The 144,179-nt window shown below is 40.3% G+C and overlaps 1 long non-coding RNA gene across 1 annotated transcript; it reads right to left on the bottom strand.

Annotated features, from left to right (window-relative positions):
- Nucleotides 1-49,946: 49,946 nt before the first annotated feature.
- On the bottom strand, nucleotides 49,947-140,550 carry LOC117097496. Its single transcript, XR_004442959.1, has 5 exons — nucleotides 140,458-140,550; nucleotides 140,055-140,176; nucleotides 138,303-138,373; nucleotides 129,041-129,096; nucleotides 49,947-51,056 (listed from the first exon to the last, which is right to left on the bottom strand). It is a non-coding gene; the product is annotated as an uncharacterized LOC117097496 (long non-coding RNA).
- Nucleotides 140,551-144,179: the final 3,629 nt, after the last annotated feature.

Genomic DNA, 144,179 nt, shown 5'->3' with positions numbered 1-144,179 from the left:
GTCAATCATACCTCAATAAAACTGGGGAATATGTATAATCTTATGTTGTGAATCTCACCTCAATTTTTAAAATTGCATGTTTTCCAATAGATATATTTTTAATAGACTAAATGAAATGGTAAATTTGTTGTTCTTCTGCAAAGCAGTGTAGTACAAATCCTACCATTCAAGCATGAGGTTCAAAATATTTAATAACCAGCAAGAAACACAGGCCCTTCTAATCAGAGATAACACCTGCCATTAGTAACGAGTGGAAACCATCTGAAAGTGCCCCCTGCCAGGCATCAGGCAGAACACCACTCAAGAGTCATTGTCTCCGAGCGCTACACGCTGCAGGTGACCACTCGTGATCTCACTGAATCCTCACCAACAACCTCGACACATATATAAAGGGATATTTCTCCAGTTTTGTACAAGAAACTAAACTTCAGAGGTACTAAGTGATTTACCCCAGGTCACGCACATAGTAAATGGCAGAACCAGGACTCACATTTAGATGTTCCTATTTTAAAACAAGAGCACTTTCCCACATGAAAGTTGTTTGCCAAGACAACTTGCAGCAAACCAACTCGACTGCTACAGATTTTTGGCAAAGATATTGGCCTTCTAAGTGCTCTCACAGATTTTTAAATTATTGAAAGAAGGAGGTAGAAAACACCAAATGAAAAACAGACTAGATTTCCCATAATAAGACTTAATGGTATAGTCATATTAATAAAAGTAGTATTTGACAATTTAGTATTTTGCAGAAATATGTAACTTGGATATAAAGGCAGCAACAAAATGACACACACACACATGCCACTGACAAATCTGATGACAGTGCAGTATCCAGGCCAGCCTTCGTGAACATACAACCTGTCCCTGCTCCAGGGGCACTGTGCTTGATTTAATGCTCTATCATTGCCGTCTTGAAATTCTTAAGCGTTTCTTAACAAGGGGCCCTGCTTTTTAATTTTACACTGGGTACCACAAATTATGTAGCCAGAACTGCCAGCATCCAACTTATTTCAATCCTTGTCTTACCTACCTAGAAGAGTTATTACGAAGATCACATGGTGTAATATTGGGTAACTCTTTGTAGTTTACAAGGTACTATCACATAAAAGTCATTATTCTTCTGTTAACTGATTAGTAATTATTTAGATTTGCACATTGCTCTGTTTGCCTCTGGGGAAATTGACAAGAAAGGGTAGGAGACCTGTAGAGACAGAAGCCATATCCCAGCAAGGTACCTACACCTAGGTCTCCTGATGCCCCGGGAAGGGTACTTTCCACAGCTTTTGCTGCTTGTCACCCTTCAGCAGTAAGCTCCAGTGACAGGTCCCCAGGGAAGCCTCACTTACTCCTAAACCATATGAAGAGCTCCATTCACTCACTCCCACTTACACTCTGTCATGTCACCCTATTCATATCCTTCATAGCATTGTCACACTCCATAATTATTTCTTTTTTGTTTGTTCATCATCTGCCAACTCTACCAGAATGTAAACCCTACAAAGGTAGGAACGTGTCTGTCGGTTTTGAGCAGTGTGTATTCCTAGCATAGTACCTGCCATGCAGTAGGCACTCAACAAGTTATTTCTTGAATGAATGAATGAGTGAAAGAATATTCTTTTCCAGTAGGCTGGAAAATGCTGCTTTCTGTGGTGACTCTTAAAGCACCGAAATGTCCTCTGGTCACACAGCCAATGGGTGAATTTCGTTGGAATGCATTGGTTTACAAATGTTTAACTTACTTATACACTTACTTATCTACCTACTCTGAAAATGAGATTCTAAGTGATTAAAAAAATGACTTTGGAATTTGTACTAAGCCAACTGTGCACATGGTACAGAATGTTCTCAGAAGCACCAAGACTCATGAATAATAAGGCAGCCCATTTCCTGGACTTTACAGCCTTCCTTGCCCAGTGTGCTCCCTCACCCACAGCCTTTGGCCTGCTGACGGGAATCTGTATTCTCTTCTCCCGAGTGAGATACCAGATGAAATGCAAGGGGATTACCTTTATCCTGAATTTTGGCTGTCACTTGTGCTCAGCCCCCCTCCATACATAGAGCATTGCTATTTTATGGAAAGAATATAATTAACACCATATACCACAAATCTGGCTACCAGCAGAGACTCTGACCAAAGCAGCGTTTTTCCATTCAGACTGTGAATGCGAGATTGCTCCAGATGGCAAAGCTGAATCAACAGACCCCAGCAAGAAGGTTGGGTTTATTTCACAGCAGGTAGGAATGTGCAGTTGCAGCACAAACAGAACATTTCTCTGGCCTTCCATGAATTATGTGCTTGTCATGCTTAATAAAATGAAGATCCACTAGGCTATGTGTTCCAGACACAAATATTTTTTTGATTAAAAAATCTGTATATAACTTTACTCATATGAACTGGTATCATTTACACATATACATATGCACACACATGCACACAAAAATCACCTAAACACATGCTCCTTGTAAAAAATCAAATAGAAAAGTATATGGAATAAAAATGTAGGGGACCTCTTTATCTATCTCAGCTTGCTCCCCTCTCCCAGGGGTATGTTGTTAACATTTTCAAGTGTATTTCTCTCTGAACTATTTTAAAGTATGTAGTTCTGAGACATTGTGCATTAAAAAACATTTATTTAAATGCATGTATAAAAAGCATTTATAAAAACATTTATTGATTTTAAAATACATAAATTTTAAGCTATCTTACATTTGATGGCTTGCTAGATTCAGTGAAACTCCCAGTTTTTAAGTTTTTAATGAAATGGCTTATACGTTATGTATTGTTCTGAAACTTGCTTTTCAAGAGAGCCTAAATAAGTTATTTACATAATATTTAACATTCTTGCTGCATTTATATCCACATTATTGTGTGATATTTTTAAGCTGCAAGATATATGGCTATAGCTCTCACATCTTCAAATTGCTTCTAAATTTATTCCTGACCCTCCCACAGTGCCATGAGCGTAAAGGTCCAAGTTCTTTACAAAAGTTTTATGCAAGTTAGATAAAGGATTTGGATCACACTCTTGGAAGTACCTACATAACTTGTAGCTAAAATGAATACAAAATAAAAATATCTTATAACACTGAGGGTAATAGGTGTGTCACTTGACTCACACACTGGTTTATTGATGGTGTTTTTTTGGTTTTGTTTTGTTTGTTTGGTTGATTGTTTGGTTTCGAGATGGAGTCTCGCTCTGTCACCCAGGCTGGATCGCAGTGGTGCCATCTCAGTTCACTGCAACCTCCACCTCCCAGGTTCCAGCTATTCTTCAGCCTCAGCCTCCTGAGTAGCTGGGATTACAGGTACCCACCGTCATGCCCAGCTTTTCTTCTTTTCTTTTCTTTTTTTTATATTTTTGGGGAGACAGGGTTTCACCATGTTGGCCAGGCTGGCCTTAAACTCCAGACCTCAGGTGATCCGTCCACCTCGGCCTCCCAAAGTGCTGGAATTACAGGCGTGAACCACTGCAACCAGCCTTGTTTTCTTTAGGGCTGTGCAATTAAGAATGTTCTGCCATGTCATATCTAGGCCGGGCGCGGTGGCTCAAGCCTGTAATCCCAGCACTTTGGGAGGCCGAGACGGGCGGATCACGAGGTCAGGAGATCAAGACCATCCTGGCTAGCATGGTGAAACCCCGTCTCTACTAAAAACACAAAAAACTAGCCGGGCGAGGTGGCGGGCGCCTGTAGTCCCAGCTACTCGGGAGGCTGAGGCAGGAGAATGGCGTGAACCCGGGAGGCGGAGCTTGCAGTGAGCCGAGATTGCGCCACTGCACTCCAGTCTGGGCGACAGAGCGAGACTCCGCCTCAAAAAAAAAAAAAAAAGAATGTTCTGCCATGTCATATCTCAAATAAGAGTTGTAGAGTCATACAGTCTCTCACCATTTCTCCTGATGGGAAGTGGGGAAGTGAGATGCACTAACTCCATCCCGCTTTCCTTCACAGCTCTCCCAGCCTTTGGTTACACTCCCTCCCCCAGCGCCATCCCCTAGTCATTATGCAGCCTAGATTCTCTGGAGCTATTCCAGGAGGCTGGGCAGGAATTCAAGACTACAGCCACATAGAATAAGACTGCAGAGAGAGGTGGACTCTGACCTGGACTCAGGTTGGCTTTTGTTCACAATAAGCCTTTGAGAAGAAGATTCACTCTAAAGCCTCACGAAGGGGAGGTCCCAAAGGTTTGGGTGAGGTCACGATGCCTCAATGCTGTGTGGAACTAACTATATTTTAGGCCTAGAGATTACTCAGCGTTTTTGCCATTTATCTTCTCAGGAAAAAGATGTTACAGTGGCTTTTGACCCCATAGCCTGTTCTAAATCTGTCACATAGCCAGTCAGAATCCATGAATCTGCCACAAATATCCTAGCTGCCTTCTACCTCCAAATGGACCCTCAACCAATCCACCCCATCATCTCCTCTGCTACCCCCTAAGTGCAAGTTGTCGCCATGTCTGACTTAGGTTCTTGAAGTGGCCTCCTGTTGGTTTTCTCCATTCTGCAGTTAACTTCTACCAATCAATCTTCAAATGTAAGCCAGAGTGATCTTTGAAAACACAAATTCCCTTAAGGGAATATGTCACCTCACCCTGCCCCATTTTAAAGCCTTCTATGGCTTTCTGTTGCACTTAGAAGAAAACCTAAAATCCTTGGCTTGGACAACAAGTGCTTAGGCATCTACCTTCCAGAATCTTCTATATGCCACTCTGTGTCTTACATGGAATGTTTCCAACACATCAACCTTGAACATCCCGAGTTCTTTTCTGTTGCAGAGCATGGGTTGTTGCTTTGTGTCTGGACAATCTTCACTTCAATGATGAGGCTGGCCTACTCCCTCTTAGCTTCCAAGTCTTCTCTCTCCAAGCCCAGCTAGCCTTTCCATGGCACTGTCTATAGACTACTCTCCTGTTACTCTATCATATCATTCGATTTATTTCTCTTTTAAGAGCACTTACTATAGACTCTATAACAATCATGTGGTAACGTGTTCATTTTCATTTTCTGCCTCCCTATATAAACGTTTAAACTTCTAAGAATAAGAACTTTGTTCTGTGTTCTCAATTTCTCATCTAGAGCATTTCCTGAACAATTGGACCAACAGACATTTTTGAATGAAAGAGTGGGCATTACCTACATATTTAAAATTAATTGAGAAGTACTGCAGGCCTGCACTAGCCAGAGCTGCCTGTACCAAGGTTGAGTGACAACAGAATAAAGCAGCTGTTCACCACTCAGGTGCCCATCAGAATCACAATCTGAAGGCCCACTCTGACCTGCCAATCACAGTCTCTTGTGGCAGAGTCTGAGCATCCTTGGTTTGGAGGTGCCATGAGGGATTCCGATGCATCTGTGTCTTAAAATGTCTAGGAGGAGCCTGTCCCTTGCCTTTGAAATCACTAGTACCCAAAGTGGACTGTTGTGGGGTGGGGGAGATGACACGTGTTTAGAGTCGATACTTGCCATGTCCTGTCTTAGAAGAAGCAGCAAACGTGGAGCCACCTGGCAGGCGAGAGCAGAGTCTCAGAAGAGGTGCTCTGCGCACAACCAAAGCTTCCAGGAAGTTTATGGAGTCAACCTGAATCAAAGCCTTGAGCTTTTGTGGAAGAGTGTGTGTGTGTGTGTCTGTGTGTGTGTGTGTGTGTGTAACACCTCCTTATATAAAAGTAAAATAGTGTGAAAATTAGGAATATACAGAATATAAAGAAGAACTTAAAAACCACCTGTGAATCTACTCAAAGATCACCATGTTAACATTCTGATTTTTAAAAACCGCCATGGCCACTAATAACTTACTGAGTGCTTATAAGCTACCAGGCATTGTCATGCGTCACATGAATTTACTTCTTGAACCTTCACAACAACCCAGTGAGGTAGGTGCTATTGTCCTTGCCCGTTTTACAGATGAGAAAACTGAGGCACAGGGAAGGAGGCTAGAAAATTTGTACCAAGTCATACAATCCTAGGATTTTAATTTAACAATCTGCCTCCAGAACTGATGCTCTTAACTACTGTGCAATGAAGACTTGCCTTCCATAGATGTCTCTTTGTGTGATTATATATATTTATATTTGTACAAACGCACACACATATATGTAATAGAGAAAATGGTTTAAATATTAACAACTTTTCTTCTCCTATTGAGGAAGAAAGCTCATTATTGGCTATCAGATTTCTGAGAAATAAATAAAAATTTCAAGACTCACTTTTTTCCAATTAAGCGATCATCTTTCTATTGCAAGAAGTTTCATTTGTTGGTTTGTTAAACCATGAATGGGTGCATTTTTAGTTTGTTTGTTTGTTTGTTTTTGAGATGGTGTCTCACTCTGTCACCCAGGCTGGCGTGCAGTGGCACCATCTCAGCTCACTGCAACCTCCGTCTTCCAGGGTCAAGCGATTCTCATGCCTCAGCGTCCCGAGTAGGTGGGGCTATAGGTGCCTGGCCACCACACCTGGCTAATTTTTGTATTTTTAGTAGAGACAGGGTTTCACCGTGTTGGCCAGGCTGGTCTCGAAATCCTGACCTCAAGTGATCAGCCTGCCTCAGCTTCCCAAAGTTCTGGGATTACAAGCATAAGCCACCACGCCTGGCTGGGTATGTTTTATCAAATGTTTTTTCTATGATTGTAGAGATGCCCATGTTTCCCTCCCACTTCCCACCTCCTTTAACCTACCAGCTAAACTAGACTTTCTATTTGGCCATGATTTTTTCCCTAAACAATGGCTAAATTTTGTTTGCTGATATTTTCTTTCAGATTTTTGCCTCTATTGTAAATAGTCAGGTTGGCTTTCAATTCTTTTCTCATACTGTTCTTGTCTGATTTTGGTATCAGGATAATAATAGACGTCAAAGGAGCCGAAGAGAGCTCATCTCTGTTCTCTGAAAGAGTTTAAGTTTGGAATTACTAATATCTTGAACTAACCTATGAAAGCAAGCTAGGCTCAGCAGGGGTGGTGGCACACACCTGTAATCCCAGCACTTTGGGAGGCCGAGGTGGGCAGATCCCCTGAGGTCAGGAGTTCAAGATCAGCCTGACCAATATGATGAAACCCTGTCTCTACTAAAAATACAAAAATTAGCTGGACATGGTGGCCTGCACCTGTTAATACCAGCTACTCACTAGGCTGAGACAGGAGAATCACTTGAACCCAAGAGGCTAAGGTTGCAGCGAACTGAGATCATGTCATTGCACTCCAGCCTAGGCAACAAGAGTGAAACTCTGTCTCAAAAATAATAATAATAATATAATAATAATAATAATAATAATAATAATCTGGGCTCAAATTTTTGCTCACAAGATGATTTTTAATTTTTAATTCAATTCCTTTAACGGTTATAGCACTAACCAGGTTTTGTCTTATTTTTTGAGTCAGTTTTGATAATTTTTATTTTCTTAGAGATGTATCCATTTCTCAGAAGTCGGTTGTTTTGTTTTTTTTTTTTTGTTATTGTTGTTGTTTCTGAGATGGAGTCTCTCTGTGTTGCCCAGGCAGGAGTGCAGTGGCTCAGTCTCAGCTAACTGCAACCTCCGAGTCCCAGGTTCATGTGATTCTTGTGCCTCAGCCTCCCAAGTAGCTGGGATTATAGGCGCCCGCCACCACACCCGGCTAATTTTTTTGTATTTTTAGTAGAGACGGGGTTTCACCGTGTTTGCCAGGGTGGTCTCGATCTCCTGACCTTGTGATCCGTCCGCCTCAGCCTCCCAAAGTGCTGGGATTACAGGCGTGAGCCACTGTGCCTGGCCTCTCAGAAGTTTTTAAACTTATTGGTATAAACCTGTTTTCTCTCATTTATCTAATCTCATAATGCTGCATGTATAGTAACATTCTCTTGTAAATTGTTAATATTATTTGTTTGTGACTTCTTTTTCATCTTGATAAATCTTCACAGAAACGTGCCATTTTTATTACTCTTTTAAAAACAAATTTTCTTCCTATTTGCATTTGTATCTTTGATTTCTACTTTATTGATTTTTGTCTGTTAGAGTTTCTTTGAATTATTCAGTGAGTTTCTTCCCCTTACTTCTAAAATTGAATATTTTGCTCATACTTTTTTTTTTTTTTTTTTTGAGACGGAGTCTCGCTCTGTCTCCTAGGCTGGAGTGCAGTGGTGCGATCTCGGCTCACTGCAAGCTCCGTCGCCTCCCGGGTTCATGCCATTCTCCTGCCTCAGCCTCTCGAGAAGCTGGAACTACAGGTGCCCCGCCACCATGTCTGGCTAATTTTTTTGTATTTTTAGTAGAGACGGAGTTTCACCGTGTTCGCCAGGGTGGTCTCGATCTCCTGACCTTGTGATCTGCCCACCTCGACCTCCCAAAGTGCTGGGATTACAGGTGTGAGCCACCGCGCCCGGCCTGCTCATACTTTTTTATACAAGAATTTAAAGCTATAATTTTTTTTGAGAGGGAGTCTAGCTCTGTCGCCCATGCTGGAGGACAGTGGCATGACCTCAGCTCTCTGCAACCTCCACCTCCAGGTTCAAGCAATTCTCCTGCCTCAGCTTCCCGAATAGCTGGGACTACAGGCACGTGCCACCATGCCCAGCTAATTTATTTGTATTTTTAGTAAAGACAGGGTGTGCCATGTTGGCCAGCCTGGTCTCGAACTCCTAACTTTGTGATCCACCTGCCTCGGCCTCCCAAAGTGCTGGGATTACAGGCATGAGCCACCGTGCCCGGCCAAGGCTATAAATTTATCTAGCAGCACAGTCTTAGCTACATCTCAGATTTGACATACAGCCTTTTTGTTATTACACATTTCTAAGAATTTCCTAATTTTTATTCATTCTTCTTTTATTTAGAAGTGCGTTTTTAACTTTCTGAATGTATAGAACATTTTCAGTAATCTATCTTAATTGCATTGTAGTGAGAAAATATAATAGATATATTACCAATCTTTCAAGAAAATTTTGAGATATTCTTTAAAGCCTAAGATATTGAATAAATTTTCAGAAATGTCCCTTTTCTTTCTTTTTTTTTTTTTTTTTTCCCCGAGACGGGATCTCACTCTTTCGCCCAGGCTGGAGTGCAGTGGTGTGATCTTGGCTCACTGCAACTTCCACCTCCCAGGTTCAAGCTATTCTTCCACCTCAGCCTTCCAAGTAGCTGGGACTACAGGTGCTCACCACCACGCCCAGTTAATTTTTCTCTTTTTTTTAGTAGAGACGTGGTTTCACCATATTGGCCAGGCTGGTCTCTAACTTCTGACCTCGTGATCTGTCTGCCTTGGCCTCCCAAAGCGTTGGGATTACAGGCGTAAGCCACCGCGCCTGGCCCCATGTTTATTTTTTTAATGTAAATTTTGTGCCCATAACACCACAGAAGTCAGTTTCAAAATGTTTGTCAAATATATTTTATACAAAATTTTTACATGTTCTAGACTATGAAGGGTACTTACTTTTGGAAATGAAAAATATCTATAAATTTAATAGGAATTATTTTCTCTCTTCATGCAATTTTGTCTCTACTGTAGCTCTGATGATATCATAATTGGGTAGTCAGAAATCTGCTTTCTCTTTTGACATTAAACAACTTGGAAGAAATGCCTGTGTCATGCCATTTTGTTAGTCCTCCCTTGCCTCGAATTGAATTTTATTAATAAATTTATCTTAAATAGATATAATTCATCAGTAGAAAACCTGCAAAAGGGTAAGCTCCTCAAGACAGACCTTCTTCTCCATCTTTGTGCACCTCTGAACCCAACATGTTAACTTCCACACAGTAAGGGCTCAAGGGTTCCACTGATCAACCTGAGAAAAGTCACTTTTCAAATCTGCTTAGAGGATATTTATATTACAAATACTAAAGAACACATGTGAGTCAGCCTTTGAAACATTTAATTCTGTGGTTTGTTGGGAAACCCAAAAGTAAGTCTGAATTTATTTCCTGAAAGAATTTTAATTGGGTTCAAGTGTCTAATTCTTGCTGCCTCTCCAAGTACTTTTAGTTGAATTTATTAAATAATTCATTTCTATATTTCTAGAAATAATTATCATAGAAACTGACATATAGAATCAAACTTCTAATACTTGGCATTCTATGTAACAATATAGAATTATAAATTTTCTTTTCCATGAGTCAGATTATGCATGTCAGAATCCAAGAAACTCAATTGTGGTGCACAGTTTCTGAAAATTGATCATTTAGTGAGGCATCGCCTGAAGTCAGAGTGGTGGACCACTGTTCCCTTTTCTGCTGAAATTATTTAGTTCCTTAAATTAGCTCCCGGAAAGAGAAACTTGATTTCTCTTTTAGCCATACTAAGCCTAATATAATTGAGTGGACACTCTACAGGACAGCGATCCAAAACTCTGAATACATTTTTCCATTTATTCAACATGTATTGAACTCTTTATGTATAACACTGTACATCCTCGGTTAGCCATTGAGTTGTCATCTATCATTTTACCTTCTTTTGAGTTTCCATCACTCTTCTTTCATCCATAATATAGGCATGCTGAAGAGCAAGAGCATCCTAGGTCAAAGCTAAGGATTCATAACTCAACAGCCAGGAGAAACATACCAGATACTTCCTCCAGTAAAATGTGTTACACTGTTAAATCTTATTAAATGATTACACAGAAAAAGAGTCTACTAACTCAGTAATTAAAGCCATAAAATAGAAAAGCTGTGTTTATTATAAGAGAGAAATTATCAAATGAATGAAAGGCTAGTATTTAATAGTTTGCCTTGCACTGTCCAATATGGATTAATTAAAATGACATAGAAAGAAAGATTCAATTCATAAGTTCCTAGCCCTCCACTTGGTTTCAGGCAAAGATGTAAAAACTAGTTTTTTTATACACTAAAAATATTTATTTAGGGGAACTGAGAGGAAGTGACTTATATCAACACAAGGAGGACCCATAAGCCTGTATCTAATCAAAGCTACATTTATCTTATTTCCATAAAACTATGCAAAATGAATATCCCAAAACTAGGAACCTCAAAAGTAGGGGAAAAGTCAAATATATTTGATTTTAGGTTGGTTGAGTTAACTTGGATTAATATTTTTCTGCAGCCATTTACATAAATATTATTGAAATAATTTTCCAAGAATTTTTATTCTATCTAAAGATAGAGATATGCTGTTCTTCCTGTCCAAGATTTCATTGCCAAGACAGCTGAAAAGGACTTTGGATTTTATCCTTTTGTATTAGCCTTGATTTTTCTTTAAATTCTATTTTCAGGCTGACTTCAAATGATGAGAAATAAAACGAAATGTATGAGCTTAGTTTACAAATCCTAACAGAAACTAGGTATAGCTCTGGCAATTCAGGGAGTCAGGAAAATCCACTTTCCTTGACTTCCAAATGACTTTATCATGATAGAAAAGCCATTTTACAGTTTCTTTTCTAAGTATAAGTGTACTTGAGACTGGATTTCTAAATATATCCATTAAAAGAAAAAAAGTCTACTGCCAAAAAGAGTGGGTCATGTCCTCTGGCCCTGGCAGACTGCAAGGGTAATTTCTCCTTTCTAAATTGGCAATTGCTCACATCCCCTCCATCAATCTCTTCCATCTGTGTAGGTGTGTGGTGGATTCAAGAGCTTGTTCGTACTCCCTATAATAATTGACTTAGGGTTATTGCTCTCCTGCAACACCTCTTACCTCTTTCTGCCCATTAATAACATGTGCTCAACAAAGCCTTGGGGAATGAATCACCCTATAGTGTAAGATGGTGACATCCTGGGAAGTGGAGATTTTGATTGGCATACTGCTTGATGGCTTTCTGAGTTCATCTGAATTCTTACTTTATTCCAAAAGAGAGTTTCATTGCCATAAATTATCCATAGCAACCAATTTTACTGCAATAGCAATAATAATAACACATTTAGAAATCATACATACTTGAGAATGTATCCTCAAGTAACTTGCCTCCCTTTTTGCTGCACCTGTTACTCTTTGTTATGCAAAACATTATTAGTGTACATAGGCTACTGTCAAAATATTTATACTGGGCAATGAAAACATGCTTAGGAAGTCATAACTTGTAAATTCTTGCTTGCCTAATGATAGATATTTTGGGGTGCTGAGACACACAATTCCAAACTCTGGATTATTCAGGTAGAGTGTTGGAGTACAGTTTCTTAAAGGAATAAAATAATTAGAGCTGTGAACACAAGGACCTTAAAAGCATCAAGTCATAATTGCCAAGCTCTCTGGTCCCGGCTCAGACATATGTGCTTTCATAGCGGCCTTAAATAAAATGTACTGACTTGATGATTTTTTTTTTTTTTTTTTGACGAAATCTCACTCTGTCGCCCAGGCTGGAGTGCAGTGGTGCAATCTCGGCTCACTACAACCTGTGCCTCCCTGGTTCCAGCAATTCTCCTGCCTCAGCCTCCCAAGTAGCTGGGACTACAGGAGTGTGCCACCACACCCGGCTAATTTTTTGTATTTTTAGTAGAGAAGGGGTTTCACTACATTGGCCAGGTTGGTCTTGAACTCCTGACCTCATGATCTGCCCTCCTTGGCCTCCCAAAGTGCTGGGATTACAGATGTCAGCCACTGTTCCCAGCCGATGATGGTTTTAGAATATAGCGTTTATTTTGACAAAATCCATCTATTATGTTGGTAATTTTTTTTAATTACAGAAGTATTGCATGTGTATTGTTATATATATATGTGTGTGTGTTTCATATATGTGTGTGTGTGGTCTATATATATTTATATTATATAGTATATTATATATACCATTCATATATAGTATTTTATATAGTATATGTAATATATACTATATTATATATACCACATTATATATACTATATATACATACATATATTATATAGGTACTATACTGTGTATAGTATGTTATATAGTAAATATATAATATATAAATATATGTGTATATTATATTATATAATAAATATATGATATGCAAATACATGTTGTATATATTTATATTGTATATAATATATGCATATTATGTTATATTATATGTAATATATATATATCGATATATTTTATATATGTATATTATATATAAAACAATGGTATAAAATGGAAATAAATGGTATAAAAAGGAAAATATGTAATGTTTGCCTTCCTACATTCTACTTCCACCATTATTTACCCATCCCTAAACATGTGTACACACCACACTGCTACACCTTGTAAAGTATATATGAACTTGTATGAACATACAGTATATATATGTAGATTGTTTTTACCAAAATGGAATTATGATTTACATATGGTTATGTAATTATCCCCACTTTTTACAACGTGGACATTTTTCTAAGTCAATACCTCCGCCTTACTCGATTGTTATATACTGAATAACATTTGACTGAATATATCATTGTCTATTTAACTATTTCAAATATTTAAATTCTTTCTAATATTCCCTATTATAAACAATATTGTAACAAATAACTCATTTTCACCATGAGTACACTTAGTTTAGAAGAAAGTATACTCTTCAATTTTACCTTCCTTAGACAGCAAATTCAACAATCTCCAAATTACCAGAATCCGAAGAGCTAGAAACCACTTTTTGAACTGCCACTGATTCTGTCATATTGCAAATCAAATCAGGTCATCATTGGAAAGCATCCCTACTCAGCTACCCCTCTCTCCTCTACAGGAACAATGGAGGTCTGTATTATGTATTAAGCTTGTCTCTTTTAACGTTGTTACAACTTGTTTCCGTTGTATTAAAATACTTTCTTTTGCAAGAGAAATAAAAACATAAGCTTTAAAAAGTCATACAAATGAAAGAACTGCAACATCTATTTCTTCATTAGAATGCTATTCAGGGTGTGGTGGTACCAGGAAATTAAGAACCCACCCAGTTAAGGTTACTGAGTGACCGGTTCGTTAGGAATTTCCAACAATTTAATGAATTTCATCTAAGAATTTGAACGTTCCACTGAAAGAGAGTAATCAGGCATCAAAAACACAATGAAACCTGCCCATCTCCCCAGAGAGAAATGAAAGTTGCTGGTGAAGACAAGTAATATCAGAATCACATCTTTTCTTCACCTATTTCTGGTTTTCAAAGGGGACAGTAAATTCCTAAAAGCTAAGGTATCAGGAGCAACCTGATAAAAATATTTGCTGTTTCAAATTCTATATTCTGTGAGGCTATAAATGATTTTATTAGTCTGTTCCCAAGCAGGTACCTTAAAAGTTTTACAAGCAGAGAAGCGGAGACTGCCCAGGAAGTTGTGTGATGAATCAGTTGCCCAGGAAAAGGTGCCTGTCTCAGCCTTCTCAGGCTTTGCTAATTCCTAGTCATTGCCAGTTGTCCCACCATGAGACAAGCATGATTGAGATAAAGTGTCCTTTCACAGCCACTGAACAAACCCAACGTTGTCCCTTCCAATCCTTAGAATGTGCTATTTTTAATTTAGCAGACTAGCCTTTATCTTGCTAAATGGAAGGTATTCTATACACCCTCCGGAATTTTTTTTTTTTTCTCTTGCAGTTTCTTCTCCTGGGAAATTGAAAGATTTTTTTGAAATGATATCCAAAGGTTACAACTTTGCCTATTACTTCCCCTGGAGAGGAAACAAGGCTCAGAGATTCAAGCCATAGTTTTCTTTACACTTGACAAGATTTCAAATGCCCAGGATAGTCTTAAAAATGTGGGTACTGTTACACTGTACTAAGAATGCCTAGCCATGGCAGGGTGGCGGGGAGCGCTGGCACTTGGCAAAGGAGCTGAGGTTTTACTAATGTCAGATCCCAATAGCAGGAGTCAGGTCAGCTCTGGCTGCATGCACTGCCCTGGGGCCCTGGGACCGGAGGTACCTCTGCCAGGCTCCAGCCCTCTGCCTGCCAGCACACAGTCCTGTGGTGATTGAGAATTAAGAAGACCAGGAACCCAGGAACCACAGATCCCAGAGAGATTCTGAGAGTGGAAGACAGCTAAGAATGGGTTGCTTGCAAAGCCTTTCCTGTTGCCCCCTCCCCAGTCCCTTCCCACCCACTCGACTGCTGCCCGTATATACTTAATGAGTACAGCAGTGAAATTGATCTATCGTACTGCATACCCTGAGTGGATTCTTTCAGGAAATGTTTAATCCCAACTGACCCCACCCTGTATCTCTGATTCAATCGATGCTAACTCCCATGGCCACCATCACCATCCCCTTAACACCCCTCCACCTGCCTCCACCCCCAGCCACCTGATGGACTTAATGGTAATATTTTGTCTTTCTCATCACACAGCCTTCCTGGATGGAATGTGCACGCCCTCATTTGTGTCTCTTTTGTGTTCTGTGCACACTTCTATTGTGCACCTGTAATGTTAGTCTTCCCTCTTCAAATACAGAGACTGGGTCCTGTCTGCCTCTGTCTGCCCCGTTCCTGCACCAGGAACATGGCACTCAGTGAACGAATGATTGCTGACTGACTAAAGAATGATTGCGTGTCTGGCCAGTGCTGGGAGGAGCCAAGCATATGAGCAAGACATCTTCCTGTCCAGGCATTCTCTTATCCCAGGCTGGCGCCTCTGTTATTGTGGCTGCTGCTGTTGTGGTTACAGTGGTGGTTGCTGCAGATGTCCTCAACTCTGCTGCCTCCACAGCCCTGCTCAGTTGTCTGCTGTTAAGCTTGTGCTCTTCTTCTTAATATCTTGGCATGGGCTTCTCAACCTTTGGAACTCTTAACTGTATTAGAATCAGCTGGATCACTTTTACAAAATCTGTACAGATGTCCAGGCTCTATCCCAGACCAATTAATCAGAACCTCTTGGCTGGGCGTGGTGGCTCACACCTGTAATTCCAGCACTTTGGGAGGCCAAGGTGGGCGGATCACCTGAGGTTAGGAGTTCCAGATCAGCCTGGACAACATGGTGAAACCCTGTCTCTACTAAAAATACAAAAATTAGCTGGGTGTGGTGGCAAATACCTGTAATCTCGGCTACTTGGGAGGCTGAGGCACACGAATCACTTGAACCCGGGAGGCAGGGTTAGAAGTGAGCCGAGATTGTGCCACTGCACTCCAGCCTGGGCAACAGAGTAAGACTCTGTCTCAAAAAAAAAAAAAAAAAAGAAGAAGAAGAAGAAAAGAGGAGGAGGAGGAGAAAGAAGGAGGGAGAAGGAGAAGGAGGAGGAGGAGGAAGAAAAGGAGGAAGAGGGGGAGAAGGAGAGGGAGAAGGGTAGAAGCTCTTGAGGGAAAACTCAGGCACCATATATGCATTTTCTGAGTTCCCCAGGAGATGCGAGAATACAGCCTGGGTTGCCTGTATTGACTTAGTGGCTCCAGGGGCTACCAATAGTGGGACAGGGCAACAAGATGATCCATAAGATCGCCCATGTAAGGAACTGAAACACCAAAGCATTCCACGGTGAGTTCTGTGCAGAGTCAAGAAAAAAAAAAAGTGGCTCAGAAGTTTTCCTGCCCCTGAGTTCAATGCAAACGAGATAACTCACGTGGTTTCTGGGTGGGACTGTGTTTTTTCAGTTTACAACACATATTTCTGGTTCCTGGACATAGGCATCTCTGCACTTCAAATCACCGTTGACACTCTTACAGATAGGGGTATAATTCCCCACACATTGCTTCTTCAAGACAGTTCAGTCTATGAGATTCACTTGTTTGTTCACCATGTAGTATTTGATCCTGCCATTTCATAAGCTAGATTTTCTAGGGCAGTTAACAGCAAGCAGCTTTACACTCCCACTAACAGCATATATAGGTCCCCTTTTCTTCACATCCTCACTAACATTTGTTATTGCCTGTCTTTTGGACATAAAACATTTTAACTGGGGTGAGATGATAACTCATTGTACTTTTGATTTGCATTTCTCTAATGATCAGTGATGTCGAGCACCTTTATATTATGCTTGTTTGCTATTTGTGTGTCTTCTTTTGAGAAATGTCTGTTCAGATCTTTAGGAATTTGTTGTTGTGGTGGTGGTGGTGGTGGTTTTTTTATTTTTTTCGAGACAGTCTTGTCACCGAGTGCAATGGTGCGACCTCAGCTCACTGCAACCTCCACTTCCGGGGTTCCAGTGATACTCCTGCCTCACCTCCCAAGTAGCTGAGACAACAGGTGCACACCATGACACCCAGATAATTTTTCATATTTTAGTAGAGACAGGGTTTCACCACGTTCCATTTTTTTTAATTGGATTGTTTCAAAATACAAAAAGATTCTTCTTGTGGCTCTAATCCTAATCTCCTGAACACAGTCCTTCTTAGAGAAACAAAATGGAATTGTCCTTCCTGAGAGCTAGTTTTCTCTAAAGGTCTGAAATGCTGAACTCAAGACAAGAGATCATAACTGATCATCTACCATGGGCACTGGCTAAATATCCTGGGGGTGAAAACACTCAAACATGGTCCCTACTTTCCAAGGAATCCCTATTAAGTGGACTAGAAAGACACGTACACATACAACAATATTTCATATCAGATTATGATAATAAATATAGGTTTAAGAAAGTACAATGTAGATGAGGACAGAATGATTAATTTGGACCAGAAGAACAATAGATTGATATATTACTTATATTTGTATCTAAATATGGTTTCTGAGAAAATAAATATCTTTTAAGATAAATTTTGTTCCTCTTGTCTTTATATATTTCTTTTCTTTCCTATCACATACACAGACACACATCATATCACAATCATGGATTTTCTTTGGAAAAGCACCATGAAGCATTTGCCATATGGGGGGTGGTGGCAGGGTAAGCATTCAAGCAGGTGAAAATTCATTTTTAAAGAAACCTCAGCCTCAGGGCATGTGCAGATACACAGAGCACACAATCTGTTCAGAAGGAAAGTGACCACTGTGACCTGCCATCTCTCAAACATGCCTTCCAAAGGTACAAATCAGGCTATGCATTATCGTATATGGGGAACAAATTTAAAATAAACCTAGTGAGAAAATCATCCCCTTGTAAGATTAGCTATCCACATACATACCATTTATAAAGTACTGGACACTGGTAATATTTTTATGTAGTTTCATTCAAGGAGACAATATCCTTAGATGTCCACATATAACCAGCTCTCTTTTGGACAGTAATTGGCTTATGTGAAATGATTCTGTAATATAGATGTATACCTACTTTTTCACTTGGCTATAACCAACAGGCAGGATCCCTGTCTTGCATATTCAAATGACCAGTATAGCAGAGCATCAAAGTACAAAGTACACAGCGTCCACCAGCATATCTGTCTCAATTCGTTGAAATGCCTAAAAATGTCCAGTTATTTAGTAACTAAAGATATGTGAAGATCAATTTTTCTTCTTTCCTTCCTTCCTTCCTTTTTTTTTTTTTTTTTTTTCTGAGACAGAGTCTTGCTCTGTTGCCCAGGCTGGAGTGCAGTGGCACGATCTTGGCTCACTGCAACCTCAGCCTTTCAGGTTCAAGTGATTCTCATGCCTCAGCCTCCCACGTAGCCAGGATTACAGGCATCTGCCACCTCGCCCAGCTACTTTTTGTATTTTTAGTGGAGACGGGGTTTCATCACGTTGTCCAGGCTGGTCTCGAACTCCTGACCTCAAGCGATCGGCCCGCCTCAGCCTCCCAAAGTGCTGGGATTACAGCCATGAGCCACCGCACCCAGCCCCAGTTTTTCTATAACAGGGCAAGGGCAGGAACAAAGAATGTGAGCAAAAGATACACCGTCTGGGATATGGACAGCATAGACCAAAATACTGAACACTGTTCATCGTATTTTACTCAGACAATCTGAGTAAGCCAGGTGGCTATTTTGCGCTGACTGGACTGTATTTTTTTTATTTTTTATTTTTGTAGGTACATAGTGTTATATATATTTACAGAGTACGTGAGATATTTTGCTACAGGCATACAATGCATAATAATTACACGGAGTAAATGAAGTATCCAACACCTCAAGCATTTATCTTTTCTTTGTGTTACAACTTAATTATACTCTTATTTATTTAAAAATGTGCAATCAATTATTGTTGACTGTAGTCATCCTGTTGTGCTATCAAATACCAGATATTATTCATTCTATCTAACTATATTTTTGTAGCCGTTAACCAGTCCTCCCAGTCATCTTCCCCTCGCACCCTGCCACACTACCCTTCCTAGCATCTGGTAACTCTCTGTCTCCATGAGTGCAATTGTTTTAATTTTTAGCTCCCATCAGTAAGTGGGAATATATGAAGTTTGCCTTTCTGTGCCTGGCTTATTTCAGTTAACATAATGACCTCATGTTGTTGGCAAATGATAGAATGTCATTCTTTTCTATGGCTGAGTAGAACTCTGCGTATATAGAGTTCTATTGTTAAATGTTGTGTATATATGATATATATACATATATAGGCATATATATCATATATACACACACATATATAAATGTGTGTATATAAGATATATACACATATAAATACACATATATATCTCATATATACACACATACAACATTTTCTTTATCCATTCCTTGGTTGATGGACACTTAGGTTGCTTCCAAATCTTGCTATTGTGAATAGTGCTGCAATAAACATGGGAGTGTGGGCATCTCTTCAATATACTGATTTCTTTTTTTTTTTTTGGTATATACCTCGCAGTGGAATGCCTGGATCGTATGGTAGCTCTATGTTTAGTTTTTTGAGGAACCTCTAAACTGTTCTTCATAGTGGTTGTACCAATTTACATTCTCACTAACAGCGTATGAGGGTTCCTTTTCCTCTATATCCTCACCAGCATATGTTATTGCCTGTCTTTTGGATAAAAGTCATTTCTAACTGGGGTGAGACAATATCTCATTGTAGTTTTGATTTGCATTTCTCTGATAATCAAAGATGTTGAACACCAGTTCCTACGCCTGTTTGCTATGTGTATGTTTTCTTTTGAGAAATGTCTATTCAATCTTTTGCCCATCTTTAATTGGATTATTAGGATAGTTTCCTAGAGAGTTGTTTGAGCTCCTTATATATTTTAGTTATTAATCCCTTGTCAGATGGACAGTTCATAAATATTTTTTCCCATTCTGTGGCTTGTCTCTTCACTTTGTTGATTGTTTCCTTTGCTGTGCAGAAGGTTTTCAACTTAATGTGATCCCATTTGTCCATTTTTGCTTTGGTTGCCTGTGCTGCTGGGGTATTACTCAAGAAATCCTTGCACCATCCAATGTCCTGGAGAGTTTCCTCAATGCTTTCTTTTAGTAGTTTCATACTTTGAGGTCTTATATTTAAGTCTTTAATCCATTTGGACTTGATTTTTGTAAATAATGAGAGATAGGGGGCTAGTTTTATTCTTCTTCATATGAATATCCAGTTTTCCCAGCACCATTTATTGAAGAGACAGCTCTTTTCCCAATGTATGTTCTCTTTGTCAAAAATGGGTTTATAGATGTATGGATTTGTCTCTGGGTTCTGTATGGTGTTCCATTAGTCTGTGTGTCTGTTTTTATGTCAGTATCATACTGTTTTGCTTACTATAGCTCTGTTGCATAATTTGAAGTCAGGTAATGTGATTCCTTCCCTTTTTTTTCCTCAGGAAAACTTTGGCTATTTTGGGTCTTTCGTGGTTCCAAATAAATTTTTGGATTGTTTTTGCTATTTCTGTGAAGAATGTCATTGGTATTTTGATAGGGATTGCATCCCTATCAAATTGCTTTAGGTAGTATGAACATTTTACCAATATTGATTCTTTTAATCCATGAACATGGAATCGTTTTCCATTTGTTCATATCCTTTTCAATTTCTTTCATCAGTATTTTACAGTTTACATTGTTGAAACCTTTCATTTCTGTAGTTAATTCCTAAGTATATTATTTTATTTATAGCTATTGTAAATGTAATTCCTTTCTTGATTTCTTTTTCAGATTCTTCACTGTTGGCATATAAAAATGCTACTTTTTGTTTTGTTTTGTCTTTTGAGATGGAGTCTCGCCCTGTCACCCAGGCTGGAGTGTAATGGCACAATCTTGGCTCACTGCAACCTCTGCCTCCCAGGTTCAAGCAATTCTCCTGCCTCAGTCTCCTAAGTAGCTAGGATTATAGGCATGCACCACCACGCCCAGCTAATTTTTTTTATCTTTAGTAGAAATGGGGGTTTCACCATGCTGGCCAGGCTGGTCTCAAACTCCTGACCTCATGATCTGCCCACCTCAGCCTCCCAAACTGCTGGGATTACAGGCATGAGCCACCATGCCTGGCCAGATATACTGCTAATTTTTTATATTGACTTTATATCCTGCCACTTTACTAAATTTTTAAATCAGTTCTAATAGTTTTTTGGTGGAATCTTTACAGTTTTCCAAATATAAGATTATATTATCTGCAAACAAGGATAATTTGATATCTTCTTTTCCAATCTGGATGTCTTTTACTTCTTTCTCTTGTCTGATTGCTCTAGTTAGGACTTCCAGTACTATGCTGAATAACAGTGGTGAAAGTAGGCATCTTTGTTGTGTTCCAAATGTTAGAGGAAAGCCCTTCAGTTTTCCCCCCATTTAGTATGATACTAGCCATGGGTCTGTCATATATGGCTTTTATTGTACTGAGGTAAGTTCCTTCTATACCTAGTTTTTTGAGGATTTTTATTTAAAATGATGTTAGATTTTATCAAATGCTTTCTCAGCATCAATTGGAATGAGCATGTGGTTTTTGTCCCTCGTTCTATTTATATGATGCATCATGTTGGTTGATTTGCACATGTTGAACCATCCTTGCATCCTTGGGATAAATCCCACTTGGTCTTGATGAATGATCTTTTAAATGTGTTATTGAATTGGGTTTGCTAATATTTTGTTGAGGAATTTTTGCATCAATGTTTATCACGAATGTTGGCCTGTTGTTTTCTTTGCTTTGCTTTTTAAAAAAAATTTTTAATGTGTCTGTCTGGTTTTTCTATCAGGTAACACTGGCCTCATAGAATGAATTTGGAAGTATTCCCTCCCTCTCTGTTTTTTGGATTAGTTTGAGTAGGATTGGTATTAGTTCTTCCTTAAATGTTTGGTATAATTCACCTGTGAAGCCATCCATCCCAGGCTTTTCTCTGCTGGGAGACATTTTATTGTGGCTTCAGTCTTATTACTTTTTTTTTTTTTTTTTTTGAGACGGAGTCTCGCTCTGTCACCCAGGCTGGAGTGCAGTGGCCGGATCTCAGCTCACTGCAAGCTCCGCCTCCCAGGTTTACGCCATTCTCCTGCCTCAGCCTCCCAAGTAGCTGGGACTACAGGCGCCCGCCACCTCGCCTGGCTAGTTTTTTTTGTATTTTTTAGTAGAGACGGGGTTTCACTGTGTTAGCCAAGATGGTCTCGATCTCCTGACCTCGTGATCCGCCCGTCTCGGCCTCCCAAAGTGCTGGGATTACAGGTTTGAGCCACCGCGCCCGGCCTCTTATTACTTATTATTGGTCTGTTCAGGTTTTGGATTTCTTCATGGCTCAATCTTGATACGTTGTATGTGTCTATGAATTTATCCATTTCTTCTAGGTTTTCAAATTTATTCACACGTAGTTGCTTATAGTAGCTTCTACTGAGTTTCTGCAGTATCATTTGATCATTTGTAATGTCTCCGTTTGCTTTCTTTTTTTTGAGATGGAGTCTTGCTCTGTCATCCAGGCTGGAGTGCAATGGGGTGAACTTGGCTCGCTGGAACCTCCCCCTCCCAGGTTCAAGCAATTCTTGTGCCTCGGCCTTCCAAATAGCTGGTATTACAGGCGCATGCCACTAGGTCTGGTTAATTTTTGTATTTTCAGTAGAGACGGGGTTTCACCATGTTGGCCACGCTAATCTCGAAATTGTCTCCCTTTTTTATCTCTGATTTTATTTGGGTCTTCTCTCTTCTTTCTCAGTCTGGTTAAAGGTTTGCCAATTTAGTGGCTGGGCGTGGTGGCTCACGCCTGTAATCCCAGCACTTTGGGAGGCCGAGGCAGGTGGATCACGAGGTCAGGAGACAGAGACCATCCGGGCTAACACAGTGAAACCCTGTCTCTACTAAAAATACCAAAAAAATTAGCCAGGTGTGGTTGCGGGCGCCTGTAGTTCAGCTACTGGGGAAGCTGAGGCAGGAGAATGGCGTGAACCCGGGAGGGGGAGCTTGCAGTGAGCCGAGATCGCGCCACTGTAATGCAGACTGGGCGACAGAGCCAGACTCAAACCCAAAAAAAGTTTGTCAATTTTGTTCATCTCTTCAAAAAACAAATTTTTGATTTTATTGATCTTTAGTATTGTTTTCTTCATTTCAGTTTCATTTATTTCTGCTCTGATATTTATTATTTCTTTTCTTCTACTAATTTTGGATTTGGTTTGCTCTTGCTTTTTTAGTCTTTAGAATGAATCATTAGGTTATTTATTTGAAGGATTTCTAATCTTTTTTCATCTGAGAAGAGACTTTTTTGATGTAGGTGCTTATAGCTATAAACTTTTCTCTTAGTACTGCTTTTGATATATCCTATAGGTTTTGGAATGTTGTGTTTCTATTAGCATTTGTTTCAAAAATTTTTTTAATTACCTTCTTAATTTCTTCATTAACCCACTGCTCATTCAGGAGCATATCGCTTAATTTCCATGTGTTTGTATAGTTTCCAAAATTCCTCGTTATTTATTTATTGATTTATTTTTGAGACCGAGTCTTGCTCTTTCGCCCAGGCTGACGTGCAGTGGTGCAATCTCAGCTCACTGCAAGCTCCATCTCCCAGGTTCACGCCATTCTCCTGCCTCAGCCTCCCAAGTAGCTGGGACTACAGGTGCCCGCCACCACACCCGGCTAATTTTTTGTATTTTTTTTAGTAGAGATGGGGTTTCGCCGTGTTAGCCAGGCTGGTCTTGATCTCCTGACCTCGTGATCCACCCGCCTCGGCCTCCCAAAGTGCTGGGACTACAGGTGTGAGCCATCGTGCCTAGCCCAAAATTCCTCGTTATTAATTTCTAGTTTTATTCCACTGCAGTCAGATATTAGACATAATTTCATTCAAAAAATATTTTTAGACTTGTTTTGTAATCTAAAACATGGCATATTCTTGAGAACAATCCATGTGCTGAGGAGTAGAATGTGTATTCTCCAGCTCTTGCATGAAATGTTCTGTAAATATCCATTAGGCCCATTTGGTCTACAGCGCAGATTAAGTTCATTATTTCTTTGTTGATTTTCTGTCTTGATGATCTGCCGAAGCTGAAAGTGGGATGTTGAAGTCTCCAACTATTATTGTATTGGGAGTCTGGAGTCTACTTTTCTCTTTAGCTCTAATAATATTTGGTTTATCTGGAGGCCCTGATGTTAGGTGCATATATATTTACAAATGTTATTTCTTCTTACTTAATTAAACACTTTATCATTATATAATAGCCTTGTCTCTTTTTATAGTTTTTATATCGAAATCTATTGTGTCTAAGTGTAGTTACTCCTGCTCTTTTTGGGTTTCATTTGCATGGAATTTTTTTTTTCATCTCTTTATTTTCATTCTATGCATGTCCTTGTAGGTGAAGTGTGAAGCAATAGGTTATTGGGTCTTGCTTTTTTGTTTGTTTGTTTTGAGAAGGAGTCTCACTCTGTCACCCAGGCTGGAGTGCAGTGGCAGGATCTCGGCTCACTGCAAGCTCCACCTCCCAGGTTCAGGCCATTCTCCTGCCTCAGCCTCCTGAGTAGTTGGGACTACAGGTGCCTGCCACCATGCCCAGCTAATTTTTTGTATTTTTAGTAGAGATGGGGTTTCACCGTGTTAGCCAGGATGGCCTCGATCTCCTGACCTTGTGATCCACCTGCCTCGGCCTCCTCTCTTGGTCTTAAAAAGTTGTAGTTATTATTTTTATTAGTTCATCTTTTAGTCTTTCTACTCAAGATATGAGTAGTTTACATATCACAATTATAGTGTTATAATATTGTTTTTCTGTGTACTTACTATTACCAGTTTTGCACGTTCAGATTGTTTCTTTTTTCTCATTAACATTCTTTTCTTTCAGATTGAAGAACTCTTCTTAGCATTTTTTGTAGGTCTTGTGTTAATGAAATCCCTCAGCTTTCATTTGTCTGGGAAAGTCTTTATTTCTCCTTCATGTTTGAAGGATATTTTTGCTGGATAAATTATTCCAATATACAAGAGATTTTTCCATTGGCACTTTAAATGTATCATGCCACTATCTCCTGGAAGAAAAAGGTCCAATTTTATGCAAAAGTAATCTCTGATTATAATTCATTCCCAGAGGCAAATGTGGTCTACATTATGAAATAAGATCCAGAAATGCCTAGTAATTAGAACTGGGGCCCTTTTTAATCCACTTAGAAGACACAGGGGCTCTTTCAAGGTATGTGAATAATGACCCCAGGCTCGCTGACTCAACGCCAGGCACACCTGGCCAACAGGTCTCATCTGCAGAAGTTAGTGGTGGCCACTAGAAAGCCAGTGTTGAGGGAGATTCTGAGTGAACACACAGGCGACATGAAGAAGCCTGTCACAGTGACAGCCAACAGCAGGGGGAGAGGCCATGAAGGCGTAATCACTCTTATTCAGTGTATTTTTCTTCCCTGGTCTGGTCTAGCACCTAATATCTCTCATGCACAATTTCTTAGTTTCATGAGTGAAAATAAACGTCATACTTTACTAAATACTCTAAAGAATTATGTTTACCCACTGACACCAACGATTGTTCTATCTTTCATGATTTTTCCTTCATAGTTACAGGAGAAACTATAGGGCTATAGGATGATAGTTTTGTGTTTAATGACATCAAAATGTCTCCCTTCGGCAGAATATTGGGAATGCTTTAATATGGAGTTATATAGAGATGAGTAATATGTGGTTCCTGACCTCATAAAGCTCACCACCAAATGCAGAATAGACACACACATGGCGATTAATTGCATTATGTAGTGTGTTTTGTGCAATGTTAGACCATGGGCACCAAACACAGTCCAGTGAGGGGAGGTCGGGAGGAAGTGAGGGCATCAAAGAAAGCTGCCTGGTGGAGAAAATGCATGAACTGATCTCCAAAGAATGACTGTGTATTGTTCAAGAAGAGACCAAATCCCTTTCCCAACTTTTGAGGTCCTGTGGGTTCTAGCCCTGCCTCCCCCATCAGACTGGGCTTTTCTTGCCTCTTTTCTTGCTCCAGCATCATTGTCATTCTTAGCTTCTCCAGCTCTCCTTCATACTGAAGGACTACCTGGAATGCTCCTCCCTGTGTCCAAAGCTTCTCTCTACACCAAGTTAACTCTTTTTTTCTTGAGACAGAGTTTCGCTCTGTTGCCCAGGCTGGAGTGCTGTGGCGTGATCTCAGCTCACTGCAACCTCTGCCTCCCAGGTTCAAGCGATTCTCCTGCCTCAGTCCCCCAAGTAGCTGGGATTATAGGCGCTCCCCACCAGGCCTGGCTAATTTTTGTATTTTTAGTAGAGATGGGGTTTCACCATGTTGGCCAGGCTGGTCTCGAACTCCTGACCTCGTGATCTGCTACAGCAAGTTAATTCTTACCTATGCTTCAAAGTTCAGCCCACATATTAACTTCTAAAGGAAGAATGTTGGGGGCACGGTATGCTCTCTAGCACCCTTCACTTTGTCTTTAATGCATTCTTCACCACCGTAATAATGAATTGTGTAATTGGTTGTTCACTTTGTTTTCCCCACAGAAACTATAAGCTCCATGAAGGCAAGCACCCATGTGTATCTTTTCTCACTCTATTTGAGCACAGAGCATAGGATAATACACAAGGCAGACATTCAACAGCTATTTCATGGTGTATCTGTTTGGAATAGAGAGGATGAAAACTAGGGCAGTGGGAGTCAGGAGGGAGAGAGAGGAGACACTGGAAATAAGTATGAAATGCACATTGGTGTGGCCAGGTTGTACATTTGATGGGAGAGGAGGAATAAAGGATGGATTATAGATTTACTGTCTCACCTGTCACTTTTACTTTCCAAAGATGAAACAGTAGTGCCTTATATATCTTTGTACTATTTCACTGAAGACACGTTCCACAGCAATTTACTTAAAGCTTTTTGATGCTGCACATGGAGATCTGAGAGCTAGATGTAAAGTTATCTATTAAAAAGTGAATCTTCAGATGGAAACATCCTATCTTTGCATTGGTCCAAATGCAAATATTCAGTGGCTTGACAACCTTTTTGCTGTGACCATCAGTAGTGAAGGAATTCATAGTAATCCCAGGCACAGTATGAGGGGACTTAGAACAATGCTCTGTGAAGCTGCTCCCTCTCCACCTTATTCACCCATCCTTATCCCTTCTCTTCACATTGTGCTCCCAGAATGTTCCACCTTCTTCCTGGGAGGGAGCTAGAGCTGTGATTTGTGTCCCTGTCTGAATGCAGAACAGGACTAATTCCACTGCTCACTCCGACCCCAGGCTTCGCGTAATAGGGATCTTTCCCTTCTTCAATTTCAGGAGCTCCTCAACCAAGAAAGAAATTCTTCTCATGTTGAGTCTACCTTCGTTTATTATGTTTAGGTGCAAGGAAAGACTGAATAAAAGTTGAAGCTCGCAGTTAATTCATTACACCGCGTGTTCAAGCATTTGAAACATTTCTTCCTAAACTATATTCTTTCCTGCAAACATCTAAAGCTCTAGTATTTTTTAAAAGTATATATATGCATACACAAACACACATATATATACATACATATGTGTATATACACTCATCTTTTTCCTTTATAGACTTAATACCTTGGATCTCAAGTAAAAATTGTCAGTTTTCAGAGGAGCATCTTGTCACATAACACATGGTTTCTTTGTTTTCACAGCCTCACCCATGATCCTGGAAAGAATGTCAAGAATCATTTCTGTAACTAGAGAGATATCCCAAGGACGAAGCTTATCTCCTTAAGGAAAAGAAATCTGACTTGCTTTCAGAGCCTTACATATAACCACTGTTTAGCTATGTGGAAAGAATTTATATGTTTGACCTAATTGATAAAGAACCCCTGGAATGCTCCTAAATCCCTGAGTAACTACATTCCAGAGTACAGGAATCACTTGGGAATTCATTTGAATTGTCTTATCTTAACTGCTCAAGTCTATCCACTGAGAAACCCCTGGTGCATCTCAATAGCTGCATCTTATTGTGGTCATATTTTGTTTCTTTTATTGCTTCCATTGCCCTTCCCCTCTTCCCTACTATCTTGCCTCTCCCCCCTCTCTATTTTCCTCCCTCTCCCGCTCTCTTTTCTTCTCCCTATCCCTCTCCCTCTCGCCTTTTCTTCTCTCAAATGCTTCTTCATGTTTTTATTCCAGATCCTCAGTAATTCTTATTGCAACATGCCCAGAACTAAAAAGGCTGCTGACCAGTGCTAGAACATAGAGTCTAGGACCTATAAATCCCATATAGCTCCTCCTACAGAGCTCTAGGTAATGCCCAAGCTGAGGAGGTAACCACGGTGATGACCTGGATCAATGAACAATGTGCAAAGAGGCTTAAGCAGCAAGTTATGTAACTCTCCATGCGGGTCTAGAGGTGAAGCTCTACTTAGATTAAGGGATAAAGGTTCAAGGTTCATGTTACCTAACAATATGTCGCCTAGATACAAACACTAGTGATTTATTTCACTTACATGGTAAGATTTTATGTGCTTGGCACAAAATGGCATTGAACATTGCTAGTTGTAAGGTGAAAGAGTAGAATCAATCAACAATGGAGAATGCTGTGCCTAGAAAACACCCCACCCACCCTGCTGTTGTATTATCTAATACTCCTTGACTTTGGAGGAACAGCTCATCATCTCAAAGTTCCCCCACCTTTGAATTTGCTCCTCTGATGTGGAAAGTACCAGTGACGCTGTTTATTCCAGGTAACTTTGCTGTGAAGTTCAGTTCTGCCTGACCTTTGGCCAATAGCAAGGAGTTCAGGCTGTTTGTCAAGATCATGACTATTACTTATGAAAATCAGAAAAGTATTCCCAGATACTAACCCACCATTGCCCTGCCAATCCACGCTAAGAAGGCTGCTGTAGAGAAATGTAATGCAAATTATCAAAACTAAGTGGGTATGACAGCCTCTTTCCTCATCTATGCACATCCTCAGGCTGCTCTGATGCGATTTTTCTTGCTCTTCAAGGTTGCTTTTGCTATATGTTTTATTTTGTCTCACTAGAATAAGGGTATTACACATTACAGGTTACTTCATAGCTGATTTCCTCCCCACGTTCCCAGAATAGCCCAGAATGAGATTAAGAACCAAGCAAGTAATGGAGGCAAGAGCATATTTAGGGCATGGCAAGCTCTGGGTGGCTTTGTCTTTTGCTTTCATTGCTATCTCATCAGCTATTCTGTCCTCCCCCCAAGAATAAAGAGAACAAGGATGTAACTGAGGAAAATCAAATTCTTCTCTATTAGACAATTCATTACATGTGAATAATTTTTGAGAAACAAGAAACCTCTTCATCCTCCAGTATATACATTTTTCTTTTTTTTTTTTTTTATTTTAGTGGCATCAAGAAATGCGTATCTAATATTTTTGCAAAATAAACCCAAGGCCCATTCAAAAGGATGGTCACCTCTGGATGATAGTCTCATTGTGATGAGAATAAACGTGAAATGTTACAGATACCCAACAAATACACAGAGGACAAGACTTTGCACTGCTTTTTCAGCAGGAAAGAGAAATTGTAACTCAACCACCCACCCTCCATTGCCTACTTTTCACTCTGCACATGCTCAGTGAGGAAGGTTGCAGTTTTCAATAAAGTTTATATCATAAAATAGCTGTGATGTGCTTGCACTGAGGTACATCAAACCTCTCAGAGCTAAGAGCTCTTACCAAGATCAAATCAAGGAACTCTCAGTATTAGGTCCCAAGCCTTAACCACTGACACTCCAGTCCTAAGAAGGGAATTCATGAAAACACCACTAGTAAATCACTTAAAAAGAAGAAGGAAAAATTGAATGCATTCCAGATTCTTGTATAACAAGTATTGCATTTCTCTCTTCATTTCTGAAGTTCATCATGAAAGGGCAATAATATTGGTAATCTCAATTTTCCTCTTTCTTATGGAAAATTGCTTTTTCTCAGAATCATAGGAGCACAAATGAGAAGGGATCTTAAAAGCCATCGAGCCCTACACTACAGCAACTACAAAAACAAATCGTCTTTTTGTCACATCCAAGGATCAACGCCTGCTCTCAGCCTCAACCACCCTAGCAACAAGGAACTAAACTGCATCACGACATTGCATTTTCTGTTCCATTTTTGGACAAGTAAAATTGATGAAAAATTCTGTATCTTGTATGAGCTTAAGACTTTAAAAACCTAAGCATTTTAAAAAATGATGATGCTCCCTGCCTTTCAGGCAATATGTCATCCAAAATTTTATTTTATTTTATTTTTTTTGCATTGAAATATATTATTTTGTTATTTTCATAAAGTTATGAGAAATATAGACTCTGAGATGAAGGTGACCTCATATTTCACATAGGCAGGTATCTTATCTTATCTATCTGTCCAAAATTTTAAAATACCAATTTATAAAATAGGAGAACAAAACTAAGGTTCTGAATTTCCTCATAAAAACATTTGATATTTTCTTTCTAATTTTCAAATGGTAGACTCTTTAAAAAAAAAAAAAAAGCAAATAAAAAAGTCTTCCTTAATTTCTTTCTGGCCTTTGATGTGCTTGCTTGCTGGCATCCTGAATCCATGGTTAATTTGCTAGTGGGGAATACATCATTACCATTCTACATCTTCCATTTTGTAGGTTAAACATTCTCTCTTTTCACTATTCCTCAGAAATCATAGTTTCCGGCTGGGCACGGTGGCTCACACCTGTAATCCCAGCACTTTGAGAGTCTGAGGAGGGCGTATCACGAGGTCAGGAGTTTGAGACCAGCCTGGTCAATATGGTGAAACCCCATCTCTACTAAAAATACAAAAATTAGCTGGGCATGGTGGCACGCACCTGTAGTCCCAGCTACTTGGGAGGCTGAGGCAGGAGAATTGCTTGAACCCTGGAGGCAGAGGTTGCAGAGAGCCGAGATCACACCACTGTACTCGAGTCTGGGCAACAGAGCAAGACTCTGTCTAAAAAAAAAAAAAAAAAAAAAAAAAAAGTCATAGTTTCCAGATTTTCACCTTTCTCTTCTGTTGTGCCCTAATTTACTACTGTTCTTTTCTATATTCTCAATATGTCCAGCTTAGCTTGAACCAGACACTGACCACCCTTACTCAGACATGGTGCTTTGGGGAATGCCCTCTCCAACTCTTGGTAACCACATAGTAGCAGTAATTCACTGAGTTCCTAGTTAAAAATCTTAACTTGCATTTTTTTTCAAGCATACACCTTTCTGCTTTATGGCACCTTTCTGCAAATTAGGAAGAGGTGCCGTCTTTGCATAGACACAGTCCTTACTCAAGCCCTCAGCCAGGAACCTGTATGCAGCATGCAAACTGTTGAAGCCCACCAGTGGGATTTGCAATCTGCCCACCTCTCCTGTGTTTGTATTTCTAATTTTCTGGAACTGAGGGTAACCTTTATATATCTCCCTTTTACTTTTTATCCTGTTAGATTTGGTCCATTGTTCCATCCTGTCAAGTTATTTTGGGTTCCAACATATTTGCCCTCCCACCCAGCTGCAGAGTCATCAAGAGACCATCTTAATCTGGCAGCTCAGTGGCCCTATCAAAAGGAAGTGAGATCTGGCAAGGGAGCTATTATTCATCTCATTCTGACTTTAGTGATGGCCTCTTCCCTCTCTATTCATCTCGTTCTGACTTTAGTGATGGCCTCTTCCCATGATGGCCTCATCATGACAATATATTTCAGAATTTTCAGCATCAATATCAAATTTTCTGTTTTGTGGACTGAAGAGTCTAAACTTCTTCCCATTTCTGAAAACTAGGACATTTTCTGATCTCCGTCCAGTCTCAGGACGCATCTCCTGTGCCCCACAATTCTGTAACCATTACTGACAGCCATTTTCAATTGAAATCACACAGAGCCAGGGGCAGAGGTCTCATGAAATTTCTTTTGAAGTAGTTTAACTGTGGATTTTTACAGATAAATGGAAAAAATTCTATAATACAGTTTTTTGTTTTGTTTTTTTTTTTTTTTTACTTTTGTTTTACTGCAGTTTAGAAGTTTCTTTATTCGCCTTTTCCCAGGAAGGGCAAACTGCTGTCTTTTAGTTTAACATAAAATTTTTTTTAAGCAACAATAAAATTCCAGCAACTACAAAAAGATGATTCTTTAAAAATTCCAGCAACTACAAAAAGATAATTCTTTAAAAATATATATAATTTTCTATTCCTTTTCATTTTTGCCATATGATTTTGCCATTCACCTAGGATCTTTTCTCGTTTGGAACTTCACACTATTAAAAAATATAATTAATATCCCATTTTGCACATGGGTTAAAACTTCAGTACAAAAATCTTATTTGTAATTTTACATAACTATATAGCTACAATTATACAACACTATTATCTGTGAATTATTTTAATCTGTATTTTAACCTTTATCAAAAAGTATAGAATATACTAAGTTATTTAGATCAAAGTTGTATCACTAGATAGAAAATCTAGTCTCTAGCATTGTTCCTGATTGGCATGGAGAAAAATGTGGAGATACATGGTTTTTTTTTTTTGCCATATATGAGCTCTTTCAGACTTTTTAAAAGAAGTATTAGACCTACAGAAAGAAACCATTTCAGCCAGCACAGTTTTATTTTCCACACTTACATTGTCAAAAGCCATACTATCTTTCCCATTTTTGCATTTCTGTGATTGTCCAATTTGCCTAAATAAGAAAAGTGTGAGCATCTGCCAGCACCCTATATAGTCAAAGCCTTCTCAGCGGATTCCATTTGCACAGGGTCTGCAGATTTAGAGATAGCAAGAAGCCAAAGGAAGGGATCTGCAGTTCAAACAGGGAACAATCTTTGTTCTCCAAAGTTGGCATGGGATGGAGACTCAAGCCTAACCTGGGAATAAAAAGTGAAAATAGGATACAGTGATTAGAAGAACTAGGAAAGGCCTGTACATTAGAACAGAACTATGTAAAGGAGAAGCTGAATGTTTAACCAGTCCAAGTAATATGAGACTACTGAAACTACTATTGATAATATTATCATGCTTACCTGTCCCAGGCACTGTGCTAAATTCATTACATTTTATAAGTGTGATCCTAATGAATTGTCTTCCTGACACTATCGTAAAAACACTAATGTAATCTGCATTTCACAGATGAAAAAACTGAAGCTCCAAGATGTTAGGTAACTTGCTCAGGATGATGAATTGAGTAAGAGGCAGAGTCAGATTTTAAACTTGTCGTAACCCTTTACTTCTGACTTCTTTCTAAATTTCGTATATAGTTCACCTCGGAAATAAAAATTGTTCTTTGTTTTTGTTCCTCAACACTAGCCTCAGGTGGAGAGAATGGGATTAATCATAATTAGATTTATCACTGATAATGTATAGCCTGATTTTATTGGTTTACCAGTAAGTTATCTCTAAAAATATATAATAATTACCCACAAACGCACCACCAAAACCAAAGGCCAGAACCTTGACACCAAACTCCATCTAGTCTCCAGCATCCCAAACCCAAGCTCAGCTCATCAGGGATAAATATTATCCTGAATCCTGTGTTTCTTACTTCCTTGATTCATTTTAAAGTAGTATTTGTTGCATCTATATGAACTATAAAGGACATATTTTTAGTTCTGTTCCTTTTAACTTTGATTCATCTATGCTGTTTCATGTCTCTGTAGTTCATTATTTTTGATTGATGTACAATATTCCCCAGTCTTGTTGATGGGCATTTGAGCTATTTCCTAGTTTTGTTTTTTTTTTCTATAATAAATAGTGGCACTATACATGTTAAATCTTTGTATCCTGTTATTGGTATGTAACTTTCCTTTGAGTATCTACTCAGGGGCAGTATTTCTGGGGTGTAGGAGACACAGGAGATGTTCAACTCCAGGAGAAAATGTCAAACCAATACAAGATCCTATCAACAGTATTGAGATCCTATTGATTCTTATCATTTCTAATACTTGATAATATCAGACACTAAAATTTTTGCCTACCATCTAAGTATAATATAGTATTTGTTGGCCAGGCGTGGTGGCTCACACTTGTAATCCCAGCACTTTGGGAGGCCGAGGCAGGTGGGTCACAAGGTCAGGAGTTTGAGACCAGCCTCACCAATATGGTGAAACCCTGTCTCTACTAAAAATACAAAAATTAGCCAGGCGTGGTCGTGGGCACCTATAGTCCCAGCTACTTGGGAGGCTGAGGCAGGAGAATCGCTTAAACCCAGGAGGTAGAGGTTGCAGTGAGCTGAGACCGCGCCACTGCACTCTAGCCTGGGTGACAGAGCGAGACTCCATCTCAAAAAAAAAATAGTATTTGTTGTAGTTTGGATTTGCTTTCCCTGACCACCAATGATGTTGTGTACCTCATCATTTATGTATTAGCTAAATATTTTTCTTCTTCTGTGGAAGACCCTAACCCTGTCCACAGAGGAGGTAAAATTAAAGGGAGGAGGGGAGAATAACCTAACCCAAGGGCCAAATCCTTGCCAGAGAAATTGACCTTATTTTAGCCTTGGTTTTCAGTAACTCGAGAGTTAATTCAAGATCTAATAGAAATGGGATGGTAATCCTATTTTATAACAACATTTAATACATGCTTAAGGGTTGACTTACTGCCTTTAATTTTTTTTTACTGTCTTTTTGCAAAATATCATCCCCATATTACATAACCAGACATGGAGGACCCTTTTACATTGTAAAATTATATTGCAAAGAATCCTCAGTTCTTAGTACCAAATTTCCCCAGAGCACACGAATTTCTAGGGGCTGTAGCAGTCCTGACTATCTGTTGCACAGATCAGAAGCATTCTGCCTGACTGCAAAGGCTAACATGTGAAGAAGGGCTTTTGCCTTTATAAGGATGTCATAAGCAGTCTTTCATATAACAGGAAGTTGTTAGTGCATACAAATGCTATTTTAAAGTCTGGGAATATTTAATCATACCCTAATCTTTATTATTTATATTTCCCAATGCCAGTGTCCACAACTATTGCCCAAAGTGTGACAGAAACAAATCCTGTAGCAGGAAGCCCAGAGCCCACTCATGGACACCTGCTGCAACTTGAATCGCAACCAGTACTTGCAAAACAATGCATAAATGTGAACAAGTAAGTGTAGCCACTGGCCCTGCTTTACTAATAGAGAAGGAGATTACCTGCTACTCCTGATATTTTAGGTGACTCTGGAAGCAGAGGAAGAAATGGAAAAAGGACATAGGTAGTAAGAAATGTTAGTGGCGGTAAATCCATATGGATTTGCAGCAACCTCAATTCTTGCTTCCTCAGAAGAAAGAATTCGACCAAGGGGCATAAGGCAGAGGGAGAGTCTGAAGAAAGTTTTAGAAGAGTGAAAGTTTATTAGAAAGTTTTTAGCAGTAATGAAAAGAAGCAAAGTACCTGGAAGAGGGCAAATGAGCAACTTGAGAGATTCAAGTGTGTGCTTTAGCCTTTAACTTGGGGTTTAATACGTTCGCATGCTTCCAGGGGTTGCGTCTCTTCTCCCATAAGTCTTCCTTGGAGTAGGCTGTCCACATGCGTAGTGGCCTGCCAGCGCTTGGGAGGGGCCGCATGTGCAGTGTGTTTACTAGAGTTGTGCACATGCTCACTTGAGGAATTCTTCTTTCACCAATGGAATGTTCCCAGAGGATGGTCATATGCCAGTTGAACTCTCCCATTTTGCTCCCTAGTGCTCATGCCTGAGCCCACTTGGCCAACTCCTGAGATCTTGTCAGGAAGCTGCCGATCACCAACTTTAGATGCTTTGTTAATCTATTAGGAGACTGCCTTTCCCCGGCACTGGCTGCAACCAATCATTAGGTTGGTGCAAAAGTAATTGCCGTTACTTCCAATGGCAAAAATGGCAATTACTTTTGCACCAACTCAATATTATTTTAGAGAGACAGTTTAACAACCACCTGACCACCACATGATGGTTGCCTGACATTCCTGGTGGTGAGGGCACCTCTCTGCCCTACTCGTGTTTAACTATCTATTGTAACAGAAACAGAGTACAACCACAGACGAAAACAACAAATAAGGAAAGAAACTTCTAGAAGATAGCCAGAAAATTCTCATTTTCCCACCTAAAATAACAGATGCCTATAAAATTCTCCTTATTACAATAATACATAGCAGGGAGCATTTGCAAGAGAGGGAAACATGTAGGAGAAATTCCCCTCTGAAGCCCCTTATACTGGAAAACTGGGCTTCAACGATTGAACTTGGAGAAATAGACATATCTCTGTAATTAATGTAATTCAGTTTTTTCCCAATGGTGTTTGTTAATAATATAGTCCAATCAGTGGTATTTTCTCCCAACTAGCGAAAAGACTCAGGCCCTTTACATATCACCTGGCTGTTTTGGGAGTTTCTAGGAGTACATAATCAAATCTGGTTGGAAAACTGTTAAGTTACTGAATTGGGATGTAATTCTTTCTTCTACTCCTAATCAGGGCCCTGTCACCTGTGTACCACAGGGTAACATTACCACCCTTACTGGGTACCTTATATGGTCAGGCCCTGCTGCTTTTTCTCCTGCATTCTGTCAGACACTACTGACACTACTCTGGATCTTGAAGTACCAGTGTTAAACTTGGCTTGCATTAAAGCAAAAGAAAACATTTCTCTCTCTCTCAATGTCAAAAATCAATGTTTAGAACTCTTAGGAGGAACTATCAGTCAATGGTTTTATCCTTTGGAGTAGAAAATAATATATGAAACACACAACATGTTAACTTTTAAAAGCAAAAAAAAAAAAAACTGCACAAATGTGACCTTATTAAAATTAAGGTGTTACAATTACGAAATTTGTCAACAGACACCTTAAATAGAACGGACAAATTATAAACTGAAAGAAGCTATTTGAAAGATACACAACCAACTAGGATTTGTTTAAAAATATGTATATATAAAAGTTCAATAAGTCAGTAAGGAAAGCACAAACAACCAAATAGAAAAATAGACAAAAACATGAACAATCATTTCACAGAGGAAGAATCATATATGGGCAATAAACACATGAATTGATGTTCAATCTCAGTGATCAGGAATTATAAATTAATGCTACAATGAAGTACTACTGTGTACCCATTTGGTTGGCAACAGTTGCAGAGTCTGATAATACCTCATGTTGGAAAAGATGTACATCCACAAGGCATTTCATAAAGTTGCTGGTAGGAGTAAAAATTGATAAAGCTATTTAGACTATTTTAGCATTAGCTCCTAAAGTTGAACACTCACATACCCTTTGATCCAGCAATTTCATTGAGCATAAGCATATACTCAGTTTCTCTTGAGTATAACCACATACTCAAGAGAAAGTCTGCATGTGTTCACCAGGATATATACACACACATATATATATATGAGTGTTCATGGTTCACAGTAATGAAAACCTGTGTATTAGTCTGTTTTCATGCTGCTATAAAGAACCTCCCAAGACTGGATAATTTCTAAAGGAAAGAGGTTTAATTGACTCACAGTTCATCATGGCTCACATCTGTAATCCCAGCACTTTGGGAGGCCAAGGCAGGCAGATCACCTGAGGTCAGGAGTTCGAGACTAGCCTGGCCAACATGGTGAAACCCCTTCCCTACTAAAAAATACAAAAATTAGCCTGGTGTGGTGACGTGTGCCTGTAGTCCCAGCTACTTGGGAGGCTGAGGCATGAGAATCACTTGAACCCAGGAGGCGGAGGTTGCAGTGAGCTGAGATCACATCATTGCACTCCAGCCTGGGTGACAGAGCAAGAAAAAAAATGAATTTTTTTATTTTTGTTTTGAGATGGAGTTTTACTCTTGTCACCCAGGCTGGAGTGCAGTGGCGTGATCTCGGCTCACTGCAAGTTCTACCTCCCGGGTTCAACCGATTCTCCTGCGTTCGACCGATTCTCCTGCCTCAGCCTCTCAAGTAGCTGGGATTACAGGAGCCTGCCACCACGCCTGGCTAATGTTTTTTATGTTTAGTAGAGACAGGGTTTCACCATGTTGAGCAGGCTGGTCTCGAACTCCTGACCTCAGGTGATCTGCCCGCCTCGGCCTCCCAAAGTGCTGAGATTACAGGCATGAACCACCGCGCCGGGCCCAATTCATATTTTTAAATAAACATATAAAGTTTCTGAATGTTTTTAAATTTACATTGCCAAATGTGACAACCTTCCCTTTGAGGTTTCTTTTCTTACAAATCTTATTCCATAACAAGATCAAATAAATAAGAATCTATATTTTCTGTCATTTGCTTCGTGATTTCTTTTTAGTGTATAACTATTTTACCCATCTTGATTTATTTTGGTATATGATATTAAATGGAAATCTAGTGAGGTTTTTATTCAAATAAATAACCAATTTTTCTGACATCATTTATTGGATATTCTCTTTCCAATGTGATTTGTGATATCACCTTGATATATACTATATAATCTTTTATAGTATGATCTATTTCTGGGCTATCTTGATTCACTGAGCAGTCCGTACTTCTGTCAGCACCACACTGATTTAGGTGGCTCACATCTGTAATCTCAGCACTTTGGGAGGCTGAGGAGGGTGGATCACCTGGGGTCAGGAGTTACCAGCCTGACCAACAAGGTGAAAACCCGTCTGTACTAAAAAAATACAAAACTTAGCTGGGCGTGGTGGTGGGTGCCTGTAATCCCAGCTATTAGGGAGGCTGAAGCAGGAGAATTGATTGAACCTGGGAGGTGGAGGTTGCAGTGAGCTGAGATTGTGCTACTGCACTCCGCCTGGGCAACAGAGGGAGACTCTGTCTCAAAATAATAAATAAATAAATAAATAAATAACCAAATAAAATGGCTTTAAAATACAATTTCATATGTAGAAAGTTCTTCCTCTCCTCCCACAATTACCTTCTTTTTTCAGAAGGTGTTTTTCCATTTATTCTTCCAGATGAGACCTGTTCTTTAGTTTAAATTAGTCCTCTGGAGAATATCAGATATAAATAAGAAAGAAATTCAAAATGCAGGTTAAGACACCATAAAATTTATATCCATGTCATATTTGCAAGCTGAACTATCCATTTTATTTAGAAATATTTTCTCCTTTATTTGGATATACACTGGAATTAATTATTCATTATTGATTTATACTAAAATTGATTATCTCTTAACTATGTTAATAAAGTAGCATAGCATGCCTGGATAAAAATATTACCAGAAACTTATTTTAGTTAGCATCTATGACTTCTTCCCTCTTAAACTTTTCACCAGAGCTATCAGAAAAAAAGCCAAAGAGAAAGTTTCAATTTTTTTCTCTCTTTTTTTTAACCTTCTTTTGCAGAGGTGACAACAAATCCCCAAATCAGTTGATGATACAGCCAGTGACCTGTCAGTCCTGTATAATTCTCCTACCAAAAAATATTCCCTAAAAAAGTACACAGTAGAAACTATGGACAGAATCTGAGACAGGATCTCGCTCTGCTGCCCAGGCTGGAGTGCAGTGGCGCAATCTCTGCTCTCTGCAACCTCCACCTCCCAGATTCAAGCAATTCTCCTGCCTCAGCCTCCCGAGTAGCTGGAATTACAGGCGCCCATCAGCACGCCCAGCTAATTTTTGTATTTTTAGTAGCGACAGGGTTTCACCATATTGGCCAGGTTAGTCTTGAACTCCTGACCTCAGGCGCCCATCTCAGCCTCCCAAAGTGCTGAGATTACAGGCATGAGTCACTGCACCCGGGCAGAGCAGAAACTTTAAAGCCACCTATCAAATATTTATTTATATTCTTTTCTTTGGAATTAAAGAAATCCCAAATATAAGAATAGGTTTTAGAGCTTCCATTGCAAATTCATTTTCAAGGGTAAAATATGATAGGATAGTTTAAAAAGAACATCTAGTCAACTAGCCATTCTCTCCTCCAGGGAAGGAATTTCTTCTACAACACCTCGTGGCCAATAGATGGTTTCCTTCTACACAAACACTTTTAGTAACTTGTGACTTTCTAGCCAACACCCAGCTGTTGGAGTGAAAAATCTAAAAATAGAAATTATTCAACAAAATCACTCCAAATTTGCTTAAATGCAAATAACCTGAGATGCTCTGTAATCCAAAATAACAACTCTGGAAATAATTGCTGATATGTTTATTGATGCTACAATATTGGAGGATCCAAGGTAGAACCCTGTGGAAAAGAAGAAACTCAACCATCACCAATCAATACTAGCAAACATTTAAGCAGCACAGGCTACAAATAAAGCTCTGAACAAGACACGAACTTGAAAGAAGCCCACGGCAGAAGCCTTGCTCTTGAGATGCTGACAGCCTGAGAGGTCAGGGCACACAGACACTAACATTGATGCCAAACAAGTATCAGAAGAAATAAGTCTTTGCTCTATGTTTTGTGAACCCATTCATTTGTGATTCCATTTTGCCTCCTATTCTTGTTTTCCTTTTGCCTGAATGTTCTGAGCTTTTTATTTATTTAGCCTTGCTGGATTATATGCATCTTATTCAGCCACGTTAGAGATAAGGTGGATGCACTACTCCAGAGTACAGCAAAGTAGTCAGGAGCTGAGATACAGCTTATCCACCAGTTTCTATAAAATCCGCATTCTGGCTCAGGGTCAACTGAGTTGTCCCTAGCCAACTGCTATGTCTTCTCAAAGTCACCACTCACTGACATCAGACTGCTTAGCTGCATCATATTCACTTGGCAAATACTAATCTCATCACTCGAAATTCAGTTCTGAAAAACTGTACTGGGACTGAAGCAGGGCTCTTTGTGCAAAAATAAACCAGGCATTTCAAAACATTTAAAATAAAATAGATGACTCGGGAAGGGGAACATCACACACTGGGGCCTATCATGGGGAAGGGGGAGGAGGGAGGGATTGCATTGGGGAGTTATACATGATATAAACGTCATGCACATGTACCCTAGAACTTAAAGTATAATAAAAATAAAATAAAATAAAATAGATGAAAATGTTGCAATATTACTTTTCAGACATTTCCTTTGTCTAATTCGCTTTTCATTCACTAGTTTACATTTTCTAAAAGGACTTGTATTTTTATGATGTGCATGACTTCCACACTGCCCACAATCAATGTCAAATGAAAGACCTAACTTGTTACCTAGTCCTCTGTCTACTAAAATAGTGCTGTCTAATCAGGCATCTCTCTGCAGGAAACAGGCCTTCCTACAGCAGGAAGCAGAGGAAAGAGGACTGGAGACAGCAATCCCAGCGGCTTTTTTGCCAGAAAGGACAAAATGGCTCTTCTGGCAACTCCTGACTCAGGAAATCGCTGAATTAAGTAGTCAATCTGCAGAGTAATTTAGCATGTCATCTGCTTCCTGGCAACAGATATTTGGAAGCATTTTTATTTTAATTCATCTCTGTCATCATCGGGGTTAGAGCTGCTTCTCTCTGAGGACCTCAAGGTCAGAGATTTGGGACCTCAAGGTCAGAGATTTTTCTGTAGTCCCTATAGAGCCAGTTCTTTGAGCTTCTTCTTGCCCTGTCTAGGCCCCAATAGGCTCACTTCTCCTTTGATTTTGGTCAGGTCAAGCAGACCCCTGTCATCAGAGCTAAATATAAGTTGTATGTAGGTGGGTGGAGGCCCTTGCAGTGGATTCCCTGGAAAATACACTTGTAAGTGTGCAAAAGAATGAAGGTGCAATTGCCTGCCCAGGAGTTGCAGAAGCATCATTGCCTGTGGGAGACAGGAAAGGAATTAAGAGGTCAGCAACTCCGGCTCTCATTCCTGCTTCATCAAGGACTTTCTGTGTAATGTTGCACAAATAATTTTCCTTCCCACTCCTCCACTTCTCTATTTTAGGCATGAACAAACATCAGTCATCTTCCTCATTCGCAGACATTAAAGAGAGTTAATGTGAACGTGTTACAAACAAAGAGCCCTAACTTCACACATTGGGGAGACCCGTAAACACATGCTGTGGGTGATCATTCTTTATGTGGATAGAGCAATTTCTTACAGCTGGTGAACACATGTGTCCACAAAATCCCTAAAAGGAATGTGTGTAAAATAGATGCACCAGGACCATGCAATTCTTACTGTACAAATACATTTACAGATCGTTACTATTTGGGAATAACGATGGCTAAATCCAGGTGAGGGTAATAATGCATCAGGAAGGTAATAATTTTTATCTGGGGCAGAGGTCACTTTGTTCCTGTCTTAGCAGGGGCTCTCTATGGCTTCGGCAACAGGGCCCAGAAATGCATGTCCTGACATTGCAAAAGGCAAAATGGAGATCTCAACCAAATATTCATGAAGCACTCTGTTTGGAGTCTCCCAGCATCAAGCCCCATATCTTCAAGAAAAAGCTAAACTAAGTTTTTTACATACCTTTATTGCCTTTGACTCTCACAGCAACTCTGTAAAGTCAACAGAATTATCCCAGTTTCACAGATAATGAAAATGAAGCTTAAGAAGGCCAAATAATATTTCCATAGATCATATAGGCATTAAGGGGTGGGGCTGGGATTTTTAATCTGTCTGATCCCAAAGTCCATCCTCTCACCCTGTTTCTATTAGATGATGCTATCTTCCATGTACTGTATCTGTTATGCTCTATATGCCTAAGTTTTCTAATCTGTAAAATGGGAATAACATCTCACAAGTGAAAATCAAGTGATTACCTATATGAGGGCATTTTACAGAAATGTAAATTGTTATTCTAATAGTAATTCCACATTCATCTCTTCTACTGTCAGCCTCATTATTATAAACACATGTGAAAAGTTTATACTGGGCCAGTTACATGGACCTTGCTTGGCACATAACTGAAATGTAACTTTACATTTCATTGACTTTAAGGGATTTACATATTTTAACCCAGTTCAACTATATTTTGAAGTGCTGCATCTCAGGAGTTCTTATAGATATCTAATTCCATATTAATCACTGATCTACCTTTTTATTATTGTTTCAAAAGTCTTATTTAAAAATTCACATATTTTTAAGCATTGTCATATTCTTTATGAAAAATCTTGCATAGAAATCAGATGATAGCTAGGTAGATGTGACTTCAAATTCATGGATAAATATCAAAACAGGAGACTAGTGCAATACATAGAGAGATCTGTTCATGCCCTGACTTTCTTCTAATTGTCTGTAATCCTGACCTTCCCAGTAGACAGAGAGGAATGATATACACAGAACTTGCCCTGCCCTTCAGGAAACATGGGTAAAACCTAAATAAAGATTGTTTGTGTATGATTATAAACAATTTGCTATTCAAATTCAATAATGGCACTCGGTAGGCAAACTATCCTGAAAACTTTCCTATTAACAACTAAATTCCAAAGCTTAGCATTTCAAAACCACATAATCTGAATACATTTTTGAACCATCTGATGGAAAATTATATTGATTCCACATGTGCAGAGCTTGTAAGTAGCTCGATAATTCCTTCACTCTTTTCAGACACACGCTAACGGCCTCTTTTTCTTTCCCTCGTAGAAAAGTAGGCTATTTTTCCAGGGTTGGGAGAATGTGGAGGAGGGAGGGCTATAGTGAAAGTATGTAATTCACTCAGGATTTGTGGGGCAGTATTAGAGATTATGGAAAGATTTGCTTCACAGAATACAGTTCCTGTGGAGAAAAAAGACTCCCACTACATCAGGAATTAGCACACAGCCATATAACAAGCTGAACTTTTTGTTTTGTTTTTTTAAAAAAATCTCTGAGTTATACTGTATGCTTTTCTAATACTGATAGAAAACAGTTTTGGCAAAGTGGACTAAATAAATAGAACAGCGCCTTATCTTTTAAAAAAAAATCTATATTCAGGAGCTATTCTCCTTCGCATTTTGAAATTCTCTAGCTGGAGAAATGCTGGGTCATGAGACACAGGGTCATAGCATCTGGGTTTGATCCAGACGTTGTGATCTCTAAATCATCTTATGCCTTTGAATACATTCCAGCACCACTGACTCTACCAAGTATTTTCTAACTTATGGGTTCCCACCACACACGCTCTGTGACTGAGTTAATAATGGTACTTACAGGGTTGTTGGGAGGATGAATCCAGTAATGCCTAATATGTAAAGCATAGAACCTTGCCAGAATGTAATAAATGTCAGGTAAACATTCATTTTTAGTTTTGCTGTTATCACTGCTTAAATAATGGTTGCTAAATAATGGAACCTTCCATTTCAATGTCAGTGTCATATCATTTAAAGGTAATCAGAGTGGAACTAATTACATAGCCTCCTGAGATATGAACACACAAATATCTTCAAAATCTTTTTCATTTACTCTCTAGCATCTGAGCTCATGTGCTATCATAAATCAGTGTAATTTCCTTTATTAAGAAAGGCCAGTGGACAGCCCCAGTGTGGAAACACTCCCTACAGGCTCCCCGGGTACTATGAGTGGAGGAAGGCACTGGTGAGTTTCGTAAGTCAACCTTGTAAAACCCCTGAAGATGAAAAAAGTACATGACAAAGGGCTACGGATCTTCTCTCTGTCCTTGAGGCTCCTCCATGCTTATGAAAACACTTTCTGTAACAGATACTTAAATATTATTCACACTGTAAACAAAAATCTTTTGAAATTGTTTTAATTAGGCTTGGGGTGATTTTTTTTTTTTTTTTCCATCTTGAGATGGAAACAGAGAGATTTCTGTTCAAAGAAATTATTGTTCCCCTTCAGAAGTCATGGGAAGTACAGGGTCAAATGATGAAAAAACCACAGCCCCAGTCTCAAGGTTTTCTAAGTCTTATTCCTTAGACAAGATACTTAGCATAAAATTTTACTGTCACTGAACCAGGTTTAATTTCAGAAAAGTAATGATCCACATACAAACATTGTTTCAGCAGGTTTTCTTGCTCAATTGAAATTCATTCCACAACTATTTGACTCTCTCTGAAGGACCAAAAATCCAAGCAACTGATATGTAAAACGAATGCTTACTATGGGCCAGGCACTGTTCCAGGTGTTTTATTATATTACATAATTTAATCCTCACAACAGTTCTATGAATGTCATTATTGTCTCCATTTTATAGGTGAGGAAGAAATACAGACACCTTAAATAACTTGCTCCAAATTACACAGAGATAGTACATGATGGAGTTAGCATTTAAACCCAAAAAGTCTAGCTCCAGAGTCTTTCATGTTAACCACTCAACGGTATTTTCTCTTTTTATTTTCTAAAATGAAAGTTAATATCTTCAACATTGGCAACATCACATGGCATGCTTCCACTATAATAAAACTTTTCATGTCTCCCTTTAGAATGCAGTTGAAGGTATCCCAGGAGCCTAACTTATTAACTTAACAAGGTTTGAGTCCAAGACCTTTCTGTGTCTACATCAGTCAATCCATAAATGTTTATTTTCAGCTGTTTTAAATGTTTCAGAGAACATTGCTTAGTCTAGCCTTTTCTTTGCAACAAATATTTTTCACTAGGGTAACAACTACCAAGGATCTTTAAAAGGTACACTTTTAAAGGCATTTGATGCTAGCCTTTACAGATGCAGTGGAGTTAAACAAGTTAATTTTTACACTCTGTCACCTTCTCCTTCGGAGTATTAGTACTGTAAGTTGGTGGCTTGAAACATATTGCTATTTATACAGTAGGAAGTTATGTTGCTCAGTCTATATTTCTGCAGAAACTCTAAGTACAATAGACAGCTGCAGGGGTGTCAAACCAATGATTATAATACATAATAGAAAATATTTATTGGTGAATAGTTTTTATCAAATGTTAGAAATAACCTGCCAGGCTATTTATAGGCCCCAGTATCCCCTACTTACTTCAGAGGTTAGGGCTTCCCTTTCAGTTGCTATAAACACAGCTTCCTCCCAAGACTCTGTTTATATGTCTGCTTGTCAACCCTGCGCCAGACACTGGCGCTCCCTTTTTTACCGTCACTGCTCCCTCATCCTGTTTATAGGACAGGGAGGATGACCACGGATGCAGAATTATTTTAACTCACCAAAGCCTTGGAGAAACTAGCCAATTTTGTTTGTTTTAAGATGACTCATTCTTCAATTGAGTCTTTAACTTAATATTGCTGTTCCAACAGCTAGTCACATAAAACGCATTGGCCTAAGCAAACGTGTTACCATTATTTTAAGACAAATTATACCAAGCCCGGATACCAAGAGTCACAAAGCTCCCTTGATGTCCTCGAAGAATACTTTACACTATCAACTAGGGGCAAAAGATCCTTTTATTTTTCCCAGTGAGTCTTGTTCGAATTGCCTGTGGAGTATTTTTCTTTAAAGAAATTAGTACCTGCTTGGGCCCCACGTCAGACCAATTAAAACAGGATCTCTTTTCAAAAGCTTGCCTTTGATTCTACGGTGCAACAAGGATTATAAACCACTTCTCAAATGTCATTATTTATTGCAAACCACTAAACAAATGGGTTAAGTATGTTTGGATCAAATAGATGCAGTGCTGATTTTTACCGAAACCTTCCAAACAGTGTTGATGTCATGAAATGACCACACTGGTTGAATATAGAAAGCAGTCCTCAGGCATAAAGGACTGCATTGTTTTCAGTTCACCCTCACTGCAGCCTAGACCCTTTAAAGAATGAGGTAAACATGTTAAAGGTTAGCTTCTAGAGCCTCGTTAGCATAAAGAAGAAATTAGGTTTTGATCCTGATGATGAAATTCCACTTAAAGGAAAGAATTAGGACAATTAGGACACACTCTTGAAGTTAAAGGCAACTCCCTCTACAGATCAAAAGGCAACCTTGAAAAGAAATTATATAATGTCTTCAGTGTAAGTAAGACAGGGCTGATCAGATATTAGAGCTCAGAGGTCCTGTCTCTCGGGATGCCTTCCACCCACCCTTGTGTATGAAACAAGGATCTTTAATGAAGCACACTGCAGCTGAAAATCAATTCAATCCAATACTGAGAAAGAGCAAGGCAGCCCTCAACAGCGGGTGCTAGTCTGGTGCTCATAGCTAGCCTTCGTGCCCTCCTGTAGGATACAAACAGTTCCACAGAACATCAACACTAGACAAGGCCACTCCGTGACCATGATGGACCAGGACAAAAACAAGACCACTCCATAATAATATCTAAACACAAAAACATGAACCTTGTCGGAGCAACAAAAATAACCCAAATTCCCCTATCCTAATGAATCTGAGGGACAGCTGCTGTTTTACCAATCACAGCTTTAGCCTCAGTCTAGTTGTCCTTCCTTCTAGATAGGATGTGTTAAAATACCCAAACACAGAATTAACTGTACTTCCTGGCACTGTTCAATCCAGAGCAAAGCCTCATTTTCTAAAACTCTCCCTCAAGTCTCCTAACACAAGCTCAAATCATACAGTTAGTCACATGGTATGCGTTCTCCCTCATTGCAAGGAGTCATGAACTGACCTTGCTCAAGTATATGTGTGTTCCTCGTGGTCTCCATCTGGAGGGCATTGGCAATGTTTTCATTAGATACCTAGTATATGCCCCCTTCAAGAATAAAAACATATAAGATAGACGTTAGTTTTCGAAGTTTTCAAATGGGTTGGGAAGATATCAAAGGAGTGGAACATAATCACATAATCAAGGCTATGTGTGTACACTGGCAGGGAAGTGTTAGGTATTCTTGGAAATTGTTAGGAAAGCAAGACAAAAACTGTGCTTTGAGAGGGGGACAGAATTAGAAGGAAGGAGAGGAACACAGGGAATGGTATTACACTCTGTACTGTTTCACAATTTAGGGACCTAGATTTACTCTTGGTAATTTACTCAACAGTTTCATCTGTTAGCATTTTACCCCATATTTTTCTTGAGAGTGAATAATTTTGGTTGAAGAAAGGCATCTAATATGGTCTTCTAACTTTTCAAATTCTTCTTCCATGTTCTGAAGAGAGAGAAATGATGTCTGGTTCATTGTTTAGCCAAGTCCTGGAAACACAGCACAGGAATAAAATAATGTCTGTATTCTAAGATTGTACTGGATTCATGACACATAGAATAAAAAAAAATACATGAAAAGGTCACTGTTGACGTCATCTAGGGAGATGCATATAGTGTTTGATTATTCAGTTGACTAGTGAATTAGGCCAATGAAATAATCCCACTACCAACTGCAGTTGTGTGACAGTTTTGTTCCTCTCTCTCCCTCTGTCTTCCATTCCAGAGATTCATTGGTTTAGATGATCGGTCAAACAATACATCTTTGTGTTTCTCAAACAAATAACATCTACATATTTTGTATATTCAGACACTACTTTATCCTTTCTGCAATTCAGTGGATTTTTTAAAAAATTAAGTTATGGAAATGTCTCTCTTTTTTTCCTCCAAATGAAGCTTCATGGAAGCCGTGATAGGAAACAGAATAAGAAGTGCTCTGGTTGAAGCAGGGTAGGGTGGGAAGACCCAAAGTCACTCTCCCACCCCACCTCGGTGCTCTGGAAGCCCTCTGAGAAGTTTCTAGGACTTCAAAGAACACAGTGCTAAAGGAGTTACTCTGCTCAACCACCTTCATAGCTCAAGGCTATGGCGTCTATACTTGCATGTCAAATTGGTGTCTCAAACTTTTATACCTACAGAAGAACATCTGTCCATCCTACTTGTCTCCCTAGCCCCAGCATCCCTGCTTTCAGTAAATAACCCTATGCTAGCATCCTCATGGGTATTAGGACCCAAGACCCTGCAGCAGAAAAAATTTGGAAGACCACAAGTCAAGAGCCTCTACTGTGTCATATGATTTGTTATGACAGTGTATCAAATTGATTTTCATCTCAATCTTTCCGGTAAAACTTAAGGTGATGGAGTCACTTAAAGCCAAAGTAAAGCAGTATATGAAATCCCCTCTTAAAATAATGATGAGATTTTGGTGCAATTATGCTTCTTTTAGGGTAGAGAGGCAGTAAGAAGAATCTCAAAGATGCTATGAAGAAAAGAATAAACTTTAAAGTGTGCATTTTTAAAATCAAGTGTCTCCTTTTCTAAAAGTATCTTTTCTGCCAGGTCTCAAAAGTAAATGCTGAATATACTTCAAATTGGTGGGTCCATCAAAGCCCAAAAGAACGAATATAATGTTCTAAAACACAAGAATTTTCTTTTAAAAATGTTTTTAATTTTTATGGGTACATAGTAAGTATATACATTTATGGGGGATATGGGATATTTTGATACAGGCATATAATGTGCAATAATTACATCAGGGTAAATGAGGTATCCATCACCTCATTTATCCTTTGTGTTATGAAAAATCTAATTCTACTATTTTAATTATTTTTAAATGTACAATTAAATTATTATTGACTATAGTCACTCTGTTGTGCTATTAACTACTAGATCTTATACATGCTTTCTTTTCATCAGTACCATTTCAAGCCTAGGACGATTATTTTGGCCAAATAACAACAGCAGCAGATATCATTTGTTATCATTCTCCCCATTTTCAGAGAAAGAAAATGAGTCTTAAATATGTTCAATGTCTTGCCCAAGCCCAAACAGCCAGTAAGCGACAAGGCCCCTGGCCATCTGTGGCACCATCACCTACGCAAATCATATTCTCTTTGGTTCCCCTCTGGTTTGGGCCTCCTTGATCTGCACCTATTTGATCAGCTGTTACTTCTCAGTCCCTTTGTGAAAGCTACAGAAAATTGCTATTTTTCCTGTATTGTTTCTTTGTATTTCTAATCTCCTTCCAAAGATTTGGCCAGTTACAAGAAACTGGGAAGTTACAAAGAAATAAACCCCAGATGAATCCCACAAAACATGTATCCTTCAAGTTATTTGCTCTACTATTCAAAAAAAAAAAAAAAAATGCCCGGTGCGGTGGCTCATGTCTGTAACCCCAGCACTTTGGGAGGCCGAGGTGGGCAGACCACCTGAGGTTAGGAGTTCAAGAGAAGCCTGGCCACTGTGGTGAAACCCCGTCTCTACTCAAACCACACACACACAAAAAAAATTAGCCTGGCGTGGGGGTGGGTGCCTGTAGTCCCAGCTGCTCGGGAAGCTGAGGCAGGAGAACTGCTTCAACCCAGGAGGCAGAGGTTGCGGTGAGCCAAGATCGTGCTATTGCACTCCAGCCTGGGGAACAAGAGCGAAACTCAATCTCAAAAAAAAAAACAAAAAAAAAGAGGAATAATAGTGGTCTAGCGTAGCATGCTGGTTTAAAGGATTTAACATCATGTCAAACTGAGATATCTTCTCAGCCAGTTCTTAAAGAAATGTCTGTGAGGTAACAGGAGGGATATTGAACTGCTGTTCCCTTACTCAACACTCATTGTGCAGGAGCATTTCTGGAGATGCATTCATCACTCAGTGGTGGCCTGATTTACATTTCTATTGGAGGATATCTTGGAGCATTAGCTAAAAGACAGGATAAACCACTGGTTCCAGGAGAGTGAGTGAGTGAGGAAATAGTTGAATCACATCAAATTGCTAGTTTTTTTTTTTCTACTGAATTCAACCATCTATGGGTTTTACTTCTCTAAATCTGTTCCTGTGCATAGTCACAGCCATATTTAGGAATCAAATCCATTTTTCATTTCGAGGCTCTTGATTCCTGATTCATCTCAGTCCACATACCCTGGCAGGAATCCACTTACACACACAGGCAGTGCTGCAAATGTTGCTTAGTAAATTAGATGTTTGGAGTGCCAAACACACTTTCCCCATACAAATTGAGTTACAGATGGTGGTTCATTATCCAGTCCAGGTAGCAAATGGCTATGTAGACAAAAATCCAGGTGAACGATGATCATAGATGCTAAGCTTGCTTTCTAATAGTTTCTACGGAAAAGAGAATCGGAGGTGGGGGCCTGGAGCACATCTCCCACCTTGCGGACACAGAGACCTCTCTGCTTCTCAGCGTGCTGGGGCTCCGGGATGCTGGTGGGAGCTTTGTCAAGGGAAACGACTTGCTTCTCTGGGGTTTCTGAACACGGTGACAAGCAGCAGTAGTCTGTCCCCAGGGCTGGAGGGCACCACAGGGGTGATGCTCACTCCAGAGCGAGGCAGGAGTGGGCGGTGAAGGGAGATGCTGTGGTATGTGGCCATTCTCCAGCTGCTCAGTGTGCTAAAGACTGCAGGGGAGAGAGGCCACCTCAAATCAGGTCACAGTTCTGTCCTTGAGGAGAAGGGGATGCAGGATATCAGTAGGCAAACAGCAGTCTCCAACCCCACACGTGTAATTACAAAAAGGTTAACTCAAATCTAGATGTCATTCAGAGGGCAACACAAGTCCTAGAATAAGAAAATTCAACATAAACTTTTGCTCCTGAAAGCATATAGCTTTAAGAATCAAGAAATAACAACATCCGGTAAACTCCCAAAGTATTACAGATAGTTCCTTTTCCTAGCGGTCAGAAGGGATGGCAGGGGGAATACATTTTTGCCATCGCTTGCATTAAGAGAGGCCCTCCACTTCCACTCTTAATTGACTTGTTTAGGATTTAGTTCTTCCTCTGCTCTGATTTCAAACTATTAGAAGCAAATGAAAAGAGCTAGCTTGTATCAAATTTGCAAGTGTTTTCCAATGGAAACACTGCATGCTTTCTTATTCTTTCTCTCAGGAATCTGCAAGCAAATCACATCTGACAGCCGACCTCAACTGAATTTTTCTATTTCTTATTTTGGGTGAAAGGAAGGGGAAAATTTGACTTATGATAAAATAGAAGCATTTAATTTCAAATTTTCCCATGGTATTCTATATAGCGGATGCTTCTCTATTAGTATATTCTACCACTGATGGGAGAAGGAGGAATCAAGAATAATGGGTTTCTGGTTTGAGTGCCTAGGCAGATAGAGGAGAAAATGAAAATTAGTACAATATTAGACATATTTAGTTCATGGTGCCTATGGGATATGAAAGCAGTTAAGCAAATCTGAATAAATGCCTGGCACTCAAAAATTGTATCTAGCTGGAGTTACTCTGAAAGTCATAAGGATGTAAATATCAAAGTCTGGTGCAGATGTGACTGCCCATAAAAAGAGAGAAACAGGGTCAGGAGCTGTGGCTCACACCTGTAATGCCAGTACTTTGGGAGGCTGAGGCGGGTGGATATCCTGAGGTCGGGAGTTTGAGACCAGCCTGGCTAACATGGTGAAACCCTGTTTCTACTAAAAATACAATCGTGCCATTGCACTCCAGCTTGGGCAACAAGAGCGAAACTCCATCTCAAAAGAGAGAGAGAGAGAGAGAGAGAGAAATAGACAGACAGAACCTTAAAAGAGAGAGAGAGAGAGAGAGAGAAACAGACAAACGGAACCTTAGAGAGCACCAGCATCTAGAACACTGCTCCTCAAACCTGAATGTGCAAGTGGATCACGTGAGGATCTTTTTAAAATGCTTGCAGTTTCCGATTCAGTAGATCTGGGGTGAGGCCTGAATTCTACATTTATAATAAGAGCTCCCAGTGTTGCTGATGCAGCTTGTTCTTGGGCCACACTTGGAGTCCTATGGAATTTGAGGACAGCAAGTACAGAAAACACAGGAAAATGGACCTGAAGAAGGATTAGAGATGTGAAAAAGAAAAACAAATAAATGAAGCAAACCCAGAGACTGGGGCTGTGGAAGCTAGAAGAAGAAAGGGTTCCAATAAGAATGTGACCATATGGGGAGCCAAATAGAATCCCAAAAAACACAATCCTGAACGCCGTTATCCTTAATGCTGAAATCCCAAAAGATCAACATCCTGAAAATGTAATTCTGAAAAAACCTAAAAAAAATCTTTAAAAGTTTTATTTATATTTTTAAAAAGGGATTTATTTGAGAACATATAAAAACATGACAAAACACTTCATAGGCCACTTTACACAATAAAATAGGCAATAGTAACGTATGTATTTTTGCAAGCATAAATACTCAGGTATACCATGACAGTCGCACTGGGATAAGAGTTATGAGCAGACAAACCATATCCATAAACAGATCAAAAAGGGAAATGTATAAATACATAATCACTATGGTTGGAAATTGTGTGTACTCAGCTTTATAACTGTGGTCATCTAAAATATTGTGATGAGCAATCTAAGTCTTTTGATGAGATTGATCAAAAACCGAGGTAAGTCTCACCATGTACGCAATCACCCAAAGAGCCAAGATCTCGAGAAAATTTATCTTATATAAATACAGATGTACGAAAAGGACATCTCTTCATTGCTGAGGAAGTTTCAACATCTATACATGCACAACACTTACACAAAGTCAACATTGTAGTAACACACTTTGGTGGAGTTACATTTGCAAAAAGTGCATAAAACAAATTCAAACTCTCTGTCTCCACACGATTTCTACCACCAGTTTTGGAAATGATGCAAAGATGAACACACACCAAATAGCAAAAAAAAAAAAAAAAATATTGCTGACAACTTACAGTCAGTAACTTTGCTAGCTTCTTCAGGAAAATGCAGTTTTAATTCATAAAAAGCTCCCAGAATGTCATCAGCTAGAAGGAATGCCAATGAAGGCAAATGACTCATTTTTAAACTGACGTTTTCGTCATTGTCATTCTGCATGACCAATAAACTCATCTGGATTGTCCACCAAATGCATTGGCCTAAATAGAAAAATCAAACTATTTGGTAACACTTTGAAACTCAATTTTAGGAGCCTTGATTGTACCTAATTCCAAATCAGTCATTATGGTTTGGAGATTCAATTGAAATATATTTTCTTCTGCAAAGTCCTCCAAGTCTTTAAATAACTACTTATAAAGTGTTTTGATTTTTCCAGTCATTAATATCTATATGAGTTAATAAGTTCTAGAATTTTCTAATCCAACAGGGGCATGAATTGTATATACTTGATTAAATTAAAAAAAAAAAAAAGCTGGGGACAGTTTTGAAAGTACCATCCATTCGCCAAAGTGAGGCATGTGCTAGTTTTTCTATGTCAGATTTAGTGGTGATTATAAGAAGTCTATTTTCTTTGACAGTCAAATCCCTAATCAAAAATAGTTCACCATTTAATGTACTTTGCAACACTGGAGGAACCTTATAACACAAGTATCTTCGGTTCAGAAGGTCACTGAGCTTGCCAAGTTCTTTTTATTCTCTTATGATGAGCGTCTTTCGAAGGCAAACATGGTGCTATGTGTGAAGGGGCAGAAGTTGTACCTGATGGAGTAATTTGGCAAAGGAGATTTATTATATTTTTTATCTGCATTTTCACTTCTTCTGTGATCTTCAAAACACTCTCTGCACTTGTATTTGAAGATTGGTTGTGGTCTACAAATTTTATATGTATATGCTATCCATTTGAAAGTCTGGCTATTGCTTGGCTGTCATAATTAAGTGATTTTCTGCTTTCATGGCACCAATAACGATTAGCTTTTAAACTTTTTTCTTTCATCATTAAGTAGCCTCATATACTTATCACAGCCTTCCTACAAAGGAACAGTTTCACAAATCTCTTTCATTGTGTTGTGAGAAATATATTAAGTAGGTTGTGAAAGTTGTCAGAATCAAATGGAGTCACTCATGTCAAGAAAACCCTAACAAACACAGCCAGGGAAGACCATGAAAGGAGGGTTCTCAAGCTTGTACGCCTGATCATGGAAAAGATTACAAAAACCACAAAGTTGCACAAAAGTCATTGCAACTTTAAACAAAAAGTACTTCTGCAAGGACATCTGTCCAGAAATTGCCTACTTGACTTCAGACTGGCATCACACTTGTTATTGATCTTTGTAGTCAAGGATAATTATTTCAAAACAATTATGTAAACCTCCACATTTTTTTCCTTTAAAAACCTGTGTCTTCCTTTACCTCCCTGAATACGCACATAGTATTCTGTGGCATGCATGTTCACGTTGCAAAGCTCTATTCCCAAATGAACATCTTTTCTTTCAGAGAGCCTCTCTCTGTTACTTAGGTTGACAAAGAAATGGTATTTGATTTCCCCAGTACCAAAAGTCAGGGTTCTCCAGAGAGACAGAACCAATAGGATAGGAATGTATATATATGAGAGAGGGTTTATTAGGGGAATTGGCACCTCATGTGATTGTGGTGGCTGCAAAGTTCGATGACAGGCCATCTAAAAGCTGGGGACCCTGGGATGCTGGTAGCATAGCTCAGGCCAAAAGCCTCAGGATCAGAGCGGCCACTGATGTAAGTCCTGGAGTTCAAAGGCCAGGCCAGCAAGTCAATCCCAGCTCTCAAACAGAGACTAATTCACCTCTTGTATTTGTTTTGCCAGGCTCCCAGCCAATTGAATGGTGCCCACCAACACTGCAGCAAGATCTTCCCTACTTAATCTACTCAGACTTACACACTAATCTCCTCCAGAAACACCCTCACAGACCCACCCAAAATAATGCTTTACCAGGTTTCCAGATATTCCTTAATCCAGTCAAATTGACACTTAAAAATTAAATCCACTGGCACGTGCCTGTGGTCCTAGTTACTTGGGAAGCTGAGGTGGGAGGATCGCTTGAGCCCAGGAGATTGAGGCTGCAGTGAGCCCTTATCGCACCACTGCATTCCAGCCTGGACGATGACAGACTGAGACCCTGTCTTAAAAAAAAAAAAAAAGAAAAAGTATTCCTTTCCTTTCCCAAATAAACAGGGAGCAATATGATACTAACCATATTCTGGACATATTCTGGAGTGATATATATGGACTCATTTGTTTCAGCAAGTATTACTTTCTTTCTATATTTATTCATTGCCAAGAAAATAAAGTTAAAGATTCTATTTATAAAAGAATGAATGTGCTCACTTGATAAATGTAGATAACACCCATTACAATTTACTCTTGGAGTCCTTCCCTTTCTCATCCAGTCATTAAAATATAATGCATTTCTGATTTTCTCCCACTCAGAAAGCCATATTTGGGAATCAATTAATGAACTAAGCAAATCTGCAAAATTGGTTTTAAATGCATAAGGAAAAAACCCTTTGGCACCATCATATTAACAACAGAAACTATTTTTATTCCAGTGCAATGGCACAAATGTTTCTTTCTGAATCATATCTGAAAGTAAATTATTTAAGCAATTTCCTTAATAATTAGAAAATGGTATTTGTGAAGCCATTTATTTAATCACAGACAATTTAATGGAGGCCATTACAATTCTCTATCTACTTTGTTCTGTTAGAACCAAAAGCCTAAAGAGAAATGTGTTCCTAAGGCTCTAAATGCTTTCAAGAAACTGAGTCTGACTCACAGTGCTTTCTACAGAGAAGCGGAAGAAGCACACAGCACAGTCATCCACCATATGTGAAAATCAGTTAATATTTCTCCCAGTTATAGACATGTCATTATTCATAAAGCACTGTTAAATATATGAAAAGATCAAACAAAAGCATCTGCTTTGGTAAAGCTCTGACCTAAATTTCTGCCTGGGATAATGCATAGAGAAATAGTTTACTTCTAACTTTCTATTGTGTATAAAAGAAGTGTTATCAATGAAAATTGAAAGGAAACAAAGGGATTACAAAGCAAACCCATAAATTAGCTGTGAAGGAGAGTTCCTCTTACCATACCCTTCGCCAAATTGAGTATTATTACTTCTTGAATCTTTGTCAATTGGTAAGTGAATAACGGTGTATCATCAATGCTTTTATAATTGCAAGACCCAGGAATTACTGACTCCTATACCCCGAGTCTCACCTCCAATATAGATCCTGCCTCCCACTCCCTTCCTCTTGATCTGTCTCAGCTGGTCTCTCTCAAACACTCCTTCTTTCTCCCCTCCCAGCTGTCTCTAGATTTATGTTCTAAGATTAATATTCCCAAAACATTTTTGATGTTTCGGGTGGCATTATTGCAGAACACTCTTCTGCTTCTCTGCCGTATGCTTCATCACCTTTACAGTTGACATCTTTTTTCTTCATTTCTCTATTTATCCTTGTATAAGAAGGGGGCTTCAGATTGTATTATAAATTGTCTGCTTCTATGAATTTCAGACACATTTTCCATGTCTGTGAACTGGGAAGAAGGGTATGCCTCAAATTTATGTGAATGGGGACCTGAGAAGCCTCCAAATCTAAGAGAAGAGTTAGGTATGACAATGATTTGGTTGTCAGAGAGGAGAAACAGTTTTCGACTCTAACACAGCATATACCTCCCAACCTAATCCCCGGTAGACTTGTGCCCGAGTCTTATGGTGAAAGGTAGCACTCAAGAAATTAAAAAGTACTTTTTTTTTTTTTACCAAGAGTTCTGTTGGGGCACAAGCAGCAGTGATTTTGTACCAGTTTAACAGACAGTAACATCCACATAGGCATGCCTTAGTCCACTGGGACTGCTTTAACAAATTACCATAGACTGGTGGCTTAAAAAGAACAGAAATTTATTTCTCACAGGTCTGGAGGCTGGAAGTCCAAGATCAGGGTGCCAGCATGGTCAGGTTCCAGTGAGGGCTCTCTTTTGGGTTGCAGACTGCCAAGTACTCCTTGTACCTTCACATGGCAGAAAGAGATTTAGCTAACTCCATGGCATCTTCTTACAATGACACAGACCTCATTCATGAGCACTCATACTCATGGCCTAATCAACTCCCAAACGTCCTGCCTCCAAATATCCATTATATTGGGATTAGGTTTCAACGTATAAATTCTCGAAGACACAAACATTTAGACCATAAAGGGAAAATAGCACTCTCTGACATATGATCACAACAGAACACCACCTCCTGCAGCACCTATGGGGCTCCAGTAATTCAGCAAAGGCAGTTCCCAACAGAAGACCGTCATCCTCCCAGGAGTAGCAAAAGTGACTAAGAGGTCCCACAATATCAAGCACAGTGGCTGTCAGAGACGGAGATACCCAGCACGAAGATGTTGCAATAGGAAAAAAAAAGAAAAAGAAAATAGAAAAAAAGATGAGAATCAGGGAGAAAGACACATGGAAACTGAACACAACATATATAACTAACTCCCCTTGGGGACTACCAGAAATAGTTGGGAGGACAGGGAATCAACTTTCCAGAAGTTTAAAGTCAAGGGAGGAAAAGCTAGTAAAGCATGTGTTTCACCTCTCGCAGGAGAGATTTTTATCTTGTGCAATTAATATCTTTTGGAACCAAAATTCTCTTGGGTACTGAAAAGGTATATAGAAGTAAATTTCATTATACTTAGATTTTGAATAAAGCAAATTTGCAATTCCAGAAAAAAAAAATGCAGCCTGCCAAGTCCTATACATAGCGAACTGAAAGAGAACAAAAGTATCCGCAAGAGAATACTATTTAGAGTGATAAATAAACACTAAAAGTTAAAAATGGATGCTTATTTTACTTTAGTAATTACTCTCAAATTTTCATTTGTGGCTAGTTATAAATCTATGTTATTTATCTGATTAAAATCTACTGGATCTCTCTTTCTTACTTAAATTTCCATTGACACCATTTTTTTGTTTGTTTTGTTTGTTTCTTTGTTTTTGTTTTTGTTTTTCTTGAGACAGAGTCTCACTCTGTTGCCCAGGCTGGAGTGCAGTGGGGAGCGATCTCGGCTCACTACAACCTCCGCCTTCCAGGTTCAAGCAATTCTCCTGCCTCAGCCTCCTGAATAGCTGGGACTACAGGCATGTGCCACCAGGCCCAGCTAATTTTTGTATTTTTAGTAGAGATGGGGTTTCACCATATTGGCCAGGCCGGACTTAAATTCCTGACCTCGTGATCTGTCCACCTTGGCCTCCCAAAGTTCTGGGATTACAGGCATGGGCCCAGTAAGATTCTCAGTATGATACTTTCTACTAAAACTTAGACCCATTTGCATGTGAATATTTATGCCCTGGATCTCATCTGAAATGAGAAATTGTGACAAAATAAATATTATACATGCAATTTCAATCTCTGAGGAAATGAGCGTTTTTGTTGTTGTTGTTGTTTTCTGTTAGAAGAACAATACTGACTTCTCACTGGCCATATAGAGAGCAAATCTGGAAATTGTGTAGCTCTATTTGCCACATAGCCACATAGTTGTGCTGAAAAACAAAAGTTACAGAAATCTTGACAATCATTCTCCTTGGATCTCCTTATCTCATAAGCAGGAAGTTAGGGCTCACAGTTAGCCAGTGGTAGATCCAGGACTAGAATCTTAGCCTCCTAAGTGCCAAGCCCAGAGCTTTCCCCACCCAATGAGAAAACTCTCTTTGGGCTTCTCCAGCATCAGTCTCTAGCATAATGTTTTACGTGTTTTTCCCTAAACTCAGAGAAGGAATCAAGTTCTCCTTCTAAACTCCTACCTCCTTTTCACTGTCCTGCCCAACCTTCAAGCATTGCCTTAAGGCAGATTCTCTTCTTAGCTATTGGAGTAATACCAGGAATACTTATCTTCAAATATTCAGGAACCAGGTTGATTGATGGGTGCAGCAAACCACCATGGCACATGTATACCTATGTAACAAACCTGCATGTTCTGCACATGTACCCCAGAACTTAAGGTATAATTAAAAAATAAGAAAAAAAGTTATTCCCTATATTTATCCACAGAATGCTCTATCTTCTGTGTAAAAACCCAGGAAATAATTAAAGGTTGGCAAAACTTGTCAGTTAAATAAATAAATAAATAAAATGCAAGAATATGAAGCAGACACTACAACTCATGATGGGAACTGAGTGTTCATTCATTCCCGTCATTACTATCCATGTTTGAGGTTCTACCTCAAATACAGATGGTCCCCGACTTACAATGGATTGACAGAATTTTTCAACTTTACAATGGTGCAAAAGCAAAATGTGCTCAGTAGAAATTGTACCTTGAACACCCATACAACTTCTATTTGTCACTTTCAGTACAGTGACCTAACATTCAAAACTTTATTATAACATAAACTTTGTGTTAGATGACTTTGCCCAATTGTAGGCTAGTGTAAGCATTCCAAGCACATTTAAGGTAGGCTAGGCTAAACTATGATTTTCAGTAGGTTAGGTGTATTAAATGCATATTTTACTTACAATGTGTTCAACTTACAAATGGGTTTATCAGGACATAACTGATAAGGCAAGGAGCATTTATACTTCTTAAGAGGAAGTATATTTCCCTCCTACAGACTAGAAGAATTCTTAACACCATTTGAGTCACCTCCTGCCAAACTCCACTCTCTTCATAGTAATTGAATAAGGCTGACCACACATCACTCAAGAAATAATTCCCTCTAGGCTCCACATCTCTTCTTTCTCTGCTCAGAAAAATGGACCTTTTTCCCCTGCACTATAAAATGTTACTGTGTAGGTAAGTGAAAATCTCTAAAGCTACGTATTAAGTGAGAAAAGATTTCTATATGTTAATATTGAAGAGGAAAGAAAACTTATTTTTCTTAGTCTGAATCATGCTCATGCCAAATTTCTAGGAAATTGACCAAGTACATGATTTCATAATCATTGGCTATGAAGAGGGAAACTAGAGATGCAAAACATAAAGCCTCTAATAATATGATAGCAGTGAAAAAAGAACCAAAGGAAAAACCCGGGTTAAGTTATGACAAGGCCTTCTCACTGCACCTGGTGAGCAAGCGCTCAAATGGGAAATCCCAGATCAAATTCCATATTTCATTGGATCATGTTACATGGAGTGCTAGGAGCACTTGCAGAACGAAACAAACTTCCATTGCTTTTCTTTTCATTCTGTATCAGAAGGGGAAGAAAACTGTGACAGAGCCCCAGGCATCTCCAACTTGGTGTATGGATACAAACAAGTAATCAGATGGTTTATTACTATGGTTAAAGTTCCTACCAAGACCGGTTTTGCAGGTGGAATTTCTAAAACAGCAAGCACTGAGATTGGTTGACATTGCAACCTCAGTTTTCATTCAAGCAGACACAGCATTCGACACTGCCTATGGGTCAGAGTTAGATTACACAATACTCGCAGGTTACCAAATTATTGACACAACTTCCAATTTTTGACATGTCCTACTTCCCTCCCAAACTTTACAAATGTTGACGCTATTTTAATTCCTTCTTCAGCTTATTTGATTCTTAAAATTGATGCTTAAGATAATTTTCTTGTTAATAGGAGAAAGAAAAAAAAAAAAGAAACTCTCAGATGAATCCTTCTAGCTAGATTTAGTCAAATGGAGCTTTGAGAGAGAGCTCCACGGTGCCAGACACTTTCTCACTTGAAAAATACTAAGTGTATGATTTATAACGTCTGTTATCTGTGAGTCATAGCTCTGCCTTGGCAGAGACATCAAAACAAGATTTTTAGTGGGCTGGTCCAGGAAAGTAATGGATAATGAGATGGAATATCTGTCTGAAGATCACAGCAGAAAGAGTGATGGAGGGGACTTTTTAGAGGTCAGACAGTGAAGATGACAAGGGAAATCCAGTGGCTTACGTAGGTCCTCACAGTTAGATACTTCCTGTCCATCACCCATTCTTGGTTTCTCTGGCCACTTCCTTAACACAGCCCATCCTGCCAAAAGCCAGTGGAGGATACCCAGGGATGGACATACACAGACGCTGATGTGTGGAGGTCCTGGCAGCGGCAAGACCAGGCTAGATTTCAGTCAGGCCACTTAAATCTTAATGGAAAGGGATTTTTGTTGGTGATTTTTGTTGTTGTTGTTGTTTCTTTTGTGTCTTTTTTTTTCCTGCTGAATAGCATATTCATACCAACTGAACAGGAAGCAGACTCGTTCAGTACAAGTTCAGCTTCCACCCCACCTCTTCAGGCTGCAGGACCGAAGCTTAGTGTCACATTATACCCGCGCACACTTCAGCCTAATTGTAAAGTGAGGTCAGCAGACAACATATAAAACATGAAATTCGAATCAGAGTTGTTTTATATGTATTGCCAGGAGTTCTAATCACAGCGAATGCCGCCTCTCAGGATATAATCTGGGGCTCACCTCCTCTGCCTGCCTCAGATGGCCAGTAGGTGGGGAGCACAGGGCCAGGCGTTCTGCAGCACCAGCTGAGTGTGCTTATCACGTTCCCAAGTGACAAACAGTCTCCAGTGACAGTGTGACAGCAAAAGCAGATGGGAGTCAGAGTTTTTGTCATTTCCCATATTTTTCCATTTTTTACAAGCCAAAAAGACTGCTGATATTTGAAAGAAGATGTCAGCGGCCAGCAGGGATCTCACATTGAGGAAAGTGCGCATCTTAGTGCATGATCTATTGAAGAAGAATATCATTGTAGGGGTAGTGATGGGACGAGGGTAAGGGAGGACAGCTGGACACAAAAAATGTCAGACTAGATCAGCAGTCGAGTCAATAATGCATGATAAATGGACATGGTAGCAGAATATACGGAAGACTGCAGATATCTATACTTAATGAGACCACAGCATGTTTCCAAAAGGTTTCCTGATGCAGAAAAGGATTTCCATGGTGGGCCAGGTGCGGTGGTTCACACCTGTAATCTCAGGCACTTTGGGAGGCCGAGGTGGATGGATCACTTGAGTTCAGGAGTTCAAGACTAGCCTGGGCAACATGGCGAAACCCCGTCTCTACTAAAAGTCCAAAATAAAATTAGCCGGGCGTGGTGGCAGACACCTGTAATGCCAGCTATCGAGAGGCTGAGGCAGGAGAATCTCTTGAACCTGGGAGGCAAAGGTTGCAGTGAGCCGAGATTGCACCACTGCACTCCAGCCTGGGTGACAGAGCAAGACTTTGTCTCAAAAAAAAAAAAAAAAAAAAAAAAAGAAAAGAAAAAAAGACAAGGATTTCCATGGCCAAATAAATACAAAGAAAATTGAGTTAAACAAAGATTGATTTCTTTGTACAGAATATCTCAGCACCTTTAGTATGCTATTGTGAATTTCAAATTGGCAAGAGACAATTTCACCATGAAACTCTTTTATTATGGACACTTATTAACAACTCGTAAGACATGTGCTCCACAATAAATGTTAGATTAGACAATTACTATCTGTGTGGTTTCTATTCAAGGTGAGGCTTTAAGAAAAGAATTCTTAACATTTTCTTCAGTTCCATTATTTTTAGGTTCTACTACTTACTCAGCTAATGATGGTACTAAATGACAAATCAGACTACATCAGAAAAGCTGAACCAAAAATGGGAAATGAAATGAAGCAATTAAACTTTGGTCTAATAATTGACCAGAAAACCATCATTTGTCTGAGGTCAGTGCTTCCAAAAACAGTAGTTTCTGGAAAGTACTGAATGTGGTTGAGTAAAACTTTGCAGATATGCGAGAACCCAGGGCAAATTGCAATTGAGATTCTGATGTGTTTAATCAACTTATATGTAGCTTCAGAAAAATTACATATTTGATGTAAGATTATAAGTAAGAATTATTTACTTTATTCTACTATTCCCAGTGATAGGTCCTTCCTCATTAGTTCATGTATTAATATGCTCCCTTCCTTAAGATGGTCACCGACATCTCATTTCAAATATCAGCAGATAGAGTCTTTCTGGCTTATTTTTAAAAATGTAGCAATATGAGAAGAAAAAAAAAACTAAGCCACATAAACAGGCTGAGTAATGTGATTTTGAAATCTTAAAATCTACAAAAGGAAATATGAAAAACAACAAACTTTAAAGGATAATAAATTGTTCTCTTGCAAAGAAATGGGAAATGTTTTTAATCTCTTAACAAAGAAATATTTTCAGAAATGTAGATACAAATATTTTCCAGTGTTTTTGCTATTAATATATGTTGTAAACCAAGATAAGCCCATAATGTAAGCATTGTTACTTGAAATATTTATATAAGCTTAAATTTTTAACCAGGCAAATTTGTTTCATCTCTTTGAAATATAAATATACTTACATATTTAGTTACCAGCCCAAAGGTGTGAGATTCAGGGGTAAAGAACAAGAAGGGCTAGCTGTGAACTAGAGGCTTTTGCTAGAGCTATCAAAAGGAAATTCCTAGGAATGTTTTCAACTCATTTCATCTTAGAACAGGAAAGTCCGACTGCCCTAAACACACACATGGATATATTTGTGTGTATATGTATATATGTATGTGTACGTATGTATATGTCTGCGTGTGTGCATTTCTTTTTATATGTTCTACTCCTTGGTTTGTTCACTGAAACTTTCTTGGCAGTTAAGCCATATCAATGTTTGTAAAGCTGCCTCATAAATTGTTAAATGACTGCTTAATAAACCGTCATATGGCTATTTCATCATTTACTTAACTGTTTAACCTAATTGTTGTCTGCTTTAGGACATTTACATTTTGTTGGCTTTTATTTTTGTTTTTGTTATTTTGCTATTACAAAAATGTTATAACAAATACATCTGTACATGCTAGACATATCTGAATGTTTCTGAGGATATGTATATGAAAAATTCCTAAAAATAAAACTGCTAAACAGAACATGTACATTTTTTTTTTTTTTTTTTTTTTTTTTTGAGACGGAGTCTCGCTCTGCCGCCCAGGCTGGAGTGCTGTGGCCAGATCTCAGCTCACTGCAAGCTCCGCCTCCCGGGTTCACGCCATTCTCCTGCCTCAGCCTCCCGAGTAGCTGGGACTACAGGCGCCCGCCACCTCGCCCGGCTAATTTTTTTGTATTTTTTAGTAGAGACGGGGTTTCACCGTGTTAGCCAGGATGGTCTCGATCTCCTGACCTCGTGATCCACCCGTCTCGGCCTCCCAAAGTGCTGGGATTACAGGCTTGAGCCACCGCGCCCGGCTGAACATGTACATTTTTAAGTTAGCTAGATATTGCTTAGAAAAAGAAAAAAAAACAACAACAAGAAACTGTCCTCCAAAAAGGTTGCCTCAGTTTGCATCAGGACCAGCCACACTTAAAAGGGCTTATTTCCCCCACATGGATCTGACTTTATTTCTGGACTCTTGCCTGTTCTACCAGCATGTATCACACTATTAAATGACTATAACTTTGAGACGAGCTTTATTTTTTCTAGGTTGCGTGAGTTTTCTTATGCCTTCCCTTCCAAATTATCCTGGCAATTCTTGAATGTTTATTTTCTCACATGAACTTTAGAATTTGTTTGAATAGATCCAAAAATGTAGAGAGAATTGATCTTTTTGTGATATGGAGTTTTTACTCCTTTTTTCTAGATTACTTTCTCATCCCACCTTTGAGGAGAAAAGGAACAGAGAAGCAGTTCTTTCCCATGCAGGAGGTTTGCCTTTAGCCAGCTTTGGCAAATTACATTTGAAGTTTCTATTTCCATAGAGAAAGTACAAATTTTTGAGTCCCAGAAAGCTAGGGAAAACTACTGGCACTTTTGAAGCATTCTGTGGGATTTAAATGAATTTCTTTTATTCATCAGTTGCTTGCATTCCTATGTGGGGCACTGAAACAGAGAGCTGCTCATATAGAAAGATAACCAAAGGAGAAATTCTTTTCTGTTGTATTCTCAGAGATATAAGAAACAAGTATTTTTTCCCTTCTTCACCTTAAGACAATGTTTAAGCTTGAGTCCCAAGTCTGATCTTCTCTACCACAAGAAGTAATTCATGACTTTGGTGCTCAGGGGTAAAAATAGATCATGTGAAGTCCCTTGATGACAAGTCTTCACCCAGGCTTTGTTTGGGAATCTGAATTCATTAAGAAAGGCTGGTGCCGAGGGTTCAGGTCGAGGAAAGAACCTGTCCTACTCTTGGAAAGATAAACATTATTTAAAAAAAAAAAAAATTATTTCCATAGGTTATTGGGGAACAGGAGCTGTTTGGTTACTTAAGTTCTTTAGTGGTGATTTGTGAGATTTGGGTGCACCCATCACCTGAGCAGTATATACTGCACTCAATTTATAGTCTTTTATCCCTCACCCCGTTCCCATCCTTTCCCCCGAGTCCCGAAAGTCCATTGTATCATTCTTATGCCTTTGCATCCTCATAGCTTAGCTCCCACTTATGAGTGAAAATATACTATGTTTGGTTTTCCATTCCTGAATTACTTCACTTAGAATAAAAGTCTACAATCTCATCCAGGTCGCTGCAAATGCCATTAATTCATTCCTTTTTATGGCTGAGTAGTATTCCATCATATATAGATAGATAGATATAGATAGACAGACTACAGTTTCTTTTTTTTTTAGACAGAGTCTTGCTCTGTTGCCTAGACTGGAGTGCAGTGGCACAATCTCAGCTCACTGCAACCTCTGCCTCCCAGGTTCAAGTGATTCTCCCGTCTCAGCCTCCGAGTAGCTGGAATTACAGGCAGCCACCACCACACCCAGCTAATTTTTGTATTTTTAGTAGAGATGGGGTTTTGCCATGTTGGCCGGGCTGGTCTTGAACTCTTGACCTCAGGTGATCTGCCTGCCTCAGCCTTCCAAAGTGCTGGGATTACAGGCATGAGCCACTGTGCCTGGCCACACCACAGTTTGTTTATCAACTCATTGATTGCTGGGCATTTGGGTTGGTTCCACACTTTTGCAATTGTGAATTGTGCCGCTATAAACATGCATGTACAAGTATCTTTTTCGTATAATGGCTTCTTTTCCTCTGGGTAGATACCCAGTAGTGGGACTGCTGGATCAAATGGTAGTTCTACCTTTAGTTCTTTAAGGAATCTCCACACTGTTTTCCATAGCTGCCGTACTAGTTTACATTCCCACCGGCAGTGTAGACGTGTTCCCTGTTTACTGCATCCACGCCAACATCTATTTTTTTTTTTTTTTTTTATTATGACCATTCTTACAGGAGTAAGGTGGTTTTGCATTGCGGTTTTGATTTGCATTTCCCTGATCATTAGTGATGTTGAGCATTTTTTCATAAGTTTCTTAGCCATTTGTATATCTTCTTTTGAGAATTATCTATTCATGTCTGAAGGATGAATATTCCAAGACTAGGAAGGGAGCAACTCAGAGGGAGGCATTCTTTCTTATAGCAAAGATTCATGCCCCACTTCCCTGTTGCACTTGATAGGGGAATGACTGTGGGATGTCATGTCTTAGCCCAGTTTTCCATAGAGCAGAACCTAAGGCAAAGATTATTTAGGAGATGTAAATAAAGGTAAGGAAAACAGGGAGAGGAGGCTGGGAAAGAGGTGAAACCACATAATGCCATAAGTTAATAGCTGGATACCATTTCATAAATCATGAAGAGAGATTGCAGGTTGCTCTGCAAGTTTGTTCATTTGGTATGAGGGTCTTTTCCAATATGGTCTGCAAAGAAGGAATTGTACCTTATAGCCATCCACAAGAACCAAAGAACAAAAACAAAAGCAAAAAACAGGTCGTTTTTCCTGGCTCCTCCTATCTCCTACTTACCATTGGTCAAGGTTCACTCCATAAGGAGCTAATACTCCTGAACTTCGGTATTTCACCACCATCTAGCCTGTCGGTGGCACTCAGGCAATCAAATCCCACACACTGCCAGATAGTGTACCATTCAAACCTGAAATGGAGGGGCAATGAGGTTCAGGTGAGGCACCAGCCAAGTGAGATAAAGGAGAAGACAATTGGGAGAATCTGAAAAGTTAAGGTTTAGTTCCCATTGAGAGGAAGGCAGAGCCTGAAAGGAGCAGGTTCCCATAGAGAGGAAGGCAGAGCCTGAAAGCAGCAGGTTCCCATAGAGAGGAAGGCAGAGCCTGAAAGCAGCAGTGGCAAACACAGTTGCAACCACGCTTCAAAGTCTCATTTTTTTTATATAGGTCCATGGATGATCCTACAGATTCACAGCCTGCCAACCTTAGAGACTGGAGGCTCGAAACTATATTTAATTTGACATTTTTAAAGTAAAGTAATGTGGGATCTCTTACTATTAAAACTTAGAAAGGAAAATTCTATCAGAAAGGAAAAATACAGCATAATAATACAGCATATAGCAATCACTCATTTTGCTACTTTAAATTTCTTTCGAATCCTCATTAACTTTCCTGAAATTAAGTGTGTAAAGACAGTTATAATCTTGTTGACAGTTCCCACTTTAGAAGAAAGGAACAAAAACATCATATCATGAAAAGAACTTAATGTCTGTCACCATTCTTACCTTCACTTAACTTTGAGATGTTACCTCTGCTTTCTAAAGAGCAGTGACTTAGTTTATGTTCCACTGAGAACTTAATATATGCCCAATATTGTGTAAAATGCTTTCACTCATATTATCTTTTTTTATTATAAAGTTATGGGACACACGTGCAGAATGTGCAGGTTTGTTACATAGGTATACATGTGCCATGGTGGTTGCTGCACCCATCAACCTGCCATCTACATTAGATATTTCTCCTACTGCTATCCCTCCCCTGGGCCCCCATCCCCCAACAGGCCTGGGTGTGTGATGATCCCCTCCCTGTATCCATGTGTTCTCTTTGTTCAACTCCCACTTACGAGTGAGAACATGCAGTGTTTGGTTTTCTGTTCATGTGTTCGTTTGCTGAGGATGATGGTTTCCAGCTTCATCCATATCCCTGCAAAGGACATGAACTCATCCTTTTTTATGGCTGCATAGTACTCCGTGGTGTATATATGCCTTGATCCTCATAACAATCCCTTGTGGTAGAATTACTTGCCTACATTCTATAGATTCTAAGTGTAGAAAATGGGATCTTAGGGAGAATGAATAGCTCAAAGTCACACTGATGCTAAATGGCACAGACAGATCTTAAGAAGAAAAGGGAAGAGGAGGAGGAAGAGGAAGAAAAGCACTAAAAATAATAAATCATTACTGTTCAAAGTGAAGAATAGGAACCACATACACTATTTTCATTTCAGCTATGAACTTTAAGAAAAATTCACTAATTTAACAATAACTTTGCATTCAATAGAGTTAATCACAGGGAACTACTTTTTCCTCTCAACAAGGTAACAGCATTTTAAAAAATAGAGGCCTGCCGTGGTGGCTCACACCTGTAATCCCAGCACTTTGGGAGGCCGAGGCAGGTGGATCACGAGGTCAGGAGTTCGAGACCAGCCTGGCCAACATGGTGAAACTCTGTCTCTACTAAAAAAAAAAAAATAACAAAAATTAGCCGGGCATGGTGCTGGGTACCTGTAATCCCAGCTACTCAAGAGGCTGAGGCAGGAGAATTGCTCAAACCCAGGAGACGAAGGTTGCAGTGAGCCAAGATCGTACCACTGCACTTAACCTAGGTGACAGAGCAAGACTCCATCCCCCCCCCCAAAAAAATAGAATTAACTCACGACTTTTTCTAATACTCTAAGTAATTGATAAATGCGTCATCTGGAAAAGTCAAACGTAGATCACAATCAGACTCAGGAATTGAAATCTTGGAATTCAATCAAGTTAAATGTTCTCTATTTGTTGCAGATAAATTTGGTATTAAGGAGTAAAAAGAGCCTCATCTTTTCAGCATGCCTATTTTTTTCATATTTATTGCATATGTACTTTGTGTCATATTCTGAACTCTATTGCAGAGACTCATTATTATCGGAGATGATGCTGAAAGTGGGGCTTATTCTTCCTCCACATTTGTCTAGAAAGGGCAGTCACAAACATGTTAATGGATCTGAGCACAAAAATGAATCAAAGAACACAAGGACCATCATTAATATTTAGCACAATCGGAGGAGCTTCCATTTACATAATTACCTGCCATTATGTTTGTGTCACAACTTTAATGTGGCACAGAGCAGTCGCTGCAATGTTTTTTTATATTTTTAGAAAAATGCTTTCAACTGTGGTAAAATTGTCTTGTAATTGGGCTTAGAGAGATGTCCTTCAGAGTGGCGCCTTTGACCTTCTAGAAAGGGCAGGAACAGTTTTAGTTTTGTATGTATAAGCCCAGGAAATGAAGTGCATTATTTGTCAGCACAAACTCTATTGCACATCCTACTCGGCCATAAAAGGTTTTCAACAAACACAGGCAGATGCACACGAATGCAGTAAATTCAACATATTTCTCTGTTTCAAATCCAAAATAAGAAAACTTTTTTTTTTTTTTTTTTTGAGAGTCTCACTCTGTCGCCCAGGGTGGAGTGCAGTGGTATGATCTCGGTTCACTACAACCTCCATCTCCCGAGTTTAAGTGATCCTCCCCTCAGCCTCTTGAGTAGCTGAGACTATGGGAACATGCCACCATGTCCTAATTTTCTGTAGTTTTGGTAGAGACGGGGCTTCACCATGTTGCCCAGACTGGTATTGAACTCCTGAGCTCAGATGATCCACTCGCCCAGGCCTCCCAATGTGCTGGGATCATAGGCATGAGCCACCGCGCCCAACCATTGCCTGTTTACTTCTCACCCCCTACCAATAGACTGTAAGTCTCTCGAAGGAAAGAATTGGAACTTGTATCATGTTATATTCTCAGGGTCTGGCTTAATGCCTGAAATATAATAGCCTCACATTTGTTGAGTGAATGAATAAAAATCTTACTGCCCTCAAACTACCTATAAGTGATTAATATGTGACCGAATAATTTTTAAAAATTTTTATTGATCTGTGATAAACTAATTATACATTATTTCCATCTCCTTTTTTTTTTTTTTTAATTGAGACAGAGTCCTATTCTATTGCCCAGGCTTGAGTGCAGTGGCACGATCTTGGCTCACTGCAAACTCCATCTCCCAGATTCAAGCAATTCTTCTGCCTCAGCCTCCCAAGTAGCTGAGATTACAGGTGTGCACCGTCACACCCTGCTAATTTTTGTATATTTTGTAGAGACGGGGTCTCTCTATGTTGCCCAAGCTGATCTCGAACTCCTGAGCTCAAGCAATTCTCCCGCCTCGGCCTCCCAAAATGCTGGGATTACAGGCATGAGCCACCATGCCCGGCTTCAGTCTCCATTCTGACAAATGCCATGGGTTGATTTGCTTGACATCCTTCATGCTGAAGGCTGAGCAACTCAGTACTCCACCTCTCAGCCTCTCCTGAAGGGAAGCAGATCTAGGTATGTGACCTTGAGAAGTTATTTCACCTTTCTGTGCCTGAGTTTCCTCATCTATAAATGAAGATGCTTATAAGTCCTTCCTCATGGTGGTGTTGGGAGGATTAAATATTGATAAAGCATAAATGATGTCTAGCACTAGGTCTGGCATGTAGAAAACGTGCCATAAATGTTTACCATTGTAATTTGTGTTTGTTACACACAATTGACTGCCAACAAGTCTTGCTGTATTTAAAGGTTTTCAACTGGGCAATTTTTTTTACTATCTTTTCTTCTTGTTTCCTCTTCAGTGAAACGATTGATAGAATTGAAGTAAACTATCTCTCAGGTTTTTCAGCTCTAAAATAGACTGTAAGGTCAGTTATGGTGGCTCATGCCTATAATCCCAGCACTTTGGGAGGCCAAGGCAGGCAGATCACCTGAGGTCAGGAGTTCAAGACCAGCCAACATGGTGAAACCCTGTCTCTACTAAAAAATACAAAAATTATCCAGGTGTGGTAGCACACCTGTAGTCCCAGCTACTTGGGAGGCTGAGGCAGGAGAATCGCTTGGACCCAGGAAGCAGCGGTTGCAGTGAGCCGAGATCACGCCACTGCACTCCAGCCTGGGTGACAGAGTGAGACTCTGTCTCAAAAAAAAAATAACAAAATAAAATAAAATAAAAATAGATTGTAAGATGTGTCCAGAGAGCTATGCATCTGTGGTAACCCACAGTGAAAGGCAGGCAGGGTGGGAGGGGGTGTTGAGGATGGCATATGGTAGATATGAACAGGGAAGGAGTAAACCCCAAAGCATTTTCCAAAAGAGCAGTTAAGGGGCATTAAAGGCAGGAAATGGATCAAACAACGACCAACAGAAAGCATTGCTTCTCCATTTCTTCCTACCAAACATTTTAGCCTACCTGAGAGGAGATACCCCTCAAGATAACTTTAGCCTTTTAATATTTATAATGTCAATTCTAAGCACAGATAAAAGCAGACAACATACAACAGTTGGTCTCCAGTCTCACCATGGAAGTAGCTGGAAGGATTCGGATGAGGGATTCAGAAAACCACTGTCTAATTAAGCTAGGTATTTTAGGATTGCATTTGGTTGCATGGAGCAAAAATGAACCAGACTGGCCTAAACAAACAGGAAGCCCTGAATCTCATTTTACAAGGACGCTAAGGGTGAGGAGACCAGAGATGAGACAACTGTTCAGGGAACCAAGCTCTTTCTGTATCATGCTTTGTCGACCTTAACATGTGACCTTTCTCTTTATGATCACAAGATAGCCTCTGTATTTTCAGGCATAAATTTATCATTCCAGGAAGAAAGAAGGGGGAAGGGTAAAGAACAAAAAATACGTATCAGCAGAGTTTCCCTCCCTTTATTAGAAAAAGGAGGGTTTTATTCACTGGATTCGTTCTTACATTTTATTGGCTAAAATTGAGTAAAATGGCCAACCTTACCTGCAAGTAATTCTGGGCACATAGCCAATTAAGCAAAATGATGAAATTCACTAAAAAAAATATGGAGGAAATAGACATAGCATAAGAAACGAGCATGTTTACCATCGACCTTCTGGTCAATAAAGTAAATTAGGCTTGACTAGCACACAATGAAACATATACTATATGTTTTGTCTGGTGATAGCTAAAATTAGATTAAGATAAATAGGCTAACAATAATCTTACATAACAAGACAACAATCTTATATTGCTTAGAAAGTAGCTAGGTCTCATCTTTCCCTTCTAGTCCTTGATCTCCCTTCCATCTGCTGTTCTCCATCTAAAAAAAAAATGTTGTATCTAGCACATCAAAAAATCCATAATCTCTGAGTCATAAAACATTTTCAAATAGACTTGTATGTTGTGTTATTTATCATTTTTCAACAGCTTTAAAGTTTTTCTATTCATTTTCATCAGAGTTTCATCACATGACACATTTCTATGTTAAATTTATCACATTGTTTCTCAATTTTTCTTTTCTTTTCACCATCACTATTCTGAGACTGAGAAAAGTAAATGTGCCCTATCTTTAGGTCCCTGGGGATTCCAGATTGTGGCCTATCACAATTACTTTTTCTTTCTGATAGCTCGTGATACATGCTCTAAAATACAGATGGTTCAATGTAGAGAATACACATGATAGAGGAAATCTCCAGAAGTAAGAATATTGTGTTGACTTTAAAAAGGAAAATAAGTGAAAAAACATGAAAGCCAGCAAGTTTTCTATGTATAGACATGCATCTAATTCAAAATATTTGTACAAGTTCATCTAGAAGATATTCAAAACATAACCAAAAGAGATAGCCCTGAGTATCCAAGGCTCAAAATTGTTTTAAACAAGAAAATATCCAGAAAGTTTAAAGCCAAAATTCTTACAGCAAAAATTGTTGTTTGGCTTGGAAAGTCAAAGTAACATCACACAAACAGGAGAAAGGCTTTGTGCAAAGGCTTGCTGCAGAGTAGGAAAAGAAGCCGGCAGTTTACCCTTATATTTTAGGTTGTTGACCATTTCCCAAATCATTAACTTAGGCAAAGTTTCCTGTGCAAATCAGATTCTCTCAGTTTCAGGGACTATCTAAAAGGCTCTAAGTGCTTCTTTACACAATCAGTAAAATTATACAGAAGGTAAAGGGATGATGATCACATCATAATTTGATCAAGATTTTGCTTAGATGAGGAAATATGTTTAATCTCCATTGGAAATCAGTCCCATTAATATAGAAAAAAAGTTTTCAGATTGTGGATAAAAAGACAAAGCAACCTGTAAAACCATAGTTTGAGACTGAGATAGGTATCGTTAGGAAACCACTCAAACCATTTTATTCAGTATATAACACGATAAGCAGTTACTTGAACACCAGGGAAGGTGTGCCCTGACCTCATGCCTCCAAGAACTAAGAAATATATGTTCTTGTTGTTCATGTTCCTGCTGCTGTTATTAACCTTTGAATACTCATTTCAGTTGCTGAGTAAAATGCTCTTAGTTTCTCATTCCAGAATCTCGAGGCAAAGTATATCTACTTTGAAAACATAATTAGTCAATGTCGAGAATCAGTTAAAGGAAACTAATGACACATTTGTCCAGATTGCATGCCAGAATGGCTGGTTGAAACCAGCATCAAGGAAATCAAAGAACTTACTCTGTTAATAAATAGAGGAAAAACAATGAGAAATGCTATTAAGCCACTAACCCATTGGGAGGAATACATTGAACAGGACCAAAAGAAATGCCAATCAGAGGGAATAAAAATCCACAATCATTTTTAATTGGCTGAAGAAAATGAAATATAGTAGTAGATTACAAATGATATTATAGTATTTCTCCTTGCCCACTACCAGATTTCCTCTCTCAAAATGCAACCATTTATATTTTAAACCACATATTAACATCAAATCTGTGCTTCCAAGTTACCCATGCTCACTGTGGAAGAGACAATTAACGTTCATTGCATTTCCCAGCCTCCCTTGCAGTCAGGCAGAAATCACGTGACTGAGTCCTCACCAATGGGGACGTGAGTTGAAGTGGTGTGCCCTGCTGGTCCAAGGCATTTAAAAGTGTTTGTGTATTCAAGCAAATGAAATGGCAAAAATAAGCAAATAAATTTTTAAAAAGTAAAAAAATTAAAATTAACAAAAATTAAAAGTATTTGTGAAGCCCAGCATGGTGGCTCACACCTGTAATCCTAGCACTTTGGTAGGCTGAGGCAAACAGATCGCTTGTCACCAGGAGTTCAAGACCAGCCTGTGCAAGACAGTGGGATGCCATCTCTATGAAAAATGAAAAAATTAGACAAGTGTGGTGGCACACACCTGTAGTCCCTGCTACCTGGGAGGCTGAGAAGGGAGAATCACCTGAGCCCAGGAGATTGAGGCTGCAGTGAGCCATGATCACACCACTGCACTCCATCCTGAGTAACAGAGCAAGACCCTGTCTCAAAACAATAAAAAGAAATAAAAAATAAGAGTGTTTGTGAGTTCTCCACACTCCCTGCTATCTGTATGATTAGAAGCAAAGATCATCCAAGATTGAACAGAGTTTTAAGGTAAAAGCGGCTCAGACCCTTGAGTCACCATTGGAGGAGAGGCTCTGAGGAGACTTGCCCAACTTGTCTCATACCTGCCAAGGGAAGAATGAAGTTGCGCAATGAGATTTGAACTCATTTGAATGTGTCCTCACGTTTCTCTTCATTTAGAAGAATGAATGTTGGCATTATATGTATGAAAATGGACACTGCTTTTTTTCCCCTCTCTTTTTAGGAAAAGAGTAAAAGAATCTACCAATTTGGCAAGTGAGGAAATGGATTAAATGCTCTGTGCCTTAAAATGATTAAACAATAATAAATTCTTGCTTTGATAATGTATTTAATAGTATGACTGGTCATATACAAAACATTGGTATGTGAATTCATTCAGCAAATATCTATTCAGTGCCTGCTGAGTGTCAGGTTCTGTTCTAGGCAGTTCTAGAGAACAAAATGAAGATACCTGCCCTAAAGGAGCACATATTTTTGCCAACTGTCAAATTATTTTTTTTTTTTTTTTTTTTTTTTTGAGACAGAGTCTCACTCTGTCGCCCAGGCTGGAGTGCAGTGGCCGGATCTCAGCTCACTGCAAGCTCCGCCTCCCGGGTTCACGCCATTCTCCTGCCTCAGCCTCCCGAGTAACTGGGACTACAGGCGCCGCCACCTCGCCCGGCTAGTTTTTTCTATTTTTAGTAGAGACGGGATTTCACCGCGTTAGCCAGGATGGTCTTGATCTCCTGACCTCGTGATCCGCCCGTCTCGGCCTCCCAAAGTGCTGGGATTACAGGCTTGAGCCACCGCCCCCGGCCTATCTTTCTTTTTTCTTTGAGATGGAAGTCTTGCTCTGTCGCCCAGGCTGGAGTGCAGTGGCGCGATCTCGGCTCACTGCAAGCTCCGCCTCCTGGGTTTACGCCATTCTCCTTCCTCAGCTTCCCAAGTAGCTGGGACTACAGGCGCCTGCCACAACGCCCAGCTAATTTTTTGTATTTTTAGTAGAAACGTGGTTTCACCGTGTTAGCCAGGATGGTCTCGATTTCCTGACCTCCTGATCCGCCCGTCTCGGCCTCCCAAAGAGCTGGGATTAGGATTACAGGTGTGAACCACCATGTTGGACAATTTTTTTTTTTTTTTAAGTCTCACTTTGTCGCCCAGACTGGAGTGCAGTGGCTCGATCTCGGCTCACTGCAAGCTCCCCGCTGTGCCCCGGGTTCACGCCATTCTCCTGCCTCAGCCTCCCAAGTAGCAGGGACTACAGGCGCCTGCCACCACGCCTGGCTAATTTTTTGTACTTTTAGTAGAGATGGGGTTTCACCGTGTTAGCCAGGATGGTCTCGATCTCCTGACCTCGTGATCCGCCCGCTTCCACCTCCCAAAGTGCCGGGATTACAGGCATGAGCCACCGTGCCCAGCCGCCAACTGTCAAATTATCTTAAATCAACTCCTTTTAAATTGTTTTCTCTTGAAGAAATTTTTTTTAATAAGCTATTTTTCCAATCGTTCAAATGTTTATATTCAGCATGATCTTTATCAAATGTCACTACCCTCTCTATCTTTACCCCCAAAAAGAAAACGTGTTAAATATAGATGTCTCTTAATTTTCTATGAAATTACAGCTTTGAATCTGAGTAGTTACCACCATTGATATTTCGTGACTCAAAATTCTTTTTTTTTTTTTTTTTTTTTTTTTTTTGAGACGTAGTCTCACTCTGTTGCCCAGGCTGGAGTCAGTGGCGTGCTCTCAGCTCACTGCAACCTCCATCTCCTGGGTTCAAGCAATTCTCCTGCCTCAGCCTCCCGATTAGCTGGACTACAGGCGCATGCCACCACGCCCGGCTAATTTTTTTGTTTTTTTAGTAGAGATGGGGTTTCACCATCTTGGCCAGGCTGGTCTTGAACTCCTGGCCTAGTGATCCGCCCGCCTCAGCCTCCCAAAGTGCTGGGATTACAGGCATGAGCCACCGTGCCCAGCCCAACTCAAAAGTTCTTAATAGTCAGTGCTATCATTGGTTCCCATGGGTGTTCTTTAACATGAAGATGGGGTAGCAACAAAGTACTCACCCATGAACCTGACCTAGAAAATGAAAACTCCAAAGGAGTGTGATACAGTTTGGATCTGTGTCCTCACCCAAATCTCATGCTGAATTGTAATCTTCAGTATTGATGGTGGGGCCTGGTGGGGAGTGAATGAATCACGGGGGTGAACGGTTTAGCCTCTTCCCTTTGGTGCTGTCCTCATCATGGTGAGTGGCTTCTTCCAAGATCTGGCTGTTTAAAACCGTGTGGCACCTCACTCTCTCTCTCTGTCTTGGTCCTGCTTTTGCCATCAGACGTGCCTGCTCCCACTTCACCTTCTGCCATGAATATAAGCCTCCTGAGGCCTCCCCAGAAGCAGATGCTGCTATGTCTTCTGTACAGCTTGCAGAACCGTGAGCCAAATTAAACCTCTCTTCTTATAAATTACCCAGTCTCAGTTATTTATTTATAGCAATTCAAGAATAGCCTTACACAGGGTACAACAAGAGGATGGGCGCCTCACTTCATGAATCATGAGTAAGTCTCTGGTTGCAGTATGTAAAGAAAGCGACTGGCCGGGCATGGTGACTAACACCTGTAATCCCAGCACTTTGGGAGGCCGAGGCAGGAGGATCACATGAGGCCAGGAGTTGGAGAGCAGCCTGGGCAACATGGAGAAACCCAGTCTCTACTAAAAATACAAAAATTAGCCAGGCATGGTGGCACACACCTGTAGTCCCAGCTACTCAGGAGGCTGAAGCAGGAGAATTGCTTGAACCTGGGAGGTGGAGGTTGCTGTGAGCCAATCGTACCACTCACTGCACTCCAGCCTGGGTGAAAGAGAGAGACTCTGTCTCAAAAAAAAAAAAAAGAAAAGAAAGAAAGAAAGAAAGGGATGTTTGAAGGAATGCCTTGCAATAGCAAGGCTGCTGGCCATTCCTGGTTTTATTTCAAAACCGTGGATACCTCCCGGAAACCTAGACAAGATAAGATGGCTTTAGGTTTTCTTGTTCAGCTCTGGTCCCCTCAAACATCATCATCTCTCTCTTTCTCTCTCTCCTAACTCCTCCATGATGAGAGATCTAGAGTTGCAGGGAAGGAGTCCTTGTGTAATCAGAAACTTCCAAAAGAATCTCAGAACCTACTAGTCAAATGAGGCTCTGTACTCATCTTAAAATGTTACCTGCTCTATTCATTTTCAAGATCTGGGGCAAAAACTCTGGAAAGAAACAAATTCCCTAGGTGATTTCAAGCTAGAGAGGATCTTTGGAGCAATCCTGGACCCAAACTTAGCTCCTGGAACTGTAAAGATGCAAAGGGAGTTGCTTCTGTGCTGACAGGACCCTTTGCATAAGAGATGGGAGCAGGGTCTGGCGTCTTCACCAGCCTGCATTAGCACAGGCATCAGGAGTACTCAATTATAGTAATATCTCATTTTAAAGAGGCATGAATCTGGAAGACAAGTAAATACTAGCTGGCTTTTGTGCCATGCCTTCCAAATGCTCTCTAAGGAATTGAAACAAATAGTTTGGAAGAGTGGATATGTGACTTCCTTACAAACTGTGCTTAAAGAAGGAAAAGAAAAAGATATGGCTTACTGTAACACACTGCTTTGCATATTACTGTAAAACCTCCCAGGTCACACCTTAATGGTCTTAGTACCTCCCTCATGTTTTCTATCATAAGAAGTAACATCCTATTACCAAGCTTGAGTATCTGTTCCGTTTCATTGTGGAAGGATCCAAATGATCTTGGTGAGTGAGTTCTTTCACCTGAATCAGCTACCTATTAAGATTCAAGTTCATAGGCTTGCTCTTGACCTCAAATGCTAAGTCCTCAGAGACACCTTGCATATGTTTACCCTACATCAAAGATCAAGAGAATGGAGGAGAACACCAGAACTCTTAATACAACAGAGAATCCCCAAATTGTGTACGTGATGTTTTGAAGCACATTGACTTTATTTTTGTAAGTTAATATTAAAATTGGTAGGAAATGGAATTAAGATGTGTGCATGTGTGTGTTATCCTGGCGATTGTAGCAGAAAGTGGATATTGTAGATAATGCTCTCTGAAAGCATGCAGAATAGCAAGAAATGAAGATTGAGTAAGATATGCCATAGTATTAATAATAGTGGCCGTCATTTATTTGGCCAGCACTTTATTTATGCTATCTCGTTTAACCCTAGCCATTTTTCTCACCTTTAGATAAATAAGTGGGAGCTCAGAGAGGTTAAATATGCTCTAGACTCTGAAGCACCCAGCTAGAAATTGACAGGGCTGATAACTGAATGTTGGTCTTTCTAATTCTATAGCCAATACTCTTTCAAATACTCCATAAATCCTTGCATTCCAAGCTCATTCAAGCCAAGAAAATTCCCATAAAAGATAACACAAAATTGAGCAATTAGTGATGGTTGCCTCGGGTCTAGACTTTTGGTCAGACAAGGGTTAATAGCAACATCACCATGTGAAGTAGAGCGGCTGGCAAACTTGCAAGCTGGTGGAGAAGAAATAATTGCACATTGCAGGGCATTCAAAGAGAAGAGCCAATGGGATCAAAATAAAACTGGAGGCACTGTTGTTATGGCCCAACTCACCAAAGACTGATGAAGCCAACCTATAAGAGCCTCTAACCTCCTTAAAATAGCCTCCTGCAGTGGGAGTGGTGGCTCACACCTGTAATCCAACACTTTGGGAGGCTGAAGCAGGAAGATCGCTTGAGGCTAGGAATTTGAGGCCAGCTATGGCAACACAGCAAGACCCCATCTCTACATAAAATATAAAAGAAGCCAGGCATAGTGGTGCCTTCCTGTAGTCGTAGCTACTCCAGAGGCTGAGGGGGAAGGATCACTAGTGCCCAGTTCAAGGATGCAGTGAGTCATGATTGTACCACTGCACTCTAGCCTGGGTGGTAGAGCAAGACTCTGTTGCTAAAAATAATAATAAATAGCATCTTGTTCTCCCCTAGGCAGAAGCCCCAAACCCAATGGCTTTGCCAGGAAGTCCATAGGCCAAACAGGCTCTCTTTTGATCTGAATTGCAGTATTCTAAATAGAACCTAAACCAGCTCAACAGGTTCTGATCAATGTAGCAATCCCAGCAACAAAGTTGTGTAGTGTACCCCTTTTTAAAAACCCTATTCAAAATAACCCTCATCCTTGCCTTCTCCATGACACTGATGGGAAAAGGGAGCCAAAGATCCCTGACAGTAGATAATCTACCCTCTCATCTCCCAGAGGCCACAGGGAGCACCTGTATCAGAAGGCAGGTGTTTCAACAGTATGGCTTGGAATTAAAAGGACCAATTACCCTTATCTCCCTACCAGGTTCAGAACAAACTGAGAAACATACACCAGATTCCAATGAAGGATCAAAAGATCAGTTTTATTGCTGGTGGAGCTGGATGAAGAACAGTTATTTAGACTTGATGCCAAAGAGGCTTCCTAATGGGCAGAATCACCAAATGGACTGACTTTCTCCACCTGACTCTGCCCTAGGCCCAGCTGCAGGTTTCCCGCACCCACAGGCAGAAACTGCATGGGAGGTCTGCCAGATGGAGATGAAAGCTACCACTCCTAGGCAGGGCAGCTGCAAAGGAAGAGGGAGGCATAGGTGGGCCACAGGCAAAAAGTGGCTTCTGCCCCCATAGCTCCCTTCACAGGAGAATCATGGATAAGTGTCACATTCTTGCTATCTCATCACTTAGATAAATCAGTCTTCCTCCTATGAGGTGGAGTAAATGGTGGGAAAAGCGGTCAAAATTTATTGCCTTGCTATTATCTTTAAAGTACACTCTTGGGCCAGGTGTGGTGGCTCACACCTGTAATCCCAACACTCTGGGAGGCCGAGGTGGGTGGATCACCTGAGTTCAGGGGTTTAAGACCAGCTTGACCAAGATGGCAAAACCCTGTCTCTACTAAAAAATAAAAAAATTAGCTGGGCATGGTGGCAGGTGTCTGTAATCCCAGCTACTCCAGAGGCTGAGGCAGGGAGAACTGCTTGAACCTGGGAGGTGGATGTTGCAGTGAGCCAAGATTGTGCCACTGCACTCCAGCTTAGGCGACAGAGCGAGAACTCATCTCAGAAAAATGAAATAAAGCACACTCTTGGACCAGCATGATCCCCTAGAAGCTTCTTAGAAAAGTAGACTCTCAGAGCCCATTCTCACTGACTTACAAGCTTCCTTTTAACAAAAGCCTCAGATACGTATGCACGTGAAAGTTTGAGAAGCAATGCTTTAGCAGAAGTTTTGTCATAGAAATCCCAGGACAAGACAAAACAATTTCCCTGACAGAAGCTTGAATAAGGTGATCAGTGGGACCAAAGGCCATCTGTGGTATTCCATAATGAAGTTTCACTTGGTGTAAGTGGCATAGGATTTTAATAAATATGAGTATTTTAAACTAGAGGTATGGTTTCAACTATCTCAAACTAAATACAGTAACTAAATTCCTGCTCTGCTTTTAGTGAGCCCTTGTCGAGGTGAAGACCAAAAACAAAACAAAACAAAAACAAGGAAGAAAGTAACAGAATATCACTCTGATTACACTTCTTCACTTCAGAGCCTCCGATTTCAATCATTTCAAGAACTGAGAATCACCATCCGGGGAAAGGATCCATCTGACAGATCTTGCTTAGTGTCTATCACATGGAAAGTTCTTGTGGCCAACTTCCTGGCCTCATTGAATTGCTCAAACATGGTCTTTATTTTTTGGTAGTTCAGAGTTGGGGATATAAGTTGAAAACCCAGGTTGAGCACCGTGGTTCATGCCTGTAATCCCAGCACTTTGGGAGGCCGAGAAAGGTGGATTGCTTGAGGCCAGGAGTTCGGGACCAGCCTGACCAACATGGAGAAACCCTGTCTCCAATAAAAATACAAAAAAATTAGCTGGGTGTGGTGATGCGCACCTGTAGTCCCAGCTACTTGGGAGGCTGAGGCAGGATAATTGCTTGAACCTGGGAGGCGGAGGTTGCAGCGAGCTGAGATGGAGACACTGCACCCCAGCCTGGCCAACAGAGCAAAAAGCTGTCTCAAAATAAAAAAGAAAACCTACCTGATGACGAGTTTAGTGCTTATCAGCAGATTTGGCCATATATTGAGTGAACCCCAGTTACTCAATTCTTTGACAAACTAAGTACTAATTTTCTATCCTGCAAAGTGGTCAGAGATGCATTCAGTTTTGTGATTTTCATGTATAGCCATGACCAAAGAGTACTTTTAGCCTTGCTTGTTTGTTCCTCCCTCAGATGCCAATTATTGCCAACAAGAGGCCTTTCCTTGCAACCATGACCTGCTTTGTGTTTGAGACATTCCTATCTCAGGCTGCCAGGGTCGATTTCCTGACTCTTAGTAAAAAGAAAAACTCCAGCCAAATTAAATTTAAAGGCGTTTTATTGAGCAATGACAAGAAGCTAATCGGGCAACACCCAGAACCACAGCGGATGCAGAGAGACTCCAGTGCAGCCACGTGATAGAAGATTTATGGACAGCAAAAGGAAAGGGACATAGAGAAAATAGTAGTGATGTACAGAAACACTGGATTGGTTACAGCTCAGCGTTTGCCTTATTTAATCATGGTTCAAACAACTGGCTACCTTTGATTGCCCAAAATTCAGTGACTGGCACAGGTGTGGGCAATGGTCGGTTTACACCTCTGCTTGTCATAATTCATGATGTACAGAGAAACATTTTGACTGAACTTAAATACGTAAGGAGGCAGATTTAGGCTAAACTTGATTGAACACTCTTTTTAGCACTCAGCAGATGTTCCACTTTGTCACCAACATGTTCTACTCTGTTCTCTGAAGCCTGTACAGCTTGTGAATGGTTAGCTGACCATTGTTCGTGACCAAAGATGACACAGATGGGAGGATTGAGTCTCTATGACTGGTGCTTGCCTATTCAAGGGAGAGAGAGTAGAAAGAGGGTCCGGTTGATAAGAAGGGAGGTCATGGCTGGGGGCGGTGGCTCACGCCTATAATCCCAGTACTTTGGGAGGCCAAGGTGGGTGGATCACCCGAGGTTAGAAGTTCAAGACCAGCCTGACCAATATGGTGAAACCCTATCTCTACTAAAAATACAAAAATTAGCCAGATATGGTGGTGGGTGCCTGTAGTCCTAGATACTCGGGAGGCTGAGACAGGAGAATTGGTTGAACCCAGGAGGCAGAGGTTGCAGTGAGCCAAGATTATACCACTGCACTTCAGCCTGGGTGACAAAGTGAGACTCCATCTCAAAAAAAAAAAAAAAGAAGGGAGATCACGAGCTCCTTCTGTAAGAACTGAACTGGTACACACCACCACATTCAAAACGAGCCCTTCAGTTTACTTCACATTCCACTTGCTCCTCTGCTAAGAGTTCAAAACATTCTGATGCTGCTTGTGGCTTTTTCCTACAAAGTCCAGTGAAAATTAGTAAACAGCAGGGTGCTCACTATCATATAAGAATACAGCTTTTTTCAGTAACAGAACCTGTCAGCCTATTACCTGAGGGCATTTTCACGGTAAACTATTTTAGAAGCACACAGGGTAAAGAAGATTATGTAATTTTGATTTACTTTTTTTTTCTTAAAATGAAAATGTCAAAGGTCTAGATTATTTGGGAATAAACTTTTTTTTTTTTTTGAGACAGAGTTTCCCTCTTGTTGCCCAGGCTGGAATGCAGTGGGATGATCTCGGCTCACTGCAACCTCCATCTCCCAGTTCAAGCGATTCTCCTGCCTCAGCCTCCCAAGTAGGTGAAATTACAGGCACCCGCCACCATCATGCCCAGCTAATTTTTTGTATTTAGTAGAGATGGGGTTTCACCACGTTGGTCAGGCTGGTCTCAAACTCCTGACCTCAGGTGATCCACCCGCCTCGGCATCCAAAAGTGCTGGGATTACAGGAGCGAGCCATTGTGCCCAGCCAACATTTTCTTTATGTGCTGTTCTTTCTGGGAGACTTTCTTTGTTCTGGAAGTTATATAGACAGTTATACAATTCACCTTTGAAGCTGTATTAGCACAGCACAAAGAAAATTTGATGTTTGCTCATCAGGTATCTGATTTATTGGATCAATACAGGCTGTTTGAATAATCTGAAACCCAAAGAGCCATTTGAATGTTGATTTGAATCAGTTACTCAGGAAACTAAAGGAATGCTATAAACTTTAATGGGTGGAATACAGTGAGAAATTATTTAAATTAACTGCCTGTATTTTCTGAGGAATTGGTCCTTTTCCATTTCATCTTAGGTTGTATAAAACAGCTAAGTTATCTCCACCAAACTGTTTTAAAGTTTGGAACTGATTGTTTAAGATATTGAACTTCAACCCCAAGAGATAATTTTTTATCCAGAGAAAGCTATTTTTAGCAATAATAACCAAGCAGCTAATGGTCCATCCTCCAATACTTTGACATAATGCATTCCAATTACATTTGAGTAGATACTGCACTGAAGATATTATATAATTCAGTGCCATTGCCCGCTGGCCTTTATATGCAAACATTAATGTAATGATTCCACTTAACTGTACATTTGAGAAAAATGCCCCCAAAATGAAAAGCTATAATCGAACTATTATTGGTCATGTCAGAAATAATGTATTGTGGTTGAGCAGAGTTTTATTAAGCTTATTAAGTGGTTCATGCACATTTTCTCATTTGCTTTCCACAATAATTCTGTGAGATAAGCAAATTGGGTAGCACTAATTTTTTTTTTAAGTATAGTTTGGAAAATAGGTTCAGATGGGTGCTAGGACCCACCCAAAGCCATACAGTTAATGATAGATTTGGGTAGAGACCCAGGTCTTTTAGCCCTTTTTCCAATTCTATAGGGTTGTGACTAAGGTCCAGGGATACATTTCTCACATGATGATTGCGAAAGCCTAAAAGAAATGAAAACATTCTTGTTCTACTCTGAAAATGTCCTAACCACACCACCAAGAAATCTTGTTTAAGTAAAGTATCAAAAAGAGGAAACTTTGAATGTTTTTAGATAGGCAAAAATTCCTATGTAGTCTTTCAACATATATCCCAAGTAAGATACACTATAACTTAGAGAGAAAAATATTACCTTACACATATACAATCTTTTGTACTTCACAAGGCAATTGTATATGGTTATCTCATTTAATGTTCATGATAATCCAATGGGTAGAAAGGGCAGATGGAGAAACTAAGTCTTAGAGTGTCTAAGCGACTTGCCCAAAGTTTCCAGGTGGCAAAACTAGGGAAGAACTCTGATACTTTTTTTTTTTCAGCTTTTAAGTTCAGGGGTACCTGTGCAGGTTTGTTACATAGGTAAACGTGTGCCATGGTGGTTTACTGCACAGATCATCCCATCACCACCTAGGTACTAAGCCCAACATCCATTAGCTGTTCTCCCTGATGTTCTCCGTCCCCCAACCCACCCCCACAACAGGCCCCAGTGTGTGTTGTTCCTTTCCCTGTGCTCATGTATTCTCATCATTCAGCTCCCACTTATAAGTGAGAACATGTGGTGTTTGGTTTTCTGATAACAGCTTCCAGCTCCATTCATGTCCCTACAAAGGACATGATATTGTTCCTTTTTATGGCTGCATAGTGTTCCATGGTGTATGTATACCCCATTTTCTTTATCCATTCTGTTATTGATGGGCATTTGGGTCAATTTCATGTCTTTGCTATTGTGAATAGTGCTGCAATGAACATACACATGCATGTATCTTTAAAATGGAATGCTTTATATTCCTCTGGGCATATACCCAGTAATGGGATTGCTGGGTCAAATGGTATTTCTGCCTCTAGGTCTTTGAGGAATCACCACACTGTCTTCCACAATGGTTGAACTAATTTACACTCCCACCAACAATGTGAAAGCGTTCCTATTTCTCCAAAACCTCCTCAGCATCTGTTGTTTCTTGACTTTTTAATAATCCAAGAATGATGTTTTTCCCTCTACCCCTAGCTTGTTGTCACCTTAAAGTGAGCCCTAATAGAATCAATTTGGCTCATGGTTCTGTTTTGTGACTCTTATATCCTCTTCTGAGATGGCTATGCCACCGGGAGACAATAAATAAATACCATGTGGAAAATCTGATGGTATAAAAAAAGTTCCACAAAGGAAGTTAAGCAGTAGCAAGTACTACTCCCAAGGACGAGGGGCACCAACCATATTTCTAATACTCTGAGAGGGAACAGTCGTGCCTTTCTACACAAAAAGGTTCTACCTTGAAGCATACCCTGATAGATATTTAGCTCTTCCACTTTTGGAGACAGTACAAATTTTGTACTCATTTGATAAAGGGGATTCAGAATCACAGAAATGTCTTCAGAATTCATTTTCACTGAGAAATCCTCTACACAAATGCCTGACTTGAAAGAATGTGACACTTAAGATTATCCACATTCTCTATTTGACCTTTATTTATTTTTCTTTAGCCCTGAAATATAGTCTGCAGTGATTTACAGCTGATAACAGTTTACAAATGGACTGAAAAAGATAAACTTATTCAAAATAATTTATACAGTTCCCCGAAATATAACTGGAGCATAAGTTAAGGTCTAAGAACTACATACACTGTAAGAACATAGTGTATCTCAAAATATAGAAGGGGAAATTTCCAGATATGATCTTATCATATCTGTGTAAGGATTTGAGGCAAACAAGATGTAATCAGGGAATGCAAAAAAAAGAACATGCTTCAAATGTCTTTTCCATCTTATTTTCCAGTAGCCTCAGCATGTAGGAACAAAGTGTGCTCTACAGACGATAAACTTGTTAATCACTTTTCTGCAATAAAGCTTATCTCTGTGAGTACATTACTCATTTAAAAAGTTCTAAAGTGTAACTCTACATGCAAATTTTATTCTCCCAGTAATCTTAATGATCAATTTTATTGCTATATTCTCAACTGTCAGTATAAAATTTGCAAAGAAAAACTTTTTGAAAATTGGTATTTTCTTGAGTTTTAAGGAGTCAATAAACTTGATGGAAAATTTGAATTTTATTATTAAATTTCCTCAAAGCCTCCCCCCATCAATTGTACCTCTTGGCTTTCAGCAGTGTTGGTATTTATCCTCAAACAGCATTCACTGCCTGCTTCAGACCTCATGCACGAGCAATTTGGTTGCGAGATGACCCAGGCCAGACACACTGTGGGCTGCTACCACCCTTACCTAAGCCAACCATAGACCAAATTATATAATTGAGGAAAGAAATGAAAAAGCAAAGCATGTTGCTTTTTATTTCAAAAACCATATATCTTCAAGTCTCTCACAGGGAATCTTCCATTCAATTATCTATTCAATTATTCATCAACCATCCATTGAGCACTATTTGCCAACCCAGAGAAAGTACAGGAAACATAATAATGAAATGACTACAGTTTTGTCATCCAGCCCCTCTCCCTCCTCCTGCACTGATAGACAATTTGTAAAACTTGCAGTCCAATGGAAGACAAAACAATTCTTTATGATGCCATTTGGCAGGCACTAATGGAGATATGAGCAACAATATGAGTAGAGTAAAATTCAGTTGAATTTGCAATATGATCATATTGGTGTATTCTTTTTCCTGCAGAGTTCCCAAGTAGGTTTGTTCAGCACTCTTTTGAGCCTCAATTTCTCCACCCACAGGATAGAGCTAGTGTCTTTATTTGAGGACATCTCAGAAAAAGATAGTACTAGAAATCATCTTGACTTATGCACAGCTTAACATTTTTGTTACATTCCACCTGCAAAAATGTTTATTGATTTTATATATTGAGGCAGAAAATAGCCAAAGTTCAAGGTCATGTGCTAATTACGTTACATGTTTTTCTGTTTTTTTAGGATGTTTGAATTCCTCTAAAATATAGCATGCTCTCTCATTCTTTTAGGAAGAAAATCTAATTTAAAATTATAATGATATTATCCAAATAGGTTTTGTAATACCTCAATGTTTTGTAAGATTGCCATTCTTTGTTTTTAAGAACTTTGGTGTGAGGCTAGAAATGACAGAAATGATGAGTGTGTGTGTGCATGCATGTGTGTAAAATCTTCTTAAAAAAACAAGAAGGCGTATTGTCGTGTCTAATTCAGTGCCAAGAAGAAAATACCTTCATCTGGGATGTGAGTTGGGTTCATTCAAAGTTTAGGGAAAAGCTAACTCTAGCCAATGCCTTCTTCTTTTAATCCTCCTCCTTTTCCTTCTCTTCATCGTCATCATCATCATCATTTATCAAAACTTTGCTGATTCCAAGCACTGTGCTAGGTACCTTATATCTGATCCTCACAACAAGTCTTTTTAGAAACTGATCTGCAGCTAGCTAGAGGGACAAAGCTAGAACTAAATGAAAGTAAGTTTAAGTGCTGACCCTCAACTCAGCCCAGAGGCCTGAGTGTCAGCAAGCGGGGTTTTATGCACGATTCCATGAAAGCATTACATCCCAGCACTTGCATTACCTGGACCTTGTGACTTGCTTCTGCCTCTGCAGGGGCAGTGTGACAGAGTGTAGGAGAACAGGAATGTGTCCTCAGAGAAGGTCATCTTTAATCCTTCAATGGACTCTCTGTGCCTCTCAGATTTGAAGGCTGATCTTGCAGGAGCCTTCATTTTCCTTCTAACTGGTTCTTTTTTCCTCTTGCTCACTTTTAAAAAGAAAGCTTAAATTTTGCAGATAAGCTGCAGTAATTTAATAGGAACCTACTAGGTAACTGCAGATGGTCAGAAGTGGTTTCTACTGGCTCCTTTCCTGCCAATCCTGTTACGAATGTTGCCGTCTGTTATCAGGGAGCAGCTCAATAACAAATTCCATGATTGGAATTAAATTGCTTTAGCTTCATAACAATCACTTCTTTTGTTGGGAAAAGTGTATTCATGTCATGAAGTTTATTGGCTTTTTACCAATCTCTTCAACCCTCAGGTACCTTTGTAAAATGTGTGCTAGATATGAAGTAGGATGAGAAAAAAAATGTGCTGTTTCTTTCAGCCAAATATTGGCACTAAAATTACCAGCAATTCTTTATGAGAAAAGTCTGCAAAATCCTCTTTAAAATAAAGCATAACACAAAAAGAAGGAAAAATCTATACGCTTCCTAATCAAGTCATATATCTGTTTCCAGATATATTGACTAATCTTACGATTGGAAATCACATTTTAAATATTTATCATGTCAAGGTTCTATGCTAATAGTATTCTTATAGTCCCAGAAGATGCCAACTAGGTTGTATCTGCCATGAAAAGCAACTTCCACAATTAGCATCTAAGCGTTTTTTCCAAATGGAAAATATTTAAACTTTATAAATGAGTGGGATTTAGAAAGCTACTGCAATTCTTGCTTCTTTTTCCTTTCTCTGATTGACACACTGTGGTTGTACATAGCATACTTCTACATTTCTAAGAAAGCAGGTCTCCAGAGAGGTGATGGGGATATTCGATCAGATCATAGCTCTGACTCTTTACAATATTTTTGTAATTCTATCCCATAGAATTTTGAAGACAATGAACTGTGAACCTCAAAGCCCTTGATGACACCAACCAAGAATGACACACTAGTGATGATTCCAAATTAGTGATGGTTTTGTCAAAATGTAGTATCACAGGGTCATCCATGTTTCAAAAATTTCCAACAGGAAATTTCATCAGTTTAATCTTGAAACTGGAGAAAAATGATTACTTTTGTTGGAACTACCAGGCAAATCAGAAAAGTAAAATATTAGTAACAAGTAAGGGGTATTGGTTGTAGAAATAAGCAAAGGTTAATATAAAGGTAGTAACACTACTAATACATATGTAAAGCTGAAATAAAATAGCCAATATTTTATATTACTAGAAATTTTATCAAAGAATGCAACAGAATAGATTTTTTAATTGACATACCATATTTCCTTTCTCCTGAAATCCATTCATACAAACATTTATTAGGCACTTACAGTGTGTCAGATTAGGGGCTAGGTATAAATGAGGGAAAAATATAGCAACACATCATCAATATTCTATAATCATTTTGAGTACAACATACTGCAAATTGGGGTATCACAGTTGTTTTTAAAGAGAAAGGCAACCAAAAAATATTCCTAATATGTAAAATCTATAGAATAATCTTATATGAGTTATTAAATAGGTTTCTAGACTACTTGCATTGGTCCATATTTTTTAAATAACTACAATAGGAAACACCCTTCTGCAAATGAATTCTGGCCATCACCTCATCTTTCCCACACTTATTCAGGAGTCCATATCCAGATGCAAGCTTCTGATTGGTTGAGCCAGGTGACAATGTTGCATACCAGCCTTCATGGTACAGGAAGGAAGAGCTATCCCTCAGCCCCTTTAATGAGGAACAGGGTACTACTCTCACCAAGATTAACCCAATACTAACCTCCACCAAATGAGAAGGGTGCTGAATGGCTAGACAGCCAAAAACACAACGTATGACCAGCTTACTCTCCCACCTTCGACTGCCCAACATTCTTATGTTTTCATTCCCAATTCATTTATTCAAAAATAAATAAATCATAAACATTCCTACCTAATATAATGCTAATCTACCCCTGTACAAAAATGCACTATCACTGATATGGTTTGCCTCTTTGTCCCCACCCAAATCTCATCTCGAATTGTAAACCCCACCTGTTAAGGAAGAGACCTGTAATCCCCATGTGTTGAGGGAGGGAGGTGATTTGGATCACGGAGGCAGTTTCCCCCATGGTGTTCCTGTGATAGTGAGTGAGTTCTCATGAGGTATGATGCTTTTGTAAGTGTTTGGAAGCTCCTCCTTCAATATTCTCTCTCCTGCCACCACACGAAGGTCTTTGCTTCTCCTTCACCTTCTACCATGATTGTAAGTTTCCTGAGGCCTTCCCAGCCATGTGGAACTGTGAGTCAATTAAACCTCCTTCCTTTATAAATTACTCAGTCTCAGGTGTTTCTTTATAGTAGTGTGAAAATGGACTAACACAATCCCCTTTGTCAGATGGAGGAAAAATATAGCTTGTGTCTGTCCCTGTATTCAACACGAAATCCAGGGTTTCTATGTTCTGTCCATTCCTCCTCCAATTGTCACCAGTTTTCTATTTTGGTTTTCAGGACCTATGGACTAAGTTGTAAAATCAACATCAAAACATATTAGGAGAAGGGAGAGGAAAGAAAACAGTAATAATAGTTAAAGTATACATCAATGAAAGAAATAGAAAAGAGGTTCCCTGACAAGTGAGTTGGGCCACAGCTGCAATTTATTACATGTTTATGTCACCCAGTCTTTTCATGCCAGTACTCCACTCAGTTGAGGGACTTTACAAACTTCTATTCCTGAAGAATTTGAGACCGCTGCTAGTCCTCCCCACATAGAGTTGCTGAAGTTTTCTCTACCTTTCATCTGGGGGTGGTAGTTTTACAAGGTTTCCAAGGAATCCTTCGTGTTCCCTCCATTTACTTCTCAATATTCCTATTAGCTTCTCTATTAGAGCAAAACCATATTTTCAACTGAAAATGAAAGCCTTTCACCCCAACCAGTCCCTTTTTTGCCAGTTCACCTAGCAGTACAACGAGTCCAGATAGGCAGGTGAGAGGCTCAGTTTTCAACTCAGTGGAAACATGATTGTGGATGCACATCTTTCTTGGGATCTGAACTCTCTAAATCAGCTGAGCCCAGACTTGCAGAGATTAGATAAAAAGACTTTTGTAAGAGCTTCATGTAAGGAACAACTTCAATTTACATCCCTTGTACACCTGCCTATGTCTTCTGGTTCTGGAAGAACAGTACCACTCACTGATTCATAGTATGTGCTGCATCAGGCTGGACAAACAATAACTCTGAAAGCTGTGATTTTAACAAAGTTTTCAATAGGCTTTTCCACTGTTCTGCAAGGCCAGGGGCTTCTAAGAGATGGGTACATAAGACCAGTGAACCTTATGGACATCAGCTTTATATCTTTTTCTATACAGTGAGTTCCTGGACCAAAAGCAGTGCTTTGTGGGACTCCAAGAATATATAGGAAGCATTTTGTAGATCTATGGCAGAAACCAAAAAGACAAATATAAATCCAGAATCATTACCTACTATATAGTAAGGATAAATTGACAGCCCCGGCCAGGTGCGGTGGCTCACGCCTGTAATCCCAGCATTTTGGGAGACTGAGGCAGGTGGATCACCTGAGGTCAGGAGTTCGAGATCAGCCTGACCAACATGATGAAACCGTGTCTCTACTAAAAAATACAAAAATTAGCCAGGCATGATGGCTTGAACCTGTAATCCCAGCTACTAGGGAGACTGAGGCAGGATAATCAATAGAACCCGTGAGGTGGAGGTTGCAGTGAGCTGAGATCACGCCATTGTACTCCAGCCTGGGTGACAGAGCAAGACTCCGTCTCAAAAAAAAAAAAAAAAGAGAAAAGAAAAAAAAAGAAAAATTGACAGCCCCTCCATGATGGAATATCTCACCATCGTTGGCTTTCCATCGGGGAACTTTTCACCGATGGGCCAGCTGGTCTTTCCAGGGTGTAGCATCAAATTGGCAGGAACAGAGGGACACTCAGAGTTGTTTGCTACTGCTGTCACCACCAAGTTTGGACATGAACAACACCTGGCTGGGTCAGAGACGCACACACCCACACTACGAAGCTTTTCCTCACTTTTAGTGACAGAGAACTAACTGATGTGGCAATTTATATTCCTCTTTCTTCATTTTAGAAGGGGAATCCCAGGATATCTCCTAGATAACTGGGATGCTAGAGGCATTAGGTTCTGGTATATTTTCTAGAGTTTACCTCCTACCTTGCCATATATATCCTTTACTAAGATATATAGAGTACCAACCACGTCCTGCTTTTCAGTCCTATCATAAAGAAGTCATCAATACAGCACAGCACCGTGGTGCCATATGGTACTATGAGGCCAACAACACCCCTGAAAACTAAAAAGTGGCACAGAATCTGCAAATTAATGTATCCTAGAGACAGGCTAGTAAAGGGATCTTTCTCACCAGGTCAGATGAAGCAAATGAGTCCTATTGGTTAGAATAAGGAAAAAAAAATTAACTGTATCAATAACTGCATAGCAGACATGTTTTAGAGCATTGTTTTTCTGTAGAAGAAGACCAATTCTGGAAGAGTAGTAGTACTTAGGGTCACCACATTACTATGTTTGTGAACATCCATTGTTATTCTCCAAGATCCATTCATATTCTGCAAGTTCTGAATTGAGAAATTAAAAGGGAAAGTAACAGGAAACAACGTCCCAGTATTTTGTATTTGCTTGGTATAGTATCTGCAGTTCCTTGAGGACCATATTATTGCTTCCGATTTGCAAGTTGCATTGGTAACAGCAGAGAGATCCTTACCTCTTGACTCTCCCTTTCATAATAGACCATAATCCACTGGATCAGACACAATGTTAGCATTCTGCCAGTCACTATAGATATGTATTCTACCCAAGCCAGAGGCAGGATAATAGAAGTGTGGCTAAGGCTCTGAGAAACTATAATGCAAGGGAAACTCAGTGTGGGGCCAAGTCAGTGGAATTACAGGGTGAGAGAAATTTTAAGAAGAGAATCATAAGGCTTTAAACATTTCGAGAGACTAGACCAATAGTTTAACCAGTTGCAGATTTCAACAGGTCAGCCAGCAAGAGACATCTCAAACAAGCCCAGTGAAGACCTAGAGGTCAGCGTAAGGACTAACAGGTGAAACTACCACACGTCATAGCCATGAAGACAAAGAGTTCCTATATCTAGACACTATTTTGAAGAAAAGGATGAATAGCCCAGAGAGGAAGTTTAAAGTATGAATTTAGCTGAATATTTTCCTAAAATAGAATATGATCATCTTAAAAAGATTTATTGAGACTAATAGAGCCTTTAATCGGCAAGTTTAAGTGTCCCCTCCCCTTTCTACCATTAAGAGAAAGATTTGAGAGCAAAATTCAATCAGTTCCAGAAAATAAAGAATGTTTGCTCTTTTTTTTACACATTAGTATAATGTGTAACATTGACTGCACTACCCATTATGTATCAATCAGTGCTAAATTATAGTTCCAGTTGTATCACTCCCCTTTCCTGCTAAACAGTCCCAACAGATCATTCCAGAGTCATCGCCACAATTCATTTCATTCCCTCTACATTCAACCAAAACTGGCCAATGGTCCCTTCCCTTACACACAACTTAAGCTTTTCTGTCTTCGTGTGAACCAGAAACAAGAAGTCTTCAACAAGACTGCTTAAGGAAGGGAAAGAGAACTAGAACCTAGTGGGTCTAGAGCTAATGGACAAACAAAGCTGCCATATTAGCTCCATTGCAAGGAAGTATGCCTACCATGCATGCATGTACGCATCCATGGAAGTTTGGCCACCCATGCAGGATATGCCAGCACCACTATTCACAGGCCCTGGGCCTGGCAGTTGGGCTGCAGTGGGTGAGCCCCTTGGCAGAAATGCATTCAGAAATCAAGTGGGAGGTGATATAGTTTGGATGTCCCCTCTAAATGTTGAGGGGAGCCCCCAGTGTTGGAGGCGGGCCTGGTAGGAGGTGTTTGGGTCATGGGGACAGATCCCTTGTGGCTTGGTGCTGTCCTCACTATAGTGAGCGAGTTTTCACAAGATTCAGTCATTTAAACGTGTGGCACCTATCCCCCATCTTGCTTCTGCTTTTGCCATGTGAAATGCTGCTCTTACTTTGCCTTCTGCCATGAGTAAAAGCTTCCTGAGGCCTCCCCAGAAGCAGATGCTGGCACCATGCTTCCTGTATAGCCTGCAGAAACATGAACCAATTAATATATTTTCTTATAGATTACCCAGTCTCCAGTACTTTTTTTTTTTTTTTTTTTTTTTTTTTGAGACAGGGTCTTACTTTGTCATCCAGACTGGAGTGCAGTGGTGCAAACACAGCTTACTGCAGCCTTGACTTCCTCCGCTCAAGCGTTCCTCATGCCTCAATCTCCATAAGTAGCTGGAACTACAGGCATGCACCACCACGCCCAGCTAATTTTTGCATTTTTTGCAGATACAGCGTTTCACCATGCTGCCCAGGCTGGTCTCTAACTCCTGAGCTCAAGCAATCTGCCTGCCTTGGCCTCCCAAAGTGCTAGTAAGTTATTGTATTTTTTTTGAGACGGAGTCTCGCTCTGTCACCCAAGCTGGAGTGCAGTGGCCGGATCTCAGCTCACTGCAAGCTCCGCCTCCTGGATTCACACCATTCTCCTGCCTCAGCCTCCCAAGCAGCTGGGACTATAGGCACCTGCCACCTCACCTGGCTAGTTTTTTGTGTCTTTTAGTAGAGACGAGGTTTCACTGTGTTAGCCAGGATGGTCTCGATCTCCTGACCTCGTGATCTGCCTGTCTTGGCCTTTTTTTTTTTTTTTTTTTTGAGACTAGTCTTGCTCTGTTGCCCTGGCTGGAGTGCAGTGGCGCTATTTTGGCTCACTGCAACATCCACCTCCTGGGTTCAAGCAATTCTCATGCCTCAGCCTCTGGAGTAGCTGGGATTACAGGCCTGCACCACCCCGCCCGGCTAATTTTTGTATTTTTAGTAGAGACGGGGTTTCCCCATGTTGGCCAGGCTGGTCTCAAACTCCTGACCTCAGGTGATCTGCCCACCTTGGCCTCCCAAAGTGCTGGGATTACAAAAGCAAGCCACTGCACCCAACTAGTATTGCTTTACAGCAATGCAAGAACAGCCTAACACAAGAGGAAACACAGGAGTCCCAGGGACCTATCCCATTTATCACAGAGCCCAGACAGTAACTGAGTATTTGGGGAGCACAGTCATACCCTCAGAAAAGAGGCTAGCCCCTATCCAGGGCTCAAGAGTCTATATGGAGCTTAGATCCAAGAGTAACTATGCACTGTAAAGAAATTGGTCTCTGCCTACTAAGTAATTGACTTCAGGTGACAAGAATTTTTCAGACCACACCTGTTGATGAGGCCAGGGCTACCAAGGCCAAGCAGAGCTGGGAAAATAAAAAATGACACCATTATTTGATGCTTAGCTCACTTGTGCTTGGTAAATCCTCCCTTACTTGCATGTTACTCTTTCATGTCCTCTCTCTTTACCCCACGTTGTTTTCTGTAAGAGCACCTGACACCCACCCCCCACACTCTGGAATAGAGAGGGTCCTCGATGCTTGTTTTTCAGCCTTGGTTATCTTTGCATCCTCAGAAGGATCTAACAATCTAACTTGCTCAGAGTGGTACTTCGCTATTTATTGAACTGCATTTTTATGGTATCAAGTCAAAGTACAAGGACTTACTTTCTAGAACCATATGCAATTGCTCTGATATAAAGTACTATTGTAAAGGTTACCCAATTTTACATGAATATAACAGCTTGAACCAGCTTGCAAAGCGTTTTATACATGGAGTGGTGTTGCAATTGCTAAGGTAGCTGCACTCTTTCTAAAGAATAGCAAAGATTCTTTGAAGCATTCAAAAACATATAGTCATTGTGTATGTTAGTGCTGCCCTTGAAATTACAAAGGATCTTTTGATAAGAGTTCTAAGCTACAAGTGCTTCCATGGATGCTTGAGGATAATGAGCACAGATTCACACTCCTGCACTTACAGTTGACTCATCTCTTTTGTGACTCTTCTCGGTGAACAAAGAAAAATAAAAGTAGGTATGAAGTGAACATATACTGAGTCATGTGGGGGACATTTTTGCTTTGTTTTCAAAGAAATGTTTTAGCATGCTGAGTTCCAATACAGGGAATTGTGGGAGTCAAATGGATGCAGAAAGTATGCATGGAAGTATTCAGCACAAATGTGAGTCAAAGAATCTAACAAAACTTATATTACACTTTTGTTTTCAGTCAAAGAGAATCAAATTATAACTTTGTAAATTTCCAGGGCTTTTCAAAATAAACAGCCTTTAAGAAAAAAGTGTTGAATAACCATCAAGGCCAAATCTCGTTTCAACAAAAAACATTTTAATAGCAAGCAAGTAAAGCAGAGTGACAGTTTCTAAGTTTCTGCTGATCATTATTTATCTAAACTGCTCACAACAGCATCAAGACTGTAGGATCTGGGCTTTGACCCGCATGCCAGTCTCACCTCAATCCCTTTCCTTCTGCCATACCACCAACCTTTCAATTTCTTGACTTTGCTGTGCTTTTTTATACCTTGGGTCTTTGCACACAATGTTCTCTTGGCTCTAGAAAACTCTCCACTTCCCCACCCTACACACTCCTTACACAACTAGCTCCTTCCAATCATTTAGGTCTAAACCTAAATGTGATTCTGTAAGAGAGATCTTCCTAAAATTTGGATTCAGAACAATCCCAACATCAGCAGGCTTTTTATGGAAGTTGACAAGCTAACAGCAAAATGTGTATGGAGATGCAAGACAAAAACAAACAAACAATAAAAATGTATATGGAGACGCAAAGGACCAAGAATACCTAAGAGAATCTTGAAGATGTACAAAGCTCTAATAATAAAAATAAGAGAGTGATCTATTAAAATACAATGAAATAAGAACTTCATTTCTTTCAATGATACCATTAAAATTGTGGTAAAGTAAGCCATAAATATGTACGGGTATGTGTGTGTATAGTCTTGTGTCCAGAATTTATAGTGTTTCTGCAAATCTGTAAGAAAAAGAAAGAGGCTGGGCATGGTGGCTCACACCTGTAATCCCAGCACTTTGGGAGGCCAAGGTGGGTGGATCATAAGGTCAGGAGATTGAGACCATCCTGGCTAATACAGTGAAACCCCGTCTCTACTAAAAATACAAAACAATTAGCCAGGCGTGGTGGCAGGAGCCTGTAGTCCCACCTACTCAGGAGATGGAGGCAGGAGAATGGCATGAACCCAGGAGGTGGAGCTTGCAGTGAGCCAAGATCTCGCCACTGCACTCTAGCCTGGGTGACAGAGCAAGACTCCATCTGAATAAAAAAAGAAAAAAGAAAAAGAAAGAGAGCCCTATAGAGAAATGAGCACAAGACTTGAACATGCACACCACAGAATAAAATAAACAAATGGCCTTTAAACACATGAAAAGATGCTCAACCACATTAATCATCAGGGAAATGCAAATTAAAAACACAATAAATAGAGCTGGTAGCTGGCAAGATGGCTGAACAGGAACAGCTCCAGCCTGCAGCTCCCAGTGAGATCGATGCAGAAGGCAGGTGATTCCTATATTTCCAACTGAGCCTCTGCTGGTGATACCCAGGCAAACAGGGTCTGGAGTGGACCTCCTGCAAACTCCAGCAGACCTTCTGCAGAGGGGCCTCACTGTTAGAAGGAAAACTAATAAACAGAAAGGAATAGTATCAACATCACCAACATCAAAGTACAAAGGTAGATAAATCCATGAAGACGGGGAGAAGAAACCAGTGCAGAAAGGCTAAAAATTCCAAAAACCAGAATGCCTCTTCTCCTCTAAAGGATCACAACTCCTCGCCATCAAGGGAACAAAACTAGATGGAGAATGAGTTTGATGAATTGACAGAAGTAGGCTTCAGAAGGTGGGTAATAACAAATTCCTCTGAGCTAAAGAAGCATGTTCTAACCCAATGCAAGGAAGCTAAGAACCTGGAAAAAAGGTTAGGCAAATTGCTAACTAGAATAGCTAGTTTAGAGAAGAACATAAACGACCTGATGGAGATGAAAAATGCAGCACAAGAACTTCAAGAAGCATACACAAGTATCAATAGCTGAATCAATCAAGTGGAAGAAAGGATATCAGAGACTGAAGATCAACTCAATGAAATAAAGTGAGAAGACAAGGTTACAGAAAAAAAAGAGTGAAAAGAAATGAACAAAGCCTCCAAGAAGTATGGGACTATGTGAAAAGACCGAACATGTGTTGGACTGGTGTACCAGAAAGTGATGGGGAGAATGGAACCAAGCTGGAAAACAATCTTGAGGATATTATCCAGGAGAACTTCCCCAACCTAGCAAGGCAGGCCAACATTCAAATTCAGGAAATACAGAGAACACCACAAAGATATTTCTCGAGAAGAGCAACTCCAAGACATATAATCGTCAGATTTACCAAGGTTGAAATGAAGGAAAAAATGTTAAGGGTAGCCAGAGAGAAAGGTTGGGTTACCCACAAAGGGAAGCCCATCAGACTAACAGTGGGTCTCTCTGCAGAAACTCTACAAGCCAGAAGAGAGTGAGGGCTAATATTCAACATTCTTAAAGAAAAGAATTTTCAACCCAGAATTTCATATCCAGCAAAACTAAGTTTCATAAGTGAAGGAGAAATAAAATTATTTACAGACAAGCAAATGCTGAGAGATTTTGTCACCACCAGGCCTGCCTTACAAGAGCTCCTGAAGGGACCACTAAATATGGAAAACAACAACCGGTACCAGCCACTGCAAAAACATACCAAATTGTAAAGACCAATAATGTTATGAAGAAACTGCATCAATTAATGGGCAAAATAACCAGCTAGCATCATAATGACAGGATCAAATTCACACATAACAATATTAGCCTTAAATGTAAATGGGCTAAATGCCCCCAATTAAGAGATACAGACTGGCAAATTGGATAAACAGTCAAGATCCATCAGTGTGCTATATTCAGGAGACCCATCTCACGTGCAAAGAAATGCACAGGCTCAAAATAAAGGGATGGAGGAAGATTTACCAAGCAAATGGAAAGCAAAAAATACCAGGGGTTTCAATCCTAATCTCTGATAAAACAGACTTTAAACCAACAAAGATCAAAAGAGACAAAGCAGGGCATTACATAATGGTAAAGGGATCAATGCAATAAGAAGAGCTAATTATCCTAAATATAAAAACACAATAAGTAACAGGTGCATATCTTATAAAATAACTAAAATTTAAAACTCTGACAATAGCAAGTATTAGTAAATATGGGAAAACAAATGAAATTCTCATTAATTGACTGGGCGCAGTGGCTCACGTCCGTAATAATTTGGCCCATGTACTAAAGCTGATATATACATATGCTACGATCTAGTAATTTATCTTGTTGGTATATAAACAAGAGAAATGTATACATATACTTGCCAAACAACAAAATAGAAACTCAGTTTCGGCTGGGCGTGGTGGCTCACGCCTGTAATCCCAGCACTTTGGGAGGCCGAGGCGGGCAGATCATAAGGTCAGGAGATCGAGACCATCCTGGCTAACATGGTGAAACCCCATCTTTACTAAAAATACAAAAAATTAGCCGGGCGAGGCGGCAGACCTGTAGTCCCAACTCCTTGGGAGGCTGAGGCAGGAGAATGGCGTGAACCCGGGAGGCGGAGCTTGCAGTGAGCTGAGATCCGGCCACTGCACTCCAGCCTGGGTGACTGAGTGAGACTCTGTCTCAAAAAAAAAAAAAAAAAAAGAAAGAAAGAAACTCAGTTTCTACTTCGAGTTCCATTCTTCATATTGAGTTCAAGCATTGAGTTCCATCCTTGAATATGACAAGCATTCCCTACTCCCTTGCCCCTGAGGGTGCATCTAATTCTGGATGACTATCTAGGAGAAAGATTGGGGTATGTGAGTACCTGACTTTTGTCTATCATCTATCCATGCTGGTATCTGCTGAGATGCCAGCATACTGTTTGGGGTTTTAGCACAACACAGGTTCCTACTGAGTTATCCTATAACTGTATATAATAAGTTTGATATTGCCTCCTACAATTCCTCTTGGACCTCCAGAGAGAGAGAACTCAATATTCCAAGTAAACCATAAGCATCCAAGTTCTAATTGCTCTCCCACCAGGATGACCTCACTTTTAGATATCATGTATTCCCTCAAAGCTATAGCCTATACCATGAGTCCTTTCCACTTCCCTCATTATCTAGGCTTCTTAAATTCAAAAGCTGGGACAACAGTGGGGAGGAAGGGAGGAAGAGGCAACACCCCACATATACCAGATGATACCACTCCATTATCTAAAGGCTTGTAATCTCTTTTCCTTATACTCAAAATAAAATCTATATATATATTTTTTGAGACAGGGTCTTGCTGGAGTGCAGTGGCTGAAACATGGTTCACTGTAGCATCAACCTTTTATATTCAAGTGATCCTCCCACCTCAGGCCCCTAAGTAGCTGGGACTACAGGTGCATGCCACCATGCCCAGCTAATCTTTGTACTTTTTTGTAGAGACAGGGTTTCTCCATGTTGCCCAGGCTGGTCTTGAACTCCTGAGCTCAAACGATCTGCCTGCCTTGGCCTCCCGCAGTTCTGGGATTATAGGCATGAGCTACCATGCCCAGCCTAAAATCTATACATCTTAAGTCTAAGGGATTAAAAATGGCCATAGATGCTTTGCAGCTCCTTCCACCAGGAATTATAATCTATTTCCCCACATCTTGAATCTGAACTGGCCCTGTGACATTTTTCAACTAATAGAATAAGGTGGAAGTAGTATTATACAACTTCCAAGGAAGGCCTACAAGAGGCCTTGCAGCTTCTGATCTGCTCTCTTGCTGCCCTGAATTTGCCATGTCAAGAAGCCCAGGCTATCCTCCTAGGGGAATGAAGGACAACATGGAGAAGGAGGCCTTGCCCATAGCTGGCACCAACTGCCAGGTGGAAGGAGGCCATCTTGGACCACTGGCTATTACAGTCACCAACTGACTGCAACTGTTTGAGTGGGCCTAGGTGAGACCAGGAGAAAACCACCCAGCTGAACTCGGCCTAAAGTGCTGACCTATGGAATCATGGGCAAATAAGGGGTTGTTGTGGTTTTTTTTTTTTTTTTTTTTGAGACTGAGTTTCCCTCTTGTTGTCCAGGCTGGAGTGCAATGGCACAATCTTGGCTCACTGCAACCTCTGCCTCCCAGGTTCAAGCGATTCTCCTGCCTCAGCCTCCCGAGTAGGAGCTAAGTTTGTATTTTTAGTAGAGATGGGGTTTCTCCATGTTGGTCAGGCTTGTCTTGAACGCCCAACTTCAGGTGATCTGCCCACCTCGGCCTCCCAAAGTGCTGGGATTACAGGCATGAGCCACGGTGCCTGGCCGCGTTGTTCTTTTAAACCACTATGTTTTAGGATGGTTTGTTACACAGCAGTAGACCACTGATACAGTAGGGTACACAGAGCCTTGCATGACCTAGTCCTGCCTGTGTCTCCTGCCTAATTGCAGCAGGCATTCTTCTGGCTTTCTATGCCCCAGGGATGCTTTGAGTTCCTTAAATGCTTGTGAACTGTTTCTGCCTAGCATATTTGCACATTCTTTCCTTTGTCAGGAATACACTTCCCTGAATCATTTTCCTCACTAAATATTTCTCATCTTTCAAGTCTTAATTTCAATATCAGAGAGGCCTTTTCTGATGAACAAATATAAACTAGATTCCCCTGGCTTTTCCCTTTGATAGCACCCTGTTCTCTTCACTTATAGTACTTATCACAATTTGTAACTAAAATGTACTTGTGTGTGATTATTTAATGTATAACTCTTCCAATAGACTGTAAGATCCATGAAGATAGGGACCATATGCGATTAATTTACCACTCTAAACCCAGCACCCACTCCCAGAGACTCACATGTAGTAGGTGCCTAATCAACTTATTGAATAAATATATTAATGCTTTTTACTATGGCTATATAATTAAAATATTTCCGATACATCCTGAATAAAATGTCCAATGAATGTCATTTCTTTGTAATCTGTCTACCAAGCAAGGCACACATTTGAGAATCAGATGTATTGGTTACGTTGGTTTTGCTCCCATATTGAAAGAGTAGCTGATAGGTAGGCCCAAAGTTACAGCCAAATGAAATGGTTCTAGCATCAGATGAAAGTGATATAGTTAGTCCTTACTTTCAAAGCCCTCTAAATCTCTTCTTCCTACTTTGATTTCACTAGAAAATGGAAACTAATCAGACACTTTTTCTGAAAAATAAATTTATTTGTATATTTGAAAATTGTTCAAAGTCCAGAGTATCTAACTTTTTTTCCATTGTAGAAATAAATAAAATTATGATGGCCCTTCCTATGAAGCCTTGTTTTTTCTAAAACTATATGCCATTTAAGTAAAAGTGTAAGTCCAAGCAGATAGAGTTTTCCAGGTGGTAATAGGACAGTGACGTAAAGAAGTTCAAAGCTGCATCAAAAGTAAGATGCAAAAGTACATTCAAGGAGATATTGGTAGAACTGGAAAGTAAAGATCATCAAATATACAGGATGGAGCAGAACCAGCTGCAGACATTTGGAGGAGTTCCAGGTGAACACACATCATTTATTTACTGATCCATTCAAAAATTCATGAGCACCTATTATGTAACTGACACTGTTGTATATCCTGGAGATTCAGACATGATCAGCACAGACAAAAGTTTGGCTACTCCCTGGTCGTCAGAGACCCAGGCCTCTCCCATCTTGCCATTTCTCCATCGTTAGCACATCTTCCATCTTTAAGTTTCCCTAATCATCAAAAACGGCTGCTGGAGATCCAGTCACTTTCTGTAAAATAGAAGAAAACTTGAAAAATTGAGGACAGACAGGATAGTGAACCATTGAGGTTACTGAAAACTCAGTGACATAAAAGGTCTGTTCATCAGGGTGTGCTAACATCCTAGTCTAACATCTAGCTCCCCAGCCAGAGAAAAGAAAAAGAGGACAGAAATGTGTTTTTCAGATATGTTGCCACTTTAAATGCTTCCCACAAACTCTACCCAATAAGTTACAATTACTCTCATTGGCTATCTCTAATCTCAAGGTAGACTAGAAAATGAGGTGTTCTAGTTGAACACATTGCCTCCTGCAACAGAATCGATTCTTCTCCTTAGAAAGATGAGGAAAATTGGTATTGGCTTGGCAACTAGCAGCCTCTGTCACAGAGATCATGGTTGCAGTCACGTTCCAGAGAAATTAAGTAAAGATGGGGTCTAGAGCAGGACTACTGAGGTTAGATGAAAGAGGAACACTTTTTCCTTCCTCAAGGACAGGAGCATACCCTGATGAACAGACCTTTCATGTCACTGAGTTTTCAATAACCTCAATGGTTCACTATCCTGTCTGTCCTCAATTTTTCAAGTTTTCTTCTATTTTACAGAAAGTGACTAATGTGGATTTATTCTCAATACTCTGGATTGTTTTACAAAAAAAGTTTCTGTTAATTTACTGCAATTATCTCAAGATTTGAGAACTGGTAATACATTTTTTTAAAAAGTAGGGTTGCCCTTCTAATATTTTCTTTTTAAGTTTTTAACTGTTTTATAAGAAAACCTGAAGTTAAGTTTCTGGAATAAGTTCTTATATACACTTAGGCACTATCATGAACAAGTACAGCATCATAGTGAGACCCTCTCCACCCTTCCTATATTTCCATTGTCCTCCAACTCCTCCATCACTGCCACATGGACACACTGCATAGGCAAGGCTGCCATGCTGTTTTTGTATTCCACAAATATGTCTCTTTAAGGTTAATAAAATACATTCAGGAGGGCGGGCGTGGTGGCTCACCCCTGTAATCCAGCACTTTAGGAGGCCAAGGAGGGTGGATCACGAGGTTAGGAGATTGAGACCATCCTGGCTAACAGGGTGAAACCCTGTCTCTACTGAAAATACAAAAAAAAAAAAAAAAATTAGCTGAGCATGGTGGTGGGTGCCTGTAGTCCCAGCTACTCGGGAGGCTGAGGCCAGAGAATGTCTTGAACCCAGGAGGACTTGCAGTGAGCCGAGATTGCACCACTGCACTCTAGTCTGGGTGACAGAGCGAGACTCTGTCTCAAAAAAAAAAAAGAAAAAAAAAAATACATTCAGGACATGCAATTGAGCCCAGTGTTTCCAATTACTTAATTACTTACATGAGCTCAATGGAGTTTAACTAGAATTTTTAGGCAGAGATTATTTTATTATTATAGTTGATTTTTTTTTTTTTTCTCTGAGACAGGGTCTCATTCTGTGGCCCAGGCTGGAGTGCAGTGGCATGATCTCAGCTCACTGCAACCTCTGCCTCCTGGGTTCAAGCAATTCTCCCACCTCAGCCTCCCCAAGAGCTGGGAGGACAGACATGTGCCACCACACCTAGCTAATTTTCGTATTTTTAATAGAGATGGGGTTTCACCATGTTGGCCAGGCTGGTCTGAAACTCCTGACCTCAGATGATCCACCTGCCTCGGCCTCCCAAAGTGCTGGAATTACAGGTGTGAGCCACCATGCCCGGCCTACTATTATTCAATTTTATTTCAAGCCAAACACCCTGGGTTTTCCCTGGCCTTTTACTATAATCTCATTTCACATTTGCCACTGCCAGACTGGCAAAGCAGCCTCCTTTCCCAAAGGACAAGTTATTTTGAGGAGTTCCTATAACCACTCTGACTCTTCTTCCTAGTTTTTCTGCCTCCTTTATCAGAAAGTTTCTTTTTATGGAGCCATCATAACACATCTAGGTTCTGCTTATGAAATGTACCTTCCTCAGAGTTCCAGAGTGTCCTCAGGTCAGATAAAAAATTTGTGTAACATTTAAGATTACTTATATACTTTGGTTAAAAATATAGTCCATATTTTTTTTTTTTGCATCAGTAGAGAACAATTTGCTCACATTTAAGATTTTTTAATGTAGTGTCATAAAAATAAGAATTCATCTCCCCACTTGCACACTGTATCTCCACTTCTTTCGCCTCCACCTCTATGATCTCCATCACCAGATTATTTCCAGTTCACAGCTGCCCAAGCATCTCCAAGGACAAACTCTGGGGACAAGCTGAGCTTAGAATTTGGGCAAATATATTTCCCAGTAAAAACTGAACCTTCCTTTAAAGAATACAACCATTGGCCAGGCATGGTAGCTGATGCCTGCAATCCCAACACTTAGGAAGGTCGAGGTAGGAGGATCACTTGAGCCCAAGAGTTTGAAAGCAGCCTGGTCAATACAGAAAGACCTCATCTCTGCAACAGAAAAATTTTAAAAATTAGCCAGGCATGGTGGTATGCACCTATGGTCCAAGCTACCAGGGAAGCTGAAGCAAGAGGAACGCTCAAGCCCTGGTGTTCGAGGCTGAAGCGAGTCATGATTGCATCACTGCACTCCAGCCTGGGCAACACAGTGAGACCCTATCTGGAGAAAACAAAATCATAGATCTAAAACAAAATAAAGCAAAACAAAAACATGCATGTACACATATCCAAAAACCAATGTAGAAATCACTAAACAAACATATTTGCTACTAAATTTATAGCTTATAAAAATGACAATAAGATGGACAAAATAGTGGCTATTTATTGTATTTTGTGCCTCCAGCACACCCCTCTTTTCTGGAAGCCAGCACAGCTATTTCCTAAAAGGACTGCAATTTATGTGGTTTCAGTGCAGCTGTCCCGACCCTCTCCTTGTCTCCCGCTGGGGGAGGCCAGAGTGTGTGAGGATCAGCCTGGGTCTTGGCTCAGATTTCTCATGTAAAAGTCGTAAAAGAAAGGGCCTTTCTCTCTCAAAGGTGGCAAGTCCTGAGAAAAAGGAAATCTGGAGCTGCCTATAACCATTGTCCCTAACCCTAGAAATAAGTCATCTACAATAGATAAAAATGAGGCTAACATGCAAAAGCAGTCAGGAATAGCAAGAGGAAAAGAGGCAGAACCCTGAAAACAGTATTTGCGCTCTTGGATTCCACACATTTTCTTTTGCGCTTTAAAGAGTTTGTATTGGGTGGCCAGGTGCGGTGGCTCACGACTGTAATTCCAGCACTTTGGGAAGCCAAGGCAGGCAGATCACGAGGTCAGGAGATCAAGACCATCCTAGCTAACACGGTGAAACCCCATCTCTACTAAAAAAACAAAAACAAAAATAGCTGGGTGTGGTGACGTGCTCCTGTAGTCCCAGCTACTCAGGAGGCTGAGGCAGGAGAATGGTGTCAACCCAGGAGGCAGAGCTTGCAGTGAGCCAAGATCATGCCACTGCACTCCAGCCTGGGCAACAGGGCAGGGCAAGACTCCCATCTCAAAAAAAAAAGAGTTTGTATCGGGTTTCTGTTATTCACGCTGGGTTTCCTAAGAGTGCCTGTCTACTACAGACCAGAAGACACCTACACCAAATGGCATTCTGGGGAAATCTAAAGATACCTGCTGGTGTATACAGTTATGTAGGTCTTAGACAGATTTTTTAAATTTTCCAGATCATTTTAGCAGACTTACTGTTATTCACAAATTATTTACATTGAGTTGGTTTGATGATGTCTGCCAAGTCTTTTCACACTCCATTCTTTCAGCTAAACTCAATTATACATTTAAAAAAAAAAAAAAGTGGGCTCTTTGCATAACTACTAGAGTCCTTTTAAACATGTTGCTGATCAATGGCACCTTCACCAGTTAAAGTTTAGGGATAAAAGAGGGACAAAATTCAAGCCTATCATTCCCACAGTTTTTATTAACTTCATGAAACAGTGTGTCAAGAGAGGACATTATGGGTTAAAATGAGTATTCAGAGATTTTATTTACCCATTATATTAGAGATGGTAAGTAAGTTTTTGCATTACTTCATTAGAGTGCTTATTTTAGATTCCCAAATCAGTTTCATTTCCTGTGCATCACTAACATTTAGAAAGGTCAGATACTTTAAAACATCTTTCATTAAGTTGTCCCAAGAAAAGAATATCTATTTCTGGTCATTTTAATCGATGTTGTTAAAATTATCAGCATATTACCTTGGATGCCTTGACTTACAAGATTGGTTTCTGTCATCCAATAGCCTACCATAGGTTGGTGAAGATATCTTCTCAATGCATTTTGAGTAATAATCAAGGTAAAAGGTGATCATTGTTCTAAAGAACAAAGTCCTGAGTGGCACCATAGCTATAGCAACCTATAAACAAGTGTGTCTGGCTCCAAGTCTACGTCTCATCTCTGCTAGAAAAAATGACAGGCAATGGAACGGTGTGATATTAAATTTAGAACCTAGAAAACATGGAAATTAATTCATATATATCTAAGGGAGAAGAGAAAATAATAATTTTTTTTTTTTTTTTGAGACGGAGTCTCACTCTGTTGCCAGGCTGGAGTGCAGTGGCACAATCTCAGCTCACTGCAGCCTCCACCTCCTGGGTTCAAGTAGTTCTCCTGCCTCAGCCTCCTGAACCCAGTAGCTGGGACTACAGGCACCTGCCACCACGCCCGGCTAATTTTTTGTATTTTTAGTAAAGATGGGGTTTCACCATGTTGGCCAGGATGGTCTCAATCTTCTGACCTTGTGATCCACCCTCCTCAGCCTCCCAAAGTGCTGGGATTATAGGCATGAGCCACCGCGCCCGGCCTAAAAATGTTTTTAAGTATTGAGAACTAGCATAACGCCTGTAATCTAAGCTAAAACTCAAGAAATAAGCCAAAGGAATTTGAATCTTTAAATGTTTACATTCTTTTTTTTTTTTTTCATGAGGTGGGCTCTCGCTATGTTGGCCAGGTTCGTCTTGAACTCTTGGTCTCAAGCAACTCTCCACCTCAGCCTCCCAGAAGACTAGGATTACAGGCATGAGCCACCATGCGTGGCCTAAAAAATGCCTACTTTTTTTTTTTTTTTTTTAATTGAGACAGAGTCTGGCTGTGTCACCCAGGCTGGAGTGCAGTGGCACAGTCTCAGCTCACTGCAAGCTCCGCCTCCTGGGTTCACACCATTCTCCTGCCTCAGCCTCCAGAATAGCTTGGACTACAGGCGCCCGCCACCACGCCTGGCTAATTTTTTTGTACTTTTAGTAGAGACGGGGTTTCACCATGTTAACCAGGATGGTATCAATCTCCTGACCTCGTGATCCACCCACCTCGGCCTCCCAAAGTGCTGGGATTACAGGCGTGAGCCACTGCGCCCGGCCAAAATGCTTACATTCTTAATCTTCACAGTCACGTTGAGAATGACAAGTGGCCAAAAAGCAAGGGGAAGTTAACCATCACTCAAACTCATCCAAACTATTGAGAAGCAACTCAGAATAACATCCTGGGGATGGCTGTTCATGTACATCAGTCATATTTGTTGAGAAAAAAAATCTTTATTATTGATCTAGTCAAAATGAAGGACTTACTCTACTTCGAGTAAACCTTAAGAACTGCCATAACCTTAACAACTACAGCCTTTCTTTCTGCCAGAGTTAATGTATACCTGCATATGATAACAATATTTCATTATTAACCATTTGTATTTCCTTTTTAATTTTTATAAACTGTAAGCAATGGTTTTCAAACATTAACAAGAATATACAACACTTCCATAAGCCACAGCAATCCATCTTCAAACAATGTAAATCCAACAACACGAGTCACACACTGGGTGACTCAGTAAAGTCAAGGCTATGCTAATCTGATGATTCATCATTAAAATGAATTCATATTCGTTTCCCCATGCTTGAAGGCAAACACAAGAGATTAAATTATTTTTAAAATGCATCTTCTTGACAAACACACCAGACTGGCAAGTAAAAATGGTAACTTCATTCGATGCCAAGCTTCCCTGAAGTAAATCAGATATTTCTGCAGAGCTCAGACAGAGCCATGTGTTTCAAAAGGCCCTGAAAGGTGTTAGCCACACAAGGAAACATGAAAGAGCAACCTGAAATGCCCAGGTCCTGACCTTCTTTCATATCAGTGGTTTATCAGGAATGTTGGAAAATAAGGAAGAGAGAGCATAGAGCTTCTGTATTCTTCCTATGCAATGCAAATCACTGTATTTTCCTTAACCTCAGCTTTATTACTATGAAATTAAAAGTGCAAATCAACCTATTTGCCCACCAGGTTATGGTAAAGACTAAACACCTCCTCCTTAAAAAAGAGTAAAGAAAAGCATCTCTACTCTGGCCTTGTACCAATACCTATAACTCCCACTTATTACTGCTTTTGAATGCATTCTCAATCCTGCTGCATGATAGGCTCACCTGCGGAGCTTTTAAAAATATCATTGTCCAAACCCCATTCCAACCAATTAAATTACAGTCTCTGGAGGTGGGGCTTAGGCACTCATAGGTAATTTTTTGAGGGTACTTAGGCAATTATGACGTGCAGCCATGGTTGAGTGTCACAAGAACATTCTCATAGTGTGGATCCCAAACCAGCATTAGCATCACCAGCTTACTGGAAATAAAATTCTTGGCCCCACCTCAGACCAACTGAATCAGACAGTTAAGGAGCAGGATCCAGCAATCCGATCTGCATTTTAACAAGCCCTCCAGGGGATACTGATGTAAGCTAAACTTAGAGAACATTGCAAGAGAATAAGGTATTAAGGATCCCAGTTAAAATTCAGTGTTAACTAGCAGTGGTAACATGATGCATTACTAGACTGACACATACTTTAGTCTGAATCATTGGCAATTTTAATATATTAATCACTTAAACTGTTCCTGAAAGAATGAGACAGAGGATAATGAGCATAGATGGAAATATAAGTAGAAAAGGGATGTGGCCAGTGCTGTCCAATACAAATATAATGTATGACTGGCTGTGGCGCCTCACACCTGTAATCCCAGCACTGGGAGGCTGAGGCAGGTGGGTCACTTGAGTTCAGGAGTTCAAGACCAGCCTGGCAACACGGAAAAACCTTGTCTCTAGAAAAAAACAGAAAAAATTAACCAGGCATGGTGACATGTGCTTGTAGTCCCAGCTACTCAGGAGACTAAGGCAGGAGGATCACTTGAGCCCACAAGTTGGATGGTGCAGTGAGCCGAGATGGCACCACTGCACTGCAGCTTAGGCAACAGTGAGAGACTCTACCTTAAGAAAATAAAAATAAATAATAAGTAAATAAATACATAATGTATATATAATAAATGTATGTATAATAAATAATAATGTAATAATAAATAAATGTGTAATAAATATATACATAATGTGAGGCACAAATGTGAGTAACAAATGCAAGCCACTATGTAATATAAAGGTTTCTAATATCCTTTTTAAGAGTAAAAAAGAAACCAGTAAAATTACATCTAAAATATATTTATTGGGAGGGGTCAAGACGGCTGATTAGAAGCAGCTGTGGTCAGTGGCTCCTACCGAGAAAAATGAAAACAGTGAGTGAATCCTGCACTATCAACTGAGTTATCCAGGTTCTCTCACTGGGACTGACTAGGCAGCTGGCATGACGCATGGAGAGCAAGGAAAAGCAGGGTGGAGTGACCGCCTATCTGGATGTTGCATGGGGCAAGGGGAGCTCCCACCCCAGCCAAGGAGGTGAGGGATTGTGCTACCCCACCTGGGGAAACCACACTTTTTCCATGGATCTGTGCAACCCGCAGATCAGAAGATCCCCTCGTGAGCCCATACCACCAGGCCCTTGGGTCCCAAGCACAGAGCTGTGAAGAACCTCAGCAGCCGCTTGGGTTGTGGCCAGCAGCAGCAGTGGGGAGACTGCTTAAGACAAATGAGTTTCCAGGGATAGGAAACCAAAATCACTGCGGCTCCAGTCGGCCATTTTCCCCTGCTGGTGCCAGAGAGACTGGGTGGTTTGGACCAGCAGGAATCCCCACAGCACAGCACATTGGCTATGGCACATCATGGCCAGGCTGCTTCTTTAGGTGGGACCCAGATCCATCCCTCCTCACCAAGCAGGGCCTCCCTGCAGGAATTTCAGCAACTCCAGCTAGGGGTTTACAGACAGAACTCTGATGTCTCTGGGACAGAGCCCCAGACAGGAGGGGTGGCCATGGTTCAGTGGACTTAGTCTTTGCCACCTGCAGGCTCTGAAGAGTCTGGGCAATCTGGAGGATTCCTCCCAGTGCAGTGCACCTGCTCCTCCGAGGGGCAGCCAGAGTGCTTTGTTAAGCAGGTCCCTAATCCCATGCCTCCTGGGTAAGACTCCCCAACAGGGGTCACCAGACACCTTACGTAAGAGTGTTCTAGCCAGCATCAGGTTGGTACCCCCCGGGACAGAGTTCCCAGAGGCAGGATCAGGCAGCCATCTTTGCTGTTCTCCAGCCTCTACTGGTGACACCTCCAGGTACGGGAGGGGCCCAGGTGAATAGGGTCTGGAGTGGACCCCCAGCAAACCACAGCAGCCCAATGGAAAAGGGGTCTGTTCAAGAGCAAACACATTCAAAAGCTAGCAAAGGCAAGAAATTACTATGATCAGAGCAGAACTGAAAGAGAAAGAGACACAAAAAACCCTCCAAAAAATCAATGAATCCAGGAGTTGGTTTTTTGAAAAGATCAACAAAATTGACAGACCGCTAGCAAGACTAATAAAGAAGAAAAGAGAGAGGAATCAAATAGATGCAACAAAAAATGATAAAGGGGATATCACCACCAACCCCACACAAATACAAACTACCATCAGAGAATACTATAAACACCTCTATGCAAATAAACTAGAAAATCTAGAAGAAATGGATAATTTCCTGGACACTTACACTCTCCCAAGACTAAACCAGGAAGAAGTTGAATCCCTGAATAGACCAATAGCAGGCTCTGAAATTGAGGCAATAATTAATAGCCTACCCACCAAAAAAAGTCCAGGACCAGATGGATTCACAGCTGAATTCTACCAGAGGTACAAGGAGGAGCTGGTACCATTCCTTCTGAAACTATTCCAATCAATAGAAAAAGAGGGAATCCTCCCTAACTCATTTTATGAGGCCAACATCAGCCTGATACCAAAGCCTGGCAGAGACACAACAAAAAAAGAGAATTTTAGACCAATATCCCTGATGAACATCGATGCAAAAATCCTCAATAAAATACTGGCAAACCGGATTCAGCAGCACATCAAAAAGCTTATCCACCATGATCAAGTGGGCTTCATCCCTGGGATGCAAGGCTGGTTCAACATTCGCAAATCAATAAACGTAATCCAGCATATAAACAGAACCAAAGACAAGCACCACATGATTATCTCAATAGATGCAGAAAAGGCTTTTGACAAAATTCAACAGCCCTTCATGCTAAAAACGCTCAATAATTCGGTATTGATGGAACGTACCTCAAAATAATAAGAGCTATTTATGACAAACCCACAGCTAATATCATACTGAATGGGCAAAAACTGGAAAAATTCCCTTTGAAAACTGGCACAAGACAGGGATGCCCTCTCTCACCACTCCTATTCAACATAGTGTTGGAAGTTCTGGCTAGGGCAATCAGGCAAGAGAAAGAAATCAAGGGTATCCAGTTAGGAAAAGAAGAAGTCAAATTGTCCCTGTTTGCAGATGACATGATTGTATATTTAGAAAACCCCATTGTCTCAGCCCAAAATCTCCTTAAGCTGATAAGCAACTTCAGCAAAGTCTCAGGATACAAAATTAATGTGCAAAAATCACAAGCATTCTTATACACCAGTAACAGACAAACAGAGCCAAATCAGGAATGAACTTCCATTCACAATTGCTTCAAAGAGAATAAAATACCTAGGAATCCAACTTACAAGGGATGTAAAGGACCTCTTCAAGGAGAACTACAAACCACTGCTCAGTGAAATAAAAGAGGACACAAACAAATGGAAGAACATACCATGCTCATGGATAGGAAGAATCAATATCGTGAAAATGGCCATACTGCCCAAGGTTATTTATAGATTCAGTGCCATCCCCATCAAGCTACCAATGACTTTCTTCACAGAATTGGAAAAAACTGCTTTAAAGCTCATATGGAACCAAAAAAGAGCCCGCATTGCCAAGACAATTCTAAGTCAAAAGAACAAAGCTGGAGGCATCACGCTACCTGACTTCAAACTATACTACAAGGCTACAGTAACCAAAACAGCATGGTACTGGTACCAAAACAGAGATATAGACCAATGGAACAGAACAGAGTCCTCAGAAATAATACCACACATCTACAGCCATCTGATCTTTGACAAACCTGAGAAAAACAAGAAATGGGGAAAGGATTCCCTATTTAATAAATGGTGCTGGGAAAATTGGCTAGCCATAAGTAGAAAGCTGAAACTGGATCCTTTCCTTTCTCCTTATACGAAAATTAATTCAAGATGGATTAGAGACTTGAATGTCAGACCTAATACCATAAAAACCCTAGAAGAAAACCTAGGTAATACCATTCAGGACATAGGCATGGGCAAGGACTTCATGTCTAAAACACCAAAAGCAACGGCAGCAAAAGCAAAAATTGACAAATGGGATCTAATTAAACTAAAGAGCTTCTGCACAGCTAAAGAAACTACCATCAGAGTGAACGGGCAACCTACAGAATGGGAGAAAATTTTTGCAATCAGTTCATCTGACAAAGGGCTAATATCCAGAACCTACAAAGAACTCAAACAAATTTACAAGGAAAAAACAAACAACCCCATCAAAAAGTGGGCAAAGGATATGAACAGACATTTCTCAAAAGAAGACATTCATACAGCCAACAGACACATGAAAAAATGCTCATCATCACTCGCCATCAGAGAAATGCAAATCAAAACCACAATGAGATACCATCTCACACCAGTTAGAATGGCAATCATTCAAAAGTCAGGAAACAACAGGTGCTGGAGAGGATGTGGAGAAATAGGAACACTTTTACACTGTTGGTGGGATTGTAAACTAGTTCAACCATTATGGAAAACAGTATGGCAATTCCTCAAGGATCTAGAACTAGATGTACCATATGACCCAGCCATCCCACTACTGGGTATATACCCAAAGGATTATAAATCATGCTGCTATAAAGACACATGCACACGTATGTTTATTGTGGCACTATTCACAATAGCAAAGACTTGGAATCAACCCAAATGTCCATCTGTGACAGACTGGATTAAGAAAATGTGACACATATACACCATGCAATATTATGCAGCCATAAAAAAGGATGAGTTTGCATCCTTTGTAGGGACATGGATGCAGCTGGAAACCATCATTCTCAGCAAACTATCACAAGAACAGAACACCAAACACCCCATGTTCTCACTCATAGGTGGGAAATGAACAATGAGATCACTTGGACTCAGGAAGGGGAACATCACACATCAGGGCCTATCATGGGGAGGGGGGAGGGGGGAGGGATTGCATTGGGAGTTATACCTGATATAAATGACAAATTGATGGGTGCTGATGAGTTGATGGGTGCAGCACACCAACATGGCACAAGTATACATGTGTAACAAACCTGCACGTTATGCACATGTACCCTAGAACTTAAAGTATAATAAAAAACAAAACAAAACAAACAAACAAAAAAAACCAAATTTCCAACCCAGAATTTCACATCCAGCCAAACCAAGCTTCATAAGTGAAGGAAAAATAAAATTACTTTCCGACAAGCAACTGCTGAGGGAATTCAACACCACCAGGCCTGCCTTGTGAGAGGTCTTGAAGGAAGCACTAAATATGGAAAGAAAAAACTGTTAGCAGCCACTACAAAAAACACACTGAGTATACAGACCAATGACACTATGAAGCAACTACATTAATGAGTCTGCAAAATCACCAGCTAGCATCATGATGACAGGATCAAATTCACACATAACAATATTAATCTTAAATGTAAATGGGCTAAATACCCCAATTAAAAGACACAGAATGGCAAGCTGGATAAAGAGTCAATACCCACAGTTGTGCTGTATTCAAGAGACCCATCTCACATGAAAAGACACACATAGGCTCAAAATAAAGGAATGGCAGAAAATTTACCATGCAAAAGGAAAGCAGAAAAAAGCAGGGGTTGCAATCCTAGTTTCCGACAAAAGAGACTTTAAACTAGCAAAGATCAAAAAAGACAAATAAGGGTATTATATAATGGTAGAGGGATCAACTCAACAAGAAGAGCTAACTTTCTTAAATATACATACACCCAAACAGAAGCACCCAGATTCATAAAACAAGTTCTTAGAGACCTACAAAGAGACTTAGACTCCCACACAAAAATAGTAGGATTCTTTAACACAGCACCGTCAATATTAGACAGATCATCAAGACAGAAAATCAACAAAAATACTAAGGACTTCAACTCAGCTCTGTATCAAGTGGACCTGATAGATATCTACAGAACTCTCCACCCAAAAAACAACAGAATATACATTCTTCTCAGCACCACATGGCATTTACTCCAAAATTGATCACATAATTGGAAGTAAAACACTCCTCAGCAAATGCAAAAGAACTGAAATCATATCAGTCTCAGACCACAGCACAATCAAATTAGAACTCAAGATAAGGAAACTCACTCAAAATCACACAACTACATGGAAATGCACCAACCTAATCCTGAATGATTCCTGGGTAAATAATGAAATTAAAGCAGAAATTAAGAAGTTCTTTGAAACTAATGAGAACAAAGAGACAGCATACCAGAATCTCTGGGATGCAGCTAAAGCAGTGTTAGGAGGGAAATTTATAGCACTAAATGCCCACATCAAAAAGCTAGAAAGATCTCATATTAACAGCCTAACAACTCAACTAAAAGAACTAAAGAACCAAAGGAAAACAAACCCCAAAACTAGCAGAAGAAATAACCAAGATCAGAGCAGGAAATGAAGGAGATAGAGACACAAAAACCCTTCAAAAAATTATCAAATCCAGGAGCGTTTTGAAAAAAATTAATAAAATAGAACACTAACCAGGCTAATGAAGAAGAAAAGAGAGCAGAATTAAATAGACACAATAAAAAAATGATAAAGGGAATATCATCACTGACCCCACAGAAATACAACCAACCATCAGAGAATACTATAAAACATCTCTACACAAATAAACTAGAAAATCTAGAAGAAATGGATAAATTCCTGGACATATACACCCCCCAAGACTAAACCAGCAAGAAGTTGGAATTCCTGAATAGACCAATAATGAGTTCTAAAATTGAAACAGTAATAAATAGCCTAACAACCAAAAAAAAAAGCCCAGGACCAGGTGGATGTACAGCTGAACTCTACCAGAGGCAGAAATAGGAGTTCCTATCATTTCTTATTAAACAATTCCAAACAATTGAAAAGGAGGGACTCCTCCCTAACTCATTTTATGAGGCCAGCATCATCCTGATACCAAAACATGGAAGAGATACAACAAAAAAAGAAAACTTCAAGCCAATATTCCTGATGAACATCAACGCAAAAATTCTCAATAAAATACTGGCAAACCAAATTCAGCAGCACATCAAAAAGCATATCCACCACAATCAAGCCGGCTTCATCCCCAGGATGCAAAGCTTGTTCAACCTATGAAAATCAATAAATGTAAGTCATCACATAAACAGAACTAGAGACAAAACCACATGATTATCTCAATAGACACAGAAAAGGTCTTCAATAAAATTAAGCATCCCTTCATATTAAAAACTCTCAATAAATTAGATATTGAGGGAACATATCTCAAATTAATAGCAATTTATGACAAATTCACAGCCAATATCATACTGAATGGGCAAAAGCTGAAAGCATTTGAAAACCAGCACAAGACAAGGATGCCCTCCCTCACCACTCCTATTTAACATAGTATTGGAAAGTTCTGGCTAGGGCAATCAAGAAGAGCAAGAAATAAAGTGTATTCAAATAGGAAGAGAAAAAATCAAATTGTCTTTGTTTGCAGATGACATGATCCTATATCTAGACAATCCCATCATCTCAGCCCAAAAGCTTCTTAAGCTGATAAGCAACTTCGGCAAAGTCTCAGGATACAAAATCAGTGCACAAAAATCACAAGCACTTCTATACACCAACAGCAGACAAGCAGAGAGCCAAATCATGAATGGACTCCCATTCACAATTGCTACAAAGAAAATAAAATACCTACGAATACAGCTAATAAAGGAAGTGAAGGACTTCTTCAAGGAGAACTACAAACCACTGCTCCAAGGAAATAAGAGAGAACACACACAAATGCAAAAACATTCCAAGTTCATGGACAGGAAGAATCAATATCATGAAAATGGCCATACTGCCCAAAGTAATTTATAGATTCAATGCTATTCCCCTTAAACTACCACTGACATTCTTCACAGAACTAGAAAAAACTATTTTAAATTTTATATGGAAACAAAAAAGAGCCCATATAGCCAAGACAATCCTAAGCAAAAAGAACAAAGCTGGAGGTATCATGCTACCCAACTTCAGACTATACTACAAGGCTACAGTAACCAAAACAGCATGATACTGGTACAAAAACAGATACATAGACCAAAGGAACAGAATAGAGAACTCAGAAATAATACTGAACAGCTACAACTATCTGATCTTTGACAAATCTGACAGAAACAAGCAATGCGGAAAGGATTCCCTATTTAGTAAATGGTCCTGGAAGAACTGACTAGCCATATGCAGAAAATTGAAACTGGATCCCTTCGTTGCACCTTATACAAAAATTAACTCAAGATGGATTAAAGACTTAAACGTAAAACCCAAAACTATAAAAGCCCTAGAAGAAAATCCAGGCAATACCATTCAGGACACAGTCAAAGATTTCATGATGAAAATGTCAAAAGCAATTGCAACAAAAGCAAAAAATTAAGAAATGGGATCTAATTAAACCAAAGAGCTTCTGCACAGCAAAAGAAACTATCATCAGAGTGAATAGACAACCTACAGAATGGGAGAAAACTTGTGCAATCTATCCATCTGACAAAGGTCTAATATCCAGCATTTACAAGAAACTTAAACAAATTTAAAAGAAAAAACAAACAATCCTATTTTTTAAAAATGGGCAAAGGACATGAATAGATATTTCTCAAAAGACAACATTTATGGCCAGGTATGGTGGCTCATGCCTGTAATCCCAGCACTTTGGGAGGCCAAGGCAGGTAGATCATGAGGTAAAGAGATCAAGACCATCCTGGCCAACACGGTGAAACCCTGTCTCTACTAAAAATACAAAAATTAGCTGGGCATGGTGGCAGGCACCTGTAGTCCCAGTTACCTGGGAGGCTGAGGCAGGAGAATCGCTTGAACCCGGGAGACAGAGGTTGCAGTGAGTCAAGATCATGCCACTGAACTCCAGCCTGGTGACAGGGCGAGATTCTGTCTCAAAAAATAAATTAAATAAATAAAGTTTCTGCTCTTGACTTTTTTAGGAGGTATTTTTCAGTAGGAGGATTATACAGGGCTGACGGGTCACTGGCTGGAGATAGCATTTTCTTGTAAGTTCTCAGCCTGGCCAGCTGCATAATCTGTGGGACCCAGTGCAAAATGAAAATACAGGGCCCTTTGTTTATAAAGCAGGGGGGAAAAAGTGCCTTCAAGGATAGTAAAATATAACACTTTCTCCTTTCTTCTATAGTCTCTCTTCAACTTGTCATTGTGTGTTTTGCTATTTGAGGTAAAAGGCCCTGGGAATGGAGTGGGTGAGAGGCTGGGGAAAGATACTCAAGGTTGAGCAGGGACTTCCACAGGCAAAAGAGAGGCTGCCCTGGGATTTGGCATATGCAAAGGTGTCACTTAACCCAATATACTTTCAGTTGTTTTTACGTTGTAAAACCTGGAACTCGGCCGGGCGCAGTGGCTCACACCTGTAATCCCCGCACTTAGGGAGGCCTAGGCAGGTGGATTGCGAGGTCAAGAGATTGAGACCATCCTGGCCATCATGGTGAAACCTTGTCTCTACTAAAAATACAAAATTAGCTGGGTGTGGTGGTACATGCCTATAATCCCAGCTACTTGGGAGGCTGAGGCAGGAGAATTGCTTGAACCCGGGAGGCAGAGGTTGCAGTGAGCCAAGATCATGCCACTGCACTCCAGCCTGGTGACACAGCAGGACTCTGTCTCAAAAAAAAAAAAAAAAAAAAGAAAAGAAAAGAAACTGGAACTCTACCGAAGATACAAAACAATGAAAATAAATCTGACCTTATTTTCAACAAAACATACTTTTTGAATTTGGTCGCCTGTAGAAAAAGGAATATGAAATAATCCTAAAATTTCCCAAGAGTTTATACTACACAAGTTATGTCTTTTTGCTTCCCCTTTAGAGATAAATTGCCTCTTTCAAACATGAATCCCTTCACTTCCAAGGAAATGAAGAATGGCTCTGAGAATCTCAGCAGTTTGGCTCCAAGACAAATGAGCTGACTCTTTAAACAGTGGGAGGTGTCAAGAGAAGCCAACTTCAAGAAAATCCAACTTTTTCCACCCAGCCTCCTCCTCCTGACATACTGATCCAAAAACACATAGGACCTGACCATTTGTAAGAAATGGTGTCACTAGAAGTCAAATACTGCATGTTCTCACTCATAAGTAGTTCTAAAAAATCTACACACATGGATGAAGAGAGTAGATTGATAGACAATGGAGGCATCAAAGTGAGAGGGAATGCGGGAGGAGAGGGTGGATGATGAGAAATTACTTAATGGGTACAATGTACATTATTCAGGTGATGGACATCTTTTCTTTTTTTGAGACAAGGTCTCGCTCTGTCACCCAAGCAGGAGTGCAGTGGCACAATCTCGGCTCACTGCAACCTCCGCCTCCTGGGTTCAAGCGATTCTCCTGCCTCAGCCTCCTGGGACTACAGGCGTGCGCCACCATGCCTGGCTAATTTTTATATTTTCAGTAGAGACAGGATTTCACTATGTCGGTCAGGCAGGTCTCCAACTCCTGACCTCGTGATCCACCCTCCTTGACCTCCCAAAGTGCTGGAATTACAGGTGTGAACCACTGCGCCCAGCCTAATATCTTCAAAGCCCCGACTTGACCACTACACAATCTATAAATGTAACAAAATTGCACATGTACCCCATAAATAGATACATTAAAAAAAGAAATGGTGTCAGAAAATGGTACTTACGAGAATGATTGGAAACTCCTATCCTTACTTATTGATTGATTGATAATCTTTCTTAAATCACAAAGGTTCTGAGGTGACTTTAAAAGCAATATATACATAAAAGAGTAAAATAAAAATAAACACCAAGAAAGATATAAATCAGACCATATTGTTAGAATCAGAGGGGGAAAAAATAGGACTCCACCTCATAAGCCAAAAGGCCCAGAGATAACAAAGGTTGGTTCGCAAATTGTCTGAGTTCCTTGTGACCCAAAGTAAAAATGGAAATATTGTCAATGTCATTGTTTTGCCACATTGTTCATCAGAAGAAAAGCCCTGGTTTCCCAAAGAAAGCAAAATATTTTCAGTATTTATTCATCTGATGCTGAGGATTATGATACATGACTACCCCCTAATATTAGTGGCGGAGGGCTCTTAATTGGCTATTTCTTGTGGCTTCTTTCAATAATAGACAAAAGCACTACTACAAATAAAAAATAGAAATAAATAACTAGGGGCAGTGGCTGACACCTGTAATCCCACTACTTTGGGAGGCTGAGACAGGCTGATTGCTTGAGCCCAGGAGTTCAAGACCAGTCTGGGCAACATGGCAAAACCCCAACTCTACCCCCCCGCAAAAATACAAAACTTAGCTGGACATGGTGGCACCTGCGTATAGTCCCAGCTACTCAGGAGACTGAGGCAGGAGGATCACCTGGGAGGCAGAGGTTGCAGTGAGATGAGACTCTGCCACTGCACTCCAACCTGGGCAACAGAGCCAGACACTGTCTCATAAAATAAAAAATAAAATAAAATAAAATAAAATAGAAACAATATATCTATATTTTCTGTCAATTCAATTCATTCCTCTGATTCAATTTCATATTTGGTGATGAGTATAGGTGTACGTATTTCCAAAGCTGGGAATTGGCACGGGAAGGGAGTAGATGGACCCAGAATTCTAGAACCCAGGACTTGCTGGTAAGCATGTACAAACTCTTCGAGAAGAAAAGGCCTAATGTTGACAGCTTATCTAACACTGTCAAACTGCAACAGAAACAAACTTCATAGGCATGGTCTGTGACTAAAGAAACTGGATCCCATCTTAAGGCCAAATCCTTATAACCTTCTCTTACTTACATGATTGGAAGCCACCTTCGCCTTTCATCTTTTACAAAGTCGTTCCTTTCTTTATATACAGACTGGAGATTGGATAATGTGAAAGATGACAGACATTGTCAAACTTGCCCTAGTCACTAGAGTGACTGATGGCCTCCTGAGAATGTCCAGACCTTCTGGCTTAGTGTAAATGATTCGGGCTATAAATAAAATGTCAGCCTGGCAGCATAAATCTACTAAGGCTAAGAAGTTATTAAAACAGAACCATGAGACGTTACTCAATGAGCCCAGTCTGATGTGTGTGGCTATGACTTAAGTCCTCATTTGAGCGCTAAACTAATGCCTCTTACAGACAGAAATATCTGTAAAGGCTCTGTCACTGGAATAAATTACAAAATTCCTTTACTGCATTAATACTTTGCAGCCCTTTGAAATCAAGTTATTCAGATGAGTGCATGAAGTCCCAAAAGGGGATGGTAAACAGTGAAGAGGTGGTGGGTGTGGGGGTCTTACATCAGGAGAAAGAGAAAGTTTTAACAGTCCAAATAGGAAAACTGACATGGGGTAACAATTAATTATAAATACAGACATAACAAATTTAAATTTCTAAAATTCTATGAGAATATGATACTAAGGGAAGTAATAGATTTCAGTCTTCAAATTAACTTTCTGGTATTTGTTTTAAGTATGAAAAATTCCAGATGGCCACTTCAATTTATAGTAAAGTTACTGTATAAAGTCTGGCACTTAACAAAATATTTCATCAATTATATATACTTACAATGTATCATTTTGCAAGGCCAATCCCAGCACTTTGGGAGGCTGAGGTGAGTAGCTCACTTGAGGTCAGGAGTTCAAGACCAGCGTGGCCAACATGAGGAAACCCTGTCTCTACTAAAACTACAAAAATTAGCCAGGTGTGGTGACAGGCACCTGTAATCCCAACTACTTGGGAGGCCGGAGCAGAATTGCTTGAACCCAGGTGACAGAGGTTGCAGTGAGCCGAGATCACACCATTGCACTCCAGCCTAGGCCACAGAGGGAGACTCCATCTCAAAAAATAAAAAGTATCATTTTGCCATAAATTTGGAAATCTAATTTCCTGAGAATTTATTGAAGACATTTTTTAAAATCCCACTGAAGTGTCAAAATATGTGTTTATAGTCACTTTAATGTTAATTATATATTTTTATTTTGGCTGTGACACTAATTATCATCTTAATTAAATTTTTATCACCAGTGTTCATTTCAATGCATTAAATATTATACTTAATGAATGGAAAGCAGTTTAATATCATCTGAAATTCTGTGGAGCCTTTGTAAAGCTAATTTTTCTGCAAGGATGGATCTTAAAAATGCCTCAACCTGATAGATTTGCAGCCAAAGTAATGTCAGTTTAACTTGAACACTCAGCGACCCAAGAAGAGGAATACTTCTTTATTCCAATAGCGGCTTTATTAGCTAAAAGAATATTGCCCTGAGTGTAACAAAATTCTTACTGTTCAATCAAGTCTTCAGCAATTCAGTTCATCCTCGTTTCTCTCTTTCCAACTTTGCAGCAGAAAGAGTAACCATTAGATGTAGGTCTCCTCAGAGCCCAGCCTGTTCCATTCAGGGCTGGCATTGCTGAAACATCAGCACCTTTTTCTGTAGGGAAGTAAATGAATGGATAGCCCTTCCCTTCATAGCTCATTCTCCCATTTGTAATCATAGAGTTGTGTGATTATTTAATCAATGTCTGTCTCATCCAACAGGACATATGTGACAAAAGGGTGAGCAAAGGGTCCAGCTTGCACACCGCTGTGCCTTGTACTGTGCCAAGTCCTTACCCACATAATAAATATTTGTTGACTGAAGAAATGAAAATTTAACCTGGGGAATACAATAACAAGCTTCATGATGTCTGCCTCCCCCTTAATCCAAATGGTAGAAACTGAGAGAGATTTGAACCTAATTCTCATTTATATTTTAAACTCTTTTAATTATATTCTTTATATTGGTTAGCATATTGTAGTTAGAAAGGTGTGCTTTGATTTCATAAGCAATTAGTGCATTTACCACTAATTGGTAAACAATGAATATGAACAAACCATTGTATGATGCTAAGGAATGCAGAATGCTGTCATTCCTTAGCCCATAACACTAAGAAATGACAACAAGGTAGTTGTCTAGGATGCAAACTTACAGGAGCTACATTAAGGGACATTAGGCCTCTCAATGAAATCATATCCAATATTGGGAGAATTGCATTTTGTTCTGGGATTGTGCGCACCCTGGTGTATGCCATGGACTTTTCCCTCTGATCTTTTTTTTCTCATCTTCTTAAATCTTCTCTCTCCTCATTATCTATCCCCTTACAGCCAGAATTGTGGAGAGCTGCAGGATAACATGGGATACTCCTTTAGAAGACATCCATCATATTTTCCTGTTTCCTGCCTTCATCTCTACACAGGGAACCTTGACATTGTTCCCCTTTGGATTCTTTTTCAAGTACAAATAAATCAGAATCCCTTTCAACTGAAGACACCTCTTCAACATTTTAAGTAGTGTTTTTTGAAAAAGATGAGGTGATCAAAGGCATAAGAACATTTTTCTCAACACAGGAGGATAAACAATGCAGCTAGGTCGTCAGACAAGCAATGTTCATTTAACCCTTCCCAATCCAAAGGAGAAGGGCCGTCCACAGGGGTGACAGGAAGGCAGAGTCATTTCCTGCTAGGCTGGCCTGCATTTCCCCACTCAGTACTCTCTGGCCAAGCTTCAGGCCACCTCTGGCACCCAGTTCTTACGCTGAGCACACCATGTGCTTCCCACTCTGCACTGCACCTGTCATATGAAGAATTCCAGGGTCTCAGATCACCTTCCCCTTTCCCTTCGTCCCCTCCCTTTCTCTCTGGATGCAGACCTGGGTTATCCAACATGCTCATTTATGGTGACAATGAGTGAGATGAGCTAAAGGTGTTGGTCACTGGAAGTATTACACCAGATGTAATGCCTTAAGCACAGAGAAGCAAGCCTCTAAAGGAGACATCTCAACCAGTACAGTGGAGGGAATTGTGCTGAGTCAGTGAAGGTGAGACAATAACAATGAATATTGGGATGGGGGTGGCCACAGTCCTTGGAATACACAAATAAATATAAGAAAATCAGTTAACTCAGCAGTACATGTAAAACTGGTGAGACAACAACCAAAAACAGAGATAGAAACAAGCATATGGGAAACATGAGTGAAGAAAGCTAAGGAGAGCTATTTCCTTTATGCTTTTATATCAGGGAGTGAAGGGGCACGTTGCCAAATGAAGCCACTTTGCTCATACGCAGTCAACAGCTGAGTACGCACCACCCAACCCTCAGCCAGCGCTCACTTAAATCCAGGTCACTGAATCCTGAAAGTTGCTTCTCAACTTCTACCATTTCATAACACGTAGATCTTAGTGTAGTTGGTGTTTATTAATTGTAGCGATAGGGAAACTCCTTCATTTTCCATCCTCTGAGAGCATTTTGACTTATCTACATTTTTCCCTTTACCTTTCCTCACCGAATTTTTCCAGTAATCCATAGTGAAAGGTAGGGATTACCATACTAGCCTGAGAATTACTTGAATTTTCATCTCTCAGTGATAGCTAACCATGAAGGTAATCATTACTGTTAAACAAGATCAGTATAACTTTAGAATGGACAATAGAACTGACTCTAAATTCTTCCAACCCAGCCAAGTTTTGCAGCCATGGGAAGCAGGTGACAAGAATGGGCAGGCCCAGGTGAGGCCAAGCAGTATGGCAAAAATAAGCAGCACTGTTATTCCAGCACAGGTCCCATATGGTTTTAAGGCCAGATGGTGGTAGAGCAATAGTTTTCACTTCCCTGTGACAACAACTCTTCTATTTTACCTCTTCCTAGTCCTCACCCATTTTATTCAGAAGAAAACAGCTGTGATGAACCAGCACATATCATCTTATTTTCAGTATTTCCACTTGTCAAACATGTATGGGGAGTGCCAGGTCAGTATCCCTCATGCCAAATATCTTCCCCTCCCCTCTGCATGGTGTCTCCCCCAGCCCCTGCCCTGCTCCTCTCTTCTCCTCTCCCCATCACTGTGACGGACTTATCCAGGTTCTTATCTCCAAACAACCAGCTCCTTCTTGGTTCCTAAGACGAGCACTCTCAGAGGAGCACATCAGATGGTCAGGTTTTTCTTTGTTTGTTTTGAAACGGAGTTCCACTCTTTTCTCCCAGGCTGGAGTGCAATAATATAATCTCAGCTCACTGCAACCTCCACCTCCTGGGTTCAAGTGATTCAGCCTCCCAAGTAGTTGGGATTATAGGCATCCGCCACCATGCCCAGCTAATGTTTGCATTTTTAGTAGAGATGGGGTTTCACTACATTGGCCAGGCTGGTCTCGAACTCCTGACCTCAGGTGATCCGCCTGCTTCAGCCTCCCACAGTGCTGGGATTACAGGTGTAAGCCACCATGCCTGGCCCAAATGGTCAGTTTTCAAGAAAGTTTCAGAAAACCTCCAAAACCAAGCTGTATGATGCAAACAGAAAGGAATTTTATACAGACAGGAGCTTACAGAGACAGAGAAACCAAAAAGTTCTAGCTTTAGGTACTGATTTGGTCAGAAGAGAAATCCAGCTGTGTGAGCAAGTGACTACTACAGTTTTAATCATCTGCCTAGAGTTGTAACCTGTTAAAGAGATACAACTTTAAGGATAGGATAGGATAGGAGAGGGATCACCACCATAGGCCACACGTTTGTTAGGTTATTTCATGTGCGTCCATTCAACTCCATTCTACAAATAGCAAGAGCCAACAATGCCAGGAACTGTAAACAAGACATACCTGTTTCCTGTCTTCACAGAGTTTAATGGGCAAGAGACATAATATAATATAGCCTGAAAGGAGCTATGACAGGAGAAAGTCAAGCTGGGGCCCTTAGGAGGAGAGATGCTCAGCCAGATAGAAAGGGCTTCTGGAAGAAGTGACATTTCAGCAGAGGAAGACAGGCTGGGGAGGGGTTATCCAAGCAAAACCAGGGACTGAGAGGGAGAGGGAAGTTGACTTTTGACCACAACCATGTGAAGTGTGTGTGACCAGGTCTACTTTCCACATGAGGTAACCTAGACTCATAGGGTTGAAAAGTTACCCAAGGCTACAAATCTAGCTTGTGCTAGATGCAGGCTCAGTCCTCAGGACAGCCAAAGCCCATGGCCGGGCTGGCTCTTTGCACTACTACCCCAGTTCTCCAGCTGCACCTCCCCACTTCACCTGCTCTAGGCTCTCAGAAGCCTCTGTCAGGATGGAAATATCTAGCCAGGAAGGAGGGCAGGATAATGGGGATTTTACTACTAAGCCACAAGGCCCCCAACAAGGGTGCCCTTAGAATTCACCAAAGAGTTTTTGTAGTCTCTTTCTTCTCAGAAGTTCTAGAGTCTAAGCAGCACACAGTAAACTGGTTTATGAAAAAGTACATGCAAATGATCTCTAAAGGCAAAAGAGAAGCTTTATTTAGAACAGACCTGTCCTGGATACCTTTAAAGCAAAGATGTCTATTGGAAATGCTCTAACATCTCCTTTCTCTTCTTTTTATTTATTTATTTATTTATTTATTTATTTATTTTTTGAGACGGAATCTCGCTCTGTCACCCAAGCTGGACTGCAGTGGCACTATCTCAGCTCACTGCAAGCTCTGCCTCTCGGGTTCACACCATTCTCCTGACTCAGCCTCCCGAGTAGCTGGGACTACAGGTGCCCGCCACCACGCCAGGCTAACTTTTTGTATTTTTAGTAGAGACAGAGCTCACGCCTGCAATCCCAGCACTTTGGGAGTCCAAGGTGGGTGGATCACGAAGTCAGGATATCGAGACATCTCCTTTCTCTTAAAGTGAGGCATGGCACCCCCAGATGACTGTGAGTTAGTTTTTCGTATCACAGTAAATCTCAGATCAGAGACTGTCTGAGACAATCGGAGACGAAAGACCTTGATAAACAGTTGTCTTTCATTCTGGCCCCTTTCACAGGCTTGAGATACTCGGAGGAAAATTTAAGTGACTGACGTAAATGTCCATCACTGGGTATATTTATTTAAAACCTGAATGGCTAAATGCAAACTTTGCGGATATTAATGAAGGAATAAAACAAACAGCTGACTTTTTTCTTCACTCAATGATATGAAGCTTGTTCAGGGGCCTGCTTGTCAGACTTGAGGCCAGTCTCTCGTAAGTTCCATGTAGGTCCTTCCAGGCAATGAAAATTTCCTTTTTGCAGGAATAAAGGTGAGATGCAGATATATAGAGGTTCTCTCTTGGAGGCCTGTGTATGTACAGGTAACAAAAGGTAACACAGCTGGGCCAGGTACAGTGGCTCATGCCTGTAATCCCAACATTTTGGGAGGCCAAGGAGGGAGGATGGCCTTAGCCCAGGAGTTTGAGACCAGCCTGGGTAACAAAGTGAGACCCCATTTCTACATTACAATTAAAAAAATTAGCCAGGCATGGTGGTGCATGCCTGTAGTCCCAGCTACTCGGGAAGCTAAGGCAGGAGAATCCCTTGAGGCCAGGAGGTTGAGGCTGCAGTGAGCTGGGTTCATGCCACTGCACTCTAGCCTGGACAACAGAGAAACACCCGGTCTCAAAAAAAATAAATAAATAGGCCAGGCATGGTGGCTCACGCCTGTAATCCGAGCATTTTGGGAGGCCAAGGTGGGCGGATCACCTGAGGTCGGGAGTTTGGGACCAGCATGACCAGCATGGTGAAACCACGTCTCTACTAAAAATACAAAATTAGCCGGCTGTGGTGGCACATGCCTGTAATCCCAGCTACTTGGGAGGCTGAGGCAGGAGAATCACTTGAACCCAGGAGGTGGAGGTTGCAGTGAGCCAAAATCATGCCATTGCACTCCAGCCTGGGCAACAGAGCAAGACAAACAAACAAATAAATAAATGTAACACAGCCAATGCTTTCATTTTCATTCAGAGCCCTGAATGTAAACGTCCAGCCCTGCTAACTTAGGCAAGGCAATGAAGCCTCTGAAGGCGGTGACTTTAAAGGCATTAATGTAGTAGATGCACAGACCAGGAGCTCACATACCTACCAACTGGCATGGATATTTCAGAGAGCCAAGAAAAATGCCTCACCAAAAGGAGGCTTTTTCTTGGCTTTCCTCCCCTTCTTTCTATAGCAAAGCTCAAAAAGCTTTCTGCTGGGGGAGGGGTTGGGGGCAAGCATTTCTGGCTATGATCCTTTTGGCCTTTAGCAGGTTGAGAAGGCAAACCTGTCTCCAAACAAACCCCAACTCCCTGCTCTCTCTTTTTCTAATGCCAGAGACATTCCCCTGCCCAATGTTCCAACTCCTCTGAATGTGGGGGAAAAACAAAAAATCATTCTTTAGTTCTGCCATTCCACCTAGATTTTCCACATCTCTGTTCTCGAAGGTATCTGATCTGAATCCATCCAGATATCAGTTGTCTTTCGTCTTGTATCCCTCCCCCTGCCTTGACCCCCACTGCCGATACCAGGGTAAAGTCTGAGGCACATTGGAGATAAGTCAATGAGCTAAGAACCAGGACTGTTATTTATTAAATGTACAGGGTTCACATTTATATGATCACATTCTGGAGCTGGCATCTGGCCTAAAAAGCTTCCCATTTCTGCCTCTGCCCGCTCCCTCCTCCAACCCCTTACACACTCACACACCAGAGCCCTTGACCGAAGAACAGAACACCGGGTGTCATTTTAGTTCTCATATTTTAACTTTCTCTCATTTTCAACAAGGCAGATATAGTGACTGGAAATAAATTAAGATGCGAAGTTAGGAGGAGAATTCGCACATAATAACCACCTACTTTGCTCTTGTTGTTTCTCCTTGCCTAGAGTAGTAGATACAAGCACCCATTCTGAATCCATGTTGTACAAGTTCATACCCCAGATTTGCACTTACTATTAGCATTGTGATCTTGACCTTTTTCCCTGGCCTCTGCACCTCTATTTCCTCATCTGTAAAATAAGAAAGCAATATTACTAATCTCAGAGGGTTGTTACAAGGATTAAAAGACTTCATAGGGAGCTGGGCACGGTGGCTCACACCTGTAATCCCAACATTTTGGGAGGGCGAGGCAAGTGGATCACTTGAGGCCAGGGGTTTGAGACCAGCCTGGCCAACATGATGAAATCCTGTCTCCACTAAAAACATAAAAATTAGCTGGACATGGTGGTGTGTGTCTGTAATCCCAGCTACTTGGGAGGCTGGGGCAGGAGATTCGCTTGAACCCAGGAGGTGGAGGTTGCAGTGAGCTGAGATCATGCCACTGCACTCCAGCCTGGGTGACAGAGCGAGACTCCATCTCAAAAATAAAAGCAAGTTGCTACTTCCCCCTCCCCCCACCAAAAAAACTAGAACTTAAATAATTATTTATTTCTCCTTAATATAGCTCTCAAGTTTTCTTTTAGTCTAATGTTGCATTGGAGGCATGAGAAGTATTTTGAGGTCTATGCTCTAGAAAAGCTATGCGTGGTTGAAAGACGTTTACAAAGTAAATATAAAGTTAGACGGATCCTCCCATTGTGAACATGAAGAGACTAGAAATCAGGCAGATTCTCCTGGGAATTTCTTTGTGAAAAGATGAATCGTCCAGCCAGGGCATGAGCCCTGGTAACCTATAAATAAATCTCTTTCTTCAAATCACGTTGATGGAAGTCAGTCTTTTATGTTGTGGTTTTTCATAGAAATAATTGATGTTATTACATCTCTAGGAATCCTTCATCCTAAGAAGCAGCAGCTTCATCTGTAATGTGCCCCATATTTGCATTCTATCCCTGTCTAAATGGTACTAAATGTCCATTCACAGGACAACTATCAGTGTAAATGCAATCTGCATGGACATGAAAAGTACTGTGCGTGCTAGATAGTGAGTGCCCAGTTATTGGTTGAACGAATGAAATCGTTCAACAGTGAAGCAATTAACTGTCTCAGCAGAAAACATATTTTGCTTGGGAATAATGAGATGATTTTCCAGACAACATTTAATCTAAGAGTTATTATGTCCACACATAAAGCCAAGAAGTTATAGAAAGTCTCTCCCCCTCACCAGCCACCGTGCAATTTCACAGACATTCACAGGCATTTTATAGCAGATATCTGAGCAAAAGGCACCCAAGGTACCAATATGCCTTGCAGAAGAGGTGCATTTGCAGCATTCCCAGTATTTGCTCACTTCAAGTGGTAGGACAACCATGGTCTTGTTTAATCAGTAATTCCATTTTTCTGAAATCAAGAAAATTAAGCCCTGATGTTGCTAACTAAGCCAGTGAGTATCTAAAAACAAAATTCTGGGACCTGTTTGTAGACATTATTTTCTTCTTCCCCAACCTATGCCATCAATCTTTGGAATGTGGGTAAGTGCAAGCGTCTCAGTTTCCCCATTTTCCATGTCTGAGCCTGACCGTAAAAGCTCTCTGCTTCTGCTATTCTGGCCGCTAACCAGGTCAACAGTTCAGCTCAACACTGATGTTATTGCTCTATGATGGACTCAGGCTCTCTCATGCTCTCTTTCTTCTCTGAGGAGCATTGACTTTGGCTGCATCTCATCTAAAGAGAGAGGTGGGGCCCCCTGATCAATCAAGGAGCCCCACCCTTGACCCCAGAGGATCAAGTTCTTCGGTTATCAACCCTCTCTACTTTGTTGGTAATACTCCAAACATTCTGGTTGAAATGCACAGATACCATATGATGATCTCAAAAATTGTCTCATATAGAGTGTTACCTCCTGGCTTGACAATTCCAGTCTTCTAGTCTTCATTGATGTCAGTAACTAATCCATGCCTTCTCCAGATTCTAAATCCCAACAACCCGCTAGACTCTACCACAATAGCTCTTAGATTAAGTGTTGTCTGGAAACACATCATGAGGTGCTACTTATCTTGGCCCCAAGGGTTTAGAGAGGAAAATATTGTTTCACTTCAGAGTCTTCTTACAAAGATCATCTGCCTGAAAACAAAAGGTCCCCTTCTCTTTGGTTTTATTTATTTACTTATGCATTTCCTTTACAAAACTTATCCCTTACTTGTTTTCTGCCAGTGGGAATGAAAGGCTATCATAGACTGTCTATAGATGGAGAAAAACCTGACTACACATTTAATATTCATCAACATAGTGCTGCCACACCTGCCCCTCGCCTGCCTTTTTTTTTTTTTTTTTTCTTTTTTCTTTTCGGAGACAGAGTCTCGCTCTGTCACCCAGGCTGGAGTGCAGTGGCACGATCTTGGCTCACTACAAGCTCCGCTCCGCTTCCCGGGCACACAATTCTCCTGCCTCAGTCTCTCGAGTAGCTGGGACTACAGGCGCTGCCACCACGCCCGGCTAATTTTTTGTATTTTTAGTAGAGATGGGGTTTCACTGTGTTAGCCAGGATGGTCTCGATCTCCTGACCTTGTGATCCACCTGTCTCGGCCTCCCAAAGTGCTGGGATTACAGGTGTGAGCCACCGTGCCCAGCCATATCTCTTATTAATGATCACACATAAGAAGATGGAGCAATAACTTCTGAAATACACACTAGAACCATTCAATAAAAATGGAAGTTTCTACAGTATTTGAGGTTTTCCCACCAAAATATAATTAATTCATGATCAATAATAAAATAGTTTGTTAGTCCATATAGTGAGTAGGCTTCCTGTTTGCTTATGCAAAACTGTAAAATACCTCAAGAGGCAGAAAAATCTTCTGAAGAGAAGTTTTGGAATTGAAACAGGTGCTAACATCTGTCTTTAATGTGCATAGAAGGAAATTGAAATAAAATAGATTCTCTTAGAATTTCAGATTGGACATCCTAAAGTGTGCCTGAACTGATTTGGAAACAGAAGAATAGATTCAGGAATTAAAAAGTTGATGGCTCTGTCAAGACCCAACCAATTGCAAAATAAACTTCACAATTCTCTTGTTTTCCACTATTTTCTTTCCAACTTTGAAAACTCTTGGTACACCAGTGGCATTGTTGGAGGATAAGTAACATGAAGATTCTAAAGAGGAAAAGACCAAAGCCCAGTCATTCCTTAATAGTGACTTATTAAAAGCTAGATGCTGGCCAGACACGGTGGCTCACGCCTGTAATCCCAGCATTTTGGGAGGCTGAGGTGGGCAGATTATGAGGTCCGGAAAACGAGACCATCCTGCCTAACACGGTGAAACCCCGTCTCTACTAAAAATACAAAAAAAATAAACAAAAATAAAATTCGCCGGGCATGGTGGCACATGCCTGTAGTCCCAGCTACTCAGGAGGCTGAGACAGGAGAATCACTTGAACCCAGGAGACAGAGGTTGCAGTGAGCCGAGATCATGTCACTGCACTCCAGCCTGGGTGACAGAGCGAGAATCCGTCTCAAAAAAAGAAAAAGAAAAAAAGCTCGATGCTTACTTAAACCGTTCCACAGGTATGCTATGGGGACCGCTGCTGGACCCTGCTCAAAGTTTAATGCTTAACCACACTATGGTCCAGTGCTTTCAGTTCTGACCTGCCCTGCAGCATGTACCCAAGCCTCTTATAAGTTAATGGGTCATTCATCATACTGGATTTTCCTTAGCTCACTCACCTCTTTAGAATTCAGGATTTGCTGCCAACATTTTCACTTTTCCATAACATTAATATAGCACTATTAGGACCTGGTGTACTCTGAAAATATCTAGCAATCAAAATTCCTCATTTCAACCTTTCAATCCAAGATTTTATCCTTTTAGATTAGTATGTTGTGTGCAGTTCTATTAATCAATTTTAACTGTCTCCCACTACCAAAAATTTAGAGATAGTGACTCAAAATAAATCAAAGTGTTAGATGAATAAGGGAAAAAAATGATCTTTTAATGAAGACTTGTTGAGTTCCAGTGATTTTTCATAAACTATCCAATTTAATTCTCTCAACAGCCCTGTGAGGTAGGCATTATTGTCCTCACTTTACAGATAATGAAACTGAGTATCAGAGAAGTTACTTGCCCCAATTTACATTTATTAAATGAATATAGAGCATTATATATCATATATCACATCAGGATTCAAATCCAGAAACACCCAAACTAGAACTTTCACCCTAAATGAATATTGCCTTTCTAAAACAAATTGATGATGCCATTATTGAAACCACTAATCAATATTTTTCCTGTCACGTGAGTAATCTAGTTAAGTAGACATTACTGACAGTGCTCACTCTTAAGAAATTGTCCAAGACCAGTAATTCCAAACCTGGCTAATCACCAGAATGATCTGGAGAACATTTATAAAGAGATTCCCTAGGCTCTATTTCAAACCTGCTGAATCAGAATCTCTGGGGAGGGGCCCAGGAGTCTTTATAAATACAGAGCTCTCAAGGCAATGTTCATAATCCACCACTTAGGTAACCATTGACACTTACGAAAACAGTGATGAAAAATCGACACCACCAATGCAGTCTATTTTTTCAATGTATTGCGACATCCTTTATTTCGTTTCAACTAGATATACACCTGCTGGGCAGAATGCGGGGTAGATATGTTTTATCCCCCTTAGATGAAAGTAGAAACCAAGTTCAACAGGGAAAGGAAACTTGAAATGTCCTCTTTCACCTTCTTAGGTGAAAATGAACTACCCGGAAAAAACAAACTGGATTTAGATATACAACACTGAGAATGTAAATGTCACTTGTTAGATTTCCCTCCCTCCTGTTCCTTCTCTGGGAGCTCTGGATGGACAGTGTTAGGGGCTGAACTGTATCCCCACAAAATTCATGTGTTGACATCCTTGCCTCCAGTATCTCAAAATGTGGCCTTATTTGGAAGTAGGGTTGTTGCAGATGTACTTACTTAACATGAGATCATACTGGAATAGGGTGGGCCCCTAACCAAATATGACTAGTGTTCTTATAAAAAGAGGAGATTTGGACACAGATACACCCAGGGAGAACACCATGTGAAGATGAAGACAGAGGTAGGGGTGGATCTCTGTCTACAAGTCAATTAATGCCAAGATTACCAGCAAACCACCAGAAACTAGGGGAGAGATATGGAAAAGATTCTTCCTCACAGCCCTCAGAAGGAACCAAACCTGCTGACACCATGAGCTCAGACTTCTAACCTCCAGAAATGAGAGATAATATATTTCCATTCTTTAAATGACCCAGCTCAAGGTACTTTGTTACACCAACCCCAGAAAATGGACACAGATAGGAAACACCTCCCCACAGATGATCAGATTACTAGTTACCATTTCTGTTAGAGGAAAAAAAAAAAAAGAACAAATAAGTTCATTTATCAACAGGTTTCTGAAAGGCAATTGTGATAGTAATAGGGTTTAGGAGTTGCAAGCATCTCTACAGTCAATTAACTCAGAGAAACAGCTTGCTCAATGCAAATTTTTTTTGGTGTTCTGAAGAAATACTAGCAAAAGAAAGAAAAGCATGGAAGAGAATCCTCACACGTCCTACCCTTAGCTTTTTCCTACCTACTATTTAGTATAAATACATCATTTGTATGTCTCCAATTGTGATCAAGGGAGTTGCATAATATAGAAAACCAGAATCAAACTTGATTCCACCTCCTCCGATGTTATGTCCTGGAATTCCCAGGCTTCTGAGATGAGGGTGCTTCCTGTTTGTTCCCATCTCCTAATCTGAGGTATAGAAGTAGATACGTCTCAACTATATGGTAAACATTGTATGATGGATCCCAAAGTCATGGAGACGCTTCCAAAACAACGTTGCCTAGAGATGCAAATTATTTAATTAGCAAATTGACCCTAACATAACTTGGTCTTCCAAATAAAAACACTTCTGGGTAAGAGCATGAGGCGTTTGTGAGGCATCTGCCAAGTTCTGTCTCTCAGATAGCTCTGTATGGCCTCCTTGCAAACACATGCCCACTGTTTTGCTTGACAAGGTCTTTGGACTGATTTCTCTCCAAATGATAAGCATACTTTCCAATGTTTAATAAAAGGCTTTGTAAAGCCAACATTTTATGCATATTTTGATCATTGACATTATATAACCTGTTTTGGGGACACATCTCAGGGGTGATTTTTATGATGGAATGATAAGCTATGTGACCAACAAAAAATACCTGCAGGCCAGGCATGGTGGTTGGCGCCTGTAATCCTACACTTCGGGTGGCCAAGGCAAGAGGATTGCTTGAGTCCAGCCTAGGCAACATGAGGAGACCCCATCTCTACAAAAATATTTAAAAATTAGCCAGTTGTGTTGGTGTTTGCCTGTGGTGCCAGCTACTCAGGAGGCTGAGTCAGTAGGATTGCTTAAGCCTGGGAAGTCGAGACTGCAGTGAGCTATGTTCATACCACCACATTCCAGTCTGGGCAACAGAGTGGGCCCCTGTCTCAAAAACAAAACAAAAAACAACAACAACAACAAATCTTCAAGTACACAAAGATTATGTCAACATATACATGTGTGTCTTCTCTCAGTTTGATATATAATAGTCAAGCTGTATTTTAAAAGAAACTAACATGTATTTCTAAATAAAAAACACAGTCCATGCAATTCAGTGTTTGATCTCAAATGTGCTGGAGAAGGTTGTATCGGAACCTTAGAGCTTGGCTTGAAGTCTGACATTATCTCCATTACACTATGCTATGGTTAAGTTTGACTCTACCCAAACTGATGTTGAAATTTGATCCCCAACATGGCAGAGTTGGGAGGTGGGGCCTCATAGGAAGTGTTTGGGTCACGGGGGCAGATCCCTCATGAATGGCTTGGTGCTGTTCTCATGGTAGCAAGTGAGTTCTCAGTCTCACAAAACTGGATTAGTTCTCATGGGAATGTTCCTACAAGAGAGGGTTGTTATAAAGCCAGGATGCCCCTCTGGTCCTGCCTCTTCACTGATATCTGCTTCTTCTTTGACCTCCCACCATGTTATGACGAAGCACAAAAGCCCTCACCAGAAGCCCAGCAGATGCCAGCTCCATGCTTCTTGAATTTCCTAGCCTGCAGAAACACGAACCAAATAATCCTCTTTTCTTTATAAAATACCCAGGTTTGAGTATTCTATTATAGCAACACTAAATGGACTAAGACATACAACTGGAACCCAAAGTGCACTGATAGTATTTCATGTTTGACACTTACTTCTTTAATAACAGCACAACCCTAAATTAGGAGAACATGAAGAGGAAAAAGCCAAAGAAATAATGTGGAATTATGCCACAGATTTAATACACAGTTCACTGAACATAGTAAAACTTTCCCATGGAGGAACATAGGCCATGTGTATACAAGTGCAGTTAAATCAAACAGAATTACATTTTTTGGTCCTGGCTGATCCACTGCTGCTTATCTACAAAGCCACAGGATGGCAATAGAGAAATTCCTGTTGTGTAACTATTGTCCAAATGGTTTTATGGAAAAGGAAATGTGGCCAAATGCTTTGGTTCTAGTCCAATTTGCCTGTGATCTGGGCACATTTATGCATTAGGATAGCCCATATTCATGATGGCTGCAAGTACACACACCTTTTACCACCTGACTCTATCTTTTCAGCCTCAGTTCCCATACTACTATAACTCCTCCCCTCCTCCAGACTAGGAACCTTAAAAAAAATAAAAATAGAAGCAAATAATCACTGGATACCTACTATGCACTAGAAGCTGTTCTATGCCCTAGAGTTGTAAGAGGGATGGAAACAGATCACTTCTCCACAGAATTTACATTCTAACGAAGGAACACTGTTACTAGACAAGTAAAGGCATAGTGTGTATGGCAGGGATGACCTTCTGTGCAACAAATTTCCAGAGTGGAGTTGTTCCTGGGAGGCAGTGGCCCAGACAGGGACTTCATTTTCCAGCTTCCACTGCAACCAGTTGTGTCCACATGACAAATTCTTACCAATGCAATGTGAGTAGAATTGATATGTATCACTTACAGGACAGGGTTTTTTAAGAGTTTGATGTGCCTCCTCCACTTACTATTCTTTCCTTGGTTTCTGCTAGACACAGAGGACTCTGAAGCCCTGAAGGCAGAGCCTCAAGATGGAAGGATCCGAGTGTCTGAATCCCAGGGGAAGGAATACCAACCCCAAATAGGAACATTAGCATTGAACTGTAAGGAAGCATGTAAAATACCTACAATGTATTCAACTGCAGAAATGTTGGAGCTGATGTTTGCAGGTTCTACCACTAACCCAACTAATATAGTATATCACATACCCATAGGCACTATGGAGAAAAATAACGCATAGATGAGTAATAACAAATCTGATGGGTGGGGAGAGCTGCTAATCTAAACAAAGTGGTCAAAGAAGACCTCACCAATCCATTGATATGAGCAGAGACTGGAAGGAAGTGAGGAAGCAGGCCAGCTGAAAACTCTTGGGTAAAACTTTGCAGAAAGAAGGAACAGTAAGCCTATGGGTTCTGACAAGGGAGCATGCCTGCTATGTCTAAGGAACATCGAAGAGGCCAGGATGCCTGGAATGCAGTGAACAATGAGGTGGCTGGTAGGAGATGAGGTCAGAGAGAAAACAGGGGTCTCATCTCCCAGTGCCTTCTAAGCCAATGTAAGATCTTTGGATGTTATTCTGAATGAGATGGAACGTTGGTAGGGGATTTTGAGCAGAAGAATGACAACATATTCCTATTTACATCATAAGAAGATTACTGTTGATAAGCTGTGCAAGGTGGCTCACGCCTGTAATCCCAGCACTTTGGGAGGTCAAGGTGGGAAGATCATGAGGTCAGCAAATCGAGACCATCCTGGCCAACATGGTGAAACTCTGTCTCTACTGAAAATGCAAAAAGATTAGCTGGGCATGGTGGCGTGCACCTGTAGTCCCAGCTACTTGGGAGCCTGAGGCGGGAGAATCATTTGAACCCAGGAGGCGGAGGTTGCAGTGAGCTGATATCGCGCCACTGCACTCCAGCCTGGCGACAGAGTAAGACTCTGTCTCAAAAAAAAAAAAAAAAAAAAAAAGATTACTGTTGATATTGAGTTGACACTATGCTGTGCAGAGGTGGAGACGCAAGAGTGGAAGTAGTTAAGAAGCTGATATAATAATCCATAAAGTGGAACTAGTGGCTTGGACTAGGGTGTTGGCAATAGAGATGACAAAAATGGTCAGATTTGGGGCATTTACTGAGTATGAAGATGACAGGATTTGGTGATGGATTGGATGTGAGGGTAGGAAAATGTGAGGAACAGGCTTGAAGGTAATGATAAGCAGTTCTAAGTTTGAGGTACCTTTCAGAGATCCAAATGGAAACATCAGATAGGCAGATTTTTGAGCCTAGACTTCAGTGAAGAGATCCAGGCTAGAAAAGAAAGGAGGGAAAAGGAAGTAATCAGTGTATTATGATATTCGAATCCATGAGACTACGTAAGATCATCTAAGAAATAAATCCACATACAGAAAGGACAGGTCCAGGGACTAAACCATGAGGTCCTCTGTCATCATTTGGAGGTTGGTGAGAAGAGGATGGAGCAAAGGAGACTGAGGAAGAGCAACCCATGAAAAAGAAGAAATATTCGGAGAATTTTGGTCTCCGAAGGCAATAAAGTGTTTCAAGGAAGGAGAATGATCAATTATATCAAATATTGTTAATAGGTAAGTAAAATGAAGATTGGATTTCCTATAGGATTTAACAACGTACAGGTCTTGGTTAGTGACAAGAAAAATTTCAGGGAAGTGATTAGGGGAAATAACTGATTTGAATAGGTTTGAGAAAGAATGGAAATAAGCTCAACTAAAACTGACAAAGACACATCTTTAGTGAAGTTTTGCTATAACTGGGAGTAAGGTAATAAGGACGTCTCTAGGTATGTGGGGTCAAGAGAGAGTTGACTTTTTTAAAGATAGGAGATATTGCAATATATTTCAGGTTGATGGAAATGATTTCATAGAGGGGGAAATTAACGATGGAGGAAAGGACCAGAAAAAAAACTACTGGAGCCATGTCCTTGAAGATGGGAAAGACAATAGGCACAGGTAAAGGAGATGGATTTTGATAGGAGCGGGGAGAGCTCATGCATAGCAGTGGGAAGGAACGTAGAGTCTATGGGCTCAGATGCAGGCTTGTGGAAAGATGCAGTGTGAGAGAGTGCAGAGTCTCTTGCGGCTGCTTCTATTTACTCATTGACCTCAGAGGCTAAGTTGTCATCTGGGAGTGAGGATGCAGATCTTGGTGTTTTGAGGAGAGAGCAGAAGGTATAGAATGGTTTAGGAGCATGGGGGAGTGAATGCACTAGGAAAGTGTTGTAGGATGGCCTGGCTGACCTGAGAGCTCCCTTGCATCTAGTGGTCCCAAATAAGACCAGAGCACGTGGATATGTCCCCCTGTCCAACCAAAGGCAGCTGCTCAAGCATAAGGCAGAGTAGACAGGGCTGCAGCAAATCAGAGTTGAAGGTTATTGAGTCTTTAAGATAAAGTTAGAGAAGGGTGGGGACATTAAGGGTCTTTACCAGAAAATGATGTTAATGATGACTCATGGGATTTAATTTGGGCAACTAAGGTTACAAAGGAAGTAAGACACAGTCAGAGGCTGGAGAGTTTGAGGAATTCTTGGCCCTGATATGATAAAATAATTATTCAAGTCAAGGTACTAGAGGCCATAATCTGGAAGCATGTGATCTGGGCTGGAGGGAAGGTGGACCGGCAGTGAGGCAGCCACATCAGATGACTGACCATTCCCTGAAGCTCAAGGCATTTCAAACTTACTTTGAAATTTATTCTTGCTATTCCTTTCATTGGGATAATTTTGAATCTCTTCTTTGGTTCTTACTCATTCCTAAAAGCCTAGGTCAGATGATACCTTCTCAGACAACCTCCTCTGATCCTCCAAATCAAAATTAATTGCCTTCTCTACTGTGCTCACAACATAATGTGTCTTACTCACTTTTAATATGAAGCTCATCACATTGTATCATCATCTGTTTACTAGTCCTGCTCTTCACAGCTCACGATCTTGAAGAGGCCAAGAGAACATTCCACTCACCTCCTGGCACATTCCCGGTGCATGGCAGAGAGGCTGGTTCATAGCTGACTCATCACCACCCCTTCCCCAGGGCTGTAGCCTCTCCTGCCCTCCATTTTCCAGACTGCAGTGAAAGTGATTTCCTGAAAAGTGTAAATTAGATCACGTTATCCCTCTGCATTGAGCCCTTAATAGACTTTCCAATTGCTCTTCCAATGAAGACCAAATTCTTTCCATGGGATACGTCGCCCTGCAGGACTCGGCTTGCATTTGCCTCTCTGGCTTCACTGCGCACCAGTCTCCCTCCATGCTTTCCTCTCCAGCTACCCCGGCCTCCTAGGACTTTCAAAGTGCAGTGTTTTCCCTGAAACCAGGTCTTGTCGAGCGTCCTCCCTGCAATCAGAATCTTCTCAAGTGCATTTACCTCAGTCTGGTGCTCTTCTTCCTCTTCAGATAGCAACTCAGATACCACCTCCTCAGGGATGCTTTCACTGAGGCCCAGGCTGGTTGCAGACGCCTTATTAAACACACGCGAAGGACCCTAGCCTTTGTCACACCGCTTAGTAGCATGCATAATTACACCGGTCACGTGTGTGGTTATTTAGATTCATACTTGCTCCTGTGCTAGTCTGGGAGCCCCATGAGAACAATGACCACAGGGCTTTTGGTCTTTACTGAATTTGCAGCACCCAGCGCAGTGCCTGACTCATGAAAGCACTTCATAAATATTTCCTTACTGAACGTATTAAATTAATAAATAGATGGGTCTAATGTTTTACTTAATAGTCATAAAATATAACAAATTTGGTTCCCCAAGTACTTATAGTTCCTGTACCAAAAAACAATGCAATCAAATACACACATCACACATCACACACACACACACACACACACACACACACACACACACCAGGTTTAATGAGTTTTCAAACAAGTCTTTAAAAAACATAACCAGACATGTCAGACAGTGATTTATAACTTACAAGCTAGGCCTCATTATTAAAATGAAGATGACGTCTATGTGGCTAAACCAAGAGCCATCCCCACGTGAATGTGAGTTGTCAGGAAACCTAGTTGCTCCACATATTTCAGAGCACACCTCAGGGCCCGAATCAATGCTCATTTGGCTGGGTGCGGTGGCTCATGCCTGAAATCCCAGTACTTTGGGAGGCGGAGGCAGGCAGATCATCTGAGGTCAGGAGGTCAAGACCAGCCTGGCCAATATGGTGAAACCTCGTCTCTACTAAAAATACAAAAGTTAGTCAGGCATAGTGGCAGGCACCTATAATCCCAGCTACTTGGGAGCCTGAGGGAGGAGAATTGCTTGAGCCCAGGAGGTGGAGGTTGCAGTGAGCTGAGATCACACCATTGCAGCACTTCAGCCTGGGCGACAGAGCGAGACTCCGTCTCAAAAAAAAAAAAAAAACAAAAATGCTCATTAGAGTTCCTCAACATAAAAGATGGCCAATATAATCAAAGGCAAGTCTATGTTTTGGGAGTGGATTCAATGAACAATCATTCCCTAAGCCTGTCCCATAAAGTGGAAAGTGGGCTCTACTTGTCACTTTCCATATCTTAACAGAATTTCACAGACTATAAACACTACCGTGGTAAGAAAAAAATACATCGTCTCGTTAGGGAAAATACCCATTTGCTCACTTTCTCTCTCCTATACACCAGAAGTATAAATAATAGGCATATATAAGTGTGCAAAATAGGCAAAATAATAGTCATATACAACAATATATTTATATTTCAATTTTTAGTTTTTTTTTTAATTAAGAAAGGCAATAAGAATACAGAAATCCCATAAATTGTTTTGCTATTTAAAAAAAACATTTCTGGCCGGGCGCAGTGGCTCATATCTATAATCCCAGCACTTTGGGAGGCTGAGGCAGGTGGATCATGAGATCAGGAGTTCAAGACCAGTCTGGCCAAGATGGTGAAACCCCATATCTACTAAAAATGCAAACAATTAGCCAGGCGTGGTGGCACACGTCTGTAATCCCAGCTACTTGGGAGGCTGAGGCAGAGAATTGCTTGAACTCGGGAGGCAGAGGTTGTAGTGAGCCGAGATCACACCACTGCCCTCCAGCCTGGGTGACAGAGTGAGACTCCATCTCAAAAAAAAAAAAAAAAAAAATTCCTACCAACTACTTTGAAGAAATGTTTTCATTTTCATAATAGAAATTGTTAAACAAAAGTAAAGATAGTCTAAGGAACCTCCTTTACCTGCCACCAGGCTTCAGTAACTGTCAACATTCTGCCAATATTCTTTTCTCGGAAGAAATGTAAGAAGGGTGGAACACAGGTCAAATGCAAGGAGTTGCTCAGCAGAGTTGCCTAAGACAATCTCCTCCCCATTCTTCTTCATCTCCTCCACCAGACCTTCTCTGATCCAACCAGAGATCAACTGCTTTTTGTGAACTAGATGAACTGTGCTTTGAACCATCACGTTGGCAAATAGAAGAGGGTTTCTCATAACCCTGGTTAGGACATCTCCAAAGTCATCTTACTCTTTAGCACAAGACTCATATCAGAAGCATCTTGGGATGACTCTGACATAAATATATTTGAGATCAATTTTAGAAATTGACATACTACTCTGAGTCTGATACAGACATCCCGGTGACTCATAATTTCTTTTTGTGCCCAAGCTGCTTTATCAATACATGTAAAATGTAGTTCAGTTGCCGCTGTTAAAATTTACAAATATACTTCTATTTTGTGATGCTGTGTTTGAACTGATGTTGGTAATGTTACTGTTTTTATATTCATGGGCAATCTAATAGTTTTTATATTTTGACTCATGTTAGAAATTACTCAACTCTGGCTATTATCTTGATTTTTCCATCATTTTTGTCAAGCATATTAAAAATTTGGCTTGACTAAAGGAAGACAGAAATGAATATAAGAAACACCAAGCCTTAGAGTAACTCAAGAAGTACGTAAACTTTCTGCATTGTTCCAAGGGAAAAGAGGAGACATTGGAACTTGTGTTGAACTTGGTCTAGTAACCACAATAAAAGTGGTTACTCTGCTCTGAACTTGGAGTCCACAGCACCCAAGGCTGGACTTTCCACCCTGAATTCAGTCCCTTAATGACTGAACTTGCTGGCAGGCACCCAGTCTCTCAGCTGAAGGTTACACCTCAGACCCTATACTCTCCTAGCTCCCTAATTTCTCATTTTGGTTAAGTATGCCTGCAGAGACGACTTGCGCTGATTCCCACTTAGACATTTCCAGATTTGAGACTACATTCACTTTTCTTTACACATGTCCTTACCCCTTAAAAAATGCTGACCCAGTTTAAGTTGCCATCCAAAATTTTTCTTATGTAAATCCCTACCACTACACACAACTGAGCCTTAATCATCTCTTAAAGTCCTCCAGGACTTTGCAGATAGAGTCCATCTCATAAACTCCTTAGTCTCAGATAACCTAAGGCTCAGAGCATCCTAGGTCCTAATGAGGGTATCTCCAACTTCTGCTCATTTGTTCATTCAACCAGTGGCAACATGTTCAAGGCACTAGAAGCTCTATCAATCCACATACTTACAGCCCTGCAGAGGGAAGAGACTCCGACACAGAAGGATGATACCTTGACAGGTGTTAGCTCTTTTCCACCTGACTTTCCACTAATGACATGCCATAAACCTCCTCTTGACACCTAGCTCCGGCATGCTTCTTGCGGCTTTCTGAGTGAGTCTTGGATAACATTGCTTTTCTCAGGAAGGTAACCTCACAATAGGCTGTTCCTATTTCCACACACCTCAAATTCATCAAGTATGAAGCTTCAGAAATGATGCCTGACATGGCAGATGTTCCTCTAAGCATCCCCATGGATGTCATAAACTCTCACCCCCAACCCTTTAATCTCTCAGAGGTTCTAACACCTGCTTCGTGCTAGTGAATTCAGGCATGTTCTTCATCTCTCTGAACCTCAAGAAGCAAATACGATTTCCGATGCACATGGGAGAGGCAGGGGATGATGAATGAAGCAGCCGGTGCAGAGCCCCTCACTGAGTGGCAGAGACGCTGTGAGGCTGCCTTCCTGACAATAACCCAGGTCTAGTGGGACTGGAGCCCCCAACAAAAACCAAGGGCAGATCCTAGAGGAGCACTATTCTTTATCCTCTTCTCAAG

The sequence above is a fragment of the Trachypithecus francoisi genome, unplaced genomic scaffold (genome assembly GCF_009764315.1).
Source record: "Trachypithecus francoisi isolate TF-2019V2 unplaced genomic scaffold, Tfra_2.0 Lachesis_group15, whole genome shotgun sequence".
Classification (NCBI taxonomy): domain Eukaryota; kingdom Metazoa; phylum Chordata; class Mammalia; order Primates; family Cercopithecidae; genus Trachypithecus; species Trachypithecus francoisi.
This window is presented reverse-complemented; position numbering and strand designations above follow the sequence as displayed.